Below are 144179 nucleotides of genomic sequence, written 5' to 3' on the forward strand. Positions count from 1 at the left end.
AGAATGTGGTGAGGAACAGGAGTCAAGCCATTCTAATGCACAGTGATCTTTATTTCTCTTTCTCTCTGTCTGTTGTTCTTTCCTCTTCTAACTTTCTCACTCTCTTCCCATCGGCCTTTTACTCTAGCTTTCTTTACCTCTCTGGCATTATGATGACCCCCTAATTTATCCACCCCTCTATCTTGTGCTCACTTACCAGCCATAGACTAGGCATAAAATAGTAGACGTAAATCCAGGGCACTGAAATTAGTATGGTATGTTATGTTTGGTGTGGTTACGTGAGACTAGGGCTGTTCCCGACTAAACATAATCTTGGTCGACCGAGAGTCGCCTGTTTTTTCAACCAATCTATTGGTCGAAATGTTAAAAGGTGTATTTTTCACTACAGTATATAGACACACCCTATGTATTTTAATAAAATCAAGTGGCCTATACTGTATATAGGCTAATTAGCTTGTTTTAGGCTTTAAGCACACTGTGATTAATAGCATTATTATGACACACAAATGACTCAAGAGAGAGCCAGAGATCAACATAGCCTCATAGCCTAACCTGAAGAAAAAAACCTGTTCCCTATCCTCCCCCTTGCTGATGACCTTAGCTCCTGAAGTTGCCGGTAATAGTCTACACCACTGATCGGCAACCTTTTCAATTTGGAGTGTCAATTTATCTTACCATTTCTACCAATCTGCATACCAGTTATGATTTAATTTAATTTATAATAAAATCTTTGTATCTCAATATCATTATCATGTGGTTAATCAAAATTCCAAAAGTAATTTCTATTGTCATTGCCAACTATGTAGGATAAACATATCATACATAAAGCCAACAAATAAAAACATTGCAGCCTGCAGGTAGAAAATGTCTTAATCAAAATAAATATCCTATAAATCACATTAGCTACGCATGGCCTGTCTGCAAGAAACTTGAAACATTGGATTGTGAACATCTAGCTTTAGCATTTTATCAACTTTGCAGCTACTTACTACGCTTTAGCTACTTTGTAACTACTAAGCATGTTAGCTAACCCTAACCTTAACCCTTTGACCTAACTCCTAACCTTAACCCTAATCTTAACCCTAACCTTAACCCCAAGCCTAACTAATGTTAACCATCTAGCTAATGTTGGCGTTAGCCACCTAGCTAACGTTAGCCACCTAGCTAACGTTAGCCACCTAGCTAACGTTAGCCACAACAAATTGGAATTCCTAAAATATCATACAGTTTGCAAATTCGTAACATATTGTACGAATTGGAATTCGTAACATTTTACGAATTGCAATTTGTAACATATCATACGAATTGTAATTCATAACATATCATACAAAATTGATGATGGACATCCACAAATTAATGCATACCATACTAAACGTAACATATGATACAATTTGGAGTGTTACACATTTACATTTACTATCTTACGTCTACCCCTGAGTCCAGGTTGCACATACATAACCAGCAATTCTGTCTCTCTCACTCTTTCTCATCACATCTTTCTCATCACATTTTCCTCCCCAACACTGGTTTCATTTAACTGTCTTTATCTTTCCCTCATCCCTTTCTCTTCATTTGTCACAATGCATTTACTCCAATATTATTGTTGAGTAGAGACAATACATAACATCCTGTGCTTGACAATTAGTGCCATTATCAAGGCAGTGGTGATAAGGGTATCATTAGAGCAACTGAAATAGCTTTCAGTCTACATAGACGGGTCACATGCTGCACTGTTATCTCTGCTGGGCAACTGGGTCACATTGTTAGGTGTGTGTGTGTGTGCGTGTGCGTGTGTCCACTTAACCCATATAGCTCAGTTAGGGTCGCTACTAAACCAATGGGCCATGTAAATCACAAAGCAGTTCAGATTAGGTTTACAGCAGTTCAACTTTCAGTTTTATTGCACTGAGAATATTTTAATTCAGATTCCTACTATGGTAAACTAAATCTCCCAGGGGAAACTTCAATACATGTGTTCTTGGACTCCCTTGAAGTCCTTAGCCTATATCTCAGTCTATATATAGTCTGCAACATGTACACAATATTTACAGAAGTATGTGGACACCGTTTAAAATTAGTGGATTCGGCTAGTTAAGCCACACCCGTTACCGACAGGTGTATAAACTTAAGCACACAGCCATGCAATCTCCATAGACAAACATTGGCAGTAGAATGGCCTTACTGAAGAGCTCTGTGAATTTCAACTTGGCACCGGTTTTGGCGGATGCCAAGAGAATGCTACCTGCCCCAATGTATAGTGTCAACTGCAAAGTTTGGTGGAGAAAGAATAATGGTCTGGGGCTATTTTTCCTGGTTCGGTCTAGGCCCCTTAGTTCCAGTGAAGGGAAATCTTAACGCTACAGCATTCAATGACATTCTAGACGATTTTGCGCTTCCAACTTTGTGGCAACAGTTTGGGGAAGGCCCTTTCCTGTTTCAGCATGACAATGGCCCCGTTCACAAAGCGAGTTGTATACCGAAATGGTTTGTCGAGATAAGTGTAGAAGAGCTTGAATGCCTGCACAGAGCCCTGACCTCAACCCCATCGAACACCTTTGGGATGAATTGGAGAGCCAATTGCGAGCCAGGCCTAATCGCCCAACATCGGTGCCTGACCTCACTAATGCTCTTGTGGCTGAATGGAAGCAAGTCCCTGCAGCACTGTTCCAACATCTAGTGAAAAGCCTTCCGAGAAGAGTGGAAGCTGTTATAGCAGCAAAGGGGGGACCAACTCCATTTTAATGCCCATGATTTTGGAATGAGAAGTTCCACAAGCAGGTGTCCACATACTTTTGGTCATGTAGTGTATATTGAGTAGGCTACACAGCATCAGTGACCTGTCTTAGACTCATACCTGACTGTCTTTGATCTCATTTGAAATCGTGGCATAAACTGAAACACAATAGTGAAAAATAAGTATCAACATGTTAGTCATCTTTCTTGAGAAACTGAATGGTCAGCCTTCAATCACCCTGAAGTAATTCAGCAGAAGTGAGTGTGTGCATAAATAGTCAACAATTTCATCACACAGCTCAAGTTGAGCTCAAGTAGACCTCAAGTAGACCTCAACTGGCTGCACCATGTTTCAGTCAGTGTGATTGCCCCGCACTCATCAGACGCACACACACCACAACCAACCTCTGAGCTTCAACGTAGGCTACATCAGAACTAAACACGGAGGATGAGAGGCTGCAGTCGTTCCAAAAGCACGCAGAATCTGGATCAGACGGGTAAGGAATTTGGACTTTAGATATCAAGGTTCAATATATGAATGCATCCATTCGACCAAAACTGGGCTGTGAATAACGAAGTATCGGCTCTGCGGAAGACGTTAACAAGTGCCAATGTCATAGGCGGTGTGTTGTTTTGACGCTGAAGAAATACCTTAGAGTGACGATAATACAATCTGTTTTGAAGACTGACATCCACGACAAATTACCACACTGACATATGTTATATATTGCCCATAAGCAGCTATTTAATTCGAAGCTGACCTACAACTGATGCGTAGCCTACACGTCCATTTATTCAACACAAAACGCGGTAGGTTCATAGGATGCAGTGTAAATGTAGCTTGCAATATATGGTCAAAGCTTGACAATTCATTTCTATAGCCTAACAGGATTAGGCTACTGGTGGTTCCCTGAGGAAGGGTATAATGTAATATCATGCATGAGGTTATTGTGGCCGATTTGAAATGACCGTGCTGAATTTATGCAAAATAGTTTATACATTTGAACCACCCACTTTGGAATCTGTTTCATGAAAAGCAATGTAAACTGAATTTTGAGGAACGGCTATGATGAATATATTCTATGGCAACGATAGACATGCTAGGATACTGATACCCATTGGCATTTGTAGGCTAGTGAGTTTCCCCATGTTATTACGTCATGTGGCTTCTACACTGAGTGTACAAAACATTAACGACACCTGCTCTTTCCATGACATTGACTGACCAGATGAAAGCTATGATCCCTGATATGCCACTTGTTAATTCCACTTCAATCCGTGTAGATGGAGAGGACACAGGTTAAAGAAGGATTGTTAAACCTTGAGACTATTGAGACATGGATTGTGTATGTGTGTTATTCAAAGAGTGAATGGGCTAGACAAAATATGTAAGTGCCTTTGAACCGGGTAGGTGCCAGGCGCACTGGTTTGGGTCAAGAACTGCAACGCTACTGGATTTTTCATGGGTGTTACTCAATATTAGGAAAGTGTTCCTAATGTTTGGTATACTCGGTGTGTATCACAGCTGAGATGTGGGAAGGGTTGTGTTAGACCCACTTTCTGTTCATGATACAATGTAGTGTAGAAGGTCCTTGCATTATATCCTCACATATGTCCTGGAAAACCGCCTCACTGTGGAGTTACAACTGCACCAAATGCAAGACTGTCAACTTGGTACAAACTGTGTTTTCACTGCTTCCGTTTCTCATAGGGCACTGCTAAGCCAATGGTGTGACTCTGATTATGAATGACAGGTGGGCTTGCCAGGAAGCCTACCTGGCAGGTTGAGACATCAAGGAATTTACGTATTGGCTAAAGCTTACTGTTGGAAGTCAAAACCTGTTCTAAACCAGATTGATGCTGACAAATAAGATTTATCAGGTTGGACTGGTTAGATAATGTAAATACAACTACAGCATGCACACACAATCATTCTAAAATGGCAAAAGTCTTTCAGGGCAGGTTTGAATGTCATTTGCTCAACAAGGGTAGCAGAGCTGCATTTAGTGTGTAAGGCACATGCAGTATCCATAAGAAGGCCATGTAAAAACCTCCACAGTATTTACTGTGCGTTTATTTGTTGTCATAGTGGACAGTCTGAGTAGCAACCTGTCTCACGCTTTGACATGGCAAGTTGTTTACAGGGATGCCGTAGTTTAAGTTTTTTTTTTAGGACAGTCATTCTTTTGAAATCTGAAATGCTTACTCTTCCTTCCCACTAACCATGGTCTATTGCATAAACAGAAGGCATGTATTATAAACGTACCTATCACAGCCAGTCAGGGCATTTGAGAGAAGATGCCTGTAATGCTTAGACAACATTTGAGTGAATGTGTTCACCTAAAAGGAGCCACAACTTGATTTGCTCAAAATAGATTTATCTTCTTAGACTTAGAAATGGTTAAAACATTGTCAATATACAGTGGGGAGAACAAGTATTTGATACACAGCCGATTTTGCAGGTTTTCCTACTTGCAAAGCATGTAGAGGTCTGTAATTTTTATCATAGGTACACACAGGTAAACTGTGAAGGACGGAATCTAAAACAAAAATCCAGAAAGTCACATTGTATGATTTAAGTAATTAATTTGCATGACATAAGTATTTGATACATCAGAAAAGCAGAATGTAATATTTGGTACAGAAACCTTTGTTTGCAATTAGAGATCATATGTTTCCTGTAGTTCTTGACCAGGTTTGCACACACTGCAGCAGGGATTTTGGCCCACTCCTCCATACATACCTTCTCCAGATCCTTCAGCTTTTGGGGCTGTCGCTGGGCAATACGGACTTTCAGCTCCCTCCAAAGATGTTCTATTGGGTTCCGGTCTGGAGATTGGCTAGGCCACTCCAGGACCTTGAGATGCTTCTTACGGAGCCACTCCTTAGTTGCCCTGGCTGTGTGTTTTGGGTCGTTGTCATGCTGGAAGACCCAGCCACGACCCATCTTCAATGCTCTTACTGAGGGAAGGAGGTTGTTGGCCAAGATCTCACGATGCATGGCCCCATCCATCCTCCCCTCAATACGGTGCAGTCGTCCTGTCCCCTTTGAAGACAAGCATCCCCAAAGAATGACGTTTCCACCTCCATGCTTCACGGTTGGGATGGTGTTCTTGGGGTTGTACTCATCCTTCTTCCCCCAAACACGATAGGTGGAGTTGATACCAGAAAGCTCTATTTTTGTCCACATGACCTTCTCCCATTCCTCCTCTGGATCATCCAGATGGTCATTGGCAAACTTCAGGCGGACCTGGACATGTGCTGGCTTGAGCAGGGGGACCTTGCGTGCGCTGCAGGATTTTAATCCATGACGGCGTAGTGTGTTACTAATGGTTTTCTTTGAGACTGTGGTTCCAGCTCTCTTCAGGTCATTGACCAGGTCCTGTTGTGTAGTTCTGGGCTGATCCCTCACCTTCCTCATGATCATTGATGCCCCACGAGGTGAGATCGTGCATGGAGCCCCAGACCGAGGGTGATTGACCGTCATCTTGAACTTCTTCCATTTTCTAATAATTGCGCCAACAGTTGTTGCCTTCTCACCAAGCTGCTCCGCCGCCATTGTCGCAACCCCTATTACCAGCCTGTTCAACCTCTCTTTCATATCGTCTGAGATCCCCAAGGATTGGAAAGCTGCTGCAGTCATCCCCCTCTTCAAAGGGGGAGACACCCAGGACCCAAACTGTTACAGACCTATATCCATTCTGCCCTGCCCATCTGTCTTCGAAAGCCAAGTCAACAAACAGGTCACTGACCATCTCGAATCCCACCGTACCTTCTCCGCTATGCAATCTGGTTTCCGAGCCGGTCACGGGTGCACCTCAGCCACACTCAAGGTACTAAACGACATCATAACCGCCATCGATAAAAGACAGTACTGTGCAGCCGTCTTCATCAACCTTGCCAAGGCTTTCGACTCTGTCAATCACCAGATTCTTATCGGCAGACTCAGTAGCCTCGTTTTTTTGGATGACTGCCTTGCCTGGTTCACCAATTACTTTGCAGACAGAGTTCAGTGTGTCAAATCGGAGGGCATGCTGTCCGGTCCTCTGGCATTCTCTATGGGGGTGCCACAGGGTTCAATTCTCTGGCCGACTCTTTTCTCTGTATATATCAATGATGTTGGTCTTGCTGCGGGCGATTCCCTGATCCACCTCTACGCAGACGACACCATTCTATATACTCTCGGCCCGTCATTGGACACTGTGCGATCTAACCTCCAAATGAGCTTCAATGCCATACAACACTCCTTCCGTGGCCTCCAACTGCTCTTAAACGCTAGTAAAACCAAATGCATGCTTTTCAACCGCTCGCTGCCTGCACCCGCATGCCCGACTTGCATCACCACACTGGATGGTTCCGACCTTGAATATGTGGACACCTATAAGTACCTAGGTGTCTGGCTAGACAGCAAACTCTCCTTCCAGACCCATATCAAACATCTCCAATCGAAAATCAAATCAAGAGACGGCCAAGCTTACCCTAGTAAAACTGACTATCCTACCGATCCTCGACTTCGGCGATGTCATCTACAAAATCGCTTCCAACACTCTACTCAGCAAACTGGATGCAGTTTATCACAGTGCCATGTCACTAAAGCACCTTATACTACCCACCACTGCGACTTGTATGTTCTAGTCGGCTGGCCCTCACTACATATTCGTCGCCAGATCCACTGGCTCCAGGTCATCTACAAGGCCATGCTAGGTAAAGCTCCGCCTTATCTCAGTTCACTGGTCACGATGGCAACACCCATCCGTAGCACGCGCTCCAGCAGGTGTATCACACTGATCATCCCTAAAGCCAACACCTCATTCGGCCGCCTTTCGTTCCAGTACTCTGCCGCCTGTGACTGGAACGAATTGCAAAAATCGCTGAAGTTGGAGACTTTTATCTCCCTCACCAACTTCAAACATCAGCTATCTGAGCAGCTAACCGATCGCTGCAGCTGTACATAATCTATTGGTAAATAGCCCACCCATCTTCACCTACCTCATCCCCACAGTTTTTATTTATTTACTTTTCTGCTCTTTGCACACCAATATCGCTACCTGTACATGATCATCTGATCATTTATCACTCCAGTGTTAATCTGCAATATTGTAATTATTCCCCTACCTCCTCATGCCTTTTGCACACATTGTATATAGACTCCCCTTTTTTTCTACTGTGTTATTGACTTAAATAAAGGTGAAATATATATATATTTTTAATTGTCCTGTAGCCCATCCCAGCCTTGTGCAGGTCTACAATTGTATCCCTGACGTCCTTACACAGCTCTCTGGTCTTGGCCATTGTGGAGAGGTTGGAGTCTGTTTGAGTGTGTGGACATGTGTCTTTTTATACAGGTAACGAGTTCAAACAGGTGCAGTTAATACAGGTAATGAGTGGAGAACAGGAGGGCATCTTAAAGGAAAAACTAACAGGTCTGTGAGAGCTGAAATTCTTACTGGTTGGTAGGTGATCAAATACTTAGGTCATGCAATAAAATGCAAATTAATTACTTAAAAGTCATACAATGTGATTTTCTGGATTTTTGTTTTAGATTCCGTCTCTCACCGTTAAAGTGTACCTATGATAAAAATTACAGACCTCTACATGCTTTGTAAGTAGGAAACACTGCCAATTTTGCAGGTTATCAAATACTTGTTCTCCCCACTGTAATTAGCTAATGTAAATTGTTACTTATAGCCAAATTCAATGTGGCTTGTATCACAGTAACTAATATGTTTACAGCAGCCATCGCTCCAAAACTATTAACTCAGTGGTCAGTTGTGCTTTCATTTTTTTTTTTTTTTTTACCAACACTGGTGTTCTTCCAAGGGATTGCAATGGCATTTGTAAACATGGTTACCATAGCACAAGACAAGGGCATTGCAATACCAGAGAATAATGTGGTCAGAAAATGCAACATGAGCAGGTTTAAATGGAAAAGGAACATGACATTTTTGAAATTGAAGAAGTATGAACTTTTAGAGAAGTTGCTTGATCCTGCGGTTGGTTGTTGTGGCACTGCCTACCTCAATCATATTCATCACTGTTATGACCCTTGGGTGCCAATTATAATCACTATGAGGTGTATCCACTATGTGTCCACTTCTGAACATTGTGCACGCATTGGTTATTGTGTATTATCACCAAGTTTTCTGATCCACCATCCAGTTTAATGTATTATTAATTCTTATATATAATAATAATAATAATAATAATATATGCCATTTAGCCGACGCTTTTATCCAAAGCGACTTACAGTCATGTGTGCATACATTCTACGTATGGGTGGTCCCGGGGAATGAACCCACTACCCTGGCGTTACAAGCGCCATGCTCTACCAACTGAGCTACAGAAGGACCACATTCTTCAAAGGCTTAAGCCTAGCTAGCCCAATGCTGCCATCTTATGAACAAGAAAAACACTACCTGTATTGCAGAGGGGTGCCACAGATTAAAGGGTATACTAATCTTTGGGTGCATCCTTTTTGTTTGGAACTGAGATCAAAGTTCTTCACAATTACTGAATCTGTTGGTATCCTCGGGTCATGCAAGCATTACAATTTACATATCAGCGTATTAATAATTCTCTTCATTGTGATTAGAACAGTGTTTTGGATTTTTTTAAAGTGTTTATATATCTCTTTCTGACCAACATGGTGCCCCCATATTTGTTTTCCACCCTAATATCTATGTATTTTAGAGCCCTTGTATATCTTGGTAGCATCTCAACCTTCCTTTACTGTGTCTGTAGTAGCCTAGAATCTATCTCATAGAAATAGACCACCCAAAGATAGAATCCATGGATTCTATCTGTGTTTGTTAATCCAGGTCTTGGGGACCAAAGGGGTGCACGTTTTTGCCATAGCACTACACACCTGCTTAAACCCCTCACTGCAAACCAAGGTAGACAGTTTCAAGTTGGATATTCTACAGATATTCACGCTTTCAAACCGCTTGCGCCACAGACTCTAAATAAGCCACGATTTGGACATTGATTCACTTTCCAAAGCTAATAAACATGTGGAAATGTGAGCTGCATTTTGTATTCCTAGTTGAATTAGTTATGGAGCGTAAACAAAGTACAAACTTTTTTTTACATTTGAATTTCAATAGGTCTTTGGTCATGTGACCTAATGACTTCAAACAAGGTGCATAATGTCCACTGACTACCCTTATGTATTGCACACCCTTTAGTTTGTCCATTTTCATATCACTCGATTTTACATTCATTTTTCAGAATTTAAAACTTCAATAGCTCATTGGTCATGTGACCTGCTGGACTCAAACAAACTTCAGAATGTTCACAGACTAGCCTTATATATTGCACACTTGTTTGTGTACTGTAAAATCACGCAGTGTAATGTACATTTTTCATAATTTTACATTTCAATAGCTCCTTGGTCATGTCAATTACACACCTAAGCATGCAGTGGATATACACCCATATTACATAACCTCTAGTCATGTATCTTCTATATTGTTGTTACATTAATATTAGTTTGACAATTTAGGGGGTTCAGTCCAGTGTTAACCCTTTTATTTAATATTTATCTAGAACTACCAATTATTATTATTATTATAAGTACATATTTTTCCTTAAAAAAAAAATATTTATTTAACAGTGGTACACAATAGGAGAAAGGAGATTATCTGTCTCTCATCGTTAATATCAACCATAAAAGCACAAAGTACGAGTCATGTTTTATTAATTGTCCAAAGCCGGGATGGAGAGTAAGGTGGGTTTGCTGGTCAATACAAATACTGAACATGTAAGCGCAGTAATGGTGGCCAGAAAATCAATGAAGAAAAATGGGATGTTGACAAATTAAACAGAAGTTGGAAAAGATTAAAAGTCTACAATATGTCAGACACTTCACTTCAAATAAGTACAAAACATTTCAGTGTTCACTTTCTCTTTATCCCTGGTTGATGTACATTTCCGAGCCTCTTCAGTGTGGATTGGGTATAGCATACATTTTCAACAACAAAGACATCACTTCCAGTTTGTGTTCTTCACTCTGAACTCTTGTCTTCATTCCTAGACACAGCACATGGAACCACTGTTGTCATGCATAACATTCAATCTAAAACAAAAAGTAACACGTTATAAATAATATCAATGCAGTATGACATTGGCCATCCTTTGTTATATAATACATTTGTCACTTGTCAAAATATTATAAACAGGTTAAATAAAGTTACTAACCCAGTCAGTCTTTGGGCCTCATCCAGGTTCTTTATCAGTGGCACACATGAAGCAGGTGTTGGCCTTGTTGAACTCTGAAATCATAGGCATGAACTGAACATATGGCTGTCCTACACAACTACATAAAAATAAAGCATTTACATTTACTTTGAATTAAATGTCATTACATACCAGACATTTTTTTTGTATATCCTCAGCCATTTATTTTCGCAGTTCCATGTGTTTTTGTGAGGGATTCTAGCTATATCAATATTTCTCAAATGTTTGCCTCGCCTGGTTCACCAACTACTTCTCTGATAGAGTTCAGTGTGTCAAATCAGAGGGTCTTTTGTCCGGACCACTGTCAGTCTCTATGGGGGTGCCACAGGGTTCAATTCTTGAGCCGACTCTCTTCTCTGTATACATCAATGATGTCGCTCTTGCTGCTGGTGATTCTCTGATCCACCTCTATATGAATATGTGGAGAACTACAAATACCTAGGTGTCTGGTTAGACTGTAAACTCTCCTTCCAGACTTGCACTAAACATCTCCAATCCAAAATTAAATCTAGAACCGGCTTCCTATTTCGCAACAAAGCATCCTTCACTCATGCTGCCAAACATACCCTCGTAAAACTGACCATCCTACCAATCCTCAACTTCGGCGATATCATTTACTAAATAGACTGCATCCAATTTGTTGAGTAGTGTTGGAGGCTATCACAGTGCCATTCATTTTGTCACCAAAGCCCCATATACTACCCATCACTGTGACCTGTACGCTCTCGTTGGCTGGCCCTCGCTTCATACTCGTCGCCAAACCCACAAGTCTCTGCTAGGTAAAGCCCCGCCAGGTATATCTCACTGGTCACCCCACATCAATGCTGCCTTCCCTTCCAGTTCTCTGCTGCCAATGACTGGAACGAACTGCAAAAATCACTGAAGCTGGAGACTCATCTCCCTCACTAGCTTTAAGCACCAGCTGTCAGAGCATCTCACCGATCACTGCATATAGCCCATCTGTAAATAGCCCATACCCATACTGTATTTATTTATTTATCTTGCTCCTTTGTACCCCAGTATCTCTACTTGCACATTCATCTTCTACACATCTACCATTCCAGTGTTTAACTGCTATATTGTAATTACTTCGCCACCATGGCCTATTTATTGCTTTACCTCCCTTATCCTACCTCATTTGTACATACTGTATATAGACTTTTTCTACTGTATTTGACTTTTTTTTCATGTGTAACTTTGTATGTGTCGAACTGCTTTTATTTTGGCCAGGTTGCAAATGAGAACTTGTTCTCAACTAGTGTACCTGGTTAAAGGTTCAATTAGAAAAATTTGGGAGTGGATTTTGGGGAAGTTCTGTACAACTTCCTTGGCCATCTACACCCCCCCAAAAAATGTTTTTGACCAAATTGTCACAACAGCTAACCATTCATTATTGAAAATCTAACTATCAAACCTGCATTACAAAGACCCCGCAGCTGAAGGTGTCCTGCTGCATGGTGTGAGTTATTTCCCCTCCTTTCCACTTTATGTCCACCCAGTTGTCTTCCATAGCAGGATCATCTCATTTTGAAGTATTCTCTTTTTAAAATATAAACCTAATGGAATTCTGATTTAGTTATAGGCTAATGAATACATAGGCCAAAACTGAATGCTGATTTCCTTATCACTATAATCTAGTATAGGTCATTTCCTTTTATGCCCTATTCTACACACAGCTTAAATTATAGGCACTGAACCATTTACAGGAGAAAAATAGCATATAGGATCCAACCCTATCACAGAGTGAATAAATGTAGAGCGTTTTGTTATATAAAATATTTGTTCCCATAAATACAAAGGAGGATGTCTCTCCTCATACCTCTGGCACTTTAGTCAGACTGTGTAAGAACTTTAGGATGGGGCCGGCAATGGAGTTCCCATTGACTAAGCACCACGGGGACCAATCAGGAGAGAATTGCATACAGGTCAAGGGTGCAAATTGGAAGTCAAGTGGTGTGTGTGCCTTTTGGATGACTCTCTCTTTACAGAGAACCCCTGGGGTTCAAGTCAAGAGCTACCCATCCCATTTCATTTCAAGAGCTACCCATCCCCTTTCAGTCTGCTCTGTGCATGTCTGAAAGTGACAGAGCCAGCAGCCAAAAGTTTCACAGTATGTCATAAATTATTATACATATGAATGGAAAATGTTAATATGTATTAGCTCCAGTACAATGGAATAACTATAGTCTACTGACTACATAAGGGTAGTCAGTGCACATTCTGAACCTTGTTTGAAGACAGTAGGTCATATGACCAAAGAGCTATTGAAATGTAAATTATTTAAAATAGTGCGAGATGTAAATCGACAAAAAAAGGGTGCAATGTGTCTACGCCATTGGGTTAGCTCCAACCAGTGTTGAACGTTTTAGGAGTAATGACTGAAGAGCTATTGACATTTGAAAAATGAGATTTGTAAATATGTTGACGGTCCCTAACTGCTGTTGGTGGATGTAAGGAAAACTACAGGCGAATATCCAACCTGAAGCTGTCTTTACCCCAGTTCTCCGCGGGGACCACGACGTTGCACATTTGTGTTCGTGCTAAACAAGCATACCTGACTCAATTAGTCAAGGGGTTGATGACAATGATGGGTTATTCTAAACGGTATATGATGTTTTATGCGTCAACTCAACTGAATACTTGAGTAGTCCGAATAATAAAGGGATATTGGTGTGCATGTAAATGTGGAACGTCTGGTGGTCCCAGAGGAGAGGGTTGGTGTATTTAAAGGTTGCGTTACGTTGTAGTCTGTTTACCGTAATAACTACATATCAGTTTATAAAAATGTAAATAAATAACAGGCCTACACGGATAGGTTGTTTTTACAGGCTCAATTAATTATTCATTGTCCGTGCTTGTAGCTTGATACAATAATACCATCGATGCATAGGGGAATAATGACGTTGAGTAGTGCGCCATTAATCCCAGTATAAACTTGGAAGATGGAAAATGTAATTGCATTTTGTTAATGGCAACTCTGATGCTTACTTGCAACAGCGTTACTTCATTATATCAGAGCAAATATATGCGCGTATTTTTGAGAGATTATGGTAGGCACATACCATAATGGTTCCTCAGTCCATTATGCCAACCACCAGCAGACCTCATCAAACAGCACTGACGCGAGACAGATCTCCTGTAACGCTCCAACAGAAGCAAGGCTCCGCGCCACAGTAGCAGAGGCCACCATGTCCTCCGTGGTAGTCGGAATGGAAGCAAGACCATCAAACGCTGCAACGCCGCGGGAACTAACTCAAAACCCGCTCAAGAAAATCTGGATGCCATTGCCTTGTGAAAATGGCCTTCTTGATAAACGCATTTGTCAAAGAATGGGTGCGTATAACGATTACCGACGTGTTTAGACAGCAAGCCGGTTGACTCGCGCATTCTAATATTCGAGCAGTGTATATTGTGAAATTGCATTTTATTAATCGCTAGCTAAATCCTCTTATGTCATTGTGTCGTAATCAACTTCCGTGCTTTCTGAAAGACGTGGAGAAAATGTATTTATGGCGTGACCTTAAGTCTTGGCAATCGATTATTGATGATCCTTGATGCCTGCGTCTGATTACTGACTGGTCATGGCTAGAAGGTATTCTGTTTTTGTCAAATTAAGGTACTTTTACGTTTCGTAGCAGGTTAGGAGAATTTATACAGGAAGTTATGAGAATTAACGTAACGGGTTAGTTGAATTATGTTAAGGTCCATGACCCTACTGACTCTGTTCTAACAGCCCCTTGAACCATAGAGCTATAAAATAACGTACTGGCTCCCCTCTCCGGGCCAGAGCATCGTTATTTGCTTCTCAATTTATCTGGAATACTGTGTCTGTCTTCTCCCGACTTGTAAAAGAATCCGATCCTACAATATCAACCCGAGGGGTTGAATATTCTGGTTATTTCAAGACAACTGGAAATAACCTGTGGGTGGCGGAACAAGGTCACATCATGACAAGTGATCATCTGGTTGGAAAGACAACAGTTCTAGAAAGATGCCCAAGTTCCCAGTCGTTTTAACCGCACCGAAGTCGGACATTTCCAAGTTCCCAGTTGTTTTGAACGAGTCATTTAGTGGCAAACTAGGTCCCTTGTCTGCTTGATCAGGCTGTAATACACAATTAAATACAGCCTGAAGCATTTGTGTGTAAATGTTCCTTACAACCCAGAATGTTGAATAAAAATACATTTGAATTTGCTCTGGGGGGTGGTGAAACTTTTGCATCCAGCCAAACAAAAGCAAGGTGAAACAATTCAGGCATTCTTGAAAGTCAAGACAATCCTTGTCTTGCAAATAAAAAAATTCTAGTTGAAGAAAAAAATGTGGTATAGAGCTTTATAGTTTGGCTATATGATGACATCACGTGCCCGTGTACCTTCAAAGTTATGAATAAATCATAATTTATTCAAAAAACAATTTCGGGAACATTTGTCACAAAGATAAATCCACCTGTCAGCTGAATTAAAAATGTGGATCTTTAGAAAATGTCTCCAATATCTGTCATTTCAGTTAAATGTGTCACTAAGATTTTATTTTGTGACATTGCTTTTGTAGAATAAAGCTTGTTCATTGGACACCTGCCTAGTGTCACAGTGGAATTGCCCAGGTAATTGCCCAAATGGTCCTAAAAGCATTTAGGAAAAAAGTAATCCAAGCCCTTCCCTTCCCTGCCACAGCCTGCACTGTTTGTTCATGCTTATGTTTCAGTGGCAGTCTCTGTCCAAGTAGAATAATTATAATAACCTGTAGAATCATTCTATTCTCCCCCATCTCCTCTCTTCCATGTGCAGTATGTATGACCAACTGTCCCACCCTGATAGTGACGGTAGGCCTCCCGGCCAGAGGAAAGACCTACATCTCCAAGAAGCTCACCCGCTATCTCAACTGGATCGGCGTGCCAACCAAAGGTACCAACTTTCAGCCCTTATACCTGAAATTCCATTTCCGTAATCCAATCCACTCACACACTGACATGTAAGAATTCCGCTGAACAGTCAATAGTATCTAGAAAAGTAAAGCATGCAACTATCTCTTTCTCTCCCCCATTTAGAATTCAATGTTGGGCAGTACCGGCGTGAGTGTCTGAAGATCTACAAGTCCTTTGAGTTCTTCTGTCCAGACAATGAGGAGGGCCTGAAAATCAGACAGTAAGAAACATTTCCAGTGCTTTGCTCCTCCGCTGTGGAAACACTGATCAGATCCTCTTGTCCTTGAATGCCCCAAATTGCCTAACAATATAATCTTATATTGTTATGTACCTGTTTTTAACCAGCGTCTGTGAGTTGTCTTTGCTAACCCATTAGTGCCTCTTGTCACTGCTGCCTCTGACTCAGTTTCCCCACTCTTCTTTGCAGGCAGTGTGCGTCAGCAGCACTGAATGATGTCAGACAGTACCTCGCTGATGGAGGCCAAGTTGCTGTGTGTACAATCCCTCTTTGAAGAAAAATATCACATTTGAAACTCCAATGTAGAAAGATTATGTGCACATTAACATTGGGATGGGATATCCCGTCATGAAGTACTTTGATATCGCACTGCGTATTTGAATATGGATTACAGTGCAGGTTCTCAGTCTGAATTGCGAGTGATGGTGTGTGTGTGTTCTGTTATTTCTCCAGGTGTTTGATGCGACTAACACCACTAGAGAGAGGAGAGAGACCATCATTGCGTTTGCTGAGCAGAATGGCTTCAAGGTAATGTTGGTGTCGTTGGTGGTGATCATGCTTGTGGGTTGACAATGTCACAACAAAAATGTGGGCGTAAGGTAAAAGGTTGTTTTCATCCTGATCGGTCAGATGGTTAGCAACAATGACTAGAAGCTGCTGTGTGGTGAACCATAGATGGCTTGTTTCAGCTAGTTGTATTTTGTTCTTGATGCCATCTCTTGTCACGCCTATGCTAACATGGCTAGGATAATCAACAACTGTAACAATGTATTTGAAATGGAACAAATGCTTATTTGTAAATGTATACATATTTCTAAAAGACATTTGCAGATGAAATGTAGGGTTTTGGAAAGTATTCACACCTTGACTTTTTTCAAATGTTGTGCCTGAATAATTTTTTAATTGAATTTCAACATGAGGCCAATGGTGACTTTAATATAGTTGGAGTTTAATGGCTGTGATGGGTGAAAATTCAGGATGGATCAACAACATTGTAGTTAGTCCACAATACTAACATAAATAAAACAGTGAAAAGAAGGAAGCCTGTACAGAATAAAAAATATTCCAAAACATGCATCCTGTTTGCAAATCAAATTTTATTGGTCACATAGGTGTTTAGCAGATGCTATTGCGGGTGTAGCGAAATGCTGGGCTTCTAGCGCCGACAGTGCAGTAATATCTAACAATTTCACACACAAATCTAAGGAATGGAATTAATAATATATACATATATGGACGAGCGACGTCAGCGCGGCATGGACTAAGATACAGTAGAATAGTATAGAGTACAGTGTATGAGATGAGTAAATAATTTCGTAATGTAGCCAGTGATTTCTAGTCTGTCTATAGGCAGAAGCCTCAAATGTGCTAGTGATGGCTGTTTAACAGTCTGATGGCCTTTAGATTGAAAAACAGCGTCTATCTCTTGATCCCAGCTTTGATGCATCTGTACTGACCTCGCCTTCTGGATGATAGCGGGGTGAACAGGCAGTGGCTCAGGTGGTTGATGTCCTTGATGATTTTTTTGGCCTTTCTGTGACATTGGGTACTGTAGGTGTCCTGGAGGGTGGGTAGTTTGCCCCCGGTAATGCGTTGGGCAGATCGCACCACCCTCTGGAGAGCCTTACGGTTGCGGGCGGGTGCAGTTGCCGTACCAGGCGGTGATGTAAAAGCCAAGTTTATTAAGCCTCCTGAGGTTGAATAGGCTCAGTGTGGTGAAGGCGCAACAGTCTATGTGGGTGGTCCAGTTCAGTTTGTGACGTGTACTCCAAGGAACTTGAAGCTTTCCACCAACAAGTCACAGAACTAATACTGCAAAAATTTTTGCAAAAACAGAATATTTTGACCTGAATACAAATTTTTGCGGCAAATACAACAACACATTACTGAGTACCACTCTCCATATTTTCAAGCATAGTGGTGGCTGCATCATGTTATGGGTATGCTTGTAATTAAGGACTGGGGAGTTTATCAAGATAAAAAAAGAAACGGAACAGAGCTAAGCACAGGAAAAATGCTGAAAAACCTGGTTGTCTGCTTTCCACCAGACACTGGGAGATGAATTCCCCTTTTCAGCAGGACAATAACCTAAAATACAAGGCCAAATCTACAGTGGACATGCTTACCAAGAAGACAGTGACTGTTCCTGAGTGGCTGAGTTAAAGTTTTGACTTACATCTGCTTAAAAATATATGGCAAGCCTTAAAGCTTGTAGAATTTTTAAAAGAATAATGGGCAAATGTTGTACAATCCAGGTGTGGAAAGCTCTTAGACTTACCCCAAAAGACTCACAGCTGTAATTGCTGCCAAAGATGATTCTAACATGTATTGACTCAGTGGGTTACCTACATAATCATATCTCAGAGCTGTTTCCATTGCTAGTTATAACCTAATGTTAGTTAGATGGCTAACATTGAACCTAGCTAGTTGGTTAGCTTTAGCTACCTGCAGATTCATGCAGGGTAGTAACATTATGAGTTGGGATTCTGGTTCATTATTTAGCTAGCTTCGTGTCTAAACATGACTCCACTATGCAATTAACCATTCCACTGAGCATGCGTCAAACTTAGATTTGAGTGAATGTAGTGTGTTTACTAGACTGTTAAGAACCACATGACCTGCACCAAAGTCAAATTAGGATATAACGTTAGGCCAATGAGACAGCATTTTAGAGCTTGGACACTATGGTAGAATGCCCTGCTTTTAATTTTGTCACTCACAACTGTAAGCTATTTTCTGCAATTAGCTCGCCATTAACTTGTAAATAAGGATTTTTTTTGTGATACAAATTAGCTAAAGTTAAGAACTTGAGCTGGATAGCTAACAAGCTAGAAACTAAGAAAAACATTGGTTAGGAAGTTGCCTGGTTTGCTAGATTGACGTATTTTAAAATGTACCAGTTATGCTAGTTTGGACCACCAGGCTGCTAATGTCATGCAGCCTGTCGTTTTTTTTGTGTTCATACTGTTTCATAACATTGTAGTTGTCTGGGTTCATACTGTTTCATAACATTGTAGTTGTCTGGGATGTTGTTGCTGTGAGCCATGACCAGCCTTTCAAAGCATTTCATTGCTACAGATGTGAGTGCTACGGGCGATAGTCATTTAGACAGGTTACCTTAGTGTTGTTGGGCACAGGGACTATGGTGGTCTGCTTGAAACATGTAGGTATTACAGACTGGGTCAGGGAGAGGTTGAAAATGTCAGTGAAAACACTTGCCAGCTAGTCAGTGCATGCGCTGAGTAAGCGTCCTGGTAATCTGTCTGGCCCCGCAGCCTTGTGTATGTTAACCTGTTTAAAGCTCTTACACTCATCGGCTATGGAGAGCAAGATCACCGTCTGAAACAGCTGGTGCTCTCATGCGTGGTTCAGTGTTGCTTGCCTCGATGTGAGAATAGAAGGAACTTAGCTCGTCTGGTAGGCTTGCATCACTTGGCAGCTTGCGGCTGGGTTTTGACGAGCCTCCAAGCCAGCGTAGTAGGATTTGTTCTATATTGACACCGCGCATGCTTTGCGTACACGTCCTGGTAAACCATCTGGCCCAGCGACTTTGAATGTTGACCTGTTTTAAAGGTATTGTTCACATCGGCTACCGAGAGGGTTATCACACAGTTATCTAGAACAGCTGCTCTCGTAAATGCTTCAGTGTTGCTTGCCTTGAAGCGAGCATAAAATGCATTTAGCTCATCTGGTAGGCTTGCGTCTGGGTTTCACTTTGTAGCCCGTAATAGTTTAAGCCCTGCACCATCTGACGAGCGTCAGAGCCGGTGTAGTATGATTCAATCTTATTCCTGTATTGACGCTTTGCCTGTTTTGATGATTCGTCTGAGGGCATAGGATGATTTCTTATAAGCTTCTGGGTTAGTCTTTCGCTCCTTGAATGTAGCAGCTCTAGCCTTTAGCTCGATGCAGATGTTGCCTGTAATTCATTGCTTCTGGTTGGAATATGTACGTGCATCGACAACGTCGTCCCCACATTTATTGATGAAGCTGATGACTGAAGTGGTGTACTCCTCAATGCCATTGGATGAATCCCAGAACATATTCCAGTCTGTGCTATCAAAAGAGTCCTGTAGTGTAGCGTCCGTCATCTGACCACTTCCGTATTGAGCGAGTCACTGGTAATTCCTGCTTTAGTTTTTGCTTGTAAGCAGGAATCAGGAGGATATAATTATGGTCAGATTTGCCAAATGGAGGGCGGGGGAGAGCTTTGTATGCATCCCTGTGTGGTCTAGAATGTTTTTTTTTCGTTACTCTGGTTGACATGCTGGTAGAAATCTGGTAAAACTGATTTAAGGTTGCCTGCATTAAAGTCCCCGGCCACTAGGAGCGCCGCTTCTGGGTGAACTTAAATGTTATCTGATGAATCCCGGAACATTTTCCAGTCTGTGCTAGCAAAACTTCTTCTGGTAATCCCAGTTTGAGTTTTTGCTTGTAAACCTGAATCAGCAGGATATAATTATGGTCAGATTTTCCAACTGTATGGAGAGCTTTGTATGCATGGAGTAAAGGTGATCTAGAGTTTCCCTGCATCAAATCACTGGCCACTAGGTGCACTGCCTCTAGATGTGCATTTTCTTTATTTGGCCTTGTACAGCTTGTTGGGTGTGGTCTTACTGCCAGCATTGGTTTGTGGCAGCAAATAGACAGCCGCAAAAAATATAGATGACAACTGGGAACTTGACGTCTTGTCTATCCTGGGGGTTTACGGTCTTCCCTTTTTCTCCTAGGTGTTCTTTGTAGAGTCTGTTTGTGAAGACCCTGAAGTCATTGCAGAGAACATTGTGGTGAGTGCTCTTCCACAGTTCCTGTAGGTAACTCTTTGGAGAGAACCACTGAGTCTTATCTCTTCTCTCTTTCTCTGTTCAGCAAGTGAAGCTGGGCAGCCCTGACTACACCAACTGCAACACAGAGGAGGCTATGGAGGACTTCAAGAAGAGGATCAAGTGTTATGAGAACTCCTATGAGACCCTGGATGAGGTTCTGGACAGGTGAGCAACTTATCTCACTGAGGAACAAAGTTCTCTCCTATTTGTTTAGCAAGTGGTTGTTTTTACAGTTGTAATGGGAATTTACAGGTGAACAAAAAGGAGTGCAGTTGTTAAAGCCCATTAAAATGAATCTGGTTTATTACAAGAATTCTGCGAGAACACCACCAGAGCAGAAGCAAAGAAAATGTCTAATGGGCCCTTGTATATTAGTCACACAGCACTGAATGTTGTGTAAACACCAACCCAAGAGGCTTGTAGGAAGTTAGAACATAAACTGTGACAGAATCACACACTGTCATGGATGCATTATGACTGTGTCCTCAAATTCAGTCTTCAAGACTGGCAGACATTTTATGCTGGCAGTTAAACGGGTCAAAAGTAAGAACATCAGTACTTCATTACAACAGAACTATATTGAACAAAAATATAAATATTTGACTGAGTTACAGTTCATAGAAGGAAATCAGTCAATTGAAATAAATAAATTGGGCCCTAATCTATGAATTCCTCATGACTGGGCAGGGGTGCAGGCATGGGTGGGCCTGGAAAGGCATAGGCCCACTAATTGGAGTCAGGCCTAACTAATCATATATTTTTTTCCCACAAAAGGGCTTTATTGCAGACAAATAGCTTCTTGATAAACCACACCGGTCAGGTGGATGGATTATCTTTCCAAGGAAGAAATGCTCACAGATTTCAAACATTTGTGCACCAAATTTGAGATTTTTGTGCATATGAAACATTTCAGAGATTTTATTTCAGCTCATGAAAAATGGGACAAACACTTTACATGTTGCATTTGATATTTTTATTCAGTATACTTAAAGATCGCTCTGTCATTTCCTGGTTGCAAAAATTATAGGTTGCCTAATTTCAGTTTGACAAATAAGCAAGCAAAGTGTTTAGTCATTGTAGCATCGAAAGTGCTGTGAACTATATTTTCTATAACCAAATATATTTTATTTCCATCTGTTTGAAGCTGGTGCCAAACAAAGTTAGACTCAAAAAAGAAACTTAAGAACTGGAAGCATAGAAATGGTGCACATGGAATCCATCTACTGCTTCTTAGACTTTCTCATAATCTGAAAGAAATATGAGTTATAGATCTGTCAATGTGAATTTGGTCAAGTCACCCAATTTACATATTGCAGCTTTAAGTAAATATGTTACCTAAACATACATGGTTAACTCCTGTTTCCCTTTCCATATACAATCATGTTTATTACATATCAGTCCATATCCACAGTAAATCAAATAGTAATTCATCAAATGTCCCATTTACAACAGTCAATGACATGTTGCTTGTCCTTTTAAACCCGGAATCATTTTAAAGCTGGTTTCAATGCATGTTGTATCTACGAGGTTGCTCTCTTTTATAAAGTAAGGGATTCCTAAAGCTCTCTGACATGTATCTCCCAGGCATCTGTCCTACATTAAGATCATGGATGTGGGCCGGAGGTACCTGGTGAACCAGGTCCAGGACCACATCCAGAGCAGGATTGTCTACTACCTCATGAACATCCACATCACGCCACGCTCCATCTACCTGTGTCGCCATGGAGAGAGTGACCTCAACGTCAAGGGCTGCATTGGAGGAGACTCTGGGCTCTCACCCAGGGGCAAGGAGGTACGGCTAACTATCCTTAGATTCCATCTCTACCTTAAGAGTTCTACTTTTTGTTTCTTCAATATTGAATAGGTTTCCATATTTTGGAATAGATTGCATTTAATTTTGTAAAAATGTTACCCCTTTTTCTCCCCAATTTTCGTGGTATCCAATTGTTAGTAGCTACTATCTAGTCTCATCGCTACAACTCCCGTACGGGCTCGGGAGAGACAAAGGTTGAAAGTCATCCGATACCCAACCAAGTCGCACTGCTTCTTAACTTCTTGCGTCAAGCAATCCCGTATTCGAGAGCGTAATCAGCCTCAAGCTCATTACCATAACGCAACATTAACTATTCATGAAAATTGCTAATTAAATGAAAGAAATATATTCACTCACAAGCTTATCCTTTTGTTAACAACACTGTCATTTCAGATTTTCAAAATATGCTTTTCAACCATAGCTACACAAGCATTTGTGAAAGAGTATTGATAGCTAGCATAGCATTAAGCCTAGCATTCAGCAGGCAACATTTTCACAAAAACAAGAAAAGCATTCAAATAAAATGTATCTTTGAAGAACTTCAGATGTTTTCAATGAGGAGACTCAGTTAGATATCAAATGTTCAGTTTTTCCAAAAAGATTATTTGTGTAGGAGAAATCGCTCCGTTTTGTTCATTATGTTTGGTTAAGAAAAAAAACAGAATTCAGCGCCAAACGTTTTTCCAAATTAACTCCATAATATCGACAGAAACATGGCAAACGTTGTTTAGAATCAATCCTCAAGATGTTTTTCACATATCTATTCGATGATAAATCATTCGTGGCAGTTTGGTTTCTCTTCTGAAGCAAATGGAAAAATACACGCAGCTGGAGATTACGCAATAATTTAGACGGAGGACACCAAGCGAACACCTGGTAAATGTAGTCTTATGGTCAATCTTCCAATGATATGCCTACAAATACGTCACACTGCTGCAGACACCTTGGGGAAACTACAGAAAGTGTAAGCTCATTCCTGGCCCATTCACCGCCATATAAGGAGACATTGGAACACAGCGCCTTCAAAATCTGGGGCATTTCCTGTTTGAAATTTCATCTTGGTTTCACCTGTAGCATCAGTTCTGTGGCACTCACAGATAATATCTTTGCAGTTTTGGAAATGTCAGTGTTTTCTTTCCAAAGCTGTCAATTATATGCATAGTCAAGCATCTTTTCGTGACAAAATCTTGTTTAAACGGGAACGTTTTTTTATCCAAAATTTAAAAGAGCACCCCCTATATCGAAGTTAACACAGCGCGCATACAACCCGGAAGCCAGCCGCACCAATGTGTCGGAGGAAACACCGTGCACCTGGAAACATTGGCTAGCGTGCACTGCGCCCGGCCCGCCACAGGAGTCGCTGGTGCGCGATGAGACGAGGATAGCCCTACCGGCCAAACCCTCCCTAACCCGGACGACGCCAGGCCAATTGTGTGTCGTCCCACGGACCTCTCAGTCGCAGCCGGTTTACGACAGAGCCTGGGCGCGAACCCAGAGTCTCTAATGGCACAGCTGGCGCTGCAGTACAGCGCCCTTAACCAGGATGTTTTCTTTTCTCTCTTTTATGTTGATTGTTCTCTGGGCAGTTTGCCAAGTATCTGCACCAGTTCATCCAGTCTCAGGAGATCAGTGATCTGAAGGTGTGGACCAGCCAGATGAAGAGGACCATCCAGACAGCTGAGGCTGTGTCTGTACCCTACGAGCAGTGGAAGGCTCTCAACGAGATAGACGCGGTGAGGACTCGACTCGGCTCAGCAATGCCACCTGTGTGACTGTATGTCGGTGATCCTCAAACACACCCCATACAGTTTGTATATCTGAAGTGGTGTGTTTTCTGCTATCCTCAGGGTGTGTGTGAGGAGATGATGTATGAGGAGATCCAACAGCACTACCCTCTGGAGTTTGCAATGAGGGACCAGGACAAATACCGCTACCGTTACCCCAAGGGAGAGGTGAGTGTGAGGAGAGCATTCTCTAATGCCTCATTTAATCACATTGGAAGTTTACATGCACCTTCGCCAAATACATTTAAACTCAGTTTTCCTCAATTCCTGACATTTAATCCTAGTAAAAATTCCCAGGCTTAAGTCAGTTAGGATCACCACTTTATTTTAAGAATGTGAAATGTCAGAATAATAGTGTAGAGTGATTTATTTCCTCACATTCTCAGTGGGTCAGAAGTTTACATACACTCAATTTGGTAGCATTGCCATTTAAATTGTTTAACTTGGGTTAAACCTTTTGGGTAGCTTCCCACAATAAGTTGGGTGAATGTTGGCCCATTCCTCCTGACAGAGCTGGTGTAACAGTCAGGTTTGTAGGCCTCCTTGCTCAGACACGTTTTTTTTCAGTTCTGCCCACAAATTTTCTATATGATTGAGGTCAGGGCTTTGAGATGGCCACTCCAATACCTTCACTTTGTTGTCCTTAAGCCATTTTGCCACAACTTTGGAAGTATGCTTGGGGTTATTGTCCATTTGGAAGACCATTTGTGACCAAGCTTTAACTTCCTGACTGATGTCATCTCTAGGAGAAAGAATGCGTCTCCTTCCTGAGCGGTATGACGGCTGCATGGTCCCATGATGTTTATACTTGCGTACTATTGTTTGTATAGATGAATGTGGTACCTTCAGGCGTTTGGAAATTTCTCCCAAGGATGAACCAGACTTGTGGAGGTCTACAATTCTTTTGACATTTTTTAAGTCTTGGCTGATTTTCTTTAGATTTTTCCATCATGCAAAGAGGCACTGAGTTTGAAGGTAGGCCTTGAATACATCTACAGGTACACCACCAAATAACTCAAATGATGTCAGTTAGCCTATCAGAAGCTTCTCAAGCCATGACATCATTTTCTGGAATTTTCCAAGCTGTTTAAAGGCACAGTCAACTTAGTGTATGTAAACTTCTAACCCACTGGAATTGTGATACTATGAATTATAAGTGAAATAATCTGTCTGTAAACAATTGCTGGGAAAATTACTTGTCATGCACAAAGTAGATGTCCTAATCGACTTGACAAAACCATAGTTTAACAACACTGTCATCTCAGATTTTCAAAATATGCTTTTCAACCATAGCAAAACAAGCATTTGTGTAACAGTATTGATAGCTAGCGTAGCATTTAGCGTTAGCATTCAGCGGGCAACATTTTCACAAAAACAAGAAAAGCATTCAAATAAAATAATTTACCTTTGAAGAACTTCGGATGTTTTCAATGAGGAGACTCTGTTAGATAGCAAACGTTCCGTTTTTCCTGAAAGATTCTTTGTGTAGGAGAAATCGTTTTGTTCATCACTATTGGCTACAAAAAAACAAACAAATTCAGTCATCAAAACGACAAACTTTTTTCCAAATTAACTCCATAATATCGACTGAAACATGGTAAATGTTTAGAATCAATCCTCAAGGTGTTTTTCACATCTCTTCGATGATATATATAGTTCGTGGAAGTATGCTTTCTCCTCTGAATCACATGGACAAATGCTTTCAGCTGAAGATTACGCACCAATTTCGACAAAGGACACCAGGCGGACACCTGGTAAATGTAGTGTCTTGGTTTCGCCTGTTGCATCAGTTCTGTTGCACTCACAGATAATATCTTTGCAGTTTTGGAAACGTCAGTGTTTTCTTTCCAAAGCTGTCAATCATATGCATAGTCAAGCATCTTTTCGTGACAAAATATCTTGTTTAAAAAGGGGAATGTTTTTTTTTATTATCCAAAAATGAAATACTGCCCCTAGAGTATCAACTGGTTAACAAGAATCTTGTGGAGTGGTTGAAAAACAAGCTTTGACTCAAACCTAAGTGTTTGTAAACTTCTGACTTCAACTATATTTATTATGAAAGGGCTCTACCAACCTAGATACTTTTATGTGTGCCAAGAGATGTGTGTGAGAACTTGCTTCTGCTCCACTGTAGTTCTTCACAATGACAATTTGCATCAAAATAGATGAGAAACTAAGTGAATGTTTTGCTCATGCGGTCCAAATGTAGTTTAATTTGGCACTGTGACATTAAACCACATCCAGGTGGCTAATGGCCATGTACACCTTGCTAATGAGCCGTAGTAAATAAAGCCCCCTTCCTCCCCTGTCTGTCTGTGCTCCAGGCTCTGGGTACAGGCTGTTTTTCAGTTGGCATGAACAATCAGTGGTGTGTTCTCACTTTTAGTCCATCCCATTGCTGCCACTTAGAGAGATGGAGGTGGTGATCAGCGAGGCTGTCTCTCCCACTCAGTAGTGGGGGAGAGCATCGTTGTCTAAGACCCTTTACTACAGTACTAATGGCTTATCGTTATGTGGCGAATGGCTTATTAGAATTAAGTGTTCTACCTTGTTTTTCCCACTGTAGACCCATTACTGAAGATAATTTCTTCTACATTTACATTTACATTTAAGTCATTTAGCAGACGCTCTTATCCAGAGCGACTTACAAATTGGTGCATTCACCTTATGACATCCAGTGGAACAGCCACTTTACAATAGTGCATCTAAATCTTTTAAGGGGGGGGGGGTGAGAAGGATTACTTTATCCTATCCTAGGTATTCCTTAAAGAGGTGGGGTTTCAGGTGTCTCCGGAAGGTGGTGATTGACTCCGCTGTCCTGGCGTCGTGAGGGAGTGTGTTCCACCATTGGGGAGCCAGAGCAGCGAACAGTTTTGACTGGGCTGAGCGGGAACTGTACTTCCTCAGTGGTAGGGAGGCGAGCAAGCCAGAGGTGGATGAACGCAGCGCCCTTGTTTGGGTGTAGGGCCTGATCAGAGCCTGGAGGTACTGAGATGCCGTTCCCCTCACAGCTCCGTAGGCAAGCACCATGGTCTTGTAGCGGATGCGAGCTTCAACTGGAAGCCAGTGGAGAGAGCGGAGGAGCGGGGTGACGTGAGAGAACTTGGGAAGGTTGAACACCAGACGGGCTGCGGCGTTCTGGATGAGTTGTAGGGGTTTAATGGCACAGGCAGGGAGCCCAGCCAACAGCGAGTTGCAGTAATCCAGACGGGAGATGACAAATGCCTGGATTAGGACCTGCGCCGCTTCCTGTGTGAGGCAGGGTCGTACTCTGCGGATGTTGTAGAGCATGAACCTACAGGAACGGGCCACCGCCTTGATGTTAGTTGAGAACGACAGGGTGTTGTCCAGGATCACGCCAAGGTTCTTAGCGCTCTGGGAGGAGGACACAATGGAGTTGTCAACAGTTCTTCTGTTGCAGTTTTTGTCTGTGCTCTGTTTTTAATTTATTTTTACCTTGAAGTTTTTGTGTGTGAGACCCTATTGTGACCCTGCCCTTTTGGGTGAGTTAGTATCTTGTTTTGTCTATTGGTGTATCTGACAGTTACCCTGTCCACTCAGTCCTATGAAGACCTGGTGCAGAGGTTAGAGCCGGTCATCATGGAGCTGGAGAGGCAGGAGCATGTCCTGGTCATCTGTCATCAGGCTGTCATGCGCTGCCTGCTGGCCTACTTCCTTGATAAGACAGCAGGTCAGTCTGGTTGTCTTTCCTGGATAACAGTGATGGACGGAAGGTGTTTATTTTCGCACTTTGTAGATCTCTTTTATAGTAGATTTCTTAGTCATGTGTGTTGTTTCTCAGAGGAGCTGCCCTACCTGAAGTGCCCACTGCACACCGTGCTGAAGCTCACACCAGTTGCTTATGGTAAGACTGGCCTTCCACTGCTACCCAGTCCTGTCTGCATCTGTGTTAATATCAATTGCAAAATAGCATAAATATTTTAGTATTGGATTTAAGTGGTTTATAATGCAAAAATGCACCTTTCTGGGCTCTGTCTTCAGGCTGTAAGGTGGAGTCCATCTACCTAAATGTGGATGCAGTGAACACTCACAGAGAACGCCCAGAGGTTGGTATATCTACATACGTTAATTAATTTGATGGATAAGTTGGAATATGTGCTATGCTTGACGGATAACTCTCAACTCAGTAACCTGTTGTTGAGGAGTATTTGAATGCAGCTGTAGTGCTTTTCAACAGTCCCGGTTGCCATGGCTTCACAATCAGAAGAGCGTTTAATAGTGGGTTAGAGTGGATTCTTCATTGTAGATGTGTGTGTAAAGATGGTGATAGTGACTCATGTAGTGACCTTTGTCCATTGCCTTTTCACACCCTCTACCTGAATATACCTGTAAGAGGATTGTGGGATAGAACGCTATGATTCATGATATGTCATCAGGTGAAATCTGTCATTAGGAATCATGCTCAGGCCATTTCTTTATTGTATATGTAGAGAAGAATTTGGGGAGTGTAACTATGATAATCAACTTGGGTAATTAAACAATGTACTGTGCATCTTTATCACATCCTGTCTTTCCCACCCATCCTCCCATTCTATCCATTTTGTTCCCCTGATGTTTGACCGCAACCTTTTTGTTTCATTGCTGAACAGAACGTAGAGGTGTCACGGATGGCAGAGGAGGCTTTGCTAACAGTACCAGCTCACCAGTGAGATAGTGTCCCTCACTCGCTCTATCCCTCACACTCCCTCCTTTCCACTCCTCCCGCTGGCCCTGCCTCCATATTTGCTCCTTCAATCAGGCAGTTAGTTCTTAATTACTCCATTCCCTCTACTTCCTGACATCAAAAGCACTCTGATTGTTCTACTCAGGTTGAGTCAAAGTATCCAATTAAAGTAATGATAATTAACTGGAATCCAGTTCATTTGAATATCCTTACTATAAGTAAGGGTCTGGTGTCCTTTTTTTTTTTTTTTGTCTGTTTATTGAAATGATATTTTTCTCTCAATTGACATGGTTTTGCAAATGAATGTTGTATTTCCAAACCAGAGCACATTTTCATTTCAAATGTTTATTTTAATTTTAGGATAATCTTTTTCATTTAGTCTCATGGAAGGGATCCTAATAAAATACCTATTCGGGAAGCTCAGTATTTGGAATATTTGTCAGTCATGTGTGGCTGATGTGAATCGATGTCTTAATTAGTTTAAAAGTTGAATGTCTGTCTGTCAATGTTCATTGCGTTGCACAAATGTCTACTTGATTTGAGGTAGTGTTTTGCACCTGGACTCTGAGTCTTAAACTCTTTTAGTACTAATTTAATAATTTTAAAAAATTCAGTTTAGTATATATTTTTATTTGATCATGTAAGATGAAATGTTTGTTTATGTATGAAGAAGGCCCAGAGAAACATATATTTTTTAATAAAAAAAATGTGAAGGTCTGCTCCACATGGAATATGACCGGGAGTAATTTCCACATCACTGTTTACTGACTGCTAATAAAATCTACTTGACCAGTCCTGCTGTATTTTATGTATCGATGCATCAAATCTCATGTTTTTGTTCTACAAATGTCTTGATAAACCACTGTGCTACGCAAATAAATAGCATTTGTTCTTCAACCTTATTTGTATGCAAAGGCTGGATTGGAAAAATGTCCTCTGAATGAACGCCTATTCCTCACTCTGTACAAACGCCTGTTGGTATAACACTGCTTGTCTGTCTGCCTGGGACGTTAACCATTGCCATAGCAGTAACTCTCTTCATCCACAAAGCATACTGCAGAACATGCCCCCCCCCCGCCCTCCACCCACCTCCACTAATTTACTTTTCCTAGATTAGGGATGGGCAATTGACAGCCCCCTTCTGTAGGTTAATTGGTAACCCCAGCACATCTCCCTTGTTTTGAAATACCATTGACAGATGTGGTTAGTCAGCCTTGTATGTTCCTCTTTCAGAACGTCAACATTCATCGCACCACAGAAGATGCCTTGCAGACAGTCCCAGCTCACCTCTGAAATCAAAACCAATCGGGTTGAAGTTGGGCCTCTTCTGTCTCCCAGATTTGTCACTACATGTGTCATTACTTGTGGCCCTGGTGGTACAGTCTGGATGAGATCTGTTCAATAACCCACTCAGCTGATATGTTATTTTTGTGGGGTGATTGTTTTCCACTTCTTCTGCCTCTGAGCACAACCTCATCTGCTTTTGGTGTCTCTGTTCAGAGCAATGTGACCTGGAGGATCGAGAGCCTTTTGGCATCTCAATTGGCCTGTACTCCTGTCTTTTGTAAGTATAATTCTCAGTCTACAGCACATTCAGTCCAATTGTTAGAGGTCAGAATAGAAATGCGAATACAATTAACCGTTCTGCTTGCGTTGTAGGGTTTGGGGGTATGCATTCACAGAATGACTCTGACCTATTACTGCTCCAATCTCATGGTAGGAAGAGGCACAAGTCCTTGGTACTAGTTTGGTTTGTGTGTTAAAGCTTTATGTACAGCTGACAGACTTGTCTAGGAGAGAAAGGGACTGAAATGTATTTTTGTAAAGTATGAACCCCTCAGTATCTGTTTCCATTAACTTGTCCAATGTTTTTTTTTTTCAACATTTGGAAAATAGATTAGATTTAAATTAGATAATTGCCCGCTGCATAGTGTGTCCATTGACTATTCTAGTGTCGATTTAAAAAATAGCAGGATGTAATGTCACACCAACAAAACAAACTAGTATTGAATTTAAATAGTGGTTGAAGTGTTTGTATTATGCATTTAGGCAAATTGTATACCCATTAATTGGGGACAGTCTGTATGCTCTCCCACCTATCGGTTTCATGTCTCAGGTAGCCCGCTAAAGTCAGCATTGATAGAATGCAACAATTTACCTATATTTGCCATATTCTATTAATTATCATGTGCCAACATATCGCCTTGGTCTGTGCTGTAAAAAAATTAAATAAAAAACATGATAGCAAAATGTGTAGAATAGCAAGAAATTTGCTTAACTGCCAAACTTTCTCTCAGCCTCGTGGCATAATGTGAACAAAAGCATGAGATGAGCTATAAAACATTTTTTTTTTCTTCTGTGCCCCATGGCAAAAAGTGTAGAATTGCAAAAGGGGGGAACTTGCACTCCTGTAGATCTGAAAAAATTGGATGGTGAAACTTGCATCCAGCCAAACAAAAGCAAGGCATAGAAATTCAGCCTTCTTGAAAGTATGGATGAGGATCCTGCAAATAAATATTTTTATAGTTAAAATGGATTTGGTAGGCATTTAGAATTAAATGTGGAGTGGTACTTCATAGTTGTGTTGACATCAAGTGCCCTGCGTACTTAAATGATTTGGCAATCATAATTTATTCCAAAAACACTTTCCACCATTTGTCGCAATATAACAAGTTTGACAAAAGAGTACACCTGTTTTAACAGATTATTTATTTTTTGATCTTTCAAAAATGTCTCCATTATCTGCTGTTTCCATTACCTCACAAATATTTCTTATGCGGCGTTGCTTTTGTTGAATAAACCTGGGTCAATGGAAACCTGTCTACTGTTACTCTTTAGAAAGTATTGACTGGTTCACTTGTCTAATTTGAACCTCAGTGTCACTGTGTTGTCTTTTCATGTCAATGTGTTATGTAATCTACAGGTAACTCGAATAAATGAGGGATACAAAGTATTTTGAAAGCAGGTGCTTCCACACAGGTGTGGTTCCAGAGTTAATTAAGCAATTAATATCCCATCATTCTTAGGGTTATCAAAGATGGTCTACCAATTATATTGACAAGACAGTTGATTGACTGCTTTAACAATGTTAATGCATGTCCTCGAAGATGGAAGGAAGTCTGGTGAGAGGTGAAATCAGTTGGGAGACCATTCTAGCTAGTGTGAGGGCAGATTGCTTGTGAACACCAGCCCATAGAGCTAGATAGAGGACTAATCTTTATCTTTGCCATTATAGCGTCTGTGAAAGTATGGGCAGCGCCTTCAATTTAAAGTATTACATTTTCTTCTTCATTGGTTCATTGCTCCCAAATCAGGAATCCCCACCCAGTTGACTACTTTAAAATGGTGGAAGCCCTCAATGGGAAATGTCCATGTTAACGTTTGGTAATATCTACAAAACATTTATTCGATCAAATAAGCCATACGTAACAAATGACCAATTACATTTTTTGTGGATCAAATTCAACACATTGAGCTCCATAAAAATATATGTATTTTTCGTAGACAGAGTTTGGGTGGAGTAAAACCGCTTGCTTCGCCTCTTCCTCTGGGATCATGTTTAAAAATACTGGGCAGGCCATTATTTTGAATACCATGGCTATGCCCCCATCTACAGGGCACGAATGAAAATTATGTAACAATATGCCATTGACATCTCAGTCACCAGATCTCAACCCAATTTAACACTTATGGAAAATTTTGTAGCAGAGCCAGAGACAGCATTTTCCACCAACACCATAAATAAAAAAAATAATGATGGAATTTCTTGTGGAAGAATGGTGTCACATCCCTCCAATAGAGTTAGACACTTGTAGAATCTATACCAAGGCGCATTGAAGCTGTTCTGGCTCGTTGTGGCCTAACGCCCTATTAAAACACTTTATGTTGGTGTTTCCTTTATTTTGACAGTTACCTGTATCATATTATTATACTGAACAAAAATATAAACGCAACATGCAACAATTTCAAAGATTTTACTGAGTACAGTTCCTATAAGGAAATCAGTCAATTGTAATAAATTCATTAGGCCCTAATCTATGGATTTCACAGAACTGGGCAGGGGCACAGCCCTGGGGGGGGCATAGGCCCACTTGTGAGCCAGGCCAACCCACTGGGGAGCCAGGCCCAGCCAATTCCCCACATAAGGGCTTTATTACAGAACAAATACTCCTCAGTTTCACCAGCTGTCCAGGTGGCTGGTCTCAGACATCCCGCAGGTGAAGAAGCCGGATGTGGAGGTCCTGTGCTGGTGTGGTTAGGGTTGCAAAGGGAAGTTAACCCCAGGAATATTGGGACTTTTGTTTAAATTCATCCAAAAAGTTAGCTTTTAACAGTGAACCTTTTTTTTATGGGATACACATAAGGCAATTCTAGGTATTGTGGCATATTCTGGTTAAACTATCTCCAATTCAATGGAATTGTAACCATTTGCATGCACAGTGCATTATTCCATCACATGTACAGCTGCTTCTCAAGATCTTGCACACTAATGAGATGCTATTGAGCCCACACAACTACACTGTCTGCGCCAAGGACTACATGCTTTCTGGTAAGTTTTGATTACAATACTGGGTGGGGTGAATATATTTTATACGACATACATTGTTTTTTGTTAACTAGTAAATAGTAGCCTACAGAAAAGTGTGTAGGTGTGTACCTATTTTATTCTAATCTTTACAGGAAAATGCAACGGGCACTATCTGATGTGTGGAGACATTTCACTAAAGCTAATGTAGAAGGAAAAGATGTGTACCTTTGCAAATACTGTGCCAAATCACATGTGAAAAATGCAGCAAAGATGCAGAATCATCTGGTCATGTGCATAAAGTTCCCTCAGCGCTCACAACAAGCAACCTCTGACAAAAGTCCCTCTACTTCTATTCGAGGTGAAAATGATGAATCAGACACCTTATCGATAGCAACAGCTCATGGTCCTGGAATCAGAAGTTTTTTGACTCAATGGAGGAACGTAGTCAGAGAAATGCTGATAAAAGTCTTGCTCGAGCTGTGTATGCAACTGGTTCACCTCTGATGCTCATAGTCAATGTGTATTGGAAGAGATTTCTGAATGTTCTTCGCCCAGCATACACCCCTCCAACCAGACATGCTTTATCTACTCATTTGCTGGATGCAGAGTTCAACAGAGTTCAAGTGAAGGCCAAGCAAATCATAGGGAAAGCAGACTGTATTGCAATCATCTCTGATGAGTTGTCAAATGTTTGTGGGCAAGGAATAATTAACTACATCATCTTCACCCCTCAACCAGTATTCTACAAGAGCCCAGACACAAGGGACAACAGACACACATACATAACAGATGAGCTGAAGGCAGTCATCAATGACCTTGGACTAGCGGTCAACCGATTAATCAGAATTGGCGATTAATTAGGGCTGATTTACACCTTTATTTAACTAGGCAAGTCAGTTAAGAACACATTCTTACATTCTTGTTTTCAATGACGGCCTAGCAACGGTGGGTTAACTGCCTTGTTCAGGGGCAGAATGACAGATTTTTACCTTGTCAGCTCAGGGATTCAATCTTGCAACTTTAGGGTTAACTAGTCCAACGCTCTAACCACCTGCCTCATGAGGAGCCCGTCTGTTATGCGAATGCAGTAAGAAGCCAAGGTAAGTTGCTAGCTAGCATTAAACTTAATCAATCATAATCACTAGTTATAACTACACATGGTTGATGATATTACTAGTTTATCTAGCGTGTCCTGTGTTGCATATAATCGATGCAGTGCGCATTTGCGAAAAAGGACTGTCGTTGCTCCGTGTACCTAACCATAAACATCAATGCCTTTCTTTAAATCAATACACAGAAGTATGTATTTTTAAACCTGCATATTTAGCTAAAAGAAATCCAGGTGAGCAGGCAATATTATCCAGGTGAAATTGTGTCACTTCTCTTGCGTTCATTGCACGCAGAGTCAGGGTATATGCAACAGTTTGGGCCGCCTGGCTCGTTGCGAACTAATTTGCCAGAATGTTATGTAACTATGACATAACATTGAAGGTTGTGCAATGTAACAGGAATATTTAGACTGATGGATGTCACCCGTTAGATAAAATACAGAATGGTTCTGTATTTCACTGAAAGAATAAATGTTTTGTTTTCGAGATTATAGTTTCCGGATTCGACCATATTAATGACCTAAGGCTCGTATTTCTGTGTGTTATTATGTTATAATTAAGTCTATGATTTGATAGAGCAGTCTGACTGAGCGATGGTAGGCACTAGCAGGCTCATAAGCATTCATTCAAACAGCACTTTTGTGCGTTTTGCCAGCAACTCCCGAGATTAGGCTGGTGTAACGATTTGATGTGAAATGGCTAGCTAGTTAGCGGGATGCATTTCAAACATCACTCGCTCTGAGACTTGGAGTAGTTGTTCCCCTTGCTCTGTATGTGTAATGCTGTTTCGAGGGTGGCTGTTGTCGATGTGTTCCTGGTTCGAGCCCAGGTAGGAGCGAGGAGAGGGACGGAAGCTATACAGTTACACTGGCAATACTAAAGTGCCTATAAGAACATCCAATAGTCAAAGGTATATGAAATACAAATGGTATAGAAAGAAATAGTCCTATAATTCCTATAATAACGACAACCTAAAACTTCTTACCTGGGAATATTGAAGACTCATGTTTAAAGGAACCACCAGCTTTCATATGTTCTCATGTTTTGACCAAGGAACTTAAAATGTAGCTTTCTTACATGGCACATATTGCACTTTTACTTTCTTCTCCGTCACTTAGTTTTTTCATTATTTAAACCAAATTGAACATGTTTCATTATTTATTTAAGGCTAAATTGATTTTATTGATGTATTATATTAAGTTAAAATAAGTGTTCATTCAGTATTGTTGTAATTGTCATTATTACAAATCATTTCTAAAAATCGGCCGATTAATTGGTATCGTTTTTTTGTCCTCCAATAATCGGCATCGGTATCGGCGTTGAAAAATCATAATCGGTCGACCTCTACCTTGGACCACAGAAGGTATTTGCACTGGTGACAGACAATGCTGCGAACATGAAGGCTGCTTGGTCTAAAGTGGAGGAGTCCTACCCTCACATCACACTCATTGGCTGTGCTGCTCATGCATTGAACCTGCTCCTCAATGACATCATGGCGCTAAAAACAATGGATACACTCTACAAGAGAGCCAAGGAAATGGTTAGGTATGTGAAGGGTCATCAAGTTATAGCAGCAATCTACCTCACCAAGCAAAGTGAGAAGAATAAGAGCACCACATTAAAGCTGCCCAGCAACACCCGTTGTCATCATGTTTGACAGTCTCCTGGCAGGGAAGGAGTCTGGAGTGTGGAGAAATGGCCATATCACAGTCCGCCGATATGGACAGCCCCATCAAGAGGATCCTCCTGGATGATGTATTCTGGGAGAGAGTGGAAAACAACCTGAAAACAAAAGCTGTAGCCATTGCAGATTGAGGGAGACAATGCCATCCTGTCTGATGTTCAGACTCTGCTTGCAGATGTAAGAGAAGAAATATGTGCTGCCCTGCCCACTTTACTGTTGCTCCAAGCAGAGGAGACTGCAGTTCTGAAATATATCAAGAAGCGTGAAGACTTCTGGCTGAAGTCCATACACGCCCCAGCGTATATGTCATCACTGCCGTGTCTCGCCACCTTGGCCTGGATGAGGGCAAGGTTCTTGCCGGTCTGGCGAAGTACACTTCCAACCAAGGGCTTTGGGATGGAGATGCAATATGGCAGTCGTGCCAACATGTCTCATCAGCCACCTGGTGGAAGGGACTTTGTGGATCTGAGGCTCTTTCTCCTGTTGCCTCCATCATCCTCCAAATCCCACCAACATCAGCTGCCTCAGAGTGCAACTGGTCCTTGTTTGGGAACACACACACCAAAGCACACAACAGGTAGATCAATACAAGGGTTGAAAAATTGGTGGCCATCCGGGCAAAATTAAGGCTTTTTGAGCCTGACAACGAGCCAATCTCAACAAGGTTGGAAAGTGATAGTGAAGAGGAGGTGTCAGAGTCTGATGTTCAAGAGGTGGACATTGAGCAGGTCCAGGGAGGTCCTGAGAGGAAGACAACCAAAGCTTTTAGTTTGACTATCATTTTACAGATGTTGAATGTTTTTGGGAGATGCTATAGATCATTGGGGATCATTCAATATTCCCTTTTGTTGTTCAATGAAATCATCCCATGAAGAGTTAACTCATTTAAAGTTCAATTCGTAACTAAAAATAGTTTATTTCCATTGGAAGGATTTAATCATTTGCAATGTCTACTTAAGGTAAAAGGTTTGTTCTGTCTCCATCTGATATAGTAAATATATCCAATGCAAAAAAAACATTACATTTAAAATGGTATTATTAATTTGCATATATTCCCACTGAAAGTTTCTGCCTCTGAATATTTCCCAAAATGTGCAACCCTAGGCGTGGTTACACATGGTTTGCGGCTGTGAGGCTGCTTGGACGTACTGTCAAATTCTCTAAAACAACATTGGAGGCAGCTTATGGTAGAGAAATTGACATTGATGCCGTCAGCATGCTAATTGCACGTTCCCTGAAACTTGAGACATCTGTGGCATTGTGTTACGTGACAAAACTGCACATTTTAGAGTGGCCTTTTGTCCCTAGCACAATGTCCACCTGTGTAATTATCATGCTGTTTAATCAGCTTGTTGATAAGACACACCTGTCAGGTGGGTGGATTATCTTGGCAAAGGAGAAACGCTCACTAAACAGTGATATAAACCAATTTGAGCACACAAGCTTTTTGTGAGTATGGAACATTTCTGGGATCTTATTTCAGCTCACGAAACCAATACTTTAGATGTTGCATTTATATTTTGTTCAGTATATTTCTATTGTTTGGCTACACAATCAGCAGGTGCATATGTGGGCAAATATAATTGTTGGTGCTTATGTAGGCTGATATTGGATCCAAATGTTTGCTCATTGTTTTCAAAATGTCAAGAATCCTCCGCTTACAGCTTCAATAAAGATGTGGTATTTTTATACAGATGCCTCAGATTCATAACAGAGGTCATCTATTACAATTGACCTCAGTTGTCTTTTTCTGGAAATGTGGATTTTTTCTCAATCAGCCAAGCACAATTGCATACAACTTACTAAAGAGCACTAGTGTTGAATGAATATGCTGGAACAAAGTGTTATGAAAATAAACTTAAGAAAATAATTGGCTATAATGCAATACGCGTTGGCAGTAGGCTTACGAAAGAAGGGAAAATCACTTTCAACATAAATACTCCAACCACAGTCTGAGCTAGAGGCCCACACGACCAGGAAGCACACAAGATCTGACTCACTCATACTAGGGCCAGCAAACACATTCACTTCCCCTTTCTCACAACTGAAATAACACAAGAGTCCTTTACGAACAGAAACAGCTGATCTTAGCAGAGACTAGAGTCTCAACCAACACAGCTAGTGCCACAGAAAGAGACAACGTGCATATCAAAATGGTATGCACACTTAACCTCATGACTGAGGATGTGGACAAAAAGAGAATTTATGGAGAAACACACAAGCACCATTACTCAAAAGTACAAACAAGCTGTCATGAGTTTTATTTGATTATATCATTCATCATTACGTATCGTATGACAGCTTAATAAATCTGTGATGCGTCTTGTACTAAAATGTAACCATACATCTTGTTTTTCCTCTCTCCATGATGAGCGTACTGAACAGGTTAATATTTTGTAACAAAAAGGAGAAAAACAAAAAAAACAAGTGTACATAAAGAATGTATAAAAACAATACAGGCTATTTCAGTTAACACATTCTCATTGTCCCCGTCATGAATATCCACCTGGTTAATACTTAAGGACCCGCCTTGGTTTTGAGATTTGCTCTAAGAGGCAGAAAATTAAACATTTAATTATATACAGTCATCAATATTTATGATTACAGTACATACTTGAGACGCAGTTGGGTGCCACACACCCACACTGGATTGGTCACTTTTCTATAGTCTTCGCCATGGATTGGTTGTTCACTCACAGTACGCGTCACCACCCTCTTCCTGCTAATCGGGCCCTTGAGCCTGCCCTTTCTCTCACAGATCCATGGTCATGGCCAAGTCATGTGATAAGTGAGAGGGATTCGATGACACCGCCTCAGAACTGCAACAGAAGCCATTGACAAACAATCGTTTCATTATTCCCAGCGATTTGACCACATTTCTATAAATGCATTAGAATCTAGATTTTTCTCTTCTTCTAAAAACATTGCGGTCTTACATTCTTGAGGAACTCCTCCGCAACGATACGGGCACGGGCGTTGACAGACAGCTTCATCTCGCTGATCTCCTTGTCAATCTCCTCCATGAAGGTGATGACGAAGTCCACTAGCTTGTGCTTGTACATCTGCTCCGTGTGGAAGTTGGTGATGAGGAAACTAATGTCATAGCCCTAGATGACAGGATGGAGAGATGGAGGAAGAGAGGTCTTACAACATCTGAAGCAAACCTAACACCAACTGCATCGTGTCCGGTTGTCTTGACTCCTCTCACCTCAACGGATTTCCTCCTGAGAATGAAGAAGTTCTCTGCTCTCATCATCATGAAGCGCATGAACTTGTGGCACAGGATCTTCTCAATCTCATCAGCCTGATGGAGCCAATCAGAGCACCAGTAAGCATTTCCCTTGAACACACTTTTTTATTAATTGGCAGACAAAAAGGCGTTTAAAACATACACTTGGTGTACAAAACATTCCTAATATTGAGTTCCCCCCCAGAACAGGCTCAATTTGTTGGGGCATGGACTCTACAAGGTGTCAAAAGCATTCCATGGGGATGCTGGCCCATGTTGACTCCAATGTTTCCCACAGTTGTGTCAAGTCTTGATTTACACAGGAAACTGTTGTGTGAAAAACACAGCAGTGTTGCAGTTCTTGACACAAACTGGTGCGCCTGACACCTACTACCATAACCCGTTCAAAGGCATTTCAATATTTTGTCTTTCCCATTCACCCTCTGAATGGCACATGCACACAATCCATGTCTCAATTATATATATAGATATATATTTATATGAGACATGGATTGTGTGTGTATATATACACAATCCATGTCTCAATTATATATATATATATATATATAAATAATTGAGACATGGATTGTGTGTGTATATATATATATATATACATACAATCCATGTCTCATATAAATTATATATATATACACACACAATCCATGTCTCATATAAATTATATATATATACACACACAATCCATGTCTCATAAATTATATATATATATATATATATGAGACATGGATTGTGTGTGTATATATACACAATCCATGTCTCAATTATATATAATCCATGTCTCAATTATATATATATAAATAAATAAATAAATATATAATTGAGACATGGATTGTGTGTGTATATATATACAATCCATGTCTCATATAAATATATATATATATATATACACACACACACACACAATCCATGTCTCAATTATTTATATATAATCCATGTCTCAATTATATATATAAATAATTGAGACATGGATTGTGTGTGTATATATATATACACAATCCATGTCTCAATTATATATATATATATATATAATTGAGACATGGATTATATATAATTGAGACATGGATTGTGTGTGTGTGTATATATATATACAATCCATGTCTCAATTATATATATATATATAATTGAGACATGGATTGTATATATATATATACACACACACACACAATCCATGTCTCATATATATATATATATATATAATTGAGACATTGATTGTGTGTGATATATATATCTATATATATATATATATTGCCTCCTCCCCTTCATCTACACTGATTGAAGTGGATTGAACAAGTAACATCAATAAGTGATCACAGCTTTCATCTGGATTTACCTGGTCAGTCTCATGGAAAGAGCAGGTGTTCTTAAAGTTATTGTTTTTGTGTTTTTTTACACTCAGTGTATGAGAGACTATTTAACACACAACATCAAGATAATGGAAAGGTGACATTGAAAGCGAGAAGGAGAGTCATAACCCCTGACCTGCTTCACTGCAATGCTGACTCGCACAGAGTTGATGGAGCCCTCGATTAGGACCTTCTCCTTGTCATTGCGGCTGATTACCACAGGCTGTAGTAAGAGCTCTTTACTACTCCTGGAATGACAATACAGTGTGTCACAAATAACACTAAATGATATCATTATGAGAAGAGAGCAGGAGAGAGCTCACTCACCTGACCTCCACCTCTGGCTTGTTGTGGCGCTCCACCACCTGAGAGGAGAAGTTCTCCAGGCAGAGGGCGGCCTGCAGTGTGGCACGCACAGCATTCAGGTATGGGCGTAGTGTCGCTGTCTGAGGGAGTGGGTGACGAAATTAACTTTGAAACACTACTATTACAGATCAATGATTACGACAATCTTCCAGAAACCCCCCCCCCCCATTCTCAGGACACACAACTGAGGCTTTACATCTCAGACAGACTGCTGTCCAGACCTCTAGAGAGGAAGTACCATGTTACTACAAGCATATTTAGCCTCCTTGTTCTTTTGCATAGTATTGAACAATCAATGAATGTTGTGGTGTCAGCGCGTTCTAGATGTAATATAATCAAAGGGATCGGATAAGACAAGTATACAAGTCCAACTGGTTTGATAACAGCTTTGATCCAGATTTTTTTTAGAGCGCGCACCATCCCGCCCACATTAATCTGCAACTATCAAGCCACCAGAATGAAGATACTGTTTTAACCTAGGAATTTGAAAACAGAGATTTGCATCGGTATTTATGATAAATCACTCACCATTTCTCTGTTGTTCTGGGTTTGAAGGCGGAAGTAATAGTGCCACGCCTGCATCCAACATCTCTTCCGCAAATTTTACACTTCTTATATCACAACGAACAGAGCCAGAGAAGAAGAGGCAAAGCGAGAGGGTCGACTCCGCCCAAAATCTGTCTGCGCAGATTAAGCAGACCAAGTGAGGAGTTTTTTTTTTTTTTTTTTTAATATGTGAGGCTTATTTGATCGAATAAAAGTTTCGTAATGCTTAGGTTGTTACGAGTTTTTGTATATGTTTTCTACAAAAGATCATTGGCTAGCTAGAATGTTCCCACTTTATCTGGCCTCTTCCCACCTTCCTAGCCAGCAGATCAGACCCGCATGCTTACAGCTGCACTAGGATCAGACAGCATTTCTGTGTAATAATTAAGACAACGGAGCAACCAAGAGATACGCAGTGGTGGAAAAAGTACTCAATTGTTATACTTGAGTAACAGTAAAGATACCTTCATAGAATTTGTAAGTCGCTCTGGATAAGAGCGTCTGCTAAATGACTTAAATGTAATGTAAATGTAGAAAAGTCCCCCAGAAAAATACTACTTGAATAAAAGTCTAAAAGTAGAATATCAAAAGTAAAAGTATATATAATTTCAAATTGTTTATAATAAGATGATCAAATGGCACAATTTTATATATTTGTATAACTTCCACCTTTTTTATTTAAAATGTTCCTGTCCTGCTAAGCATTGAAAATGTAACAAGTACTTTTGGATGCCAGGGAAAATGCATGGAGTAAATTTCTTTAGGAATGCAGTGAAGTAAAATTAAAAGTTGTCAAAAATGTAAATATTAAAGTAAAGTACAGATACCTAAAATAAATCAAAATGTATTTATCACATACGCAGAATTCAACGAGTGTAGACTTTACCGTGAAATGCTTACTTACAAGCCCTTTCCCAACAATTCAGAGTTAAAAAGTAAGAAAATAGTAACTCAATAGATAACAGTAAGGGATGGATCAAAGATGAGGGGTGGCATCAGGCACACATCATTTTATAGCCTAATAAGCAACTAATTCTAAAACAGGCTATTTAGAGTGGTCTCAGTCAAATGATCCATAGCCTATAGGCTAGAAAGTCTTGACCTGCTCCACAACAGCCCAGTCCATGTGGATTGAGGTGTGCTCAGCCCTCCGTTTCCTGTAGTCCACAATCAACTCCTTTGTCTTGCTGACGTTGAGGGAAGGGTTGTTGTCCTCCCTGTAGGCTGTCTCATCTTTGTCGGTGATCAGGCCTACCAACGTCGTGTCGTCTGCAAACTTAATGATGGTGTTGGAGTTGTGCGCTGCCACGCAGTCGTGGGTGAACAAGGAGTATAGGAGGGGACTAAGCACACCCCCCTGAGGGGACCCATGTTGGGGGTCAGCATGACAGATGTAGTGTTGCCTACACTCACCAACTGGGGGCGGCCCATCAGGAAGTCCAGGACCAGATGCAGGGGAGGTGTTGAATCCCAGGGTCCTTAGCTTAGTGATGAGCTTGGAGGGCACAATAGTGTTGAACGCTGAGCTGTAGTCAATGAATAGCATTGTCATGTAGGTGTTCCTTTTGTCCAGGTGTGCTCCAGACTGCTGGTGTGGCGGTAATACAGTCACTGCAACATCCCTATGATCATTGGATGTTATTAAGTAACATGTTTATTGTTAGCATGAGTGCTTCTTGTGATACTATGTAATACATGGTTATTAGATACAGTCCTTTGCTCCAGTTCTAACCATTAGCATTTCTTAATGCATAGTTTATCCCATTATATTGCACTCTGCACATACGTATGCAGTATATGTATCTCCTGTGTAGCATATTCATTATCTATCTGTCTCTGTACATTTACAGAACTATCGTCATGTACATCCCCATGCACATCTTCATCAGTGTGTGTAAATAGAGTTCCCTGTGTGTGTCAACTCTTGGACTGCTTTATTCCCCTCTAACCGGGAGCGGTGTCAGTGAGTCACAAACCAGTAGAATACGTAGACCCTGTTTTCTCTCTTTTCATTGTCTCGCCGGATTTGTGACTTTGCTGACACAACTAAAGTATGGCGCCCACCTGCGGTCCAGTGGAGTATGGCTCTGGGGTATCCAGTGGACTACTGCCATGTGGATTATACCTCCTCTCTGGAGCCTTTGGGAGCCCTACGCCTGCTGACCGTGCAGCATGAACCCTATGGCCCCTCTTCTCCACCTGTGGGATATTACTCAGCACCAGGTGGGGCTGCAGTAACACCCCAATGTGTGGGCTACCAGGCAGTCACATCGCTGCATCCGTCAAATGGTTTTCCGTTTTTTTTTTCCAGTGGAGCAGAATATACCGTGTCTTCTTCGCATCTTGAAACAGCAAACCAGATCCTGGGAGTCCTCCGGTCAGGGGCGCCGGTCAGGGGCGCCCTCTCCGACCGCCTGCAGTGGAGGACATGTCTCTTCGTGTGCAGGGCAATTAAAAATAATTCCACTAGCAGACCTTCAGTTGTGGCAGCGTCCAAATTAAAAGTACACAACGCAGAAAGAACCACGCTACATGGGCTTAGTCTCCATAGCAGGCAGCTCCAGATGACCAGTCGCAGCTAAGGACAGGACGTGTCCATGCTCGGTCTCAGTTGCAGCCATGCTGTGGCCGAAGAGGCAGAATACTCACACCCTACAGTCAGTCGTAGTCGGTAATGTTGCTGAGGCTGCTGAAGCAGCGTCCTTCTGCTGAACTCCATATGACTGTCTCATGTCCTCCACTGCAGGCGGTCGGAGAGGGCGCCCCTGACTGGAGGAATCCCAGGATCTGGTTTGCTGTTTCAAGATGCGAAGAAGACACGGTATATTCTGCTCCACTGGAAAAAAAAACGGAAAACCATTTGACGGATGCAGCGATGTGACTGCCTGGTAGCCCACACATTGGGGTGTTACTGCAGCCCCACCTGGTGCTGAGTAATATCCCACAGGTGGAGAAGAGGGGCCATAGGGTTCATGCCGCACGGTCAGCAGGTCACATGGCAGTAGTCCACTGGATACCCCAGAGCCATACTCCACTGGACCGCAGGTGGGTGCCATACTTTAGTGGTGTCAGCAAAGTCACAAATCCGGCGAGACAATGAAAAGAGAGAAAACAGGGTCTACGTATTCTACTGGTTTGTGACTCACTGACATCGCTCCCGGTTAGAGGGGGAAAAAGCAGTCCAAGAGTTGACACACACAGGGAACTTTATTTACACACACTGATGAAGATGTGCATGGGGATGTACATGACGATAGTTCTGTAAAGGTACAGAGACAGATAGATAATGAATATGCTACACAGGAGATACATATACTGCATAGGTATGTGCAGAGTGCCATATAATGGGATAAACTATGCATTAAGAAATGCTAATGGTTAGAACTGGAGCAAAGGACTGTATCTAATAACCATGTATTACATAGTATCACAAGAAGCACTCATGCTAACAATAAACATGTTACCTAATAACATCCAATGATCATAGGGCTGTTGCAGTGACCGTATTACCGCCACACCAGCAGTCACAAGTCATGACTGCATTCAAATTCCCTTTGACAGTTCATGGTAATTCCATCCAAAACTGTGCAAATTAGTGGCATGGATGGTGGTCTACGGCCCTCACTAATGGCATGGTACTCAGCGCTCTCTAAACACTTTATGATTGAATTTGAATAATCTGAATGATGAGGACGAATGGTGCGGGGCGGATCAACTGGCTACCGGCCGCCTTTGGCATCTATTTACATTGCTTGAGCGGTCAATCGACCATTTTGTCAATAAAATAGATCATCTTTGACAGAGCGTTTTCATTGGATTTCGGTCTGGTCGTCACTAGTTACCACCGCCACGAAGTCATAAACCCCGCCTTTTTCTAAAATGTCTCTTCTTAAAATCTGATTTCAAATCTAACCACCCTGCTAACTTCATGACTAATCCTAACCTTAAATCGTGACCAAACAGCAAATGTATGTTTTCATGAATTTTACTATAGCCAATTTGACTTTGTAGCTGCAGTAACTAGTGGACACCTTGTGGTCGCTGCGATCATCTTTCTGGGCTCTGAACGTCTTTGGACGCATCCATTTGTTGGCCTCACTGTGGGGGAGTTAAATAAAATAAGAATTTAGGCAAAGTGATATTTTTTAATAATAATTGTATTAAGAACTATTGTATTATTACACATAGAACTTCATAAACATGAGTGACAAATACAAATATTTAGATCCTTAATATTCGTTTGATTCCCATTACCGTAAATACACATCCCCAAATATGATATATTTTTTTAAATATATGTTTTTACCGGAGACACCATTCTACAATTTAGTGTCTCTGACATTCTTTATTCTTTACTTGGTTATTAGTGAAACAAAAATATTAGTAACAATTGAAGATAATTTAACACTCAGAAAAACGATTTACAAGTTTTCAAAATTGAACACAAATCTCTGTTCCTGAAAATTCTTACCCCCCTTCTTCCGTAGATGGTTCAATCAATGATGGATGCCAGTCTACGGGTCAGAGGTAAGTTAAATAGTGGTGTGTTAATATTCAAAATTAAGCCAATTTACATGGTGCATTTGTAATCAAACCACTGTCTTGTCCAGCTGCAATGTGGGTTCTGATTGATATTGTGAATGGTCAGTTTCGTTTCCGACGCACCGTTCATTCATCGCATACTGTGTTAAAGCCAGCAAGCTAGCTAACGTTCACGTTATCTTCAATGGAAATCACCCACGTTGTTCCCCGTTCTTGAAACTAATATGAGGAGCCTTTCCAGAGCAGTGGTCCAAGGTTGCTTTATTGACAGATTAGTTTTCTTCTAATCCTGCCACTCCTGGTTCTGAGGGGACCCACAGGATGTGCAGACTTTAGTTCCAGCGCAGTGCCACCCACCTGATTCAACCAGCCCTGACTTTAATAGTTGAATCAAGTGTGCGTGTGAGAGTGAGAGAGAATTGACTTTGTTTCATGATGTCTGTTCATTTTTGTATGACCAATGGTGCACTTGATCTCTCCTCCACATAGACATAGCCCAGTCTAACCATCAAGATGAGTGAGTTGAAGGACTGCCCCCCTCTAAAGTACTATGACTTTAAGCCAGTAGAGCATGTCAAGGTGTGTCCCCGCTACACTGCCGTGCTCGGGCGCTCAGAGGACGATGGCATCGGTATTGAGGAGCTGGACACACTGCAGCTGGAGCTGGAGACTCTCCTGTCCTCTGCTAGCCGCCGTCTCAGAGCTCTGGAAGAACAGAGGCAGGTAAGGCAGGAGTCAGTGAGCACATCTCAAATGTTGTCATTAAACAGTTGAGCAGCTTTTATGTCATTGGACAGCCTGAGTTGCCTCCTTACTCTACCTGCTGCTGCTACACCCCCATCTGTAATGTTGGACAGGCAAGATATTTTGCTGCCATAGTGTTTCTGGCACTACAAGTGATACTTGTGTCATCCTTATTTGATAATTATGTTTTGTTGGTGACTGGTACCTATTTTTCTCAGATCCTCACAGACTGGCAGGATAAGAAAGGGGACAAGCGCTTTCTGAAGCTGGGAAAGGACGCAGACCTCTCAGCCTCATCACGTCACAAACCGAAGAAGCAGAAACTCGATGGAAAGGGCAGTCACGGGCCTGGGCCTGGTCCTGGACGACCTAAATCCAAAAATCTGCAGCCCAAAGTCCAGGAGTACGAGTTAAGTGAGGATCCACAGGACATTCCCCGTAATCCTAAGAATGATGCCCCCAACAGGTTGGTGACAATCACATCTCACACAAACAGTGCTCTAAGGCAGTGTTTCACAACCCTGGTCCTCATATCCTCAACAGTAGACATTTTTGTTGTAGCCCTGGACAAACAGCTCATTGAGGGCTGCTTCTTCTTCTTTAAAGTGTTATGGCAAACTACACCTATTGGTGTATTGCCGCCACCTACTGTTTTAGCTGTATATCAGCCCAAATAATTAATAATAATAATAATCATATGCCATTTAGCAGACGCTTTTATCCAAAGCGACTTACAGTCATGTGTGCATACAATTAACAAAATAAAACTGAACAAAATAAACAAAACACAATGTACACCTTTATTCAGATTCAACTGCCAAAGCCCAACGCTACAGGCTCTGGGGCCTGGGAAGGAAGAGCATAGTTGGACAGTATTCTTTGCAATGTTTCGGCAGTGAAATCCTGGAACCCCAAAACCTTTCAGCCGCAGTTTCTTGGACTTTTCCATTTATGCAGTGCAATTAATCAAATGCCCGATAAACACCATACCTGCTAAAAGCTGCTCAACCTTCTTCACAATCAGCATATCAGTTTCCCTCAACTGTTGAACAGCACTGAATCTCCACAGTCTGCGGAGCATCCACCGCTATATCTTCAGCTCCCTTCGCTCCTTCAACTATTTCACGTGCCTCCGTGTAGGAGACCTGCTGAATAGCCCTGACCCTTGCCACTTCATACTCCTTTACCCTAACCAGGCACTCTGGGGAATTTGGAAGATGGTTGCCATCACAATAACATTGTACACTCTCAGATTCTTCAACATTCCTTCGACACACACTTGATACATGTCCATACCTTTCTCAATTCCGGCAAAACACCAGCTTGGACACAAAAGCTCTCACCGCATATCTAACATATACCATCTTCACATTTGAAGGGAGATACTCTCCCTCAAACACTAATAATACTGGAAGGCTTTCTTCTTTAATCCCCATCCACTGCATGGTTCAGCCGGCGTGTTCCAACTACTCCTGGTATGCTCCTCGTAAACCACAAGGCCTCCACATCCAATACGACGCCAGAGATGACAACTTTTAAAGGTACTCTGCTACAAAAATCAAAACTCTCCACTTCATAAGTCGATAGTTTGTCCTTAATGCCCTTTCCTTCTGCTCTTTCGACACACAAGAAATCAAAACAAAACCACTTCTGGTCCCTCTGACTCCACCTTTCCCAATGCATCCCTTACCATCATTGATACTTCAAACGGATCCCGCAAAAAGCATCATTGTTAGGGAACCCTACTCCAACCAAAAACCTATACTCATGAACAACTTTATTCCTTTTTTGTTCGTTTCCGTTATCACAGTCATTCACTCTTCAGCCAAACTGCAAGTATCCACTCTCCACCAATCTCACTCCCACTGGACCAGAATCATCCTTCTGGTCCTTCTGTAGCTCAGTTGGTAGAGCATGGCGCTTGTAACGCCAGGGTAGTGGGTTCGATTCCCGGGACCACCCATATGTAGAATGTATGCACACATGACTGTAAGTCGCTTTGGATAAAAGCGTCTGCTAAATGGCACATATTATTATTATTATTATTATTATTATTATTATCCTTTACATCTTTGGAACGAGGCCCGAACTCAGCAGTCTCCACCACGGGTACTTCAGGTTCCAAGCTACTAGAGCATATATCCCTCTTTTTACACTTGTTGCCAACCTTCTCTTCCACCCCGCTTCCCTCTACTCAACTCATTCTCAGCTGTCATCACTACACCTGCCACCGCAATTGATTCACCCTCACTCTTGTCGTATTCAATTCCTTCTGTAGCTCTTCTAGAACTTCTGTCCGATCCTCCATTCCATATTCACTCAGGACATATTTCACGTTTCTTGTTTCCCTTGTCCACCATCCTCTCCTTCAACAATCCTTCAGACGGTTTGTACAATCTCCCACTCCATATTTATTCATAATGTTTGTTTCTTCCTTTTTCCATTGTCTGCCATCTTCTTGAACCCATCGCCTTAAGATGTTTTTGGGAAACCGGCTCATTCAGGGCTTGATGATTAGTTGACAAGTTGAATTAGGTGTGCTTGTCCAGGGTCACAATAAAAATGTGTACTGTTGGTGGTACTTCGAGGACCAGGTTTGGGAAATGCTGCTCTAATGTCACTGACGGTGTTTGGCTGTTTTTCATTGTCCCACGTGCAAGATTTTCCAGTGTATTTGTGTTTTCCAGATTTTGGGCATCAGTAGAGCCATACTGTGCTGACATCACAAATGAAGAAATCCGGGTTCTGGAAGAACTCCTGAAGCCCCCGGATGATGAGGCTGAATACTACAAGGTACAATATTGAATCCTACCCCTTAATGCAATGAGCATAACATGACAAAACTTATAGTAGCTGGCCTCTCAGGTCCCAAGCACAACTAGCCTATCTGATAGAAGGTATTCTGTGACTCATCCTCTGTTACACATTGCCCCAAGGAGAGATCATGGATAAATAATATTGTATTAATTATATTGTGTAGATTCCGGCATTGGGGAAACACTACTCTCAGCGATGGGCTCAGGAGGATCTGCTGGAGGAACAGCGGGAAGGGGCTCGAGCCAACGACAAGAAGAAAAGCCTCATGGGACCACTGTCTGAACTTGACGCCAAAGGTGAGGGCACGCTAGGAGATGGGGATAATGACATACAGCATGTATTGAGTGGATGAGCCTTCACGAATGAGTAGTGTTTTGTCTTCCTCTAGCATCATCAATGAAAAAAATAATGTTTAATTATGTCTGACACAAGGGATTTTATTCTCTTAGATGTGGATGCCCTGTTAAAAAAGTCAGAGTCCCAGCACGACCCGCCAGATGATGGTTGTCCTTTTGGTCCTCTTACACAGCGGCTCCTTCAGGCTCTTGTCGAGGTCACATATTTCAGGCTTTGTTGTTTACGCATACAATTCTAAATGACTTAAACACATCCCTGCAAATAACTAGTTGATTTGAATACTTTAGAATTAAACTGTAGAGCTGAATTTTTTTAAGTATTGTTTCTTTCTTGCAGGAGAATATCATATCACCCATGGAGGATTCTCCAATCCCTGACATATCTGGGAAGGATGGAGGGAACGAGGGAGCTGGGACCTCACCTCGCAGCCAGGGCAAAGCTTTTAGGTAAAGGCATATCCTCCATAAACAAACATCACCCCGTTATAACCTTGTAGGATACACTCGACAGATACCCTGTAGGAAAATGATAAATAGCAACAAAGGCTTTGTAGATTACACCAATATATTCCAATCACTGATTGCTTCTTCTGCCACTCAGTCACTTACCAATCAGTCAACTAGATCTTTCTTTCCGCTGACTTTCCTACTCTCCCTATTTCCTAGTGTTCCTCACACGCGCTCTCTAGAGGCACGGATTAAGGAGGAGCTGATGTCTCAGGGGCTGCTGGATTCTGAGGAGCGACCCGGAGCAGGCGGAGACTCCGAGGATGAGGTGCTCGCTGAGCTCCACAAGAGACAGGCTGAACTCAAAGCCCTGAGTGCCCACAACAGATCCCGTAAGCAGGAGTTACTCCGGTGAGAGAACGAGAGAAAAGTGCAGGGGAGAAATGTAAAATGTACATGAGCAATAAGGTTGATTTAAGGTCCCAAAGAATTGTCTGATGACTTTAAGAAACGTGTCAAACTCATTCCACGGAGGGCCGAGTGTCTGCGGGTTTTCACTCCCCCCTTGGACTTGATTGATTAATTAAGGTCACTGATTAGTAAGGAACTCACCTCACCTGGTTGTCTAGGTCTTAATTGAAAGGAAAATCCCCAAAACCAGCAGGCACTTTTGACACCCCTGGTTTAAGACCTAAAAGGAGGGATGTTCTTACGTTGATGATAATGAGTTGCACTTATAGAAGGCCCAGTTGCTTCACCTCATCACATGTGCAGTACCTGAACACTCATCAAAAACTAGTACTGGATTTGGCTATTATTCACAACACGCCTCATAGACTTTAACCGTCCCTTCACCGTCCTCCTTTACAGCCTGGCAAAGGAGGAGATGCGGAAGCAGGAGTTGCGGCAGAGGGTCCGGGTGTCTGATAATGAGGTCATGGAGGGCTTCCGTCGCATTATGGCTGCCAGGCAGAAGAAACGCACACCGACAAAGAAGGAGAAGGATCAGGCATGGAAAGCACTGAAGGAAAGAGACAGCATCCTCAAGCTGCTGGATGGGTAGAGGGGCAATCATTTAGGGTGGGTGTGGGAAGGGGTAGTTTCAGTCTGCCAATGAGTATATACTGTTGTATATGTGTGTGTGTGTGTGTCTGGTCATACGCTTCCATGCTCTAGTGGCCATAAGCATTTTATCACGTTTTCTTACTCTATATAACTATCCAATGGAAGTACAGTGAATACCTGCAATGATGTAGCATGATTGTCATAGTTGTTGAAAATGGAGGCATGCATTTTTTGATAATTTGTGTATTCTTGTATGAGTATGTGAACTAAACTTTCAGTGTATTCAGTTTGACCATCCTCACCAGAGGAGCTTATGATGATTTCATGTGGTACTCTGTGTGCATTACTGGCAATTGTTTTCTGAGACTAACTAGTATTGTTTTCCACTGCCGTTTTCCAAGTTCTGTTGTTGATTTTGTTTACATTTTATTTAACGTTTATAGTGTATCTCTAGTATGGAAAAACTAAAACATAATGTGTGAAGAAATAAATATCAGGAAAAGGGTTGTGAGGGAATATCAATGTGATGTGCAATTTACTTTAACACTACATAACGTTGCAAAACATTTAACCAACTCAACTGGTCGGGATGAAATGGAGAGAAGGTTGGAGAAGCAACAGCTGTGCTGGAGTGCGAACGATATAAGTGTTGGTTCTGATGGTATAGAGTGGGAAGATGAGGGTCAAGGAGCGGAATGGTCAGTAGTGGAAAGACAGAGAGATTATGATACAGAAAGCAGTAGAGTGTATAGTAAAGAAAGAATATAGAGGATCAAGGTAGGAAGCAAGAGTAATGTGTTGGAATGGATAGTGGTGATGGTGTTTGAGACCACAGGTCCTCATTTACACCCCATCTGACTAACCAATGCTGTAGAGAAAGAGGTGGGTGAAGTCAAATTAGCTCGGTTCATTGGAAATGGTAGATTGTTCATATTTTGTGGTAGCCGGGGTCAGCAAGAGAAGATTCTGAAAATGCTTAATTATTAATTGGAATAATATTAAAAGCCATGTCCCAGGTGCTTATTCCAGGTTGAGGGGAGTCATCACTGGGGTCCCAATATATGTCCATAGATTATATTTAAGAAATGTGAAGGGAGGAAGAGTCATTGAGGCCAAAAGGTTGATCAGTAGGAAAGCGGGTCAAATAAGTGAAAGCTTATCAGTGCTGCTGAGGTTAGGTTTTGCCTGGAAAAGTAAAGATTCCTTAGTTTAAATGTCAGATAATTTGTCCCATCCCCATTGCGGTGTATTAAATGCCAAATAATTGAACATGTAGCTAGCTGTACAATGTAAAAGAAGGAAAAGATGTACCCAGATCATGATTGATCGTATATTCCATCACAGTAGGGAGCGACATGCACAACGTTTGTTTGCGTAACCGCCACGATATCAGAAGAAGAATAACTATCTGAACGCGCCCTCTGACTTATGCTGCAGTGACTGGCAAGTCGAGACGAAGTCCAGTCCGAAACAACAGACATTTCACAAACAACGGTAAATCACCACTATGTAAATACTTATATTTGGTTCTCCCATTTTTACCATGCATCGAAAGATTTGTCAGCTATCTGAAGTTGAACCGTGGCTTCCTAGGCAGTTAGCTGAAAATAAAGTTGCATGGTTGACTTGGTAGTTAGCAAGCTAAGCTAACAGATAGTTCACGTTACTGGTAGATCGATATAGCTAGCTATTAGTTAATGCTTCCTGAGTCACCTTGGGAAATGTTTAGTTTGTCAGTTCGCATACCAAATGCTTTCCAGAAGATACCGAATCTACTGTTACATTTGTTTACACCGAGCTGCACTGTCATTGGGGTCGGAACTAGCCAGCAGATCCAACCCACTTGCTTACAGCTGTACTAGGGTCTGACAGCCTTCCTGTGTAGATTAATGCCATATGTCCACCAGATACATGCATTTTGCCATATGTTGTTTTTGCCAAATGTTTAGCCCACATTTTCTGTACATCATGACCCTTGCAAGGTTGCAGAACAGTTTGCAGCATAGAGAAGACCATTTTCGCTCTGTTTAACCAAAGCTAATAATTAGAACAGATGAAAGTTATTATCCTGTTGACCTAATGATTTCATAGGATGGCAGAGCTACCAAGAGACTGGTGCGCACAACGGCATATTACAACAATGAATCTAGTTTGTTTCTATTCTTTCCACTCATCTCTAGCAACATCAACAAATTGAACTGGTTGTTCCCATATAGAGTACTGATTTCAAATCACGAGCTTGCTCTGCGTGATGGCATGCTAAATTACACACTGAAAAGTGCTGTGTGTATTAATTCTGTACTGCGTTCTGTTGGCTACCCAAGTATAGTAATGATGAATTGTCCGTGTCATTCTTACCAGAGATGAATTTCCAGTCATTCATCCAGTATCTTCTCCTCTCTAACTACACAATTGTCATCATAATTTGGCCTCAGTATGGTGCAACCCCCGCCATGGGACACGCATAATGAACTTCCATTTGTACCACTGCACGGTAATGCAACTCACGAGTTGAAAATATTGAATGCATGCGGTACACAGAAACGCACCGCAGCCTAGTACGGCATCCCAAATGTAGCATTGCGGACTGTTCCATTAACAATGAACAACTTCCGCCGGAGCGTGAAGAGTTTGATGTATCTGGTGGACATGAAGCTAAATAGGAATAACCCCCTTTTCTTTCTAAATTCGCCTAAAATGACACCCAAATCTAACTGCCTGAAGCAAGCATATGCATATTCTTGGTACTATTTGAAAGAAAACACGTTGAAGTTTGTGGAAATGTGAAAGGAATGTAGGAGAATATAACACAATAGATCTGGTAGATGAAAATACATCACCATCTTTGAAATGCAACAGCAAGGTCCCAAATCTAGCCATCATTGTAATTCCGATGGTGTCCACAAGATGGCAGCAGTGTATGTGCCAAGTTTCAGACGGATAACTTGAAGTATGAGCAAACTACATGACGTGTGAAGTCACCCAGGTACATTTGTGCAAATCGTGAAGGAGACATTTACATTCACATGACATTTTTCTGAAAGAATATCATTAAATCTGTATACTTGGACTTTGATTTAGCTTTTCCAGTGTTAGTAGCCATGTTATAAGGTCAACATTTGCAAAACACCCAGTTTTCATAACTTTGTAACTCCTCCATATTTTTGTCCAAATGAAAAAGGCTTGCTGTCGCACAAGGTTAGCAGTAACATTTTGCGACATATACTGGGTTTCTGCATACTCCCGTAAAGCCCAGATCATTAGCTTTGTTTGACCCCGATTGGTGCTTATTTGACAAAGTGACAGTCAATCAAGTGAAGACCGCCCATGTCATTGGCGTGCCATGAAGGCGTCACTCTCTGACCAAATTTGGTGTCCTATAGGATATACTACACTCCTAATGATATAGTGAAGTCTGGTTACATTTAGGATCTCTGAGGAATAAATATGAATGTTATTTGACTGGTTGAAACAACGTTTAGGGTTACGTTTTCACAGATTCCTTTCTTTGCAAATTGAACGAGTGGAAATACAAAATCGTATCGTGCTATATGGACCTTTTTTAGGATATGAAAAATGATTTTTATCTAACAAAACAACACTTCATGTTTTCTCTGGGACCCTTTGGATGATAAATCGGAGCAAGATTTCAGAATGTAAGTACACATTCCACCTTCGGAGGTGAATTTATCAAACCTACCGCTGTGAAAAAAGTGTTTTGTTGTTAGGAGCTCTCCTCAAACAATAGCATGTCATTTATTTCCGCAGTAATAGCTACTGTAAATTGGACAGTGCAGTTTAGGCTAACAAGAATTTAGGCTTTCAGCTGATATAAGACTTGTATGTACCGACATTTGTTGTCTCTCTAAAATCTGCGATCGTGACACACGGCGCTAAATGATTTACAACTTTCCAGTTGACGGGACGCCTATCCCTATGAAGTTTAAGACACTGTGGAGCCGGAGCAAGATATGGCTTGGAAAACATACCACATTCCAGGGGTAAGAAATGCGTTGTACTATGAATTGTTACATTAACCCAACTGTTAAACCAAGAAGATTGAACGACTGCTGTTTTTTTAGCAGTCGTTCAATCTTCCCTATGTAACAGCTGGGTTAATAGTACAATTTGGAGTATAATGCATTTATCATCCCTGGATTAAGGTACGTTTTCCGAGCCACATCTCGAGCCAGCTCTGCGGTGTCTTAACCTATACATGAAGCCTGTCCGACCCTAGTGCATCTGTAAGCAAGCAGGTCGGATCTGCTGGCTAGGTTCAGAAAGCAATCATGGTTACATTAAGACAGGTAGAGCCAGCACAAGATATTGGTCGGAAAACGTACCTGGGATGTCACTGTACTGCAAATTTACCTCTATCCACACTGCTCTATCGAGATAGATATACTGCTAGTTTTCCTGGGAAACTGCCCATTCCGTCCTCATACCAGCTAGCAATAGCCACAGCAGCCATTATGGAATGTTGCGTTGAACAACAAGAAAACTGATTGGCTGACATTGCCATTCCATAATGGCCACGGTGGCTACTGCTCGCTAGCATGTTTTCTGGGAAAACAAGCAGCTTTTAAATCTTCTCGATGTATCGTTGTGACTTGCCTAGTTAAATAAAATTATGGAAATTGGTCAAATTTGGAGTACAGTGGCATATCTCATCTCTGCATTGAGGTACATTTTCCGACCCATATCTCGCACTGACAAGATAATGTTACCATGATTGCGTTCCGACCCCAGTTCAGCTCAGTGTAAACAAGTGCAATGGTAGGGTCGGTATCTACTGGCAAACCCAATGCATGCATTTCATGACTGCATGTTGTTGTTGTTATTCCATCAGACTGCACTGGGACTACTGGGCTGAGGATGTGCGGGAGGACTGCATGCACCCTGGCGGCAGATGAAGTCAGCCGCGCCTCCCAGTACAGAGACCGAGGAGGGCAGCGTCGACAGCCAAGGTGGAAAGACGGAGATTCTGATAAGTACCGACCTTCCTACAACAAGAGCCCCCAGTCTTTGAGCCCAGTCTTGTTATCCCAAAGACATTTTGTTAAGGTAAGTATAGTTGTGCAACTGAAGCAGATCAACTGATCCTGGCCAAGAGGGGGGAAAAGATTTGTGTATTAACCAGATGGTCCCCATCCAACCCTTTTCTCTCAGAATGCCCCAGTGGATGAATGTGTGTTGGCAGTGATGCGTTGGGGCCTGGTGCCTGCCTGGTTCAAGGAGAATGACCCAAACAAGATGCAGTATAGCACCAACAACTGTCGCAGTGAGACCCTGCTAGAGAAGAAGTCCTACAAGGTGTGGAGTGAGTTTGATTAATCTCCACATGAAATGCACATAACTCATTGTCAACAGGGACAACGTGCATCCTCAAACGGTTTCCATGTGTATTAGTGAATGTTTGTGTACTATTTCCTTTCAGGATCCGCTGTTGAAAGGACAGCGCTGTGTCATCCTGGCTGATGGCTTTTATGAATGGAGGAGGCAGGAGAAAGACAAGCAGCCCTTCTTCATCTATTTCCCCCAGACTCAAGGACCCGTTCATGTGAAAACAGAGGACCAGGATGAGGGAACACCCTGTAAGGAGGATCTACAGACATGCAGTTCTGAGGAAGGCTCTGTAGACCAGAAAGAGGTGAGCTGATGACACACATGGACCATGCATCACTGAGCAAACACGGAAAACTGACAACATTCAGAGTAAGATGCTTGAGTCTGATTATACGGATGATATCCCCATCCGCTGCCCCCCTCAAAAACACCCTTTTTGACTCCATTCAGACCCATTAGTGATCTTTCTCTGTTTTTAGTCTGTAGTAATGAAATAATTTGAGCATTGCCTTTTGAGCATATATACCTTGCTTATTTGTGTGTCTGTCTTGTGTAGGAGGACAAAGGAGACCATGAGTGGAGAGGATGGCGGTTGCTGACCATCGCAGGACTGTTTGACTGCTGGACTCCCCCTAGTGGTGGAGATCCCCTCTACACCTACACTGTGATCACTATGGATGCATCCCCTAATCTTCAAGGCATCCATGACCGGTAAGGGCCTCGGTCTCAAGCATTACTCTCTCTTTGAGTAAATTGAGTATGTTCTGTGTATATGAGAGTTTGTGTATGATGTAGAATTACCAATGATTGTGATTGACATACAGGATGCCAGCGATTCTCGATGGAGAGGAGGAGGTCAGAAGATGGCTGGATTTTGGTGAGGTCAAGTCATTAGATGCCCTTAAATTGCTTCAGTCCAAAAATACACTGACCTTTCACCCTGTCTCCTCATTTGTCAACAACTCTCGAAACAACTCCTCTGAGTGCCTGCAGCCAGTGGATCTTCAAGCTAAGGTACAACAGCTTGGCCTCACTACATACCCATATTTGAGATGTCTGATGATGTGTTCCAACCATTGAATATCTCATGATCATTAGAAAGGTGGTCCCAGACTGAACATTTCACATATTTACTAAAAATCTAGATTTAAAACCTAAAGAGAAAATGTATAATTGGCTCCATACAATACTACTTGTTCCTCCCTGCCTCCACTTACCCCCTCATCACCTTCCCCAGGAGCCCAAGCCTTCAGCCAGCAGTAATATGATGATGGGCTGGCTGAAGAGCAGCACGCACCCAAAGAGGAAAGAGTCAGATATTGGGGAAGTCAAACAGGAGGGGCACACAAGAGAGACCAGGCCTGAGAAGCAGCTGAAGACTGCAGGGCCTCTCCAACAGTGGCTGCAGGGAGCCAATAAGAAACCCAGGACCAACTGAGTGGGACAGAAACATTGACTGACTGAAGAGAGAAGGGAACAGATTGAAAAATGTAGACCTCATTGTCTTGATATTGCGGTGTGTTGATTGATGTGGAAGAGAGGAAATGGTTTCTGATTGTTATGTCTGTCTGGTAATGGTTAAAGATAGTTATTAAATATTTTTCAGATTTGGATGGTTCTGTCATGTGTCCGCCTTCGAATAGTGACCAATTTTGACATTTTATGTACGGGCAGTAAACCGAAGAATATAAATACAGAGTGCCCCCATGCAAAACTAAAACTGTCAATGTATCCCCAAAAGTATACTATTGATTATACACTGAACAAAAATATAAACCCAACATGCAACCATTTCAAAGATTCTACTGAGTTACAAATCATAGAAGGAAATCAGTCCATTTAAATGAATTAATTAGGTGCTAATCTATGGATTTCACATGACTGGGTAGGGGCACAGCCCTGGATGGGCCTGGAAAGGCATAGGTCTGTGGTTGTGAGGCCAGTTGGATGTACTGCCATGTTCTCTAAAATGATGTTTAAGGTGGCTTATGGTAGAGAAACTAAAATGTCAATCTCTGGCAACAACTCTGTTGGACATTCCTGCAGTCAGCATGCCAATTGCACGCACTCAACTTGAGACATCTGACATTGTGTGAAAACTGCATATTTTTGTGGCCTTTTATTGTCCCCAGCACAACGTGCACCTGTGTAATGATCATGCTGTTTAATCAGCTTCTTGATATGCCACACCCGTCCGGTGGGTGGATTAGCCAGGCTGTTTCACATCTGGCCGTGATGGGGAGTCCTGTAGGGCGGCGCACAATTGGCCCAGCCAGCATCGTCCAGATTTGGCCATTTAAAATAATTTGTGAACCGATTTGCCTGGTTAAATGAAATAAAACAATCTTGGCAAATGAGAAATGCTCACTAACAGGGATGAAAACAAATGTGTATAATAGAGAGAAATAAGCTTTTTCTGCATATGGAACATTTCTGGGATCTTTTATTTCAGCTCATTAAACATTGGACCAACACTTTACATGTTACGTTTATATTTTTGTTCAGTATGAGCCTTGATAGTCACCTATGCGTTACATGTTCTCCTTGCAGAAACACACACATTCTTTATTCAATGACTTATCAGTTCCTTGAAATCCAAAACCACTTTCAAACAATGTAGATGAAGCCATTTCATTAATATGATTAATGCTAACAGATTTCCCCCGTATTTTTTTAATAATTTAAATAAAAAGTTCTGTTCTCGGTCCTCTGATGCAATTCAAATTCTAAACATAGTAATAACAATATACAGACGGATCTGATCAGTTAAAAGAAATATCAAGCACCTGAGCTATCAGCAGACATGGAAACTGACAACATGCATGGTTTTTGCCTACGCAAAACAATTGACAGACTTAAAGATTTGCACACAAAGTCTTGCAACAGTTGCCAGTAAAAATTAGGCAATAACTAATAACGACTCATGTTTATATGCTTGAAAAATATCTGTCCCCTCCCCCAGCTGTATCCGATAGGACGTCCTCCCTTTGATTCTCTACCCCTTGTGACAGGTCGCAGAATGTTGACAATTTGCTGCTCGACTTTTCCAATTGAGAAACAAAGCATGTGTCAGGCAGTTAGGGGACAGAGTTCAAATCCACACTGCCTCTTCAGCCTTGACTTAAAATGTGTTTTTTTTATTGTGGCTCCAAAATGAGGTGTCAAAAAGGATTTTAATAAGTCTACATAACAAAGTGCAAAAAAAATGCCTTGAACAACACACTCGTATGTTGGACTTGCTAGTTCACTTCCAAGACAATTAACACATGTATCTTTGGGCAGTACATTGGCATGACACACACACACACACACATATATATAAATTCATCATTCTGATCCTTCACAACCTCCTTTACCACTGGAACTAACCCACCCTTTAAAATGTCATAGGATTTTATTTCTGTATGTATGCATGTGTGTGAGGTTGGGTGGTGCCATGGGAAACAATGGTGTCTATAAAAAAAAGGTATTTGCGTCATGAGACAGTTAAGGGGGAAATACTAAGCAGATATCAGGTTAATAAATGCTCTAATATCTACCTGGGTGTTCTTTGGGCTTGGAGACTTATCTTGAGAGTAATGTGATGTGTACACTGGGGTGTGAGTGCAGCATGTGTAAAGTATACTTTTTGAGCGGAACTCGCATCTACGAAGGCCAGTGATAATATTGGGCAAAGGGGAGCACACAGTGAGGCATAGGGGTTAGACAAGGCAAGACAGGGTAGCAGGGCCGACAGTAAGTCTGCTAGGACCTCAGCAGCTGCAGGCCTCCGCTGATGGCTTGGCCCGTTCGTTCCTGTCCAGCTTTATCGGTTCAGGGAACTCATTGTACAACTCCACCTCTGTCTCCTAAAGGGAGAAAAAGACAAGATGACATTAAGCTTTTTGTGTGGCTTCCAACGTACATGGAAATCAAGACGTCAATACAACAACTTGGGGAGTAACAAAAAAACTATTTCAAATCTACTTGGGTATTCAATCCTCAAAGAAACATTCTACAAACTATATTAAAAAGAAATGGTAGGAACTTTACATTGAAATAACTGATGAAACATGGTTGAACATATTAGAGACTCAACAAAGCTCCACCAACTCAAGGTCATGGAGAGAATTCTGTTGGAAGAATGTTACACGTTTCTTCATAACACCTAAACTGAAGTCAAAATAGACTGGCTTCCGACATCCTTGTTGGAGAGAATGCGGTCTATTGAGGGTGGATCACTCATATCTTTTGGACCTGCCCCGCAATCTAAACTTACTGTGGAGAAATAAGATCTAACATTGGAAAAATAACAGGATTTGACATAGAACAAACATTCATTGCTTTGTACTTGGGTGAAATACCTGATAACTTACATAAAAGTACCTCTTGAAGGTCCTACTGTCACTAGGAAATGGCTACAAAAAGACCCTCCCACAGTGACACAATGGATAGACATTGTAAAAGAAATACACCACATGGAGCGTATGACCTTTGCTTTAAGAACACAAGAGGGGAGAGGTCAGGAATACTGGGAAAAATGGGTTGTCGGTCTAATTCAAAGACGTTAATGTAACTAATATGATGAAGGTATGATGTTCACTGTAACTGCCAGTTATTTGTTGTTCTTTTATTTTACTTGATTGGTAATGTGTTTCTCAATAAAAACAAAGTATAAAAATACTGTCAATACACACACGGCATTCAGCTAAGCTCTCATAAGCTCCCTTCTGACCCCCTACCTGTTTAAGAGCATTGCGTGCAATAGTCTGGAAAGCCTGTTCAACGTTGATGGCCTCCTTTGCGCTGGTCTCGAAGTAGGGGATGTTGTTCTTGCTCTGACACCAGGCCTGTGCTCGTTTAGTCGTCACCTGTCAGATACAGACAAAAAACAGCCGTCATTCTCTGAAGGGACACACAAGCTACTTACTATCAGATGCTCTGGTCTCAAACGCTACAATCTGGATCCACCTGTCTGTTTTCCAGGTCAATCTTGTTGCCTAGCACCACGAAGGGGAAGTTCTCGGGGTCTCGGGGGCTGGCCTGTATGAGGAACTCGTCCCTCCAGCTGTCTAGGGTCTTGAAGGTGTTGGGGGCGGTCACGTCAAACACCAGCACGCAACAGTCTGCCCCGCGGTAAAACGCCACGCCCAGAGACTGGAACCTCTCCTGCCCCGCTGTGTCCCAGATCTGTGACAAGAGCACAGGGGAGGGGCATACATGTTTATGAAGAACAATACAATACAGGCCTACCCATTGACCTGTACTTCAGCACAGCACTTGTGATGCAACTTGATAGTACCCCTTCCCCAGTACCTGCATGGTGACAAGCCGGTCGTCCACCATCACTTCTTTCGTCAGGAAATCAGCTCCAATTGTGGCTTTGTACTGGTTACTGAACTTCTTATTCACATATTGGTTCATCAGGGAGGTCTTCCCAACTCTGACGAGATAGATTCAGGTCAGCAACAGATATGACAGAATGACTGGTAAACACATATATTTTGGAACCTTCTATGATAACAGAGAAGAAGTGTAAGTGGCTGTGCAAGGTACAGGACACTCACCCAGAGTCTCCCAGGATGATGACTTTAAGTAGTACTTTCTTCCTAGACGTCATTGTGCCACAGCTGGGGAAATATAAGGCGCACTCAATTAGAATGGTGGACTGATCATGTGGCATGGCTAACATGACCATCATATGGTCATCCTCATTGTTAGCATTTTTGCACCCCCAGGGTTAAAAAGCAATGCTGTTTATGCTCTATGACGCAGGCAATATTATAATAGGCAACTACTGCAAATACTATAACACATCTTCGTGCCATGGACTACTTGACCAGCTGCCAGCTCACCCTCACCGTAGTCATGTGGTCCAAAGCTAGTTGTCCAGTCGTGGGGATTACGACACAAGACACCGGCATGACCGCACAGAGACATTCAGGAACACATGTAGGCTATACACATCAACACACATAACAGCAGACCAAAGGTCAAACATTATGCCACCTGTCTATCAATCAAATGTGAAACCACGGCCTGTTAAAAAGTTGTGATTGGCATCTGGCACAGTGTGTGTTGAAATGCTCTGAGTAGGAACAGTTCTGGGAATGTAACCAAGTACAGTTTGTCCCTCACTAAATAAGAAACAACAAACAGACTAGTTTTTAAAACTCTGCCTTCCCCTCCAACATGTTCCTCTATTTTTACTTGTATAGGACTCCGGTTTGGGAGAGGAATGTAGGCTTAACGTAAACCAGAAAACGTTTCAACATGTGAAGGCCAGTTATGAGACTTGATCCACAGACAGCGAGAGTGGAATACACTATTCTTCTTGATAAAGCATCTCTTGCTCTCACTGACCAACATTCTCTTAACAGCATCACCAGATCTACCCCAAATAACAAATTCACAACATTGAGGCTCAGTAAGGCTGCCATGCAGAGCCACCATTAGCACTGTTTCTTTCTGTCAAGGAGCCTCACCTTTTAATGGTTACACTAGCATTGAAACGAAGCAACCTTCATTTCAAGCAACACAACGTGACAATGAGGGCTCTCTTATGAATTCTGCATTGACGGTAATATAATGTGCCGTTCAGAGGGTGGAACATGAACTGTAAGGAAAGTTCAGACTAGACAGAAGCAGCATACAGGAGCTCATAAAACGTGACTTTATTCTCAGAAAGCAAAAACCATCTTAAATCAGTTCACGTAACAGACACCAATTTATAGGAACTCGTCAGGCATTACTAATCAATCATTAAGATTACTAAACTTTATAAATACTGCACCCTCAACTTCAAAACTCCTTTGCTAGTTGTACAATCATGTAATTAAGAAAATTGCTGGAAAGAAACAAATGATTGTTTTATTGAATAGGATATCATTGCTACTTAACGTGGATCCAAGTTCAGTTTTGAGATCCACTGGCGTCGAAAACGTAGTGAGTACACAGTCTTGTACCCTTAACCTTCCTAAATCTGACTTGATTTATGAGTAATCAAGCAGAGTCATTTACATTACATTTACATTTAAGTCATTTAGCAGACGCTCTTATCCAGAGCGACTTACAAATTGGTGCATACACCTTATGACAACCAGTGGAACAGCCACTTGCATCTAAATCTTGTTGGGGGGGGTGAGAAGGGGGGGGGAGAAGGATTACTTACCCTTACTTACCCTATCCTAGGTATTCCTTGAAGAGGTGGGGTTTCAGGTGTCTCCGGAAGGTGGTGATTGACTCCGCTGTCCTGGCGTCGTGAGGGAGTTTGTTCCACCATTGGGGGCCAGAGCAGCGAACAGTTTTGACTGGGCTGAGCGGGAACTGTACTTCCTCAGTGGTAGGGAGGCGAGCAGGCCAGAGGTGGATGAACGCAGTGCCCTTGTTTGGGTGTAGGGCCTGATCAGAGCCTGGAGGTACTGAGGTGCCGTTCCCCTCACAGCTCCGTGGCGAGCACCATGGTCTTGTAGCGGATGCGAGCTTCAACTGGAAGCCAGTGGAGAGAGCGGAGGAGCGGGGTGACGTGAGAGAACTTGGGAAGGTTGAACACCAGACGGGCTGCGGCGTTCTGGATGAGTTGTAGGGGTTTAATGGCACAGGCAGGGAGCCCAGCCAACAGCGAGTTGCAGTAATCAAGACGGGAGATGACAAGTGCCTGGATTAGGACCTGCGCCGCTTCCTGTGTGAGGCAGGGTCGTACTCTGCGGATGTTGTAGAGCATGAACCTACAGGAACGGGACACCGCCTTGATGTTAGTTGAGAACGTCAGGGTGTTGTCCAGGATCACGCCAAGGTTCTTAGCGCTCTGGGAGGAGGACACAATGGAGTTGTCAACCGTGATGGCGAGATCATGGAACGGGCAGTCCTTCCCGGGAGGAAGAGGAGCTCCGTCTTGCTGAGGTTCAGCTTGAGGTGGTGATCCGTCATCCACACTGATATGTCTGCCAGACATGCAGAGATGCGATTCGCCACCTGGTCATCAGAAGGGGAAAGGAGAAGATTAATTGTGTGTCGTCTGCATAGCAATGATAGGAGAGACCATGTGAGGTTATGACAGAGCCAAGTGACTTGGTGTATAGCGAGAATAAGAGAGGGCCTAGAACAGAGCCCTGGGGACACCAGTGGTGAGAGCGCGTGGTGAGGAGACAGATTCTCGCCACGCCACCTGGTAGGAGCGACCTGTCAGGTAGGACGCAATCCAAGCGTGGGCCGCGCCGGAGATGCCCAACTCGGAGAGGGTGGAGAGGAGGATCTGATGGTTCACAGTATCGAAGGCAGCCGATAGGTCTAGAAGGATGAGAGCAGAGGAGAGAGAGTTAGCTTTAGCAGTGCGGAGCGCCTCCGTGATACAGAGAAGAGCAGTCTCAGTTGAATGACTAGTCTTGAAACCTGACTGATTTGGATCAAGAAGGTCATTCTGAGAGAGATAGCGGTAGAGCTGGCCAAGGACGGCACGCTCAAGAGTTTTGGAGAGAAAAGAGAGAAGGGATACTGGTCTGTAGTTGTTGACATCGGAGGGATCGAGTGTAGGTTTTTTCAGAAGGGGTGCAACTCTCGCTCTCTTGAAGACGGGAGGGACGTAGCCAGCGGTCAGGGATGAGTTGATGAGCGAGGTGAGGTAAGGGAGAAGGTCTCCGGAAATGGTCTGGAGAAGAGAGGAGGGGATAGGGTCAAGCGGGCAGGTTGTTGGGCGGCCGGCCGTCACAAGACGCGAGATTTCATCTGGAGAGAGAGGGGAGAAAGAGGTCAGAGCATAGGGTAGGGCAGTGTGGGCAGAACCAGCAGTGTCGTTTGACTTAGCAAACGAGGATCGGATGTCATCGACCTTCTTTTCAAAATGGTTGACGAAGTCATCTGCAGAGAGGGAGGAGGGAGGGGGGGGGATTCAGGAGGGAGGAGAAGGTGGCAAAGAGCTTCCTAGGGTTAGAGGCAGATGCTTGGAATTTAGAGTGGTAGAAAGTGGCTTTAGCAGCAGAGACAGAGGAGGAAAATGTAGAGAGGAGGGGAGTGAAAGGATGCCAGGTCCGCAGGGAGGCGAGTTTTCCTCCATTTCCGCTCGGCTGCCCGGAGCCCTGTTCTGTGAGCTCGCAATGAGTCGTCGAGCCACGGAGGCGGGAGGGGAGGACCGAGCCGGCCTGGAGGATAGGGGACATAGGGAGTCAAAGGATGCAGTAAGGGAGGAGAGGAGGGTTGAGGAGGCAGAATCAGGAGATAGGTTGGAGAAAGTTTGAGCAGAGGGAAGAGAAGATAGGATGGAAGAGGAGAGAGTAGCGGGGGAGAGAGAGCGAAGGTTGGGACGGCGCGATACCATCCGAGTAGGGGCAGTGTGGGAAGTGTTGGATGAGAGCGAGAGGGAAAAGGATACAAGGTAGTGGTCGGAGACTTGGAGGAGTTGCAATGAGGTTAGTGGAAGAACAGCATCTAGTAAAGATGAGGTCAAGCGTATTGCCTGCCTTGTGAGTAGGGGGGGAAGGTGAGAGGGTGAGGTCAAAAGAGGAGAGGAGTGGAAAGAAGGAGGCAGAGAGGAATGAGTCAAAGGTAGACGTGGGGAGGTTAAAGTCGCCCAGAACTGTGAGAGGTGAGCCGTCCTCAGGAAAGGAGCTTATCAAGGCATCAAGCTCATTGATGAACTCTCCGAGGGAACCTGGAGGGCGATAAATGATAAGGATGTTAAGCTTGAAAGGGCTGGTAACTGTGACAGCAGTCACAAGTTAATTGACATGAGAAAACTCAAGAAAAAAAAAAGCAACTCTACAGAGTGCAATGACCACAATGAATGGCTAAATTACTTCTGGACATGAAGGGTCCACGGAACTCCTCCTCATCACTATATTCCGATCCTTAAAAGCAACGACATACAGTATCAGTTCCATTATTGGTTTCACAGTAAAATGGTGTTGGTTCCAAAAGAATCTGCAGACAAGCATGGAAAACACCAGGATAGTATTGATTCCCTATGACTGACTGGTCAATAAAGATCATGGAATAAGGAAACAAGCTATCAGGAGGGGCCAGAAACATGATGACATAGGCAGCCTAAATTTCAAAACAAGTCAGACATTTTCATTGCTGCAGTTCTTGCACAAGCAGTTAGAATGAGACACTGAGTAACTATCTTCAATAGTAACAAAAGGTTGCACCTTTAAAAAAGACAGTCAACGTCCACTACCTCTGCTCCTTCATTTCAATCATGGACTATTGAAAGCAAAGGGAGCCAACACTGGACCATGCAGTTTGCATTAGGCTAAGCTTTGAGTACTGAATCTTACATTTGCTTAGAGCACACAAACAAATACTGCAGCATGTCCAACAATTAAATTCTAATGTGAATATTTTCCTGAGCACAGTATTAACACAGACTAAAATGGGTATAATAAGGTTAGTTGGTGTAATATAGTACAGCAAAGTCAAACTGAACTAGTTTTTCAATTTGTCAGTAAATTGCACCACAGGACCTTGCATCTAGGAACCCAGACCTGGGATGTAGACCTACACAAATGATCCATTAGACCACTCGATTATGAGGGTGGAAGATGGATACATGGTGGCAAAATAGGAATAACCTCAGTCTGAAACATTAAATGAAGCATTACATTTTTTAAAAAAAATCAATTTCTAACATTTATAGGGCAGTTCTCTGACTGTGGTCTGGCTGGCTGCAACCCATGACATTCATGCGAGTTGGGTCACATGGTTATCTAGAAAACAACACTAAGAATGATGTATTGCTTAGTGCTACCCGGAACAGCCATACCCTTACCTAACCCATAACCATTTTAAAATGTCAACTTCATTGGGGTGACGTCCCAAGGATCCCGTTTAGACGAATCATTAGTCGGATTGCGTAGCAAAACATTTGGTCTGTTGCAAAACGGAAACAGTTTACTTCAAATGGAAAACGTTTTGCAACCAAAACAATTTATATTGGACAAATTCCGGTAGGTCCCTCCCCGTTTCGTTCACACGATATTCTCCAAACACCCCACAGGGCAGACATCCCAATTATTCGCAAAAGGAAACTACGCAGAGTAAGAAGAGTCGGATGCCTCGTCCGGACCCGCAGAAACCAACTAGGAAAGCTGCCGTTACCGTCAATATTACTCGCCAACGTGCAATCATTGCTAGCACAGTCATAATACTAGGCTAGCTATCTACCTAATGATTACAGATGAGCACATCATAAAACACTAACGTTAGCTATTTCACCAACCAGGTTAGCTAAATTGACTAGCATGACAGCTCTAGCTAAACTCTGGATAAACGGTCTGCTTGTTTGCTAATGCTAACGTTCACTATTATATTACATAGCCGGTATCATATAATTAGAATACTCTCATTTAATAGGATCTCTATAGACGGGTTGGTGGTTTAAGAAACAAAACTGACACGTTCCCAACTATTGGACAAAACAGACAGGGTTGGCTTAGATTGTTGACAACATGTAAACTAGTTTACTCTCAAAGTGTTTATTGAAAACAAATACATTTGCACAATGAGCGCTTGTCTCAAAATTACAGTTAACTAGCTAGTGAAAGTCAAACACCTAAAAACAAAACATGGTATCAATCAGAAGATACAATGGGACAGCTTTTTGTCATTGTTGACAGCTATCTGAATCATAACACTTCAGCATCATAACACAATTTCCGGCCACATCGATGCGCGCGCATGACGTTGTCAACCAACCGGAGTTGAGTAAGTTTAGTCAGTTAACTTCACCCCTGAAGGGCCAAGCTTGTAAGTTAGCTGGCTAATATTAGTTATTGCTAGCTAGAACATAGCTTAGCTATCTATACGTGTACAGAGCCATGAATTTAGAAACTTAATACTAAACAGTTACATGGCTCTGGACGCATACTGTTAACGCAGACATTAGCCAACTCGCTAGCAACGCCATTTGACATGTAACTTAACGTTAGCTTACTGACTAACTGCACAGAGAAATTGGGACAGAACTATAGATTGAGTGACACACAGAGTAGAGAACAATTCTTTACCTAGCTGACTTTAAACAGTGCACAGTGAGTGGCTAACTTCAGTGCCCAACGCGGGGACAATCGACCCGTTAGCTAGCTCAGTACTTGGTCTCGTCTTACTAGCAGGCTAATTGGTAAACATAAAAAAATATTACTGCACAAAAATAATATCGGCTACAATTCTTACCTTGATCAACCAGAACCAATGGATGGTATATTAAAGAATGTCAAAATTGGCCTTTCGTCGTGCTGGATGAAAAACAGATTAATTAAATTGTGTCTGTCTGCCCCCCAACCTAGGCTAGCTGGATAGCTAGCTCGTTGCCGAGATCGGACGGAAACTGGCTGGTGCCACCAGTGGTGGTTAGTTGCAGTCAGGACGCACGTCTTTAATTATAACGCAATATACTTTCAATACTACCAGGTGGCTACTTGTGTTTCCAAAGTAAGAGCAATTATTAAGCGAAAGGAATCCCTGCTTGTTTACATGAAGAGGGCCTATTTCTTTCGTTTTCAGTCTCTTGTCACTTCCTCCAAAATAACTGTGTCAGCGATCTTTGACATCAGATGTTCGTGAAGACACGCCCTAAACCCGGCCCTCTTTGTATTCTGGTTTACTTTCATGTCTGTGCAATTAGGTATCATTGGGACGTCCCTACCCTCATTGAAGTTGAAATTTAAAATGGTTCGGGTAGAGGTTCGATTAGGAACGTCCCAAGGATCTCGGATAGCTCTGACCATTATTTTCATCAACAACAACATTTGTTCAGACAGCTAGCTATAGGCATTATGCAAGTTATTAAAATTAGAATTTGATCATGTTGTGTACTGAAGGCATCTGCCAAGAGGTCTGTAATCTTTATGCAACTGCCTGCCTGGTTCTAGTAATGCACTAGATCTGTCCCCTCAATCTTTGTCAGAAATGGGATAATCCTGCATTCTCTTGGGCTTTTGTTGGAAGTGGGCATCTGTTCATAGTGGGGTTTATGCATGGTCTGCCTCTCAAGAGAGGGGGGATATTGTTTTCCCTGTCACTCCCTGTATTCATTGTTCTGGAACTTTATGGCACAAGAGATCTGCTTGGCTTCTACTCTGATTGATATCCCTTCGTGGTTCAAAGTCCACTCCAACACCATTCTCAATGGAAGCTTCACTGAACGTGTTTTGTTCTAAGAGTCATATGTAGGCTTAATTTGCATCTGGGAAATTGGCTGGCCCATGTGTCTAAACTAGAAAGTCAGCTAACTCATGGATTGACTTTCTTCAGTAGTATTTTTTGTTATTCACCTCTATGAAAACATAGCATAATGACTCACACTAAAGTATTCTGCTGCTCTGTCATTGGCTACATACTTTACTTGTATACATACTTTAAATTGCAGAGAAGAAACTAAAGTCAATGGGCGGTGTGTTGCGTTTCGCAAGGAGTCTGGGTAGCCAGGCAAATGAAAATCCTCTAGCCGATTTAAACATGGGTCAATAAAGCTTGAGAGATAATCCATCTCTATTCTGGTCGTCTTCAACTAAAGTTAGTTGTAGCTAGCTACACACAGACCTAAAAGGTAAATCTGTCACTAAATGTGTCATGTGCTAGGTATTTTAACATTTTAAAAAATGTACACCATTTTTATTTATGTATTAATAGTTAATCAGTCGTCTTCCTCAAATCAAGGGGATGATGCCACAATCTTTGTGAGAGGGAGGGTATCTGATTTCATTGGTACTCGTGGCATTTCATTCAGGATAAATGGAGTTAGCCTCGAGTTAGCCTGCTCCAGAGCAGGTTAGTTCTGGAGGATTCATTACCATAGAAATGTACCTGGCTAAAAGGTGACCCACTTTTATATGACCAGTTACCCTTACACTGTAAGGTATGACAGCAGTCGATGCTTTGGTTTTGGTCGAGTCATGCATCCTCCGAAACATGACCCGCCAAACCGCGCTTCTTGACCCCCTTCTGCTTAACCTGGAAGCCAGCTGCACCAATGTGTCAGAGGAAACACCGTTCAACTGACGACCGAAGTCAGCCTGCAGGCACCCAGCCTGCCACTACCTGGGGGCAGCCCGTCAGGAAGTCTAGGATCCAGTTGCAGAGGGAGGTGTTTAATCTCAGGGTCCTTAGCTTAGTGATGAGCTTTGAGGACACTATGGTGTTGAACGCTGAGCTGTAGTCAATGAACAGCATTCTCACATACGTAGGTGTTCCTTTTGTCCATGTGGGAAAGGGCCGTGTTGAGTGCAATAGAGATTGCATCATTTGTGGATCTATTGGGGTGGTATGCAAATTGGAGTGGGTCTAGGGTTTCATGGATAATAGTGTTGATGTGAGCCATGACCAGCCTTTCAAAGCACTTCATGGCAACAGATGTGAGTGCTATAGGTCAGTAGTCATTTTGGCAGATTACCTTAGTGTTTTGGGGGCACAGGAACTATTGAGTGCGGTCTTAGTGCCAGCATCGGTTTGTGGTGGTAAATAGACAGCCTCGAAGATTATAGATGAAAACTCTCTTGGTTAACAGTGTGGTCTACAGCTTATCATGAGATACTCTACCTTAGGCGAGCAAAACCTTGAGATTTCCTTAGATTTCGTGCACCAGCTGTTGTTTACAAATATACATAGACCGCCACCCCTTGTATTACCAGAGGCCTCTGTTCTTATCCTGCCGAAAAAGTGTAAAACCCGCCAGCTGTATGTTATTCATGTCGTCGTTCAGCCACGACTCGATGAAACATTAGATATTATAGTTTTTAATATCCCATGGGTAAGATATACGTGATCGTAGTTTGTCTATTTTACTATCCATTGATTGTACATTGGCTAATAGGACTTACAAGTTACCCAGACCTTCATCCCTGATATCTCCGTCTCTTCCGACTCGACTTTAAAGAAGTACTTGGTAGCCTAGTGGTTAGAGCGTTGGGACGGTTACCTAAATCGAATCCCCGAACTGACATGGTAAAAATCTGTCGTTCTGCCCTTGAGCAAGGCAATTAACCCAGTGTTCCGTGGGCTCCGAAGACGTGGATGTTGATTATGGCAGCCCCCGCACCTCTCTGATTCAGAGGTTAAATGCTCAAATCACATTTCAGTTGAATGCATTCAGTTGTTCAACTGACAAGGTATCCCCCTTACTTAAGTCGTTTTTTGCGTATCTGTACTTTACTATCTATTTTTTTTTACAACTTTTACTTTTACTCCACTACATTCTTAAAGAAAATAATTGACTCTTTACATTTTTTTTTACATACATTTTCCCTGACACCCGAAAGTACTCTTTATAGTATTTTTAAAAACAAATACTTTTACTCAAGTGGTATTTCCCTGGTGACTTTTACTTGAGTTATTTTCTATTAAGGTATCTTCACTCTCACTCAAGTATGACAATTGAGTACTTTTTCCACCACTTCCACAATACAACACCTTCTGTCAGTGGCGAAATTACGCGTATGTTCTGAGAGGGTTGCTACTTCTGTGTCTGATCTACACGGCTCCTTTTGTGTGCAAGATTTTTAATTGCCAAGAACCTTTATTCGTTTTGATAACAGGGTAGAGACGTCTCCCTCTGCCGTATTTGTTCGGAACAGCATGACGTCAGTACGTGAGGACTGAACGAAACGTCATCCTTACGGCTGCAGCTTTGGTCCTGAAGTGGTGCGTGGCCTTTCTTCCTCTCTAGCTTCAACCTAACAATTAAGCAAATTATCTTTAAGTTTAATTTTATAACCATGGCGCGAAACATCCCCTTCTTCGCCGCACCCGTTTATCTGCTCCTTATCACTGTACTGTGTTATCGAGTGGCTGCGGACGGGCTGGTGAACGAGGAGGTGAAACGAACGGTGGACCTGAGCACGCACCTTGCTAAGATAACAGCAGAGATTCTTCTGTCAAATCAAGGAGACACGGCGGTACATAACTTTATCTTGGCGGTAGAGCCCGACCTGGCCCCCCACCTCGCTTATGTCGGTGCATCGGTAAGTGATTTCAGAATGAATTTGCTGTATACCACATTTTGCCAGGTAGCTAGTTGGCTAACTAACATTAGCTAGTTAGCTAACATGAACATCTTTGTCCAGGTTCGCCCAGTCAAGGTAAGGAAGCTACAGTACTTAATCGCTAGTAAATGTCTACTTTTGTTAAATGGTGGATCTACCAAACTATGGAAGGGCCGTAGCAAAAACATTTTAATAAGTACATTATATGATGGTGTGGAACTGTTTGAATGGGCTCGCGGGTGCACTTCCGCAACACAACTTGTTCCGTCAGTGGCTAAATGACACGTATGCGCTGAGAGGGTAGCTACTTCCGTGTCTGATCTGAACAGCCCCTTTTTGTGTGCAATGTCTTTGACTTGCCTAGGACCTTAATTTATGTCAGATAGTTGCTAGGTATACAATTATTTCCTGTACTATCAGTGATTGTTTACACAATGATTGTTTACACAATGATTGTTTTCCCGTGGGGAATGAACACTCGCTCTACATTCACACCGTTGCATACTCACTCATTCCTGCCTGTAAATGAATACACCTCATGTCCAGTTGTAGTTGAATTGCAGCAGAATGGACAGACATGTAAACGTGTGTCTTTGCTAGGTGAAGGGTGATGAAGAGGAGGATGCCATGCTTGAGCTCAAGCAAACAACAATCCAAGGTCAAAGGTGAGAAGTTTATAATATATTGTGCATCCCTGTTCACTAAGGTAATATTGCATTATCCATTGTATGTCATTAGACTGTAAAGTTTGTAGATATGCACATTTTCACCATGTTAAACTTCACCCCTTTTTTCCAGTGGAGTTTCTCTCACTGTTTTGGTTTGTCCCTTTGACCTGACCCCTCTCCTATCTGCAATCCTCTTACAGTGGGGAGTTTTACAAGGTGCAGTTACCCTCCAGTCTGGGTGTGGGTGCTAAGCTGCGGGTGAAGGTGGAGACTGTCCTGAGCCACATCCTGAGGCCCTTCCCCACCCACATCACCCAGGCTGAGCGTCAGCTGGTGGTGTTCCAGGGTAACCACTACCTGTACTCCCCCTACCCCACCCGCAGCCAGACCACCCGCGTCCGCCTCGCCTCTAAGACTGTGGAGAGCTACACCAAGCTGGGCAACCCCAGCAAGAGCGATGAAGCTATTGAGTATGGCCCCTTCCGTGATGTTGCCCCTTTCAGCGAGGTAAAGTGTCTCTTGAGGTCCCTGACTGGATTTGGGATGCATTTAATATTATTTTTATGTATATTGTCTGACTTTATTGAATAGATAGATAAAGAGGATGACAGTGGTGAAAGATGGACATTGTGTCAAAGGGCAGAAGGCGGGATTCTAACCATACACATGTGTAGACGTGTGCTGGAGGCTCTGGCTGAGACCACTAGGCCATGTCCTTGACTGGTTTAAGCACTTTTGGGCCAGCTGAATAGCGGACATTGGCTTAGTGGAGTCATATTTGTTTTGGAAGCAAAAGGAGAAATGTATTTTTTTGTTCTTTTTTTTAGGATGCCATGAAGGTCCATTATGAGAACAACACACCCTTCCTCACCATTAGCAGCATCACCCGCATCATCGAAGTCTCCCATTGGGGAAACATTGCTGTGGAAGAGACCATTGACATGAGGCACACCGGTGCATTCCTGAAAGGGCCTTTCTCCCGTTATGACTACCAGCGTCAGTCTGACAGTGGCATCTCATCAGTTAAATCCTTTAAGGTGTGTTGATTTTTAAAGACTCCTTTATTGCCATGGATCTTGGGGCATTTTCAAATCATGCTCGCAGGAGGACTTCTTAAGATTGTATAATAACTGCATATCCTCGCTCTCCCGAAGACCATCCTTCCTGCATCAGCCCAGGATGTGTACTACCGGGATGAGATCGGCAACATATCCACCTCCCACCTACAGATTCTGGAAGAATCTGTGGAGGTGGAGGTTCGGCCCCGCTTCCCTCTGTTTGGTGGCTGGAAGACCCACTACATTATCGGCTACAATCTGCCCAGCTATGAGTACCTCTACACTCTGGGTGAGTTGAGTTGGCTAAATTACCATGACTATTAATAACAGGAAGTCTTTAAAGAGAAATGTCCCGAAAGCTAAAAAATGATATGCTAAAGCTTGAATTCATCCCGTTGGTTCTCAGGGGATCAGTATGCTCTGAAGATGAGGCTGGTTGACCATGTATATGATGACCAAGTCATCGACTCCCTCACTGTTAAACTCATACTGCCAGAAGGCGCCAGGTGAGCAAGCATTATGTTCATGTGCACACACTCCTTTAGTGTCTGTGGAAATAGACAGATCTCCTGTTTCATTCTAATGATCCACATCTTTTCCTCTCAGGAACATCCATGTGGAAACCCCCTACCCCATTGACCGCATTCCAGACCAGCTGCACTACACCTACCTGGACACCTTTGGTCGTCCTGTGCTGGTGGCTTCTAAGAACAATCTGGTGGAGCAGCACATCCAGGATATAGTGGTGAGCTGCTGGGCCCTAGTGGAAGAGGGAATTGGAGATTTTAGGGGGGAGGTTCTGGGGAGAAAGGAAGGCAGTTTATGTTTGTATGAGTTAACCAGAGTATGCCATTACTACAACAGGATTGTTATAAGCAGTCGCTCCAAAGATGCATCACCATCTGCATGCTTTACATCTGAAACCCTTGCAGAGAAAGTTTTAGATGCATTGAAAGATTAGGTCCCTCATTGATGGTGCAAGTTCCTCAGTGTCTCGCTCTCTCTCTCATCCCACAGGTGCATTATACCTTCAATAAGATCCTGATGCTGCAGGAGCCTCTATTGGTGGTGGGTGCCTTCTACATCCTCTTCTTCACAGTCATCATCTACGTGCGCCTGGACTTCTCCATCACGAAGGTACTCCATCCTCAACATACTCTGCTGCTCTTATTATGAGGAATACTTTAACTCTCCTGTTATTACTCCCTTCTAAGTTCATCTTTTTTTTCCCTGTATGCACTTCCTGACACTCCCCTTCTCTCTCCATCTTTTTATCCAGGACCCTGCTGCAGAGGTTCGTATGAAGGTGGCCTCCATCACAGAGCAGGTCCTGACTCTGGTCAACAAGCGTTTAGGGCTGTACCGCCACATGGATGAGGTGGTGAATCGCTATAAGCAATCCCGAGACACGGGGGCCCTGAACAGCGGCCGCAAGACCCTGGAGGCCGACCACCGCACCCTCACCAACGACATCAGCTCCCTGCAGGCCCGCCTCAAAACAGAGGGCTCCGACCTCGCAGATAAGGTGTGTGTATTCAATTGCGTGTACGGTATTTGTATCTACCTGTGTCTGTACACTGCTGAGCCTTACATTTCACTGTGTGTATTTCAGGTGGGTGAGGTGCAGAAGCTGGACGGCCAGGTGAAGGACCTGGTGGGTCGCTCCTGTCAAGAGGCTGAGCGCCTGGTGGCAGGCAAGGTGAAGAAGGAGGCCTACATCGACAACGAGAAGACCCTTGCTAGCAAGAGACTGGAGCTGGTGACGCGCATCGACAGTCTGCTGGACACCCTGTAAACGCCACAATACACACGTGATGGTGTGCAGTATACACACACGCTATACACACACACACACACACAAACGTGCTGCCCCAGCTACACATCTGTTGAACCGCTCTTGCACTCATTTATAATAAGGAACATCGACATTTTCACTCTTATACCCCGCAAGCTCAATGTCCATCCTCTGAGACCCAGACACGAAATAAACACACTCGCGCAAAGTAACCTGTAGGTGCATACAAACACTCGTGCCTTTGTGCCTCGCTAAAAACATGACGGCATTATGCTTAACACCACAGTGAGTGCTTGCGTCACACCTTATGTGGGAGAGTCTAGTGTGAGTTAAATTGCGCGGGAGAGTGTTGCTCAGAGTAAATGCAGCATTTTCATGTTTAAATTTGGAATCCTCTTGTATTGTTTAGTTTTCACCCTTTTTGTATGATTTTTGGAGATGAACAATAAATTGTTTTACTATGGATAGTCAAGTTACTCTGTAAGGGTTGTCTCATACATGTCTCATCTGTCCCATGTCTATACTCCCATGAGCCCTTCCAACCTGTGTGCTCCTCTAAAGGGGAAGTAGTCATCATTGCCGGTGCCCCTGAAATAAGGGGGTCCATGTGAGTCAACAATCTCTAATTGTCTTTGTCATATTCTTTGCACTTACAAACCACAACCACAAGGAGCAATCCTTCCCCCTGGCCATTACATTTTGTATATTTGAACAATGTTGAAGCTCTGAAACCGTGTGGAGCCCAATTCAAAGGGTTACCGTCTTTATGTTAAGTTTCTAATTGTTCCTCTGTAAAATTTCTAACATTTGTATGATTTCTTGTTTTGTAATGGTATGTTTTGTTTGATTAGTAAATGCATGACAGGCCATGTGTGTGGGGAAGAGTATGTGGAAATCAAAGACATTGGTTGATAATGTAAGTAAACCTGTACCAGTAGTAAATTTAAATGGGGGAAAGTAACCAAATTTGAAATAAATCTGGGAAAAAATACAAATTTGTGTTTTTTTTTTTTTTTAATATAAAATGTGTTGAAACATTGTCTGACAGCAGTGTGAAAACCAAATGATTGATACACCTTTTGAAACTCTTCAGGGAAGTAACCTAGTTCCACCAACTGAGGGCAATCTTGCTCTCGATATATTTTCCCACCTCTGGTGGTGACTGAATCATTCAGCTTTTGACTTTGGGAAGTGAGAGTACAAAGTTGATCCTAACTTTTTTAATTCAATATGTATACAAATATGTGCACAATCCATGTTATCTACAGTACCTATGGAGATGTGGTTTGCTGATTTTAAGTTCCTCATCACCAAGGATAATAATTGGATATATGATGAAGACATTTAAATAATGGCTCACGTGTCAATGAGTAAGCAAGAGGGCAATGGTGGGTTGAATTTTGTTACATTTAAAGATATCACATACTGAATGACATTGATTACATTTCCCTTCTCTCCACACTCTGGGAATTTGCATGAATTTCCAACACTGATGTATCACAGTGTGCACACCAGGCCTCAGGAGGTTGATCCAAACCTCTGGAGGAGGGTGGAGACCTGCTTAAGTCTTCCAAATCAGAGAGAAGGACAAACAGGAGATGAGACACAGGTCATTCTAAGGTCGCTGCTTTCCCTTTAGGGTCATGAGAGGTTGGCTTAGTTCCATTTCCTGTGCCATAATAACAAAACTCATTCTGGTTGCCATGATAACATTAACTTATTGTATGTGCCATACAATAATCATTGTGAAAATACATATTGGAGGAAGGCAAAGACAATGTCTGTTAGCACTGATGTTCTGTGGTGTTAAAAGGCTCCACAATGGCGTTTTTGTTAGTGTTTGTGCTTCAGTGGAGATTTGGAGCTACAGGGCTGGGAGACCCTCTCATTCTCACACCAACAAACTGTACTGCAGACAGACTGTAGTAAATAAAGTTTCCCTCGCTTGTTTGCTATGTCAAACAAAATGACTGAGGTAATGTAATGCTTCTTACAGTCTAATGACACCATCACATCGCAACTTGGTTACGAGATTGTCAGATATTGTATCCTACACCAGGTTGAGTATCATCTGTATACTTTAAACGACTGTATACAGTGTTTTCTTGTAATAGCTTAGTGTAATTTACTGTGTGTGGTTGGTTGATACAGTTGAAGTCGGAAGTTTACATACACTTAGGTTGGAATCATTAAAACTTGTTTTTCAACCACTCCACAAATTTCTTGCTAAAAAACTATAGATTTGGCAAGTCGGATAGGACTTCTACTTTGTGCATGACACAAGTCATTTTTCCAACAATTGTTTACAGATGATTTGATTTATAATTCAATGTATCACAATTACCAATTACTCAATACTAATTGAGTGTATGTAAATGTCTGACCCACTGGGAATGTGATGACAGAAATAAAAGCTGAAATAAATCATTCTCTCTACTATTATTCTGACATTTCACATTCTTAAAATAAAGTGGTGATCATAACTGACCTATGACGGATGTTTACTTACTTAAATGTCAGGAATTGTGAAAAACAGAGTTTAAATGTATTTGGCTAAGGTGTATGTCAACTTCCGACTTCAACTGTATGTGGCTGGTAGAAGGAACAAATTTGTTAGAGATGTTCTTTTGAGTTCTGGCTCTGCCTTGCTTCAGCCTCTACTGGATGGTCGCACCAGGGCTGCGGTTGAGTTGTTGGCCAAAGTCGAGCAAAATTCAGTCTAAACCGGAATCTACGAACAGAACCGTATCCTGATGTGGCGAAAGTATTCAAACCTCTTGAGTTTTTTCCACATTTGTTGTGTTAAAGCATGAATTTTAAATCGATTCAATCAAGATTGTTTTTTGTCACTGGCCTACACACAATACTCCATAATGTCAAAGTGGAATTATGTTTTTCAAAACATTTTTACAAGTGAATTATGAAAAGCTGAAAGGTCTTGAGTCAATAAGTATTCAACCCCTTTGTTATGGCAAGCCTCAATAAGTTTAACCAGTCACATAATAAGTGGCATGGACTCTGTGTGCAATAATAGAGTGACTACCTCACCTCTGGACCTCACAAATAGGTACGGTCCCTCAGTCGAGCAGTGAATTTCAAACACAGATTCAACCACAAAGACCAGGGAGGTTTTCTAATGCAGGAACATTCACGGTCTTCTTGGTAAGCAACTCCAGTGTAGATGTGGCCTTTTGTTATAAGTTATTGTCCTGCTGAAAGGTGAATTCATCTCCCAGTGACGGGTAGAAAGCAGACAGAACCAGGTTCTCCTCAAGGATTGTGCCTGTGGGTAGTTCCATTACATTTCTTTTTTTATCCTGAAAAACTCCCCAGTCCTTAACGATTACAAGCATAGCCGTAACATGATGCAGACACCACTATGCTTGAAAATATGAAGAATGGTACTCTGTAATGTGTTGTATTGGATTTGCCCTGAACATAACACTTTGTACTCAGGACAAAGAGCTTTTCACGGTACTACTTTAGTGTCTTGTTGCAAACAGAATGCATGTAATGGAATGTTTTCTCTTCTTTACCAGGCTTCCTTCTTTTCACTCTGTCAATTACGTTGGAATTGTACTGTAACTTCAATCCATCCTCAGTTTTCTCATGTCACAGCCATTATACTCTGTAACTGTTATAAAGTCACCATTGGCCTCATGGTGAAATCCATGAGAGGTTTTCTTCCTCTTCGGCAAATGAGTTAGGAAGGATGCTTGTATCTTTGTAGTGACTGGGTGTATTGATACACCCAGTTAATAACTTCCCAATGCTAAAAAGGTATTCAATGTCTGATTTTTTTTTACCCATCTACCAATAGGTGTCCATCCTTCTTTGCGAGGATTGGTCAAATTACAGTTTTGACTTAAATCTACTGAAAATCTTTGGCAAGACCTGAAAATGTTTGTCTAGAAATTACCAACAACCAATCTGAAAGGGCTTGAAGAATTTTGAGAAGAATAATGGGCAAATGTTGCACAATTCAAGTGTGGAAAGCTCTTAGAGACTTACTCAGAAATACTCACAGATGTAATTGCTGCCTAAGGTGCTTCTACAAAGTATTGACTCAAGGCTGTGAATACTTACTATATATATATATATTTTACCTTTATTTAACCAGGCGAGTCAGTTAAGAACATATTCTTATTTTCAATAACGGCCTGGGAACAGCAGGTTAACTGCCTGTTCAGGGGCAGAGCGACAGAGTTGTACCTTGTCAGCTCAGGGGTTTGAACTCACAACCTTCCGGTTACTAGTCCAACACTCTAACCACTAGGCTACCGCCCCGATAAGATAAGCTAATTTATAACAAATTCTGAAAATGGATATATAGCATTTTAGAATGAGCTCTTCATTTGATCTACAAAATACATGTCTATCTGAACATTTTGCAAATGTTCATTATCCTGATTGGCTATTGCCCCAGGTGTACATAATCAAGTCAAACCAATTAACCAATTATATTTTGAACAGATCAGTACAAGTTGTAATGCTCAACTACTGAATGACTTTTTCAACAGGCCACTGAAAAGGTTGAAAGCTGCAATTCATTTTATGTTACCTGAAAATACTGCAGAGTAATTCAAAGCCATTTGAAAACATTGCAAATAGCAAATTGGATGCATAGCAAGAACAACTTCGAACCTCTTTACCCATCTGAGAGTAAGTGTTATTGTTTTAAACACACACTATACCATTTTTAAAGGGATAGTTTACTCAAAATGCAAACTAACATGATTTTCAACCTACTGTACCTTGGCTGTAGTTTATTCAAGAAGGCAGTTTTGCGATATTCTGGTTTCATTTTGACATATAATAGCCATATTGTGTTACTGTAACAAACTGTACTTGTGCCTGTTTAATCAAACTGTAATTACTTTTTGAACAATGTTTTATTAGCATGTTGTTACATAATACTTTGGTAATTGCATACTTATTGCATATTAATGAGCTGAGAGTTTTTGTAACTTCTGCACACCAGAGGAATAGTGACTGTTCCTTATTCCACTTAGCTATGTAATAACTCTTGTAATGATCACAAAGAATTAGAATTTGATGTGAAGTGTTACTGTATTACCTTGTCTCACTCATTATGAAAATATATTTGTTAGTCAAATTGAAGCTGCAAAAGGGGTCTACTCTAATGTTGAGGTGATTCCATGTCCTTCCTGTATCCAAGCCATGTGCTCATGATCATACATTTAGACGAATTTGTAGTTTTTGCTTCTTCATCAAATATTTGGCAGCCATCAAATCAATATTTATTTGTTTTCAAATACCCTTGCGGTAACACTTTACTTGACACCCAGTATCAGCACACACACACACACACACACACACACACACACACGCACGCACGCACGCACGCACGCACGCGCGCGCGCACGCACGCACGCACACACACACACACACACACACACACACACACACACACACACACACACACACACACACACACACACACACACACACACACACACACACACACACACACACTTCCTCCTCTCTCTCTATCACTCCTGATTAAAGTGACAGGGGCACTTCCCATTGGCTGTGAGAGTGGCCCTCTCCTTTCCAGGGCAGCCAATTTCCCCCTACTCCAGAGCTGATAGGAAACTTTGATTGTCCACTGAGCTTATGAGAGACAAAGACATTTTTCCTCTCATACTTCACATACCACTCTATTTCATCTCTACAGTGAGACTCTCATTATTTCCGTGTTTTCTCACCCTCTTTTTTGTCAATCTGACATTAACTCTTTGTTGTCCCCTTGGTACATGGCCTTACATTGTGAACCAGATCTGACAGATCTGACAGGCAGGAAGTGTCACCGTGCTAACACCTGGTTCCTGCATCCCAGTTAACTTACACCTCAAGCAACCTGGCGGCCTGGCAGCTTGACCCATGGTCCTCTTCCTCACAACCCCCTTAAACAAACGTATCATATACGGTGGCTGTGTGAATTCACATGAGGAGTTTGAAGGGGAACATTTCAGAGAAATAGGATGGATTCAAAAACGATAGGCCTACAAGCCCTAAAGTGGATGGGGAGTGAAGCATGGCAAAAGACAGATGGATAGGTAGACAGAACACTTAGAGAGAAATGTGTTGAGAGAGGGAGAACAGCTAACAGGAAACAGCTCTCTCTCCCCACCCAGTACTAGCCCTCCCAGCAGACTCTTCCTGTCAGGACTCCACTCTCTTCCTGTCCAGCCATCGGGAATCCCAGCTGGAACATTCCAGCTGTGCAATGGCCTTTTGTAGTCGTTCTCTCTCTCTCTCTCTCTCTCTCTCTCTCTCTCTCTCTCTCTCTCTCTCTCTCTCTCTCTCTCTCTCTCTCTCTCTCTCTCTCTCTCTCTCTCACACACACACATGCACAAAAAAAAGCATTTTAACAGACGACTTAAACTCATGCATGCGTTTTATGTACGGGTCATGGAATCAAATCCACTATTCTGGTGTCTCTAAGGTACGCACGCACACATCTTCACTTTCCTCATTTGAATGAGTCTACATTTTAATCATAATTCTATCACTAGGGGTCGCTACATAACAGTACAATAGGGCCCGATTGCTAAAACCGAGCGCTAGCGGGTTGGTAATAACACAAATAGCCTGAGTAACCCCTACAAGCCTTGTTCTGTCTTTACATTCATTCACCAAAAATCACAGAAGATCCCTCTTTATGATGTTGATATTTTGTGGGCAGGGAAATGCTGAAGGCCATTAAGTTAATGACTGTTGGCATACGAATGAAATGGCACACGAATGCATATATGTATGTCCATGCACTCAGGGCCAGGGTGAAAATTCCAGGTTTCATGACTTTGTGTCTGACCTTTTCGGAAAGAGAGCTAATCCCGGGATATAATAGACTCTGGTGCTGATATGGAAAACTGCTGCTACGTTATCTTGGTTGTCTTGGAGACCATCAGAGCACGGGCCCGGTGGATATGCCCCATCAATACAACGTCTATTCCAAGTTGTTTCATTGAAATGACGTGAAAACAACGTTGATTCAACCAGTGTGTGCAGTAGGTGTTTATTAAAAGGGGAGGTTGTTTATACTGGATTTTTGTTGTTGTTGTCATAAGTGTCACATAAATTGTAGATCGTGTTCCATGCTCGATTGTGAATGGAAATCTGGTTTCTCCCTCTTCCAAAACATTGTACTATCTGTGTGGTCAAATGATTCATGTAGACTCTATGGCTAAAGCAAAGGACAGTCATGAGATAACTGGGTGTCCATGGTGCAGTTTTTGCGGCTAATAGTGTTTGCGAAATATGCGCTCATAAGCCATCAATAATGAAATATCAGAGTAATATTAGGCCCATACCATGTCTATCGTAACCTGTTAAGATTTTAGTTCTACTCATAAGACAGTGAAAAATAATTGTGTTTGAATTTGAATATTTTATTCTAGTGGTAAGAAAGGCATTTGTTAGAGAATACACATATACAAAAACAGCAGGAACGGCTTGTCTACTTGCACGAATACACTTTTGGCATTTCGGAATCTTTAGTATATCTTTAGTAATACAAGCCTATTTTATTTGTTATAGTATATATTGTATGTTTAAGTCGATATTGAAGTGAACATTATTGCCATTGATAATACTGTGATTAATAGACGTAATAATGATATTTTACACCTATTATTAGGCCTATTATTATTCTTATTATCATAATTCTTATTCTTATTATTATTAGTAGTAGTAGTAGAATAGTAGGCCTGTATTATTGTTGTTGTTCTTCGTTTTACTTCGCCTAAGCTAATACTTTGACAGTATTATGTTATTGTTTATTTCATTGTTATTTATGGACATTAATATTGCCATTGTTAATTGTTATTATGTGTTAGTTATTATGTTACATTGTGTTTCAAATTTCAACGGTGATAGTTAATAGGGAGTAGGCTGCCATTCAGTATAGAAAGCATATCTGGAAACGCATACATGGCTCCATCCCAGGCAAAGGAGTAAAAAAGCAACACATTTAGCCCTACCACTTTGCCAATGTAGAGACAACAACCGAGGAGACAGGATTAATCAGTCAGATAACCATCATATCACTTCACTATGATATATGTTTAATATAGCGTGTATTGATATGTAAAGTGTGTGTACCAAAGGCCTATACTCAATAAACTAATTTAAAAACCCCAATGGAGCTAATATTGGCTCCAACACCCGGCGCGTAAAACCTGTAAATATTTGTTCATTCTCTGCATCTATCTGTCTCTATCAACCTGCGGGATCTTCCCCCCACAAATGATGCATTAGATGCATTGAATGTATTTCTTGTGCAAGTTTGAAAAGGCGGCGATAATCTGGGAATGAGAGATAAGGAACACCAATTTATTCAGCGGCACTTTGGTCCCTGCTTCCAGCTCGTTCGGTGCTGACACCCCCAGCAGTTTGCTGATAACGATTAGGCCATTTATTATCTTCACAGAGAACAAAGATTGCCTAGTGCCGATGAAATATTACCCCTGGTAGGCTAATAATCGGAAGAAGAAGGGCCCTGGCATCTAATGCAGCATGCATATATAAATAATAACGTCTCTGCCAAGCGCCGTGAAGACACTCACGACAAAAACCATGATGCAGAACATGTTGAAAATGATAAGAAAGAAACATAGGCTAAATAAATGAATAAATACACAGAATACATGTTCATGTGCTTACGTCATTATGATGACCCCATGAAAAATATTATTATTCAATTATTGTTAGGCAGATTATTATTATTATTCTGTCCTCCTCCTTATAATTATGGTGGCTAATCTAGGACTATAATGTTGTAGGCTATATTGTCATTAAGCTCACCTCGAGATCATTTGCTTTAACATGTCCATAATATAAACTAGGGGTCAAACTATAGGCTAGAGATATATATATATATTTTTTATTTTTTTATTTTTTTACAGAAATTACAAATAGGATTTGAAGCTCTGGGCTGATAAACTTTAAACGGGCGCTCAAACCAATAGGCTATTATTTTCGCTGGACAGAGATCACAAGGCTCACGCTGCTCATACCTTTATTGATATGTAACTAATAGGCATTCTAATTGGCTTAATGGTATGGGTATGTTGCAAAATTCTTAATTTACCCAACCATTTCGTCAAGTGATGATGAGCTACCATCTTGTAAATAAACGATAATCTACACGAAAAGAACTATTCGTGATGAGTGTTTGATTATAATTATTAACATTAACAAGTATTATCATAATCTTTGCTGTTGTTGATGATGTAACTTTATGTGTCCTAAAAGATAGAACTGCTGCTTTTGGGGTGGATACGGTGAAAATAATGGACATTCAAATTGATCTGTTATGTCTGCTCCAAGTTCCCAAATGTTTAGTGCATTTTCAACTTCTAATTTGAATAATGGGATAACAACATCCGGACAGGGGTCGAGATTACATTTCAAGGAAGGTATAGGCAGGCTAGAGTCACCACTCTATGCAAGGTCTAAGTCTATAATGCTCTATCCAGTTTCAACAAGAGATGGTGTCTTCAATTGTGCGCGGTCATTGCATTTGATATTGTACAACAACATTTTGAAGAAAATGAAAGCCTATGCGCCATACAGGCTATTTAAAATATGGGCCTATAGGGACAAACTTTTGTATGGCGTCAAAATACAACAACCAGCCTACATTGGGGAGCTTTTTTCTGCCTCCACAGAGGGTTGCCATAAAGCCATCTTAAGATAACATATAAGTTATCTCCTGTCTTTCTTTCTCCAGCTGTTATTCTTCTTTCATTTGTGAAATTCTGATATATGTAGACCAGACCGATTAGTATCCGTTTATTTTCCTTTAGATTATTTAATCAACCAGGCCTTTTTTCGAGTGACAAATACACGAGTGACAAATACACGAGTGACAAATACACGAGTGACAGTGTGTATATTATTTTCTGGTGTTGTTTTTTATCCATGGTCTTATTCATGGACGCAAAACAGAGGTATTTGCAGAAGCGTTTTTAAGCATTGAAATGAATGCAAGTAATTCTGTCAAAGTTCAATTTTTCTTTATTTTCTTTTATGCAAGCTTGGTTTTCTCCTCTTTTTGTGTGTGTGCACTCTAGGGGACACGGACCGGGATGCAGCAGTCCTTGCACCTGCCTGGCTTTAGCTGCAGCGCACGAGCCTAGGTCGCGTGCAGGAGATTTTGAGGCTTTGCATGTTTTAAAGTTGGTGTTAATGTGTGGGACAGAGTAAAAAGAAGATCGTGGGAGGGAGGGTCGGTCATGGGGTATACCGTATTTCAATCAAAATGAGCGGGGAAGGAATTCATTACACCGGATTGCTGTAGGCCAATTATATTGTGCATGTAGTTTTAAGTTTGCTTGAGAGCCCAGCAACCCAAGATAGCTCAATATGTAATATAATCACACCAATCTGAGTCAACTAAACTCAATAACCTGATTGGGAAGATGTTTGATCCAAGTGGATTGGATGACAATAATGAAGCAGTGTCTCTTTAGGAAGCGTGTTTTTCGTATTCACTCAGTTTCTGGGTTACTCACCTTACACGGGTTGGTTGAGTGATGATACTGACGTGCCACTCTCTCTAACATTCCATAAGGAACTGTTCTGCTTCGACCATGAAGTAGAATTGTGTGCCGGATAAACCTTATGATTAAAAGGGTTTTAAGAATGAACACTAGATACTCTTTCACAATCCATATCAAAATGCTCAAAGAAGTCACGACCCGGAAGACAAGATTGAGACTGGTTGACGCACCATAACAACATACATTGCTCCTATGTCTATCAAGTTCCCCCCTCGTTTTCAGCGGAGCTATAGAAAGAAAACTGGGGAGAGAGAGAGATAAATACAGATAACGGGAGAGATAGAGGGAGAGAAAGGGGGGATGCTAAACTGCTTGCCAACTGACATAACTATTTTGGGACAGAGGGACATAGCTTCCACAGCAGCATCACTAACAAACGCGGATTGATTTTTAGGCAGTCCAACACCCATAACTGCGCATAAAGGGAAACGTCAGCGAGGACTACGTAGTGCCAGGCAGGCGAAACCGAGACCCGGTTATAGGCTACCGGACTGAATCTCTAATTACTCCTCTCCCAGACAGAGCAGGACCGAGTCAGTCTGGTGGTAAGAGATATTCATTATTTACTATTTACTATTGTTGTAAGTGGAATTATTTCGACATGCTGTAAATTCCTTGCAATCGTGTTACTGGTTGTGGTACATATTTAAAGACTAGTTGTCCATCAACTGAAATTAAATATGTGAGAGTAGGCTATCCAAGCGTAAAGCTTATTTTTTTTAACCATCTGCCTATATATCATTTACAGTATACTTGCCTCATAATGATGCAACGTTGACTGCACACATTATAGGCTACAGAGAGCCCTAGTTGGCACCGCACTTGGAGTGGCACCGTAACGGAGTAGCCGTGTTAGAATGTGGGAAGAACAAGATAACATATAAGCTATCATAATAATAACAATAGACTACAATTTCACTGCATTTTATGCAAACATTTTCTCATGTGTTTATGTCATATAGTCTTTCGTTTATAAGAATTCGTTACGCAGCATGTAATCTAATTCTGCTATTATCTTCTGCTTATGTACTGCATGCACTTCCCTGTAAAATCTATAATTACTACTATCAAACACCACGGTTTTCTGGCTTGCAAAACAATAACATCATTTTTTTATCAGACTAAATAGAATGCATAGAAACAGTATGCTATAGCTCCTTTTAGTATTCGTTATTACTTGTCTTTGTAACTATTGGGCTGTATAAACTAGGAATACAACACAATGTGATTCATTAAACATGAAGTCATCTGGTAGAGCTAAGGTCCTCCCAAAGACATACCTTCCGCACCATCGATTAGGCTATCATTTGTCCAGATTCAATTGTTCATGGTTTAACAGTGTTATTACATGGTTATTACGAGTAGCCCAATCAGTTGAATTAACTGACTTCATGTGATCTGTTTTTTACTAGATATTCGTGAAGTATTAACAAGTTAATCACAATTGAACTTTAATTTAACGTGACAATTGCTGTGGCCTTGGGTTATGGAATTGTGGAATTGTGCAGATCTAGGCTAACCAATCACGGGTGTGAGATTAACATCAGCGTCATATTAAGATGACGATGTATGTATCCACTAATCACCTGTGCTTTCAAACGCATTAAGACTCTAGTAACCAACCCCCTTTCATCACAAGAAAGGGCAATAACGTCATGGTCTCAGTGGTCGAATAGAAACAGGGGCGGGACTGTTGTCTCGAGCAGGCAGATTTATTGCCCTCGTGAGACTGTCATCAGCTAATAAAAACGACACTTACACTCGAAACTCAGCATGTGGCCCCTTACCTATCAGTAACCTCACATGCCATACCAGTTAAGCGTCCCTTTTCTGATGATCACTTAGACCTAATATAAATACACTCTCAAATGATATCAAGGCTACCAGTGAGGTCCATGGAGCCAAAATGTACAGAAGTCCATCCAATAATGGGCCATTATACTATGAACATTTCCTTTGAACATACAGTAGCCAGATTCACCAACTCAGAAAACAGTTCATGCATCTAGTTTAATATGAGGGTGAAAATGCATTGCTTTCACAACCCTATTCTGGGTTTGCACTTCCACTAGGATGGGCTGTGTGCTGGGTGCTGTCTGCTTCTGTCTACTCTATAGCCCCCAGTGCCCCGTGCTCGATGTAATTACCCATGAGTAAAGGACAATAATGCTTCAGCTGGTTTGTGTCATTCTCCTCTCCCCAGCTCTGCTTATCTTCACAAACCCCTCTGTGGCTTTCTCTACCCCACCCCCCACCCTCACCCCTCTGAATAATGATGGATGTTGACCATAAGCAAGGGGAACAAACAGGTAGAGAAAGGCAAGCTCATTTCATAGCAGCACCTGTTAATGATTGGAATGGTCTCTGTTGCTCGTACACCGACTCTGGTTCAGTAATAACCATGTTGTGTTGTTGTCATGTTGTGTAGCTACCATGCTGTGTTGTCATGTGTTGCTGCCTTGCTGTGTTGTTGTCTTAGGTCTATCTTCATGTAGTGTTGTCTCTCTTGTTGTGATGTGTGTTTTGTCATATATTTTATTTTATTTTTCTATTTTATTTTTAATCCCAGCCCCCGTCCCCGCAGGAGGCCTTTTGCCTTTTGGTAGGCCATCATTGTAAATAAGAATGTGTTCTTAACTGGCTTGCCTAGTTAAATAAAGGTTAAATAATAAATAAATACAAAATAACAACCGTCGTCCGGTCATTCACCTTACCATAGCAATGGTCATTAGGGATATCTTCAACATGAGATGTGCCTTTTGTTAAGTAAATCAGGTGTTAAATGGGGTGAAAATGAGACTGGAGTAGGACTGGAGCTGACCACTGCACAGATAGGCCTACAAACCTACGGCAGAAGAAAAGAAGCATCCTGAATTGACATGGTTTTGCTACCATCGTATTGCCTCTTATTCATAACAATGCCTGTCATTGACATGTATAGCCAATGAACATTTCTTATGGGAATAAATGTTTTTCCTCAGCCATAGGCAGCAAGGAAGTTCATGTGCTTACCTCCAAGGGCTCTACCGCTCTAGTAGGGTAGCATCCCCTGTGAGACAATGCTGCTATGTCCTTGAGCGAGGACCCCCCACACACACACACACAAACCCATCATCCCATCCTTTGTTCCAGCACAGATACAAATGGGATTAATGAAGGTATAAATTACAGAGGGGTAAATCCCGTTGAGTAATCCATTTGGCAAACATGCAAAACAACAATGGAGAGGCTGCTTGCTGGGCCTGACCCACCCAGTCCCAGCCACACAGCACAGAGCAGGCTGCGGTACAGAGGAGCACAGCACAGAGGACAGACAACCACAGACAGACAAACAGCAGTGGTGATGTAAGGGAAAAAAGATGACCTGCTATGATCACTATTAGGGTTTGGTCAAGACAAGATTTGAATTCCTCTTGCTTTACATTGAAAACATGTAGTCGTTGCATTGCTGTTAAATTGATGCATCATAGTTTAGAGAGATCTCTTGTGTTGATGCTTTTTATTATTTTTTTATTACTTTTATTTTGTACTTTAGACCAAAGTGCCATAGAAAACATTGTTTGAAATCTATGTAACTTGACCTGCTCAATGAATGACAATTGACAGAGTTGCAAATTATTTCAAAGAAACCTATTTATGAAGAGAGATGTCCTTGCTACACCTGACATTTTCAGCTGCTACAGCTCTCATTTCAGGAGAATGTCTGTTATTTGGGTGATTACATAGGGAGACCCTTGGGTGTGTTATGACCCCACATACACTAATTTGTTGATTTTAGAAGATGACAAGCACAGAGTGCTGAGCTCATCATGTCATGGCCCCTGACCAGATGCCAATGACTGAATGCCAAGCCACACACACTCTCGCTCGCGCGCAAGCACGCACGCAAACACACACACCCTGCCTGCAAATATCCTCATATCAAAGCCCAAACTGTCCAAATTCCCTCGTTCTAACATTGCGTTAAGCTATTCATGCATCCTTTTTTTTCACAGATTGAGTATAGTAGTCTAAGTATGTAATTATTTTATTTAGGCTTGGCCAAAACATCACTGTATTTCTATTAGAATAAACAAAACTTGGTCGTAACTGATCTCGAGGCTTTTTTGGAACAATTGTGAAGTCCATGCGCTGAGATTTTTTTCTGTGACGTCTAGTCTGGGCGTCAGAGAGGCGGCCAGTCTGGGCCCCGAGCTCCCTCCAATTATTGTCTGTCAATCACGCACGCACGCACACACACACATTCTTTATTAAAAAAGACATTCAAACATTTTCTTTTTAATATTTTAATATCGTGATGTATGGCACGAAATGTCACATTTTTACTATAGAGGGTAAGCGAGTACGTCTCGACTGGCGATTTTACCCTGGATGCTCTTTCCCCGTGTTATTTTGATCAGGTACAGACAGGCCCATAGAATACCTGTGCAAAAGTGTGTAGGCTACAGTATTTCATCACATTATAATAAAATACCACTTGAAGGCTAAACCTAATAACCTCATAACAAGCGCTGGATTATAGACTACATTTTAGGAGGTTCAGTTGGTAGCCTATTATTCATAGCCTATTATTCCTTTGCTTATGAGGCCTTCCAATCTATTCCTGGTTTGAAATAAATCACAGGTATGTAGACAGGTATTTGGGTATGTAGAGCGGTTGATAAAAGGTTATTGGCGACACTCTGTCTTTATGCCTGTGGTGGACAAGCCTTCTTGTTTCAGCCATGAGGTGAATGTAAAGAATAATTAACAAAGTGTTGCTAATGGTCACCAATTGGTTTGACACAGGTGAGGCGGGCCTGACGCCCTGTCTGTACCACCAAGTGAGAAAAAGGCACATTAACATGCAGAAAGTGTTGACTGCTCTAGATCTTAGGCAAAACCAATGTTTTCACAAGAGGAATGTCGTGACTAATAATTAAAGACAATTAGGCGCTCACAACAATGGCCCCACTTTCGAAGTCATAAAACGAATCCTCTCCCATTAATCCTAGAGGCACTGAAAATTGGGTTTATATACATTGCAGGTTCATGTGATCATTCACACTTGCAATTGGTGTTGTTCTAGAATAAATTTACATAATTGGCATATAGGATCCTTGTAAAATATGTCCAAACTGCCGATGCAGGGCCTATGCTATAAAACAAAACTTGTGAAAACCAACCACTTTACTGTTGAATAGAGAATAATAACCAAAAGACTGCTTACTTATTTTATGATGTTTGATAGCATTTCAATTAGCCCACTAAACATGTTGAACATCTAATCTGGTTGGTTTCATTTAACTAGCCCATACAAAATAGCATTGGCATACACTTTGAATTCAAACTTAGCATTATAATGTTGTGTTTTCTAAAGGCTAAACAATCTCAAGGTGGTATGCAAGGCTAAGTGACAACAGCTACTGCGTTTGCCAGATAATGTAGGCCTAGTTGACTGTTACAGAAATTGTCAGGCTTACAATTTACAGTTTCAATTTGCCTCCATCTGGGCTGTCCGTCTCTGAGTGTTGGTAAAAGAAGACATTATCAGGGGCAAATTGCTCATTCTGCGAGCTTCACGAGAGAGAAAAGTCCCCCGAGAAATTACACCGCTGATTGATATGTCTTTTAGTTTTTTGGTCCGGGGCATTACTGTTTCGAATGGAAACTGAAAGAGCTGGGATACATGAGCCAATTGCAGCTATACTGATCTGTGATTGGCTTACAGGAGGTCACTGCTCGCCCTTGACTCCGCCTCGACTCGCTTGATATGGAATTTACTGGCGCCAGTCGCGTCAGTGTACTGCCACAATTCAATAGGAAAGTGCGCCCGGTACCTCACGGATCAGGCGTTTCAGAGATTAACGTGTTTTTGAACAGCTGATCGTAGTCATAGATCAAACTTTCAACAGGTAAATTCAGAAGAAATATTTTTTTTCCAATGGAGTAAGATTGGATGCATGTGTTATGAGTATAACATTGCAGAAATGGTGCAATGCACTGTAAGTAGTTTTTTTTAAATTACAGTTTTGTGGTGAAAGCTGTTTGTAAAAGGTCGTCAGTATGCAAAAGAGTGTGGCACCAGGTTGTGTATTAAATTATAAAATGTTGTCGTGTTTCATTGCAGGTGTCAGTAAGAGTCAATAAAACGGATCAAGGATTCTATTTCTGAAGCAAAGAACCTGTAAGGAGAGTGTGCCGAAAACCCGTATGACATCACTACGTCCATCCTTTTCTCCACATTTCGGGACTGTATAAAGTGCTTAATCCAGGAGAAGGACCACATAAAGATAACTTATATTTTCAGAAAAAGTACGGCGTTTCGGTGATATCTTGGATAAAGTTATCGACGATTTAGGTATGGAAGTCGCAGCCGATCAATCTCGGTGGATGGCGCATCATCACGCGGTGTTGAATGGGCAGCATCCAGACTCGCATCACCACAGCTTGGCCCACAACTACATGGAGCCCATGGCGCCGCTTTTGCCCCCAGACGAAGTGGATGTGTTTTTAAACCACTTGGACTCTCAGGGGAACCCCTACTATGCCAACTCCCGGGCCAGGGTTACATACAGCCAGGCACATGGTAAGACGCGCTCAGCCCTGTGACTAAACTGTATTAATTAAGTCTGCTTTATAGCCTTTAGGTAATTGTGAGAGGGTGCAATAAGACAACATGTATCCAACCACCCAGGCTGTTGCTTTAAAACTAATCGATGGTAGGCTTGTATTATTGCCATAACTGGTTGTGTGATGTTTGATGCACAATAACATTTTCCCATTACCAGTAAAAAGTCGTCCATTACAGAACATTGTATTTAAAAACAAATCTAGATATGTTATTTTATTCAATATGTGAGAACATAAATGATGTCAATTGAAATATTGTAAACACATAGATGTCCATACGCGTGGCTGTCTCTGGCGTACGGCATTGAATCATAAAACGAGCATTTCTAACAAGAGACAGCGAGGGGAAAGGGAAGTATGTCATTTAACCCCTCTGTTGGAGCAGGGGTTTCTAGAGAGAGAGAGAGAGGGGGGCACTCCCGGATATAAAATCAAAACGCAAAATTACTAATAACATTTAGTCCGAGATCTGGAACTGAGCGACCAACAGGCCATTGGCAAATAGCAGTTTAGTCGAGGCCTCTACACTCCCATTTTCTCTCCGTGGATTTTTTTCTCCCATACATGCTTTCGACAATAAGAGATTGTGTTGCAACAAGCGTAAACATTAACATCTGTAAATATTTTTGTCAAGTAGTCTATGGTACGGAGCTGTAGTAGGTATTTTAATAACTTTTACACTAAGAAAAATATACCTCGATGTCGAGTTTAAATAGTTTGGAATTGACATCAACAGGTGAGGAGACATCACTTTACGCAGTGTGATAGTACTGGACACATCGCTTTCGATTAGAAAAGAAATCATAATATTTCTTATTTACAGCTCGCCTTGGGAGTCCGGTTTGCCGGCCACACCTCATCCACAGCCCCGGAATTCCGTGGCTTGACAGCGGGAAGGCGGCCCTCTCTGCTGCCCACCACCATAACGCATGGGCGGTCAGTCACTTCAGCAAGCCAGGAATGCATCCTGCTAGCTCCGGCTACCCTTGCAGTAGCAGCTCCAGCACTGCTCCGGTGTCTTCCCTCACCCCTGCGTCCCACTGCAGCCCGCACCATCTCTACAGTTTCCCTCCTACGCCTCCCAAAGACGTGTCCCCGGACCTCGGCCCTACTTCTCCAACCTCCACCTCGACAAGAATGGACGAGAAGGAGTCCATCAAATACCAAGTGTCACTGGCAGAGGGAATGAAAATGGAGGGTTGCAGTCCTCTCCGCAACAGCCTGGCTTCGATGAGTGCCCAAACTCCCGCAACACACCACCCCATCCCGACCTACCCATACTCTCTCCCAACACCACACGAATACGGCGGCAGTCTCTTCCACCCCGGTAGCCTGCTGGGTGGATCTTCATCCAGTTTTACGCCGAAGTGTAAAAGCAAAGCCCGGTCGTGCTCAGGTGAGTTTCATAAGTCTATTCTGCGCACAAAGAGTATGGTATGGCCTAATTATGTACTTTTAAGGTATACAAATATTGGGAGTCAATGTTAGGGCAATATAAACCAGTGTCAGGTCTATGTTTTGTCAAAACGCTTTGGAAGTGCATGGATATCTGTCAGGTCCCAAACAAGAATGAACATTTAGCTTGTTCTAAATGTATTTTACTTATAGGGCTATGAATGCTTTAATCTTCAAGAAATAGTTTGGGTGGTCCTGTAAGTGTTTCGCTGTCGAACAGTTGCTGTAATAACGTCAGGTTATTTTACCTGTAGCTCTTCTCTCCTTCCCAAGCCTGTCCCAGTGGCTCTTATCTCTGTTCCATCGCATTCGTCACCACTTGTAAACACCATCCACTTAAATGAAATGATTAAGCATTTAACATGAAACGACTAATATTTGAAACGCAAATATTCAGGTTTGAACATGATTAAAACACGTTTGAGTCGAGGCAGCCTAGGCAGCCTAGTCAAACAATCACCAAAATTAAAATACGTAATTCAACGTGAAAACATTAGTTTATTTTCAATCATTTGGCTTATAGGCTAGTTGGCAGAATTATTATGAAGAGGGTTCTGAATATAATAATATTTCAATATAATATGTAATAATACTTATTGTGAATGTTTTTATTAATAGGTCTGTTGAAAGTGCTATACGTGACCTAGGCCTATAATAAGCATGTCTGACAGGCCTATCCATATTTTAAAATAACGTTTTTTTTATTACCAAATGGCACGAATGCTAACCTAATCATTATTTTGAAACCATATTCTATGTGGTCGTGTTTATGTTTATCGGGCCTGGTTGGCTGGATGCTGAGAATAAATGCCACCAATGCCCTTGTTTGGCACAAGCTTAAAAAATGCAGGAGTCACGACGCTCTGGCGACTCCTGACATATCCTGTATACCTTGAGTGAACAAATCACGACCTCCACCGTCCACTGCTCGCCCCAATACTAACAAAGCACTGTCGGGACACGCTGTCACAGGCGACAGAGCCCTGCTGTTTGTGTTTTATAAGCATGGCCTTGGCCCAGTGCGCTGAGATAGTGAGAAAGAATCAAGGGAGAGGAAAGGATGATTAACACTAGTAGTAATGACCATATCGAAGACAACAAAGTCATAATACAATAATAATAATTGATAATAAGGCTATGATATTGTAATAATAACGTTTCTCTTATAGCAGTTTAGGTTCTCCGAAAAGACCACATCACCTTCAGATAAATGTATAAACATATTAGATAGTTAATTACATAGTTAAGCCATCACATGAGCTCATAGGGAGACATTTAATCATTACATTTGCTCAGACTAATTAACTCAAAATTAATTATGTTGTGGGCCTGGTGTCCAAAAATTATTTGAATGTGAAGTCTCTCTAACTGTTTGTTAGTGTATAGCGATATTAGCAAACAACTGTCTTCATTTGGATTATCACTACAGATCAAAGTGTTATTGTCTGATGTATGCTCAGTAGTTCAATAATTTGTGGATGGTAGATGGGTTATGCAAATATTTTAATTAAAACGGTATCCACAAATCCTTTAAAGGGATTATTTTATGCAAGAGCATTGTAACTATCACAACAGAGACATACACATGAACTTGAATCATTCCCTTACAGATCCAGAATCAGTAACTCACATAAGGCCTCACATCCCTTTATCAGTCCCAAAGTCTGATGGAGCCGTGATTGATTGTTGTATGAAATGCCACAATGACATTTCAGCAGTCAGCACATACCTTACACAACAGTGTGGCTTCCTGTTTAAATAACCTTAAACTAGCCCTATCCGCTCACCTACATACCTCCTCCCTGGAATGGCAATGGCCTCAGTCTCTCTACTATACTCTCGGCCAGGGGGGATTTCAGTGTTCTCTCCCCAAGGAACTTCCCAAATTACACAATAATTCAACACATTTTGTCATTCTGGAGCTGGAAGGCGATGTTGTATTGATACTGGTGCCTCTGCTGGACTGACAAAACAGGGAGAGAGAGTCAAACACTTCAAAAGGAGCGTTGCCATTGTCCTGAGCAGATCCCTTTCTCAGGTTTAGGTGGGACTATGGGTGTTGCTGACATTATAATAGGAATAAAGGCACGATGCTCGAGGGAGAGGGAAACATGAATTAAACAAGGCCATTTTGGTCGAGGTTCAGCAACGGCCCATTTGACTGAGCCTGTGCATTATACCACAGTGCAACCTGTAAGAGGAGAGAGAGAGAGAGAGAGACAGGCAACACCCACTGTCTTTCTGCAGCTGAAGATGTAGAAGTGGGTGAAAAGACTTGAACCCTGAACACACCAGAAGAGGGTCACCACTAAATGGGTCACAGTATCTGCCAGGCACACAAACAGAAACCTAACAATTAAAAGATTTTGTAAATAATTTCAAAAGTCATGAGTAAAGGGAAACATAGCAACCGGGCTGGTATAAAGTGATACTGAGCTATAATATGGGCACCTATTTGTTGGAGACCACAATGTGGTCAGGCCCACATTTAATACCACCACCAGCACCACACTCTTCTCTTTCCTCTCATGTGTGCCCACAGCACATGAATTATGTAGCTCTAATTTGATGGTGTCTCACATTCATCTGTTTGGACACCTTTGGACACGTCCTGGCTGTCTCTGGGTTTCCTACCCTGGATCACTTTACATACAGGTGTCTGTGTCCATGGCGATTCGCCCTGAACCAAACTGTACAAATGACAGTCATATGGGATTGTCTTTGGCTGGTACACCTGCACACTGATATGTACACTGAGACACTGTCCTCCCAGTGTGTGTTTGTGTGGGGGGACTTCATATTACACTACTAATGAAGAGTGTGTCCAGTAGCTCATGATTTCCTCTGTGTCGTTCTGGCGGCTATTGTCTTCAATGTGAATCCGTTACTGTTTAGCTTTTGATGGAGTGTGAACTTTTTAATTATATAAATGTCCCTTTGTCTTCCCTCCACTTGAATTCTGCTCAGAGGGGCGCGAGTGTGTCAACTGCGGTGCCACCTCCACCCCGCTGTGGCGGCGGGACGGGACGGGCCACTACCTGTGCAACGCCTGCGGCCTGTACCACAAGATGAACGGCCAGAACAGACCTCTCATCAAGCCCAAACGCAGACTGGTGAGTCCCCATCTCGCTCCCGTCTACCCTTCCACATCTGAGAAAGGGGGCCAAAATAGAGCACGAAGCCGATACCGCCAGGACAATTCCAGGAAAGTTGTATTTTCCCTATGATCTTCCTGGAATTGTTTGTCCCTCTCACCCCCTGGTGATTGCCTCCACCGTCTGTTACAATACTGCTACTATTGCCATTTGAACTGCTATCATTAGTGCTGATACTGCTGATACTGTCATTGATCCCAATGCCCATGTTGCTTTGGTTATCACCACCCTGAAGTGAGTGAGAAACAGTGCACACACATAAATACTTTGTCCAGTGTTTCTGCACAGGCATTTCAGAGCAAGGATTATTCTGAGCCTTGTTATTTCTAATGCACATAAGCCTATATATTTTCCTTGTCTCAGGTGGACTGAATTATTACTGTATGTTTAATTTACAAGTTATTATTACAATACATTTTTTTCCCCAAATGATAATGGTTCCTGATTATATTGAAAAGGTTTATTTGTTCATTTTATATTCAGACCTCTGATTAGGATTCATCATTTTGACTGTATAGGATAGGCTTACTTACCATCTCGAACTTTTTAAGATATTCAAGTTGTGAGAAGTGACATCATTTCAGTGGCAGTTCAAGGCACATTACAAATGCTAACTTTTGGGTAGCTCCAAGCATTTTCGCATTAATATGCAATGGATTTAAATTGATATAAACTTTAAATTCGATATTTACATTTTGCTAAACCATATTTTTATTTATTTATTTAAGGAACCTTTCTACCTTGTTTCCCTCTGAACATGTTAATGATCAGTAGCGGTTTACCCGCCATACCTCATTTCTGTATAGGCTAGATCTGAATAGCTTTGTTCTGACATAATTAAATCATACTACTATACATAGGCCTAATGGGAATATTTCAATCAATAGCTTATACCCCACTATCTAATTAAATGGACACTCGTTATGCAGTCATCCAGTCATGCAGTTCCAAAGACGCAATAATAGACCAAATTGTAGCCCAATTCACTCGTGTTGTTAAATGTAAATTCGTGTTATAATTTATAAGTGTAGCCTAACCCACGCGGTGGCCTATTTGAAATATCGTAATTGTTTAACACTTTGCAATGGTTGCCTGAGTTTGTCTTTGCCTAGGTTATCTTCCATTGAGATACATGTAATGGGATGGAGAACATTGCGAATGTTGTTTTTTATTTCTATAACTCTCTTTTTGAAATATATTGTAACAGACTGTATTAGCGTTATTGTCAGCATTAGTGGAACAAGTAGGCTATAAGTCATTTTAGCGCAGCTTGGTGTAAATAAGCGCGCCTCTGACTCGTTCTCTCGATGAGAAGTCCATTACATTTTCCATTTGGTCGGTCTGTGGCCGCAGCTTTGCATTTTCAACTCAAGTGTTTTCAGAGTTCTGTTCAAAGGGCATCCAGTTGTTTCCTATTCGGATATCTGCCCCGGCACGATAAGGAAGCCAGGCTCCCGGGTGTTTCCGCCTTCAACAAATACCGCTGCATTTTGTATGGACCCGGCAGGCCAGACTTTTACAGTATACTGTAAAGCGATTATCATAACACTATAGGACCCAGTTATGTGTGAAGAGAGAGAGAACGTGAGCTGCGGGATGGTTGTGGGGATTGGAAAATAAATGTATTTATGTTCTTGGTCTGTTGTTTGTTGGTCATGCACCGTTGGCACTGGCACATGCTTTATGCCCCGGAATGCGATGTGGTTTTTGTTGTAGTACTATTCTATTTTTCTGTTTTTTTTAATTCCGTCCGTCGCCATCCTAGTTTTTATTCGGGATGTTTTGCATGAACCACTGTCATAAAACCCTAAATTAATACAAATAAATACATAGGCCTACATGCTATGTTATTGTATTGTGAGCCTAAATGTTTCTTATTATGTATGAAGAATAGATCTGTAATGGACACAAAGCGCACTGGCAGACAGGGTCTTATAGACGCCTATAGTTCGGGTCGTTTGATTCTCTGGATCAAGGGAAGGGAGAATCATGCATAGAGACGGTATAAATTATTAATGTGCCCTATCTAATTTTTTTTATTAAATGAAATATGACAGCAGAAATTGGTACAAGACAGAAACAACGCATTTCAGAGAAACTGCTTTTGTAGCATTGCACAAATTGGAAAATTGAATTAAGCTTGTATAAATCACAGAATATATTCAATTAAACAAATACAGATGTGACTCCCTGTAAGCAATTTCATGAGTCTAACTGGCGCTGGCCTGGCTTTGAAGTTATTTGTGAATGTAGCCCGGAGAGTGGGACATCACGATAGGCTATGAAACGAGAGGTTTTACGTTTTAAACGCAGAAATATCCTATAGGCAAAAAAAATGAACATTTGAAATGTATAGGCCTAATCTATATTAGGCTATGCCTTAGGCTACGCCTACATGGCCATGGTAGTTAATTTCAATAATCGTATTCATGTCATGTTCACTTTCCTCGTTGATCTCTGTTGCCTAAGCTAATACAATCGTCAAATCAGCTAACATTTGAATGGCTTTATTCATAATGTAGCCTATTAACGTTCTGTCTTTTTCTCCACCACAGTCCGCTTCGAGACGAGCTGGCACCTGCTGCGCTAACTGTCAGACCACCACCACCACCCTTTGGAGGCGTAACGGTAATGGCGACCCGGTGTGCAACGCCTGCGGGCTCTACTATAAACTGCACAACGTAAGTAGCCTAACCGCTTACATAGAAACTGCGGGGCGAGCTGGTCAAGTGGGCGGACAGCTTGTATCGATTTAGGAGCGGGGGCGAGAGATGCAAAGCCTGCTTTCCCTGTGAAGCAGAACCCGCGGTCGTTTTTCCCCCTTTTTATTAATCCATCTTTGTTTCAATGGTGGGTGTTGCTCCCAGGAGAGGCTGGAGGGTGGGACTGTCATTCTGGGTAACGCGTCAGTTACATTGATGTCAGGGTAACACGGAACCCAAACCGGCTGCGCGCGTGCGCTATCGTGCATACATTTATTTTGTCCCCCAAACCAAAAGCGATCACGACATGCAGGTTAAAATAGCAAAACAAACTCTGAACCAATGACATTAATATGGGGACAGTTCGAAAAAAAGCATTAAACATGTATGGCAATTTAGCTAGTTAGCTTGCACTTGCTAGCTAATTTGTCCTATTTAGCTAGCTTGCTGTTGCCAGCTAATTTGTCCTGGGATATAAACACTGAGTTGTTATTTTACCTGAAATGCACAAGCTCCTCTACTCGGCCAATTACTCCACACATAAAATGGCCAACCAAATTGTTTCTAGTCATCTCTCCTCCTTTCAGGCTTTTTCATCTTTGAACTTATATGGTGATTGGCATCTAAACTTTAATAGTATTACCACGACGACTGGCAAAACAGTTCGTCTTTCAATCACCCACGTGAGTATAACCAATGAGGAGATGGCACGTGGGTACCTGTTTCTATAAACCAATGAGAGGATGGGAGAGGCAGGACTTGCAGCACGATCTGTGTCACAAATAGAACTGACTTCTATTTTAGCCCTTGGCATCGCAGACGCTCGTTGGCGCAGGCGAGCAGTGTGGGTGCAATAATTGAATAACATGGATTTCTACATTTATTTAGCGACGCTTGCGCACGCGATGTGTCCGGTCTGGTCAGCATGTAACGCGTCAGTTACATTGATGCCAGGGTAATGCCGTCAGTTACATTGATGCCAGGGTAACGCGTCAGTTACATTGATGCCATGGTAACGCCGTCAGTTACATTGATGCCATGGTAACGTGTCAGTTACATTGATGCCAGGGTAACGTGTCAGTTACATTGATGCCAGGGTAACGCGTCAGGTGCATTGATGCCATGGTAACGCGTCAGTTGCATTGATGCATTTACATTACATTTACATTTAAGTCATTTAGCAGACGCTCTTATCCAGAGCGACTTACAAATTGGTGCATTCACCTTATGACATCCAGTGGAACAGCCACTTTACAATAGTGATGCCAGGGTAACGCGTCAGTTACATTGATGCCATGGTAACGCCGTCAGTTACATTGATGCCAGGGTAACGCGTCAGTTGCATTGATGCCAGGGTAACGCGTCAGTTACATTGATGCCATGGTAACGCCGTCAGTTACATTGATGCCATGGTAACGTGTCAGTTACATTGATGCCAGGGTAACGCGTCAGTTACATTGATGCCAGGGTAACGTGTCAGTTACATTGATGCCAGGGTAACGCGTCAGTTGCATTGATGCCAGGGTAACGTGTCAGTTACATTGATGCCATGGTAACGTGTCAGTTACATTGATGCCAGGGTAACGCGTCAGTTACATTGATGCCAGGGTAACGTGTCAGTTACATTGATGCCAGGGTAACGCGTCAGTTACATTGATGCCAGGGTAACGCGTCAGTTACATTGATGCCAGGGTAACGCCGTCAGTTACATTGATGCCAGGGTAACGCGTCAGTTACATTGATGCCAGGGTAATGCGTCAGTTACATTGATGCCAGGGTAACGCGTCAGTTGCATTGATGCCAGGGTAACGCGTCAGTTACATTGATGCCATGGTAACGCCGTCAGTTACATTGATGCCATGGTAACGTGTCAGTTACATTGATGCCAGGGTAACGCGTCAGTTGCATTGATGCCAGGGTAACGCGTCAGTTACATTGATGCCATGGTAACGCCGTCAGTTACATTGATGCCATGGTAACGTGTCAGTTACATTGATGCCTGGGTAACGCGTCAGTTACATTGATGCCAGGGTAACGTGTCAGTTACATTGATGCCAGGGTAACGCGTCAGTTACATTGATGCCAGGGTAACGCGTCAGTTACATTGATGCCAGGATAACGCGTCAGTTACATTGATGCCAGGGTAACGCCGGCAGTTACATTGATGCCATGGTAACGCCATCAGTTACATTGATGCCATGGTAACGCCGTCAGTTACATTGATGCCATGGTAATGCCGTCAGTTACATTGATACCAGGGTAACGCGTCAGTTACATTGATGCCAGGGTAACGCGTCAGTTACATTGATGCCAGGGTAACTGCCAGGGTAATGCCGTCAGTTACATTGATGCCAGGGTAACGCCGTCAGTTACATTGATGCCAGGGTAACGCCGTCAGTTACATTGATGCCAGGGTAACGCGTCAGTTACATTGATGCCAGGGTAACGTGTCAGTTACATTGATGCCAGGGTAACGCGTCAGTTACATTGATGCCAGGGTAACGCGTCAGTTACATTGATGCCAGGGTAACGCGTCAGTTACATTGATGCCAGGGTAACGCGTCAGTTACATTGATGCCAGGGAAACATGTCAGTTACATTGATGCCAGGGTAACGCGTCAGTTACATTGATGCCAGGGTAACGGCGTCAGTTACATTGATGCCAGGGTAATGCCGTCAGTTACATTGATGCCAGGGTAACGTGTCAGTTACATTGATGCCAGGGTAACGCGTCAGTTACATTGATGCCAGGGTAACGTGTCAGTTACATTGATGCCAGGGTAATGCGTCAGTTACATTGATGCCAGGGTAACGCCGTCAGTTACATTGATGCCAGGGTACGCATCAGTTACATTTATGCCAGGGTAACGCTTCAGTTACATTGATGCCAGGGTAACGTGTCAGTTACATTGATGCCAGGGTAACGCGTCAGTTACATTGATGCCAGGGTAACGGCGTCAGTTACATTGATGCCAGGGTAACGCGTCAGTTACATTGATGCCAGGGTAACGCCGTCAGTTACATTGATGCCAGGGTAACGCGTCAGTTACATTGATGCCAGGGTAATGCGTCAGTTACATTGATGCCAGGGTAACGCCGTCAGTTACATTGATGCCAGGGTAACGCGTCAGTTACATTGATGCCAGGGTAACGTGTCAGTTACATTGATGCCAGGGTAACGCCGTCAGTTACATTGATGCCAGGGTAACGTGTCAGTTACATTGATGCCAGGGTAATGCGTCAGTTACATTGATGCCAGGGTAACGCCGTCAGTTACATTGATGCCAGGGTACGCATCAGTTACATTCATGCCAGGGTAACGCTTCAGTTACATTGATGCCAGGGTAACGTGTCAGTTACATTGATGCCAGGGTAACGCGTCAGTTACATTGATGCCAGGGTAACGTGTCAGTTACATTGATGCCAGGGAAACATGTCAGTTACATTGATGCCAGGGTAACGGCGTCAGTTACATTGATGCCAGGGTAACGCGTCAGTTACATTGATGCCAGGGTAACGGCGTCAGTTACATTGATGCCAGGGTAACGCCGTCAGTTACATTGATGCCAGGGTAACGCGTCAGTTACATTGATGCCAGGGTAACGGCGTCAGTTACATTGATGCCAGGGTAACGCCGTCAGTTACATTGATGCCAGGGTAACGCCGTCAGTTACATTGATGCCAGGGTAACGTGTCAGTTACATTGATGCCAGGGTAACGTGTCAGTTACATTGATGCCAGGGTAACGCGTCAGTTACATTGATGCCAGGGTAACGCCGTCAGTTACATTGATGCCAGGGTACGCATCAGTTACATTCATGCCAGGGTATCGCTTCAGTTACATTGATGCAAAATTGTCTGAGAGTAGCCCTTTCAGATCCAGCATGGCTTCCAGTCCTGTGTATTCATGTTTAGTGAGATAATTATATTCAATAGCCTTAAAGGCTAATGCCATTTATTGTGGCTTGATCATACAATGCCTGTTAAACCTGTTCCACAACATTTATGGCACATCAGATTTTCCCCCTCATGTTTATTAAGAAGGCAACATGTTTTCCATCATAGTTGTTTAGATTTTTCTAAATGATCTAAAATTACAAATTACACTTGACATAATTGAATATAAAATCACTGAGAGTGTAAGAAAATATCCAATGACTAATCATTTAGAAAAACAGAAACACTGTTTAAAAAATAAAAACTTTATTTAACTAGTTAAGGCAAAAATAAAAAATTCTTACTTACAATGACAGCCTACTGGGGAACACTGCCTTGTTCAGGGGTAGAACGACCAAAATGTGCCTGGTCAGTTCAGGGATTTGATCCAGCATCCTTTTGGTTACTGACCCAATACTCTAACCACTAGGCTACCTGCCACCCCCAGGTAAAAACCACATAATATTAATATGAAGCCTGTATATATATATATATTATTTAACTATATTACTCCAGGCCCGTCTGACTACTCCTTAGCTAACATCCCTCCTCTCTGGCCTCTCCACAGGTCAACAGGCCAATGACCATGAAGAAGGAGGGCATCCAGACACGCAACCGCAAGATGTCCAGCAAGTCCAAGAGGGGCAGGCGTTCCGGAGATGGCTACGATGAGCTGTCCAAATGCATGCATGACAAGTCCTCCCCCTTCGGTGGTGGCCCAGGCCTGGCTGGACACATGACCCACATGGGCCACCTTCCCCCCTTCAGCCACTCCGGACACATGCTGCCCACTCCCACTCCCATCCACCCTTCGTTCGGCCATCCTCACCATCACTCCGGACGGTCGCCGGCCTGGGCTGAGCACTGAAACCTCCTGAAGCCCCTCCATCACCCCTCCACCATATCATCACCACCAATGCTTCTGTCTCTAGAGGGGTAAATTGGGCTCACTGTCAGTAGGACATTGTTTTGCCTGGCCTCATTTAGAGAATTGATGGAGAGGAGACGTGACTGAAGGGAGAGAGAACGTGAGTGTGCGAAGGTGAAGCGAAACATGGGCGTGTTGAGTTGCTCCCTTCAAGTTGCCTTTTTTTTTACTGAGTCACTTTGGTACCCCTCCCACCCTATGAGAGAAAATATGTGAGGTATTAGGAGAACCACTGCTTTCCTGAACCTCTGTAGTGTAATGAGACCACCCCCCCCCCTCCTGTTGTGGACAGACTGTTCACACCGTGGGTATGAGAGACTTTCTGAACCAGCCTCCCCACACACACACACACACACACACACACACACACACACACACACACACACACACACACACACACACACACACACACACACACACACACACACACACACACCACTGACCCCTCACCCCTCACATGCTGGAATACACACCCACCCGCCTGGTCCCCCTGGACTTTATTGGAAAAAAAGAAGCAAGCAAACAGAAAGTTTATATAAAGTTAATAATTGTTATTATTGTTGTTATAATTGATGTTATACTAGTTGTTATGATAATTTATTTTCACTCTTTTTGCTTTCTTCAGAACACAAGGATATTGTTACGATTATAATTTCATTGTTATTATGTAAAGAAAAGAACACAGACTTATCTTAGACGAGACATTGTTCCTAAGCTGTACGTTTTTATCATTTTGTCCATCTCACAAAATAAAGGAAATCAAGTTTTAATACTAAATAATGTCACTGAGTCCTTTAAATGTGAAATGTATCGTGTCTCTGTCTCTCTCTCGCCGTCTGTGTCTATTGGAGAGTCAGTGTGAATTCCAGTGTTGGTGAAGAGGTTTTGATTCCTGCTGTATTTCTAAGTGATATCAGATGTAATGAAGCCAACTCTATGATCCCCAAAGTGCAGTCATGGTTTTGTTGAGCTCCTCCCCTGAGTGATGTGCTGCTGTTAATAGAAGGCTTCTTTGTGGAGCTCACGCCCCAGGGTGCACCAGTGTGACCCAGACAGCAGGCTCCAAACCCAGGGTGAGCACAGGGCTCCCACGTCACACACTAACGCGTACACATGTCCTACAGAAATACACATTTTCGGTTCATATTACAGTTTTTTTCTATCGCTTTGGTGCAATTGTCACAAGTACAGTATGGGGTACATTTTCACAACACTTAGTACAAAACAAGGCAGTTGTTTAAAAACTCTTAAGCACAACACACAAAATCACAGTCCCCTTTTCACCAAACTTAATCAGTGTTACATCTCGAAATACATGTTTCACATTGGAATACATGTTCATATAAAGTAAGTTGCTCTTCACAATGCAATGCTCCCATTACCTTTGATATGATTGTCTTCTCATTTGTTAAAACACATTTAACTATTACTTAATCCGACTGCTCTTAATTAATAATCACTTAACCATTTGGTAAACCTACAGCTTTTAAACTGGTTTGCCTGTTTCACACTGCTTCACAAAAATTGTATTGGCAAAAAGAGTACTGTAATACTTTGAGATATACAATTTACGTAGAAGACGCTTTTATCTAACACGAAAACAGTCCACAACTCTGGTGTTGCTAGGCCCATGCTCTTATGAACTGAGCCACGTACAGGACCACTACCACACACAAGTACAAACAATACTCTAAAATACAATACACAGGTTCAATATAGATGGAATATGTATGATTGCCAACCGCATGAGCGTACCACCCTCCTTCATCCCATAGACGAGGCATGCAAGGATTTCAATCCAGACCTATGTCAGGCTTTCTCCCCAGGTGCATGAACAATGAGGACATTTACGCCGATTCCCATGAGAACTTCTAGCCAAATTCTCAAGACAAGCTCGATGCAAACATGACGTTTCTTTCATTTATTTTGTTTGAATACATTGTGAAAGATGTCTTCAGTGGAAATTTGATGTTCAGGCAATTTTAGTGGGTAGTATTGCCTAATGTGAACAGTGTAATGTACAGAAATGTACAGTGCTGTAGCAAATTGCATTCAAAGGACAATTTTTTAACATTTTCTATTTCTATATTTTCTATTGAAATAACTGGTTGTTGTGTGTTTTGGTGGTTAAATCGATGTTCTTATGTTATTTTACAGTGAACTTATTGTTTGGATCAATGGCTGTGCGGTAAAAGATGTCTCATAACAAAAGTAATGCACAATAAATGGTTTTGAATATAATACTTGCTGCATTACAAGTATTAACAGTTTGGAGTTTTGTACTAAGAGTTTGGAAAATGAACCACATATTTGTGAAAATAGCACCAAAGCGATTGAACAAAAACGTTATTCCTTCCTTATTTCCATCTTGATTCCTCGTGTCCCTCTCCCAGAATGCCCCTCTCTGGGCCACAGCGCGGTGATTGGAGTGAGAGGAAGGACAGAAGGTCTTTAGTGGGGGAGAAAAGAGGAAGGAAAGGCAATCAGGCGACCTGTGAGCAAACACATGGGAGGTTGTTTGGACCCCTCACACACAGATGTGCTTGCAGCTGAGGACTGCAGGAAATAGCTCTCAACTCTCTCTCCCTCTGTCTGCTGTTTTGTCTCTCTCTCTAGCTCTGTTTATACCTGCCGTTAACATGCTTCCTTCATCCTGGTCTTGTTCTGATCTTGTCGGTTTACACGGATCACAATCAGATCACAATGCATCTTTTAATCGTGTACACACAATCAGAATGTGGACAAGATCAGGACCAAGGCTGCATGTTAGAACCAGGTATAAACAGACAGGTCTGTCTGTCTGTCTGTCTGTCTGTCTGTCTGTCTGTCTGTCTGTCTGTCCCTCTCTCTCTCTCTCTCTCTCTCTCTCTCTCTCTCTCTCTCTCTCTCTCTCTCTCTCTCTCTCTCTCTCTCTCTCAAGCTAAACGGAGGAATAGAGGAAACCATCAGCAGAGCCAGCAGCTAATGAGCCGGGCAGATTGGGGCCAATTCAAGGTCATCCTCACTGACCGCCTAGCTGCCCTCACACACCCTTGGGCATGACAAACAGGTCCTGGACAGACGCCATCAAACAGAACTAGTGCCACCCTATCCAAACTTAGACCATAGCACTACCCACCCTGTTACCCTGTGTAGTACTATCAGCTTTGTATCTATGGGAATTGGCATGTTATGTAAAATGGGCAAGAAAAAAGCCTGCATCATCAGTCTATAATAAATAACGCCATGTAGCTACAAAAATGTGTTAATATATGAATTAATATAATGTACTGTATTCATAAAGGGCATTCTAAAGTGCTCAAAGTGCTGTACATTATAAGGGGGGCAGGGAATCTGACCACATACACTATCAATACATGGTGATTTCCAGTAACGTGTGTGTAAAGATGTCTGAGCCCTAGAGTGAGAGCCTGAGATCCAGCCCTCCTCAATGAGGCCCTCCAGAGGGAAGGAGAAGTCCTCCCAAAAATAATACAGCAGTCTGCCAGAGTCTAAGAGACAGGAGAGAGGGGAGGGAAGGAGACAGCTGCTCTGTCCTGCTGCATGGAAGGAGAGGGTTGCACTGGTATGGGTAGCAGACGCCATACTCATCGAGAGTGAGGGTTTGATCTAGTGATAGTTATAGGTTCCTCTTCAGAATTATTGGCTCCTTGACACCTTTTAAACCGGAGTGGATGTACATAATAAACAGTTTGTGAGTGACTATGTGTATAAGTCAGCATGGGGTGACATAACCACATTGGACAGAACATTTAAGGAACTTGAATCTCTCTAAGAAAGATAATAACAGGATCAAAAGCAGTGATAGACTTCAGAACAACTATAATAACCAGCAAGTATTTATTTATAGATAATTTTACCTTAACTCCCAAGGTAGCATTAAACTACAGCAGGAAAGCTACATGAAGATAGATGAAGATGGAACATGACCTTAGATGAGGAGCAGGGTGAAGATGCTGGTTGTCTTCCTCAGAGTTCTGAGAGCTTTATGAGTCTTCAACCTGGGACTTTTATGTCCCCTCTGTCCCACTCTCCCTCCCTCATCCTCCAGATCTCTTTCCTTCTGTATACCCCTCTCTGCCTTCACCCACCTCCCCCTCTCCCACAAACCCCTCATCTGGCTCTCTACAACATCTCCACCCCTCCTACTCCCGATTATTTCTCTTCTCCCTCTCCCACTCCTTCCATATATTTGTTTTTCTATCAAATTGAATTAGCAGAATCAAAAGGTAGTTGGCATTTCCCCACACAGAGTGGAGTTAGGCAGACAGGGAGGAAAGATGAAAGGAAGTGCAGCTCGGTTCAGACAAAGTTCTCCTGGACTGGATACATGTGTGTGTGTCTTTGAGGGTTGGGTCTGACCTTCACACTAGCCTAACTGAAAAAGCACCCTCCCCTTCTCCCCCAAACCCCTAGTAGGACATGAGGATGTTAAACTGGGTATTTTCTGGACTATATTTAGAGCTTTAAAGAATGGGACACGCATCATTGAATGTTACACTTCCTATATAAATGATGTCATCTATGATTAATTCAGGTCTTACATTTCATGTAAAAAGACATCAATATAGTGGATAGATGCCGTCTCGTAGGCTCCTGAGCAATTCTTCCATTTTGTGTGTTTTTTTTACATAATGTTTACTCCATCATTTCCTATGACGGAAAACCGAAAACACACACCTTGATTTGGATGAAGATTTCTACTTCAATGAGTCAGCATCTATAGATGTTATGCTTACGAACTGGACGAGCTTCTTTCGAGACTGTCCTATCAACGGGACCAGAAGAACTGTACTATCCTATGTTTCTCAGAGTTGTGTTTGAACAATGACATGGATAATATACACGTCATTGGCTTTTCCATGCATCGAAAAGATCGGACGGCAGCTTCTGGGTGAGCTGAGAGGGGGAGGACTGTGTCTCTTTGTTAACAGCAAATGGTGAGCGATCTCTAATGTTAAGGAGTTAGAATACCTCATGAAAAGCTGCAGAACTTACTATTTACCAAAACAATTTTCATCTGCTGTACTGTATATTTTTCGTAGCTGTTTATTTACCACCACAAACAAATGCTGCCACTAAGACCACACCCAACGAGCTGTATAGAGCCATAAGCAAACAAGAACATGCACTTCCAGAGGCAGCACTTCTCGTGGGGTTTTTAATGCAGAGAAACTGAAATGTATCTTACCTCCTTTTTAACAGCATGTCACCTGAGCCACTAGAGGCAACACAACTATAGATCACCTTTACTCCACACACAGAAACACAAACAAGACTCTCTCTCGCCCTCTCCCTTTGGCAAATCTGACCATCAATATATCCTCCTGATTCCTGCTTATAAGCAAAAACTCAAACAGGAAGTACCAATGACGGGCTCAATACGGAAGTGGTGCGATGAAGCGGAGGACAGATTTGTTAGCATCATTAATAAGTGCATCGACGACGTTGTCCCCATAGTGACTGTACGTACATATACCAACCAGAAGCAATGAGTAACAGGCAACATCTGCACTGAGCTGAAGGCTAGAGTTGCCTCTTTCAAGGAGCGGGACATTAATCCAGACACTTATGAGAAATCCCGCTATGACCTCCGATGAGCTTATGTCGCTTACGCCTTGAACTGGCCCTGTTTTTACTGCATGATAAGTCATCACAGAATTTTGTCCCACTATGCCCCACCTCGGTACAGCTACTGCTACAGCTGCACTTAAGCTTGGTTGCACAAATTCTTCCAAGCACCAAGAAAATTTAAAAAATGAGAAGTGGGAAGTTCAAAAAGGAAATACTTATGCAGTATTATTAGGGCCGATTGAGATCCAGAATCTGACAAAGGCAGGGTGGTACAAGATTGATAAACAGAGAGTTGGGTAGCTTACCTCATATTCATTTGTGACATATTCAATACATTTGTATAAATCCATTTTTTAGTGATTGACAGGATAACAAGAGATCAACGATGAGAACGACAGAAGAGAAGCGAAAGAGGGAAAGAAACTGAGAGTGTTTCATATCGTTGAGAAGTGGTTAGTGGTAAATCCTTATTGCTGTTCCTTGTGGGTTTCGCAATGGGAAGGCCAGTAATGAAAGAGGTTGTAAAGACCATCGAAATGTGGTGCTTGTGGTCTTGGTATAGTTGGAAAGAAAATTAAGTTGTGCTCCCCTATGATTATATACTCTTCAGAATGGTGTTGGGCATCTCGTAACCCCCACTCTGCAGATAGAGACGTTATTGCTGGAATAATATAAGGGCATTACAAAAACCTGGTACAAAACCCAACATTATTCAGCTCCCTAATCACATGAACTTCATTCAATTCAGACTGACACCATTAAGAATTAGCATCAATCATATAACTGTTTCCATTCTGCTCCATTCATGCATTCTGTTCTACTGTTGAGTGGGGTAATTCTGGGCCTGAGTAGTAGTGGCTGTTGCAAGGCGCGGACACCAAGGAAACCGCCCTCCCCTTGATCCTCTACGAAATTAGGTCAGACCTCCTCTCACCTGGGACGGGCAGCATTCACAGCATTCACCTGGGACAGGTAGTGTTCAGGTGCCATTCAGGTGTAGCGTTCAGGCAGTGTTGAGGCCCTTCTGTTCCTTTGTGAGGCAGACAAATTCATCCCTGCTGTCTGCGGACAAACAAGCCCATTCATCTGGGGCTCCCATTTACAAGCCAGGGGGGAAGTTCAGTACTAATGCCTGGGAGGGCTCGGGGGAGTGGGCATCTGGACCTCTTATCCTCTTCCGCACCCTCACAATGCCCCCCCCAGCTTTCACTAGCAGGTAATTGGAGAACTGGAGTGGGGGGAATCTGGGGCAGCCGGGCCCAGTGCCAGGGGTGAGGGCTGGGGGACGCGACCCAGGACCCAGCCCCTGGATGCATGTTCCCCAGGAGCCCGAGAAGGAGAGATGATGAGAGGAAAGTAGAGGAGTCACAACCCACTGAGGCTTCCTTTTTCTCATTCATATTAGTTAACTGTTCAGGGTCTCTTTTGTAGAGTCCCTAAAGATTGAGAGGATGAGCTTCTCTACAGGTATGTGGGCTTGAGAAAAAAGACTTGCAATGTAGCTGCTATGTTTCTAACTGAGAATCCTTATGGACTCAGTGGCCTTACCTACACCGTCTACACACCAAAAGAAGCACATTGGGATAACCAGCGTAGGGCTTCCAGACCAACTACACTGAGTATACAAAACATTAACAACACCTGCTCGTTCCATGACATAGACTGCCCAGGTGAATCCACTTGTTAAATCCACTTCAATCAGTGTAGTTGAATGGGAGGAGACAAGTTAAAGTCATATTTTTAAGTCTTGAGACAATTGAGACATGCATTGTGAGGGTGAATGGGAAAGACAAAAGATTGAAGTGCCTTTGAGCGCGTTATGGTAGTAGGTGTCAGGCGCACCGGTTTGTGTCAAGAACTGCAACGCTGCTGGGGTTTTCACCCTCAACAGTTTCCTGTGTGTCTCAAGACTAGTCTACCACCCAAAGTACATCCAGCCAACTTGACACAACTGTGGGAAGCATTGGAGTCAACATGGGCCAGCATTCCTGTGGAACGTTTTCGGCACCTTGTAGAGTCCATGCCCCGACGAATTGAGGCTGTTCTGAGGGCAAAAGGGGGGTGTAAACTCAATATTAGCGTTAATATGAATGTTTTGTACACTCTGAATATGTTTTCCTGCTGTAGCAAACTGGCTCAAATTAAGATCCTACATCTGTATGGTGCTCATTGTGAGCCGCCGTCGGGAGCCAGTCGGTTAGGCATCATTACAGTCCCCCTTGGCTTGTCACTCATGCAGAAATGGTGCCTCAGGTGAGGGCATTCCTAGACAACACTACGTATTGTTTGTCCATGGATGTAGTTTTTGTTTTGTCTCAGCCCTCAGCACCCCAGCAATGTCTATGTAAACAAATGCTATCGTCTGATCCACCCCGCACCCTCACATTGAACCCCAAAGGGCGAGAATGAGCCTGGTGTTACGTGGGACAACCCCTTGGTCCCAAGACAGAGGTCCTCTCTCCCAGTCTCACCCTCACCCTCACACCACCATGGGGGAGGGGGGGAGTGTGTGTACCTGCGTACCAGACAGAAGCTTGTCTCCCTTGGAGACAGAGATTATCACAGCCATCACACAGAGTGAGTGGGGATACGTGGGAGGGAGAGGTGAAGGAGGTGAGACACAGCAGGCCTATCTGCTCAGGGTCGGTATGAGACGCGTTCTGCTCACTCATTGGCTCAGTGGGATGCTGCAACTGCAGCATCTACTGGTTCTTATCTCCCTCAGGCAGACTGCGCTGTCTGATATGCATCTGGTAAAATTGGTTGGAAGTAAGAAACACTGCTGAAAAAAATAAACAAACTCCTCTGTGGTTTATGCACGCGGTTGATCATTTGCTTATACATTGTGGGTGTGACACCTCCCTGCGCAAGGGTTCAGGTGTGTTAACAAAACGTAGATCTGTCTTGTGTACATACTGTACATGTGTGTTTGCTCGGTTGTACATACTACATAGGTATACGAGTAGGTCTGTCTGTACGGGTTTAAGTGTTTGTGAGTAGGAGGGTGAATAACATGATTGTCATCATTCCATCACCATCGCCATGATGACAGATACGACCATCTCCTCGTCATTGCGGCGTTACATCTTGTCCATCAGCTGATGTGGCGCTCACTGTTGCTGGGTGGGTGTCTATCAGGACTATATCTGTAGTGATAAGAGGAGAGACGGGAGGAGAGAGACTGACCACAGAGCATAGCATGGCATATCTTAAGGCTCTAAAGACATAAAATGTCAAGGTCTCCTTTACTCATGCACACACACACACACACACACACACACACACACACACACACACACACACACACACACACACACACACACACACACACACTTCGCCAGTATAATATCCTGAGGTTTGGTTACATATTTAATCACCCATGTGAAAATAAAGACAAGACCAAATTGACTGATTTAATTATTCCATTTACTCTTGTGATTAAAACATGTCTGTACTGTCATGGTCTACTGGAGAAAGAGTAAAAAACAAAATAGGGAAAGTAATTAAAAGTCAGTGATGTAAATGGCTTCATTCAACTATCAAACAAGGGGAGGGTTCAGAGTATGATAAGTAGGCTGTTCAGACAGATCAAATTAGCTTGAAGAAAAAGCATTTCATTTAGTTTGCCTGAAACTCTTTAAAGGTCAACTGCACTTCCTGATTTGGCCTTGTATTTCCATCAATGCTCATTAAGAAATGCTAGCGACCATTACAGAAGGCAAACAAGAATCATCTTGGGTGTATGGTTTGATGTGGGTGTTTCTTTGGTGTGTCTTTACCATTCAATCACAACAAACAAGGCCAGTGGTGCAGTGAGGTAAAATAAGTTAGCTTTTCTATGGAGAGAACAAATTTTGAAATTGAGGACTTCTCCCCTCCTGTCTGACTGGCCATGTCAAGATGGTCAGCTCATTCAGTTCTATGTGTAGGCTAAAGCTTGCGTTGACCTTGTGTTTGGTCAAGCTGACAGCAGCTAGCATAGCTTGGTGATAGCTTAAAAGCTGGCTTTCCAATCTCGCTGATATTTTTCTGTCAAATTAGTTATGGCAAGATAGCAAGAGCCAGTGTCTGAAATGTGTTTCATAAGACACTCACTCGTTGTACAACGAAAGTAGCTTGCAACTTAGTTACAACGTTTCATCACACCATGTAATACATGTTACCGTAGAAACGATATCAACTACTGCAAGTTTAATGCCTGCGGTCTTCAGTCAGCTCAGCTGTCCAACAACACAATATTCTATAACTGGCTAGTTTGTTCTCGTCTCTTTGTTCTCTGTTAGATCTTTCCCGGGGGACAAATGCCAGAATGAATATCCCTACAGGTGTAGGTTACATGTGAACATTGTACAAATGTTATCGCCCAGCTTGAGTGTAGATACATCAACTAAAATCGATGGATGTGCTCGTGTTACAAAGACAAAACATTTTCTGCTGCAAATACCGTGTTGATGTGCTTATAAAGACAGTATGCCTACACTTCACCTAGCAAATCAAAATCCGCTCTGTGTCCAGTACAACTGTCTAACCAGAACTAGAATGGTTTACTATTTTCATGGTCTATTTGCCCAAATTGAATGATTTTGCTGTCCAACACACTGACATGTACAGCTCTCTGTCTGTCTAATCACACTGACATGTACAGCTCTCTGTCTGTCTAATCACACTGACACGCACAGCTCTCTGTCTGTCTAATCACACTGACATGTACAGCTCTCTGTCTGTCTAACCACACTGACATGTACAGCTCTCTGTCTGTCTAATCACACTGACCTGTACAGCTCTCTGTCTGTCTAACCACACTGACATGCACAGCTCTCTGTCTGTCTAATCACACTGACATGTACAGCTCTCTGTCTGTCTAACCACACTGACATGTACAGCTCTCTGTCTGTCTAACCACACTGACATGTACAGCTCTCTGTCTGTCTAACCACACTGACATGTACAGCTCTCTGTCTGTCTAACCACACTGACATGTACAGCTCTCTGTCTGTCTAACCACACTGACATGCACAGCTCTCTGTCTGTCTAACCACACTGACCTGTACAGCTCTCTGTCTGTCTAATCACACTGACATGTACAGCTCTCTGTCTGTCTAACCACACTGACATGTACAGCTCTCTGTCTGTCTAATCACACTGACATGTACAGTCTAACTCTGACATGTACAGCTCTCTGTCTGTCTAACACACACTGACATGTACAGCTCTCTGTCTGTCTAACCACACTGACATGTACAGCTCTCTGTCTGTCTAATCACACTGACATGTACAGCTCTCTGTCTGTCTAACACACACTGACATGTACAGCTCTCTGTCTGTCTAACCACACTGACATGTACAGCTAACCACACTGACATGTACAGCTCTCTGTCTGTCTAATCACACTGACATGTACAGCTCTCTGTCTGTCTAACACACACTGACATGTACAGCTCTCTGTCTGTCTAACCACACTGACATGTACAGTTCTCTGTCTGTCTAATCACACTGACATGCACAGCTCTCTGTCTGTCTAACACACACATGACAGCTCTCTGTCTGTCTAATCAGCTCTCTGTCTGTCTAATCACACTGACATGTACAGCTCTCTGTCTGTCTAATCACACTGACATGTACAGCTCTCTGTCTGTCTAACCACACTGACATGTACAGCTCTCTGTCTGTCTAATCACACTGACCTGACATGCACAGCTCTCTGTCTGTCTAATCACACTGACATGCTGTACAGCTCTCTGTCTGTCTAACCACACTGAATCACACTGTCTGTCTAACCACACTGACCTGTACAGCTCTCTGTCTGTCTAACCACACTGACCTGTACAGACCTGTACTCTCTGTCTGTCTAATCACACTGACATGCACAGTTCTCTGTCTGTCTAATCACACTGACATGCACAGCTCTCTGTCTGTCTAATCACACTGACCTGTACAGCTCTCTGTCTGTCTAATCACACTGACATGTACAGCTCTCTGTCTGTCTAATCACACTGACCTGTACAGCTCTCTGTCTGTCTAACCACACTGACATGTACAGTTCTCTGTCTGTCTAATCACACTGACATGCACAGTTCTCTGTCTGTCTAATCACACTGACATGCACAGCTCTCTGTCTGTCTAATCACACTGACATGCACAGCTCTCTGTCTGTCTAACCACACTGACCTTTACAGCTCTCTGTCTGTCTAACCACACTGACCTGTACAGCTCTCTGTCTGTCTAACCACACTGACCTGTACAGCTCTCTGTCTGTCTAACCACACTGACCTGTACAGCTCTCTGTCTGTCTAACCACACTGACCTGTACAGCTCTCTGTCTGTCTAACCACACTGACCTGTACAGCTCTCTGTCTGTCTAATCACACTGACCTGTACAGCTCTCTGTCTGTCTAACCACACTGACATGTACAGCTCTCTGTCTGTCTAATGACACTGACCTGTACAGCTCTCTGTCTGTCTAATCACACTGACATGTACAGCTCTCTGTCTGTCTAACCACACTGACATGCACAGCTCTCTGTCTGTCTAACCACACTGACATGTACAGCTCTCTGGGTGAGGTTCTGTCTTCAAGTCTCCAGTGGGGTGATGAAGTCACTTCTATCTATGTAATGTATTACAGGTCATGGACAGGTGCAGTCAGGTGGAAGGAGGGGTGGAGTGTATCACACTTCATCCTGGATATGACAGAGTTTGCCTCAATCCATGGGTCCAGCAGACAGAGTTCAGTGACTTCCTGTCAGAGTTCAGTAACTACAGGCAGAGTTCAGTAACTACAGGCAGAGTTCAGTAACTACAGGCAGAGTTCAGTAACTACAGGCAGATGTGAGATGCAGGAGGATGACCATCTTCTTGTACTGTAGAAGCAGTGTTCTACTGATAAAACAATGTGCAAATATTACACTTGTCTTTCATATTTCATGTCTTTCGTTCACAGCTGATACAGATATTGTACCTATTAGCATTTTGTCTGGTGGTGCTGGGGCTACCTTGCCAAACATGTCAGTCGTCATACCTTCCTGTATGGCGTCCCATTTTATTGCTGAGTGCAATGTCTCTCTCCATTCAGAGACATCAGCATCAAGCCCGTCTGTCAGTCTCGACTCCATCAAATCATATTGCAAGTCTCAAAGATCCTGGCTGAATACAAGTATCTGTGAACATATACACACATAGTTCTATTACCAATGGCAGCTGGAACAAGCGATATCTGACACACCAACATATACTATGTTCAAGCTTGAACAGGTCAGACTAAATCTGCCTAATTCTGTTCTCCCCGTCGACGACCGTTGGTGAGCAGGCAAGAGGTGAGGCTGGAGGTGTGGTCATTGCATGAGCCTCATTGATGGGCATAGCAGCGTAGATCAGCTCCTGGCCCCTCATCAAAGATACTGGTCGGCCACACACAAACAAACACGCACACACACACACACACACACACACACACACACACACACACACACACACACACACACACACACACACACACACACACACACACACACACACACACACACACACACACACACACACACACACACACACACTGATTACATTATCAATGGTGGTCATGATTACCCTGGTGGAACTAACCTTATTGTTGCATTCACTTTTCTATTTCACTTCAGAAATCATAAAATGTGACGTAAAATAGAATGGTGAAGACAGCAATCAGGCTGGTTCCATCAGGTTAAGTTATGCCATGGACATTATATGTATCTAATAAGTAGAAAATAAGCAACAAATAATATCAGTTTGCATAAATTCTGCTTCATAATTGGGTTATCAAATGTATCAAAGTAATGAAGCGGGTTACCTTCTGTATTTGTACAAATGATGAGCCTGTGAAAGATGATCAACTGTTTCTTGGGACCTAGAACTAGCATCTCTGTTTTGTCCGAGTTTAAAAGTAAAAATGTGCCGCCATCTACTTTCTTACGTCTGAAACACAGGCTTTCAGGGTAGGCAATTTTGGGTCTTCACCATGTTTGATTGAAATGTACATCTGTGGATCGTCCACATGGCAGTGAAAGTTGACATTGGTTTTCAGAATGACATCACCATGAGGTAGAATATATAGTGAAAACAATAGTGGTCCTAAAACGGAACCTTGAGGAACGCCGAAATGTACAATTGATTTGTTCAGAGGACAAACCATCCACAGAGATGAACTGATATATTTCCAACAGATAAGATATAAACCAGGCAAAAACTTGTCTGTGTAGACCAATTAGGGTTTCTAATTTCTCCAAAATAATGTGGTTATCGATGGTGTCAAAAGCAGCGCTAAGGTCTAGAAGCACGAGGACAGATCAGATCCTTGCTCTGACACCATTTAAATGTAATTTACCACCTTCACAAGTGCAGTCGCAGTGCTATTATGTGGTCTAAATCCAAACTGAAGCATTTCATATACATTGTTTGTCTTCAGGAAGGCAGTAAGTTGCCGTGCAACAGCTTTTTCTAAAATGTTTGATAGGAATGGGAGATTCAAGATAGGCCGCTAGTTTTTACATTTTTCGAGTCAATTTTTGACTTTTTCAAGAGAGGCTTTATTACTGCCACTTTTAGTCAGTTTGGCACACATCCGGTGGATAAGGAGCTGTTTATTATGTTCAACATGGGAGGGCCAATCACAGGACTTGGCTCTTTCAGTAGTGTAGTTGGAATATGGTCCAGTATGCAGCTTGACGGTTTAGAGGCCATGACTATTTTCAGGAATGTGTCAAGAGATACAGGATTAAAAAACTTGAGTGTCTCCATTGATCCTAGGTCCTGGCGGTACTGTGCAGACTCAGGACAACTGAGCTTTCGAGAAGTACGCAGATTCAAAGTGGAGTCAGTAATTTGCTTTCTAATGATGAATTCATCACTGCTGAAGTGAAAGCTATCCTATGTTGTTGAATGCAGCTTTTTAGTTAGCTTTGCGACAGTATCAAAAATAAATGTAGGATTGGTCTTATTCTCCGAAATTAGGTTGGAAAAATAGGATGATGGAGCAGCAGTAAGGGCTCTTAGATACTGTACGGTACTGTCTTTCCAAGCTAGTAGGAAGATTTCCAGTTTGGTGGAGTGTCATTTCCATTCTAATTTTCTGGAAGCTTGCTTCAGGGCTCAGGTATTTTCTATATACCAGGGAGAAAATTTATTGTGACAAATATTTGTAGTTTTTAGGGGTTCGACTGCATCTAGGGTATTACATAAGGTTCAATTAAGGTCCTCAGTTTGGTGGTTAACCGATGTTTGTACTCCGAGGTCCTTGGGTAGGTGGAGGGAGTCTGGAAGGGCATCTATGAATCTTTGGGCTGTCCGAGAATTTATAGCACGGCTTTTGAGGATCCTTGGTTAAGGAATGCTTGTCCATGCCATATAAGCCGTTTCAAAGGGATGAGCTGGTTTTCAGGGGCAGTCGTTCTTTAAAAGGGAAATAAGTCCTTAATGAAAGGAGAGCTTCTCCATACAAGGAAAAGTCTCTCCTGAAGGTGAAGAAAGAGTATTTTACTACACCCCTCCCGCCAATAGGCAAGTTCGCTGGACACGAGTATAGCCACCCCAGGCTCACTTCCCAGAAGTCAAATTGTATTGGTCACATGCACATATTTAGCACACAAGCTACAGTGGGGTGTGTAGGGACTATAGTTTCAAAGTGCAAATGGAAAGAGAGAGAGAGAGTAAAGCAGAGCGAGACAAAGAAAAGAGTGGAGAGAGAGCTTTCTGATTAGTTTCCTTGGCAGGAAGACAAACCCGTAAGGAATGCAGGCGAGAGGGGAAAGAGAAGTGATCAAGAAAAAGAGAGAAAAAAAACAAAAAGAAGGAAGAGAGGAGGAGTAAAGACTGCTGAATAAGCCAGGATGTTTTTTTAAAAATTAATTTCCATTTATCCAACCCGCTCTCCCTCTCTGTCTTTCCATCCATTATTGTCACTCTCCTTACAGCTTTACAAAGCTTCCTGTCCCTGTTCACTCTTCTTCTCCCGTCCTTCCTTAGACAGAAAGAGATTTTCCCTCCATCCTGTGTGAGGAGAGGTGGAGGGGTAGCACATTCTGACTGCTGCTGGACTCACTCCAAGAGCAGAGCAGAGAAGATGGCAGAACAACTTGCCATTGTATCTGCTGCATGTGGTGTCAGAGGTGAGGATGGAGATAGAGAGCCTGGTGTGGCCATGTTTTGCTCGTGTGCATGCATGTACACTGTACAAGTGAGAGTACTGTAAAGATATTTTGTGTTGAAAAATGTATTGCGTGATTGTTGTTTTGTTTATGTAAGTGTACATGTACACATTACATGACAAAGTAAATCCATATATGGTAATAACAGAAAAAAGGCATAGATAATTGAGCATGCGTACACTATTAATGCCCGGGTTGATTCATAACTCACAATAAAGAGAAAACAATGCATTTAAAATCAATAAATTTATTGTTTCTGTGCAATTCATATCTATAGGCTACATTGAGGTTTTTCTGGCATTAGTGCGTAGCCTAAGTTTTGCGCCTAACTGGAGTGAGCCAAATACATGCCAATTACCAAATGCTTTTAGGAACTTGGTCAATCCACTGAGGCAAAAAGGACCATGTTAGGGGATAATTCAATTAGAGAAAAGCTGCGAAATGGAGAGCTGAGCACAGACAACGTGAAATCATCAAAACAATGTCACAATTTCACAGGATTGAGGTGAAAAGTTGGGTGAACTTCATGCAAATCAAATCATTTCCCCGCATTGATTCAACGTCATCACATAGATTTGTTGTTGTTGAAATGACGTGGTAACAACGTTGATTCCACCAGTTTTTGCCCAGTGGGGAGGGCCAGAACAGAACAGTCTAATGTTTGGGAAATATTTGGTGAAGTAGTAAAAAGAGGAGTGGTAACTGTGTTATGTGTGATGATTGTGAGGCACTAGATTTCAACATGGCAAATCAAGGGAGCTGTACAGTTCAGATGGGTTGAATGGAATAGTAGCCTAACTGAAATCTGGACACTGATTGTAGGTCTATGACCTCTCACATAGCCTAATATAATATGAACTCTTTCAGAATTAAACAGTTCTTGCAGTAAGATTATATACCATATGTACATTTTGACTTGGGAACAGGAGTGGATAAAATTGCAAATTTTTTTTTTTCAGCATCTTGTGAGAACGTTAATGTGCGGTTAGGGATCGTATGGGAAGGTGCTATTTTTATCAGCATCATAAAGGCTGATAGTATTTGATCCACATAAAATATGCATCCAAGTTGAACTGAAATCCAAAAACATGTTGGGTCGTTTAACAGCTTTTAATTCCCTTAAAACCGGTGAAACTGATGTAATTTGAACATTTTCAGTTTTTCTTTTGAGTTATTGCATTTTCTCCCCATTCCTGAAACGTCGATGCTGCGGGAGGGTAGCGGAGATGAAAAAGGAAAGAGAAAACAAACTTTACCGATGTCAACTACAAGATTAATCTGGTGTGCAAGGGCTTATTTTGTTTTCTAGGGCAACAAGTAGTCACAGAAGACAAGTTGCGTATATATGTCATTCTAAACAAGTTGACTAACAAATAGTTTAACAGAATGTTGGGAATTATAAGCACATTTGATAAAGTTTTAAAAGCAAATTTCCTGCAATTCTAAACATTTTGCCATGTTAATATGACATCAGTGTCAATGAGTGTCAATGACTAACAAACTCTATGGCGGCCCTTGGAGTTCAGGGCCCCTGGGCATGTGTCCTGCGTGCCCGATTGGTAATTCAGCCATGATTACTACAAGCTTAGATAGCTGCCTAGACTAACTAGACTAATTTACCAATCCCAAAATGTTTAACTGACATGGGCAAATTGACTGACTGTCAGTGAGTGACATATAACAAGAGGAAACTTTAAACCCCGACTGAGTTCCTTTTTTTAATTAAAAAATATATAGGACCGGACCATGGTGTCCTCGTATGTATCTACGGCCCTGTACACACACACACACACACACACACACACACACACACAGGATGCACACACACACAGACACGCGCACGCATGCAACATGCACACACACACACACACACACACACACACACACACACACACACACACACACACACACGCACGCACGCACGCACGCACGCACGCACGCACGCACACACACACGCACACACACACACAGGGAAGCAGCCGCCCCTGTCCAGCCCATTTCACAGCAGCTCCTCACAACCCTGTGTTGAAGGCCTGGGGCCAGTTGTCGCTCCAGTACTAAGAAAACATTGCCACCTCTGCCTCATACACTCCCACACACACTCAGTCACTCATTTACACACAAACCCACACTGTTGAACAAGCTGTGTGATTAATGGACGGAGAACATAGGACATGACAGCATCATGAAAGGCTGTGTGATAGAGCGCCACACACAGAAAAGCAGCCTCAGTTCCCCCCCTTCTTTAATCTGTCTCTCTGTGTCTCTCACTTTCTCTCATTTTTTAAATTTAGTTTATTTTATTTCACCTTTATTTAACCAGGTAAGCTAATTGAGAACAAGTTCTCATTTACAACTGTGACCTGGCCAAGATAAAGCAAAGCAGTGTGACACAAACAACAACACAGAGTTACACATGGAATAAAGAAGCGTACAGTCAATAACACAATAGAAAAAAAGAAAGTCTATATACAGTGTGTGCAAATGGTGTGAGGAGGTAAGGCAATAAATAGGTCATAGTAGCAAGTATTTACAATTTAGCAAATTAACACTGGAGTGATAGACGTGCAGATGATGATGTGCAAGTAGAAATACTGGGGTGCAAGAGCGGAAAAGTAAATAAAAACAATATGGGGATTAGGTAGGTAGATTGGATGGGCTATTTACAGATGGGCTATGTATCATTTTATCACATTACTGGTCTTAAGTAATAAAATAAACCGGATCAAGACATATCATTGGTAGATGCTCACCTATAAGCATGACTAGGTGGTTCCACTCACCTCAATAACAGGAAATAAAAATGACAAATAATAAAGGTTGGACTACAGTAAAGTTAGAGCTTCACCTTGTACCAAGTCCAAACCTGTGTCCAAAACAACCCATTTTCATTTCCCAGATCTAACCATTGTAATGGACTGTTAAATGTTCTTCTGGCTGCACTTAGTGCTTATCGAATCATGTTGACCCGTGTGTCTTTTCAGTAGTAGAGAAAGTGATGTGGGTATGCTGTGTTCTGTTGTGTTCAGACGGTAGTTCTCTGGGCCTGCACAACACTGGCCCTGGTCATGAGTCATCATAATATAATAATATAATACTCTGTTGTTTGAGTGGAGTTTGGCTGCAAAATTTGTCCATCATGTGACACGAATCAGCCAGTGTACCCCCTCAGCCCAACCCACCACCACGCTCCCTTCCCATCTTCTCGTGCCTGTCTTCCCCCCTCTGACCCCCCTCCTGCTGGCGCCTACACGGTTAGTTAGGGGTTGCCACAGGGCATCATGTGAGCAGGGAGACATTTTCCAAACACACACACAAACACACTTCCACAATACACACACACAGAGAGAGAGAGAGAGAGAGAGAGAGAGAGAGAGAGAGAGAGAGAGAGAGAGAGAGAGAACAGAAAGAAAAAGAGAAAGTGACAAAGAGGGAGAGAGAGGCAGAAGCACAAACATTTAATGTGAAGGAACCAATGTAAGCACTATTATGTGCACACACACACATATCAATCTGATGTTGTAACCTTCTCCGTTGAGAGGATCAGTTCTTTCATGTGGGGTGACTTTGAGGGCCAAGGAGATCTCCAACAATACTATCCATTATACTGCCAGCGTCAGGGGTTTATCTGTCTCTCTGCAAGTCAAAGAGCTGGTCAGACACACCTCAGGGCTAAATGTCAGAACAACTTTGGAGAACAACACTACTCACAGAGAAGCCCTTTGAACGCATCACGCCACATTTGGGTTTGTTGGTTTTCAGGGAGTACGTTGGTCGTATGGTTGCCTAACAAATCACATTGCAGCTCTCTAACATGTACCGCGTGTTGCATGGAAAGCCAGGCCTATAGGGGAGATCCCTTAATGACATTAGGTCTGAGATCTCAGTGTCTGGGACTTAGACAGGAAATATATTTGAAGACTTAACTGGAATACATGCAAGACACAATTTTGCACAAATATATTTCTCTCTCTCCTCTCCTATTTACCTATCACCCCCCCGCTGGCAGACTGCCAACGTCTGAAACCCTAGACGCCGCTGGTTCTGCACTTTCTACAACTTTTAGGAAGCCATTAGCTACATCAAATCATTACCTCAGGAAGGGAGGGAGAGAGGGATATGGAAGTGAAGGAGATAGAGATAGAGAGAGAGAGAGAGAAAATTGGATCGGGAGGATGGTGAGAGAGGGAAAGATATCAGGTGCCCCCTGTTTTCAGTCACTCAATTACAGTAATGTGCCATTTAACTAATGCATAATAGCACACTGATACCCATAATAAACAGTATTATACACTAAAGACTGCCCAAATACACAAACATGCACGCACACACTTACACTCTCATCCCTACCCATTTTTCTAGCCTCCCCCTCTCTCTCTCTGACCATTTACTTGTTGCACTTGGAGATTAGGTATCCATCCACATTAATTCACCTGTACATCTATCACTACATGACAGCAATATCATGTCAAGGACACTCAAGAGAACAAACAGACAAAATAAAAAGGAAAACTCATTCTAAAAATGACCAACTTTCCAATATAGACAAAATGGAAACATTACACCCTCAGGCAGTCTTGGACAAAGCCAACAAAGTTCAATGTAGAATGAAACATAACTTTTCTTTCACTAAACCCCATTCTTCTTCTCTCATTACTGTCACCCCAACACTAATCCAGTTCAAATGTAAACAGGCTTAGGTCTTCATTCCACACGTAAACCGTATCAAATGTATCAAAGCCGGGGCTCAGTAGTGTCCCTGGCTATAGCAGGGTCAGACTGGGGCCACGCGGGGCCACACACCCAACTCAATTAGCCTGAGAGCCAGTTAGTCTGTCCCACCAATACTGTGTGTGTGTGTGTGTGAGAGAGATAGAGCGAGAGAGAGAGAGAGAGAGAGAGAGAGAAGGGGGGGACTGAGAAAGAGGAGAGAGTGTTTGTGAGACTGTGTGCATGGTGGTGTGTAAGATCAGGATTTGTAATGCTTTGTGAATGCATGTGTGTGTTCGAATAGCCATGGTGGTGTGTAAGATCAGGATTTGTAATGCTTTGTGAATGCATGTGTGTGTTCGAATAGCCATGGTGGTGTGTATTGGGTTAATAGGTCAGGTCACGGTGAAAAGGAGCGTGTTAGAGTCTATGTGTGTCTGTGTGTGTGTGTGTATGTCCACGTGTGTGTGTGCGTTTCAGCACGTGTGTGTGTATGTGTGTGAAAGAGACAGAGACACTATACTTCATCAACTAAGAACTGTGAGAGGTTGTCTGCAGGCCAAGGACTATAATACAGACGCCGTATGCAGCAACATTATTTCTCTCCGAGGGAAAAAAACGAATCAAAGACCCCTCTATGGCTCCTGCAGAGATGTGACCATACTGCCCACAGAAAACAGAAGCAACATCACAACAGCGAGGACAATCCTCTCTTAGATAAGAGATTTCCAAACGCGTCCAACCTACCTCACATAATCTCTTGCCATTTTACTGTGACCAATTACAAAAACACATAGACAACCCAAAGTTTCAGCTCAGAGCAAGGAGGCATCAACAACAGACGAACCACCAGTGGGTCTCAAAGAAGCTGATGAGAGCCAGAGCCTGACGTGAAACAGGTCTTTGGGCTCTAGTCAATTTGGATCGCGGAAGCAGTACAGATTGAGCGATAGAAATGTAACAGTCATCGAGTCGATGGAGCCGACATATGCAGCGTTTAGCGTGTTGCAGTCTCCGCCGCATTCAATTTCAATCACACTGTAACAATGAACCTCCTCGATACGGATTGAATAGAGCCCCTAATTCTCTGTTCTCTCAGCCCAGTCAAAGCTCTCCTCTGTCCTGGCACCCCAATGGTGGAACAAGCTTCCCACTGAAGCTAAGACAGCAGAGTCCCTTCCCATTATCCGAAAACAACGGAAACCATACCTCTTCAAAGAGTATCTTAAATGTAACATCTCAGTCTTCTTTTTCTGCACTTGTCCAACTAGCACTGAGTTTGCTGATAACTTCTGTATTGAGGAAAAAGGTACTTACTACAATTGTGATATGTGGTTGTCTCACCTAGCTATCTTTAGATGAATGCACTTGGATAAAAGCGTCTGCTTAATGACTCAAATGTCAAATATGGCTGGATATTTGGGAATTGACCATGTCCTTATCCGACACAGACTCCCCTGTCCTGCCCGATGCAGGTGGGGTCTCAGGAGACCTTCGTAAAAGCCTGTTCCCATCCGCTTCCCTAGAGCCAACCTCTTCACCCCTATCAACTGCCATATTGCGAAAGTTTAGCCCAGCTAAGTAGAGACTAGTAGAGCACAATCAGGCAGCCCAGCTTAAACCCAGACAGCATAATTGTGCTAAGTACATCTCACTACACTGCACCCAACCCAATTCAATGAACCTATCTACCAATGCGCAATGCATCTCCCAAATGTATTCCTCCCAACCAGAAGGGGCAATTCAGCTTCAATCAAGCAATCATCAGGATCATCAGGGTCATCCTAATGTTTGGAGGTCACTGGTTCTCCCACAGGTTTCCAGTAAGGGTACGCTACCCTCCCGGCTCCAGTCCCAAGCCCATCACTCTTATTCAGCCACCCGAACTGTCAATATGGCCCTGATCTGGGAACAGTGTCTTATCTGATCCCTTAGGACTCTCCTGGGGATGGTGCATCCCAGCCAAGCCAAGCCAAGCCACGCCATGCTTTTCATGCCTCCTGCCTCTCCACACACACACTACTCTACCTACCCCCTAAACATCAACTCCAAACATTCCCCTAGAGGTTACTGACCGCACTCCTCCAGAACCTAAACATTACATCACAACTACCTGCATTGTCTTGTGTTTAATGCAACAATTTGTGGACAAACTGTCCAATGACTGCAGTTGCATAGGTGTGTGTGTGTGTGTGTGTGTGTGTGTGTGTGTGTGACTACTTGGTGTCATAGGGTAGCCTTTGTGTATTTTCGTTTGCATGTACAGTACCAGTTAGAAGTTTGGACACACCTACTCATTCAAGGGGTTTTCTTTATTTGGACTATTTTCTACATTGTAGAATAATATTGAAGACATCACAACTATGAAATAACACATATGGAATCATGTAGTAACCAAAAAAGTGTTAAACAAATCAAAATATATTTTAGATTTTAGATTCCTCTAAGTAGACACCCTTTGCCTTCATGACAGCTTTGCACACTCTTGGCATTCTCTCAACTAGTGTGTGTATGTGTGTATATGTGTGTGTATGTGTGTGTGTGTGTGTATGTATGTGTATGTGTTAGTATGTATACTTGTGTATGCGTGTGTATGCGTGTGTATGTGTGTGTATGTGTGTATGTACGTGTGTATACGTGTGTATGCGTGTGTATATGTGTGTATGTGTGTGTATGTGTGTGTATATGTGTGTATGTGTGTGTATGTGTGTGTGTGTGTGTATGTGTGTATGTGTGTATATGTGTGTAGATGTGTATGTGTGTGTATGTGTGTATATATGTGTATATGTGTGTATATGTGTGTATGTGTGTGTGTATATGTGTGTATGTGTGTGTATATGTGTGTAGAGGTGTGTATTTGTGTGTAGATGTGTATATATGTGTGTGTTATATGTGTGTATATGTGTGTTATATGTGTGTATATGTGTGTGTGTGTGTGTGTGTGTGTATGTGTGTGTATGTGTGTGTATGTGTGTATATGTGTGTATATGTATATGTGTGTATATGTGTGTATATGCAGTATGCTCTGACTCACTCCTAGTTAGATTCCATCAGCAGGAGGAAGGTATCCCGGTCCTTAATCGTCCGCTGACTCGTCCGTCAGACACAGATTCAATTGCTGCTTTAATTAGTATGAATATTTTTATCATTGGGGATATCAGGCGCTGGGGCGAGGGACAGGAGCCTAACACTGCAATTGGGAGGCCTGATTAACCGCAAGAGGAAGCTTTTAAGCCAGCAAGGTTAGTAAGTAAGCATTTCACTGTTAGTCTACGCCTATTGTTTATGAAGCATGTGACAAATAACATTTGATTTGATTGATTTGATTATGAGAGGCCCTACCGCTCTCTCCCTATCATCTCTCTCCACAGCATGGGCTCTCATGCTCTCCTCTGTGACCACTGTCTTCCTTTCTCTCTTGCTTTGATTCCACTCCGATCACCTTCTCTTTCTTTCTTTCCCCCACACCTGCTCACTTCACTCTTTTTTTGTTGTTCCAATGAAGTATGGTTTGTCTTAAAATTCCTAGAAGTCTTTGGGCTGTGCACCCTTCCTAAAACCGTTTGATTGAAATGTGTCATTGGACATTTCAACATCTTATATGGCAGCCAACTGATTCACTAAAAGTGGCAAGATGCCTAAATGACTTTTTCATTGCCTAGTTTAGACAGAGCGAGATGGGTAGTGAGGGAGGCTCAGTGTGTTGGACAGCTCCTATCCTGTCTGTCCATCCTGATGCGAATGGACATGTATTGATCCCAACAGACTGAACTGCAGGTACATTCTCGCTCTCTCCCTCTCTCTCTCTCTCTCTCTCTCTCTCTCTCTCTCTCTCTCTCTCTCTCTCTCTCTCTCTCTCTCTCTCTCTCTCTCTCTCTCTATATCTCGTTTGTCCCACTTCATTATAGGTTTACCATGAGATATCTATTCCTCCCTTTCCTGTCTCTCTCTCCACCCTACATCTCCCTTTCCCTCAATCTCCCTATCTCTAAATCTACTCCACTCTCCCTCCCCACCCCCGCCTTGTCCCTCCTCTCTCCTCTCCCCCTTCTCCCTGGGGTATTGTTTGTAACGGTACTCAGGGGTGTCTGTCAGTCTGGTTCAGGAGGGGACGATGTTTACATTTAAAAAAAAGATTCAAATGAACCAATGATACAAGAGTTTGAATATCTCTACTACCTACACACACACTACCTAAATGCCTTGTTTTATGTCTATATGCTTGGAATACTACTTTGCTTTCAGTGTGTCCGTGCGTGTGTGTGTCCGTGCGTGTGTGTGTCCGTGCATGTGTGTGACCGTGCGTCTGTATGTTGGGGTGTTCTGTCTCTCCAATGACCTCCAAAAGAGCGGGCACTACGGTCACTGGGAGAGAGAATGGAGAGATTGATTTAGGGATAAAGCTAAAAGGAAAAAGGAGGGAGAGGAGATGAAACAGTGTTTTCTTTTATTGTCATGTGAATTACTGCCTGAGCCAGATCAAACAGCGTTATTGTTAGTGCTAAACTAAAATGTGTCATCCCTCTCTCCCGCCCTCTTCATCTCCCTCTTTCTCGGTATCCTCTGCTCTCTGATCTCAGTGGAACATCCTGCTCAGTCTCAGTCTCAGTCCGCAACCCCAACCAACATATCTCTATCTACCTCTCCAGTCTCTCTTTATCCTTAATTGTTCTTTAATAAACATGGCCCTCCGTGGACACTGGTGAAGTTATGGCTAGGGTCAGGCTTATGGCTAGGGTCAGGCTTATGGCTAGGGTTAGGTTTATGGCTAGGGTCAGGCTTATGGCTAGGGTCAGACTTATGGCTAGGGTTAGGTTTATGGCTAGGGTCAGGCTTATGGCTAGGGTCAGACTTATGGCTAGGGTCAGGCTTATGGCTAGGGTTAGGCTTATGGCTAGGGTCAGACTTATGGCTAGGGTTAGGTTTATGGCTAGGGTCAGGCTTATGGCTAGGGTCAGACTTATGGCTAGGGTCAGGCTTATGGCTAGGGTTAGGCTTATGGCTAGGGTCAGGCTTATGGCTAGGGTTAGGTTTATGGCTAGGGTCAGGCTTATGGCTAGGGTCAGGCTTATGGCTAGGGTCAGGCTTATGGCTAGGGTCAGGCTTATGGCTAGGGTTAGGTTTATGGCTAGGGTCAGGCTTATGGCTAGGGTCAGGCTTATGGCTAGGGTCAGGCTTATGGCTAGGGTTAGGTTTATGGCTAGGGTCAGGCTTATGGCTAGGGTCAGGCTTATGGCTAGGGTCAGGCTTATGGCTAGGGTCAGGCTTATGGCTAGGGTTAGGTTTATGGCTAGGGTCAGGCTTATGGCTAGGGTCAGACTTATGGCTAGGGTCAGGCTTATGGCTAGGGTTAGGCTTATTGCTAGGGTCAGGCTTATGGCTAGGGTCAGGCTTATGGCTAGGGTCAGGCTTATGGCTAGGGTCAGGCTTATGGCTAGGGTCAGGCTTATGGCTAGGGTTAGGCTTATGGCTAGGGTTAGGCTTATGGCTAGGGTCAGGCTTATGGCTAGGGTCAGACTTATGGCGAGAGTCAGGCTTTTGGCTAGGGTTTGGCTTATGGCTAGGGTTAGGCTTATGGCTAGGGTCAGGCTTATGGCTAGGGTCAGACTTATGGCGAGAGTCAGGCTTATGGCTAGGGTTTGGCTTATGGCTAGGGTCAGACTTATGGCTAGGGTCAGGCTTATGGCTAGGGTTAGGTTTATGGCTAGGGTTAGGCCTATGGCTCAGGTTAGGCTTATTGCTTGGGTTAGGCCTATGGCTCGGGTCAGGCTTATGGCTAGGGTTAGGCTTATGGCTAGGGTTAGGCCTATGGCTCAGGTTAGGTTTATGGCTAGGGTTTGGCTTATGGCTAGGGTTTGGCTTATGGCTAGGGTTTGGCTTATGGCTCGGGTTAGGCTTATGGCTAGGGTTAGGCCTATGGCTCGGGTCAGGCTTATGGCTAGGGTTAGGCTTATGGCTAGGGTCAGGCTTATGGCTCAGGTTAGGTTTATGGCTAGGGTTAGGTTTATGGCTAGGGTTTGGCTTATGGCTAGGGTTTGGCTTATGGCTAGGGTCAGGCTTATGGCTAGGGTTAGGTTTATGGCCTGGGTTTGGCTTATGGCTAGGGTCAGGCTTATGGCTAGGGTTTGGCTTATGGCTAGGGTTAGGCTTATGGCTAGGGTTTGGCTTATGGCTAGGGTTTGGCTTATGGCTAGGGTCAGGCTTATGGCTAGGGTTAGGTTTATGGCCTGGGTTTGGCTTATGGCTAGGGTCAGGCTTATGGCTAGGGTTTGGCTTATGGCTAGGGTTTGGCTTATGGCTAGGGTTTGGCTTATGGCTAGGGTTAGGCCTATGGCTAGGGTTTGGCTTATGGCTAGGGTTTTGGCTTATGGCTCGGGTTAGGCTTATGGCTAGGGTCAGGCTTATGGCTAGGGTTTGGCTTATGGCTAGGGTCAGGCTTATGGCTAGGGTTTGGCTTATGGCTAGGGTTTGGCTTATGGCTAGGGTTTGGCTTATGGCTAGGGTTAGGCCTATGGCTAGGGTTTGGCTTATGGCTAGGGTTTTGGCTTATGGCTCGGGTTAGGCTTATGGCTAGGGTCAGGCTTATGGCTAGGGTTTGGCTTATGGCTTGGGTTTGGCTTATGGCTAGGGTTTGGCTTATGGCTAGGGTTTGGCTTATGGCTAGGGTTTGGCTTATGGCTAGGGTTTTGCTGGGGTGTAGACACAAAGCTAAGTTTAGGGTTAGGGAGAATATGTGGAGAAAGGAAGATGAACTTTAACCTCAACGATAGAACAGCTTTGATACCACTCTAACACAGATATAAAATAACCCCAAAACATTTTCAATATACAGAATAAAAAGGAATTATTCTTGAAAACAACTAAAAGTATAAATCCTTACACTTTCATTTCTAAAGTTGGTCATAAAGAAACAAATATTTATTGAAAATCAATCCAAAGAAATGGTTGGTGGGTGTTGTAGTGGAGTGTGTTTTCTACCTCCTCTGAGAAAAGCTGAAGATGTAAATCACATGAGTACAGCCCTAAAACATTCAGCTTGGCTGTCTGAACCTCACCCTGACTCTGACCCTGGCCAACCAAGGATGTAATGGACGGCCAGAGAGGACTGAGGGAGGAAGGGAATGGGAGAGGAGGAGAGAAGAGACAACCATGTACATACCACTCTATAAATGACTGTACTGGAATTCATAATGATGTACAATTCACATAATTTATCAACTTCTTTGGCTTCACTGTTGCACGCTTTTGAAATGTATTTCATTTGTAGTGCAACAAGCTGAGAGTAAATTGTGCTCGTGGTGAAAAGGAAAACCCGGTGATGAAGTTAACCCCTTTTTATTTCACTTTTTAAGACGACTCATAATTGTCAATGTGGTTGACAATTGCAGTTGAAAGGTTGGGAAAGGCAGGTTGGAGCATGACGAAATGGAAAGACACTAGACCAACAAATGTTTCCAATCCTTCAACTGAAATCAGTTAAAATGCTACATTATACTGTTGTATGTCCCCCAACCCTTCCTCTGTCTCCAGTCCCGGTGGTCTTAAGTGGTGGGACAACTGAGTCCTGTTCTGCGGCCCATCCGTTGGGCGCTTCCTAATACGGTTATGGAAAGAGGCTCATGGGTTTCCCGTCTTGGGTGAGCAGGCCGTGCTAAATGAGGTTTTACTGGCCTGGGGGAGCCGTGTGTAATGGACCTTATTAGCTGTTTGCATGAATAATATGAGGGGGAATCATGGAGGAGAAGGGGACACACTGTATCTATTGTTACCTACAATATGTCACCTTAAAAAGGGAGGGACACTGACACTGATTAGCCGTTAGAATCACCAACCAATCAATCAATTCAATTCAACAATTCAAATGGAATTGTATTTGTCACAAGCGCTGGATACAACAGGTGACCTTACCGTAAAACTTAACCAACAATGCAGTTTTAAGAAAATGGAGTTAAGAAAATATTTACTAAATAAACTAAAGTTAAAAAAACAAAATGTAAATAACACAATAAAATAACAATAATGAGGCTATATACACACAGGGTACAGGTACCGAATCAATGTGTGGGGGTACAGGTTAGTTGAGGTCATTTGTACATGTAGGTAGGGGGGAAGTGACTATGCATAGATAATAAACAGCGAGTAGCAGCAGTGTAAAACTGGACAGGCCAATAAAAGTATAAACACTGGATGCAGCCTCTGGGTGCAGTTAGAAAATGGCTCCATCCCCACTTCCCTACACATACAAACACACCCGTCCCTCCAATCCACCCTGTACCAATGGATCTCTGGGATGGGTAGTGGACCCATGGGGTATGAGCTAATACATGCACACTCACCAGGTCTTTTCTGTGTGGCTGTGGGAGTGGAGCACCATTCAGACCTCCACTCTGTCCATCACGTCTGTCAATCTCTTCCCGTTTCTCATTGCTTTTTCCCAGACCTCAACCCACCTTTTAAGGCCGTGAAAATGTGGTAGGGCCAGTTGCCACGGAAACCATCCAGATGTTGGCCCCTGATTAGCTGGCGACGGCCAAATGAAATCAGAGGGGGTGATAAGATCGGGGGGGCATCAGGGAACGGGGAAGGCTGGCCGCAAGCTAGAGAGAGGGGGAGAGAGAGGGATGGAGAGAGAGAGGAAAGAAGAGAGAGAAATGAGACAGCGCAAGCACGCACGCACTCGCATGCACGCACACACACACACACACACACACACGCACGCACGCACGCACGCACGCACGCACGCACTCACGCACGCACGCACACACACACACACACACACACACACACACACACACACACACACACACACACACACACACACACACACACACACACACACACACACACACACACACTTGCTGATGCTATTAATTTAAAAGTTATATTTTTTCATCAAAAATGTCTATTTTCTCACACAGGCAATCTTTCTTTACCCTCGCGGTAATGACATCACAGTAATGACATGACAGCAATGACATAGCCACTCAAAATGTAAAAATGGAACACGTCTTTCACCCATTGAAAACCACACAATCCATTATTTTTCTTTTCTAAGTGAGGATGTGTCTATTTATGGGGGTTGACCATAGAGCAGCTTTCTAAGTGATCCCCAGGGAGTGGCAAAAACACACTAGGAACTACATATATCGTATATAAAGCATAGCATCACTACAGAGACTCTTACATGAAATGACCTACAGCATGCGGCTCAGCATTATAAACAAAGTTCCCCTATAGGTGTTATAAGGCCTGGGAACGGCTGGGAAACAATACCCTGTCCAGTACTTCCCTATAGCTTCTAAAACAAGCCCAAACAATAGGCTCTTACTCCCTACCTGCCCCACATGTATCTAATCATGTAGGAGGTTATTGACTGAGCTATTTCCTGTCAGTCTCCACAACAAAATTCAATTAAAACATCCCCTTTATACAAAGTGACCCCCAACTCGTTCCAACTGATAAGGGTGCTAACTAGGTAAAGACTGGAGCATCTCCCGGGCCACTCAGTGAGTGAGGTACTAAGAGAGACACTGTGAGTCCAGCCCGGCTCTCTCCATTTTCCAATAAACTCCAGCAATCAGATCAGTCCTGCTTTAAATGGGGGACTTGATGGCAGCAGCCTGCATTAGCCGCTGGTGTTCTACCAATCCCATTAGTCAGAGACAGTGACAGTTTCCAGCCAAATAGGCAGGTACCACACACAAAGGCAAACACATGGTACAAACGCATACGCACCCCGGACAGGACCTCTTGTGGCCGTTTGTGGTGCTAATTGGATATTCCAAGGCATACATGTATGTCGTTATTGTTGAGCATTCAGGCACTTGATGTTTCAAATGAGATCGTATTAGCAGCTCTTACATGAGCAGAGGGTAGAGCTGGATGTGTGTAGGCAAGTGTTCATTTCAGTTTGTGCTGCTATGATATGAGTGTACAAAAGCTGGTCTGATTTGATCTCTTTCATGTCCTAATGATTAGCTGGACCAAAGTCATTTCCCATGATTGGATGTATGTAAATAATAAGTAATTCCAAGTAAGCAAAACCACAATGGCAACTAGCTGCTAAGAGCTATGAACAGTGTGATCAAAATAGTTGTCATACCTCAGACAGACACTCAAAAGCCACTAAAATCTATATCTTCGCCTCATCTCAACTCTTCCCTTTGTCATTGTTACATAACTTACCTGTTTAAGTAAAGGTCAGTGATAAGTGATAACATTGTGTAGGATTTGTGGGCCGGTGACAGATAGAGTTTCAGTGTGTTCTGTTCTTTATCAGATACCAGATAGGAAGAGTGGGGTGGCTGTGGATTACAGGCACAGAAGGGTTACTAAAGTGAAATGAAAGCCCAGCACAGGACAGGGAGATGGATGGACAGAGGGATGAGGAGAGGGACGGGCAGAGGGACGGGCAGAGGGACGGGCAGAGGGACGAGCAGAGGGCTGGACAGAGGGACGGGCAGAGGGATGGGCAGAGGGATGGGCAGAGGGACGAGCAGAGGGACGGGCAGAGGGACGGGCAGAGGGCTGGACAGAGGGACGGGCAGAGGGATGGGCAGAGGGACGGGCAGAGGGACGGGCAGAGGGACGGGCAGAGGGACGAGCAGCGGGACGGGCAGAGGGACGAAAAGAGGGATGGGCAGAGGGACGGGGAGATGGACGGGGAGAGGGACGGGCAGAGGGACAGGGAGAGGGACGGGGAGAGGGACAGGGAGGGGGACGGGCAGAGGGACGGGCAGAGGGACAAAGAGAGGGACGGGCAGAGGGACGAGCAGAGGGACGGGCAGAGGGATGGGCAGAGGGACGGGCAGAGGGACGGGCAGAGGGACGAGCAGAGGGACGGGCAGAGGGAAGGGCAGAGGGACGGGCAGAGGGACGAGCAGAGGGACGGGCAGAGGGACGGGCAGAGGGCTGGACAGAGGGACGGGCAGAGGGATGGGCAGAGGGACGGGCAGAGGGACGAGCAGAGGGCTGGACAGAGGGACGGGCAGAGGGACGGGCAGAGGGACGGGCAGAGGGATGAGCAGAGGGACGGGCAGAGGGACGGGCAGAGGGCTGGACAGAGGGACGGGCAGAGGGATGGGCAGAGGGACGGGCAGAGGGACGAGCAGAGGGATGAGCAGAGGGCTGGACAGAGGGACGGGCAGAGGGATGGGCAGAGGGACGGGCAGAGGGACGAGCAGAGGGACGGGCAGAGGGATGGGCAGAGGGACGGGCAGAGGGACGGGCAGAGGGACGAGCAGAGGGACGGGCAGAGGGACGGGCAGAGGGACGGGCAGAGGGACGAGCAGAGGGACGGGCAGAGGGACGGGCAGAGGGCTGGACAGAGGGACAGGCAGAGGGATGGGCAGAGGGATGGGCAGAGGGACGAGCAGAGGGACGGGCAGAGGGACGAAAAGAGGGATGGGCAGAGGGATGGGGAGATGGAAGGGGAGAGGGACGGGCAGAGAGACGGGGAGTGGGACAGGGAGAGGGACGGGCAGAGGGACGGGCAGAGGGACAAGGAGAGGGACGGGGAGTGGGACAGGGAGGGGGACAAAGAGAGGGACGGGCAGAGGGATGGGCAGAGGGACAAAGAGAGGGACGGGCAGAGAGACGGGGAGTGGGAAAGGGAGAGGGATGGGCAGAGGGACGGGGAGAGAGACAGGGAGTGGGACAGGGAGAGGGACGGAGAGAGTGACGGGCAGAGGGACGGGCAGAGGGACGGGCAGCGGGACGGGCAGAGGGAGGGGGAGAGTGACGGGTAGAGGGACAGGGAGAGGGACGGGCAGAGGGACGGGCAGAGGGAGAGGGACCGGCAGAGGGACGGGCAGAGGGACCGGGAGAGGGCTGGGAAGAGGGACGGGGAGAGGGACGGGCAGAGGGATGAGCAGAGGTTCGGGGAGAGGGACTGGGAGAGGGACAGGGAGAGGGACTGGGAGAGGGACAGGGAGAGGGACGAGCAGAGGGTCGGGGAGACGGACTGGGAGAGGGACTGGGAGAGGGACGGGGAGAGAGGGAGTGTGACTCGACGAGTGTCTCAGGTTACCAGAGTGGGTCACTGAGGCCAGCCCAGCCTCACAGAGAGATGTAGAGAGAGGAATAGAAAAGGTATGTCAGCAGTGCAATGCTCAAACCTCACAGAGAGATGCATTGAGATAGAGATGGATGGGCCAGGTCAGTGTTGCATTTGAAGAGCGACCTGAAACCATCCATCTGGAGGCAGCTTAGTTGGGGATTCTGAACCAAGGCTTTGTGATGGTTATTTTCTCAGAACTCTTTATTGGAAAATTATTTTCAAGGCGTGCTCCAAAATGTTTTTGAGGGAAGTGGAAATAAAGACCACCATGTGTTTTCTGTTCCAAATCCAATTCCCTGTTACTTACCATACTGTGCAGTACTGTGGTAACATCTCATTATCTACCATACTGTGCAGTACGGTGGTAACATCTCATTATCTACCATACTGTGCAGTACTGTGGTAACATCTCATTATCCTCCATATACTGTGCAGTACTGTGGTAACATCTCATTATCCTCCATACTGTGCAGTATTGTGGTAACATCTCATTATCCTCCATACTGTGCAGTACTGTGGTAACATCTCATTATCATCCATACTGTGCAGTACTGTGGTAACATCTCATTATCTACCATACTGTGCAGTACTGTGGTAACATCTCATTATCCTCCATACTGTGCAGTACTGTGGTAACATCTTATTATCCTCCATACTGTGCAGTACTGTGGTAACATCTCATTATCTACCATACTGTGCAGTACTGTGGTAACATCTCATTATCCTCCATACTGTGCAGTACTGTGGTAACATCTCATTATCCTCCATACTGTGCAGTACTGTGGTAACATCTCATTATCTACCATACTGTGCAGTACTGTGGTAACATCTCATTATCTACCATACTGTGCAGTACTGTGGTAACATCTCATTATCCTCCATACTGTGCAGTACTGTGGTAACATCTCATTATCCTCCATACTGTGCAGTACTGTGGTAACATCTCATTATCCTCCATACTGTGCAGTACTGTGGTAACATCTCATTATCTACCATACTGTGCAGTACTGTGGTAACATCTCATTATCCTCCATATACTGTGCAGTACTGTGGTAGCATCTCATTATCCTCCATATACTGTGCAGTACTGTGGTAACATCTCATTATCTACCATACTGTGCAGTACTGTGGTAACATCTCATTATCCCCATACTGTGCAGTACTGTGGTAACATCTCATTATCCTCCATATTGTGCAGTACTGTGGTAACATCTCATTATCTACCATACTGTGCAGTAACATCTCATTATCCCCATACTGTGCAGTACTGTGGTAACATCCCATTATCTACCATACTGTGCAGTAACATCTCATTATCCCCATACTGTGCAGTACTGTGGTAACATCTCATTATCTACCATACTGTGCAGTACTGTGGTAACATCTCATTATCCCCATACTGTGCAGTACTGTGGTAACATCTCATTATCCTCCATACTGTGCCGTACTGTGGTAACATCTCATTATCCCCATACTGTGCAGTACTGTGGTAACATCTCATTATCATCCATACTGTGCAGTACTGTGGTAACATCTCATTATCCTCCATACTGTGCAGTACTGTGGTAACATCTCATTATCCTCCATAATGTGCAGTACTGTGGTAACATCTCATTGTCTAAAATACTGTGCAGTACTGTGGTAGCGTCTCATTATCTACCATACTGTGCAGTACTCTGGTAGCGTCTCATTATCTTCCATAATGTGCAGTACTGTGGTAACATCTCATTATCCTCCATACTGTGCAGTACTGTGGTAACATCTCATTATCTACCATACTGTGCAGTACTGTGGTAACATCTCATTATCTACCATACTGTGAAGTACTGTGGTAACATCTCATTATCCTCCATACTGTGCAGTACTGTGGTAACATCTCATTATCTACCATACTGTGCAGTACTGTGGAAACATCTCATTATCCCCATACTGTGCAGTACTGTGGTAACATCTCATTATCGACCATACTGTGCAGTACTGTGGTAACATCTCATTATCCCCATACTGTGCAGTACTGTGGTAACATCTCATTATCGACCATACTGTGCAGTACTGTGGTAACATCTCATTATCCCCATACTGTGCAGTACTGTGGTAACATCTCATTATCGACCATACTGTGCAGTACTGTGGTAACATCTCATTAGCCTCCATATACTGTGCAGTACTGTGGTAACATCTCATTATCTACCATACTGTGCAGTACTGTGGTAGCATCTCATTATCCTCCATACTGTGCAGTACTGTGGTAACATCTCATTATCTACCATACTGTGCAGTACTGTGGTAACATCTCATTATCGACCATACTGTGCAGTACTGTGGTAACATCTCATTATCCTCCATACTGTGCAGTACTGTGGTAACATCTAATTATCGACCATACTGTGCAGTACTGTGGTAACATCTCATTATCCCCATACTGTGCAGTACTGTGGTAACATCTCATTATCCTCCATACTGTGCAGTACTGTGGTAACATCTCATTATCCTCCATATACTGTGCAGTACTTTGGTAACATCTCATTATCCTCCATACTGTGCAGTACTGTGGTAACATCTCATTATCCCCATACCAGTACTGTGCAGTACTGTGGTAACATCTCATTATCCCCATACTGTGCAGTACTGTGGTAACATCTCATTATCCTCCATACTGTGCAGTACTGTGGTAACATCTCATTATCTTCCATACTGTGCAGTACTGTGGTAACATCTCATTATCCTCCATACTGTGCAGTACTGTGGTAACATCTCATTATCCTCCATACTGTGCAGTACTGTGGTAACATCTCATTATCCTCCATACTGTGCAGTACTGTGGTAGCATCTCATTATCCTCCATACTGTGCAGTACTGTGGTAACATCTCATTATCTACCATACTGTGCAGTACTGTGGTAACATCTCATTATCGACCATACTGTGCAGTACTGTGGTAACATCTCATTATCCTCCATACTGTGCAGTACTGTGGTAACATTTCATTATCCTCCATACTGTGCAGTACTGTGGTAACATCTCATTCTCTGCCTTACTGTGCAGTACTGTGGTAACATCTCATTATCCTCCATACTGTGCAGTACTGTGGTAACATCTCATTATCTTCCATACTGTGCAGTACTGTGGTAACATCTCATTATCCTCCATACTGTGCAGTACTGTGGTAACATCTCATTATCTTCCATACTGTGCAGTACTGTGGTAACATCTCATTATCTTCCATACTGTGCAGTACTGTGGTAACATCTCATTATCTTCCATACTGTGCAGTACTGTGGTAGCGTCTCATTCTCTGCCTTATTGTGCAGTACTGTGGTAGCATCTCATTCTCTGCCTTACTGTGCAGTACTGTGGTAGTACTGTGGTACCTGATGTCTTCTGATCCTGCTTCTGATGGGCCCTGGATCAGGATCAGCCAGTTCATGTAGGCCAGATAAAGCCCTCTCCTTCCATTACTGTAATGGAAGCATTTTCATCTTTTGATCTTTTTACTCCTGTGTTCGTTAGTTTGCATGTTTCAGAGATACAGCTTTATTTAGTGAGTTTATTAATCTGAACAGGGGGATTCTGGATGCTAAAACCTGAGCCAGATTAGCACTGACCCCCTGGATCTCCTTCTCCCTCTCATCTCCCTTACATTACTCACAAACACACACGTTCGCACACGCTCGCACACACACACACACACACACACATCAGGCTGAATACACTCTGTAAACACAAACACTTGTTCATCACTTCCCCCCACTGCGCCTGTGTAACTACTACTCTTCAGTTCTTAGCCTTTGGTTTGTCATCTCCCTGTCTCTTCTCCTCGCTTCACTCGCTCCCCAGATGTGTTGGATGTGGACGTGTACTTTGTCCAGATCAGCCGTGAGATGAGATGAGAGGAAGTGGGAGATATTGTTCTTCCTGTGGCGCTAAGCCCTGGGCGATTACCCTGTCAGGGGGAAGAACTCAGCCACGCAGCCGACTGCCACAACCCAACTCTAAATCCCAACTGATCGTAAAAGAGGAAGATTTTACACTTTATATTCCTCCCATCTCTTAATTCAGCCGATGCGGAGAGGATCTTCGCCTCGTCCTCATCTTATCCACAGCAGCTATCCCACTCAGCTAGTGGCATCAACCCCTAAGCTTGTGCTGTAGGGATAAGACTCAACGCCTTGTCAGGCCAGATCAATGTGATTTTACAATACAGCCAAAGAGAGGGGCCAGTGTAGGCGCTGCAGCTACCACACACAGATACCCAGCCACCACAACACTGCGGGAACCCAGTTCCACTTTATCTCGCCAAAGCAAAAACATACAGAAATATCATCTGAAGTAAAAAATGATACAAAACTAAAAACAATCTTATACACAAGCCTAACGACCGCATCTCCAGAATCTGCAAAGCCAGAATGTAGCTAGCTACCACATACCGTCCCTGTCCTATCTTTCCTTCTATCTGTCAGTCTGTCTAGAAGGCTCATCTCTACAGGCCTCATTTAAATTGATCCATCAGTCGATCTTATCTGCCTTCACAGAAACACATTGTAACACGTGTGCAAATTCCTCATGAAGTCAGCAAGGTCACTAAGAGGAGGTATATAGAGCGGTGTCCTCTTCAGTTGGGGACTTAACTGAAGAGAACAAAACTGCATGACTAGCATAGGCTGTGTGTGTGTGTGTGTGTGTGTGTGTGTGTGTGTGTGTGTGTGTGTGTGTGTGTGTGTGTGTGTGTGTGTGTGTGTGTGTGTGTGTGTGTGTGTGTGTGTGTGTGTGTGTGTGTGTGTAGGCTGTGTGTGTATAAGAGAAAGAGAACTTGACAGTTACTGTATTTTCTCCAAATATCGGGGGACAGAGACGGACAGAAAGAAGAGGTAGAAGGAGGTACAGGGAGGATGGAGTCCTAGAAAGAGAGAGGATGAGGGAGAGAGAGGTAGAAGGACACTCTGCGTCCCTATGTCCAGCTGTGAAGTGACATAACACTGCCACTCCCTGCTCTCTTCTCTGTCTGCAAGACAGGACTTTCCAACTTCTTTCCTTTTGTGGTTTGATAATAATATACGGCCATGGTAGTATATCACTACCTCCCTCCCCTCTGCTTCAGTTTTACGACTGACAGCTTAAAAATAAAGTACTCTCTAAATCTCCAGCAGAAATAAAGCTGCTATATCCAATGTTCCTTCATGTTGCTGGTTCTTTTCTCCCCCTGTCACAAATCAGTGCCTTCTACTGGATATCGTTGAATGCGTTTCACTGACTTATTTAAACAATTTTAATGAACTTATTCTGAAGGGTGTCGGTTCTCTGTCCAGCATTATGACTAAGGTGACACAGGTCTTCTCTCTAGTGACCACACTTTCTTACTGATAAAGTACTTACACACACACTGCCCACACACACTGCTCTGTACTTGACCACATTCCAGCAAAGGGCGATCGTGAATC

General features: G+C 42.9%; 7 protein-coding genes and 1 long non-coding RNA gene across 21 annotated transcripts; 5 read left to right on the plus strand and 3 right to left on the minus strand.

The window, feature by feature from the left end:
- Positions 1 to 3055: 3055 nt before the first annotated feature.
- Positions 3056 to 32053, plus strand: LOC118400143 (6-phosphofructo-2-kinase/fructose-2,6-bisphosphatase 4-like). Of its 3 annotated transcripts, none has more exons than XM_035796675.2 (14): positions 3056 to 3230; positions 15756 to 15872; positions 16016 to 16112; positions 16320 to 16383; positions 16584 to 16658; positions 20861 to 20917; positions 21000 to 21121; positions 22541 to 22748; positions 24356 to 24502; positions 24617 to 24721; positions 28115 to 28244; positions 28356 to 28418; positions 28556 to 28620; positions 29164 to 30031. In XM_035796675.2, exons 1-14 carry the CDS (start codon positions 3182 to 3184, stop codon positions 29221 to 29223), a joined length of 1359 nt encoding a protein of 452 aa, XP_035652568.1. In that variant the 5' UTR covers positions 3056 to 3181; the 3' UTR covers positions 29224 to 30031. The 3 variants fall into 3 exon arrangements, with proteins under 3 accessions (XP_035652568.1, XP_035652567.1, XP_035652566.1); XM_035796674.2 differs by lacking the exons at positions 3056 to 3230; positions 29164 to 30031 and adding exons at positions 14001 to 14301; positions 30471 to 32053; XM_035796673.2 differs by lacking the exon at positions 3056 to 3230 and adding an exon at positions 14001 to 14301.
- On the minus strand, positions 10391 to 14169 carry LOC118400144 (uncharacterized). Its single transcript, XR_004828973.2, has 3 exons — positions 14031 to 14169; positions 10930 to 11003; positions 10391 to 10761 (listed from the first exon to the last, which is right to left on the minus strand). It is a non-coding gene; the product is annotated as an uncharacterized LOC118400144 (long non-coding RNA).
- Positions 32054 to 38796: 6743 nt separating the features above from the next.
- On the minus strand, positions 38797 to 42197 carry LOC118400145 (actin-related protein 2/3 complex subunit 4-like). The gene is made up of 6 exons (XM_035796676.2): positions 42043 to 42197; positions 41476 to 41594; positions 41285 to 41396; positions 39767 to 39862; positions 39495 to 39665; positions 38797 to 39377 (listed from the first exon to the last, which is right to left on the minus strand). Exons 1-6 carry the CDS (start codon positions 42094 to 42096, stop codon positions 39372 to 39374), a joined length of 558 nt encoding a protein of 185 aa, XP_035652569.1. The 5' UTR covers positions 42097 to 42197; the 3' UTR covers positions 38797 to 39371.
- A 4229-nt stretch (positions 42198 to 46426) lies between these two features.
- Positions 46427 to 52547, plus strand: LOC118400146 (transcriptional adapter 3). Of its 6 annotated transcripts, none has more exons than XM_035796677.2 (9): positions 46427 to 46587; positions 47092 to 47325; positions 47565 to 47812; positions 50034 to 50139; positions 50327 to 50459; positions 50613 to 50716; positions 50857 to 50966; positions 51186 to 51377; positions 51837 to 52547. In XM_035796677.2, exons 2-9 carry the CDS (start codon positions 47116 to 47118, stop codon positions 52027 to 52029), a joined length of 1296 nt encoding a protein of 431 aa, XP_035652570.1. In that variant the 5' UTR covers positions 46427 to 46587; positions 47092 to 47115; the 3' UTR covers positions 52030 to 52547. The 6 variants fall into 6 exon arrangements, with proteins under 6 accessions (XP_035652570.1, XP_035652574.1, XP_035652575.1 ...); XM_035796681.2 differs by having other exon boundaries at positions 51186 to 51358; XM_035796680.2 differs by lacking the exon at positions 46427 to 46587 and adding an exon at positions 46606 to 46703.
- Positions 52548 to 53193: 646 nt separating this feature from the next.
- hmces (5-hydroxymethylcytosine binding, ES cell specific) lies at positions 53194 to 58990 on the plus strand. Of its 2 annotated transcripts, none has more exons than XM_035796685.2 (7): positions 53194 to 53525; positions 56881 to 57095; positions 57201 to 57344; positions 57469 to 57681; positions 57934 to 58088; positions 58202 to 58391; positions 58615 to 58990. In XM_035796685.2, the coding sequence occupies exons 2-7, from the start codon at positions 56907 to 56909 to the stop codon at positions 58813 to 58815; spliced, it is 1092 nt and encodes a 363-aa protein (XP_035652578.1). In that variant the 5' UTR covers positions 53194 to 53525; positions 56881 to 56906; the 3' UTR covers positions 58816 to 58990. The 2 variants fall into 2 exon arrangements, with proteins under 2 accessions (XP_035652578.1, XP_052329306.1); XM_052473346.1 differs by lacking the exon at positions 53194 to 53525 and adding an exon at positions 53561 to 55687.
- An 808-nt stretch (positions 58991 to 59798) lies between these two features.
- Positions 59799 to 69899, minus strand: rab7a (RAB7a, member RAS oncogene family). Of its 2 annotated transcripts, XM_035796688.2 has the most exons (7): positions 69522 to 69899; positions 63218 to 63313; positions 62924 to 62986; positions 62673 to 62799; positions 62328 to 62546; positions 62099 to 62227; positions 59799 to 61225 (listed from the first exon to the last, which is right to left on the minus strand). In XM_035796688.2, exons 3-7 carry the CDS (start codon positions 62974 to 62976, stop codon positions 61130 to 61132), a joined length of 624 nt encoding a protein of 207 aa, XP_035652581.1. In that variant the 5' UTR covers positions 62977 to 62986; positions 63218 to 63313; positions 69522 to 69899; the 3' UTR covers positions 59799 to 61129. The 2 variants fall into 2 exon arrangements, with proteins under 2 accessions (XP_035652581.1, XP_035652580.1); XM_035796687.2 differs by lacking the exon at positions 63218 to 63313 and having other exon boundaries at positions 69522 to 69898.
- A 3021-nt stretch (positions 69900 to 72920) lies between these two features.
- LOC118400148 (dolichyl-diphosphooligosaccharide--protein glycosyltransferase subunit 1-like) lies at positions 72921 to 77843 on the plus strand. The gene is made up of 10 exons (XM_035796684.2): positions 72921 to 73306; positions 73928 to 73992; positions 74196 to 74502; positions 74823 to 75032; positions 75150 to 75342; positions 75460 to 75559; positions 75660 to 75798; positions 76071 to 76190; positions 76333 to 76578; positions 76666 to 77843. The coding sequence occupies exons 1-10, from the start codon at positions 73061 to 73063 to the stop codon at positions 76846 to 76848; spliced, it is 1809 nt and encodes a 602-aa protein (XP_035652577.1). The 5' UTR covers positions 72921 to 73060; the 3' UTR covers positions 76849 to 77843.
- A 9903-nt stretch (positions 77844 to 87746) lies between these two features.
- On the plus strand, positions 87747 to 108466 carry LOC118400151 (GATA-binding factor 2-like). Of its 5 annotated transcripts, none has more exons than XM_052473349.1 (6): positions 87747 to 87982; positions 93547 to 94005; positions 94873 to 95444; positions 98459 to 98617; positions 101215 to 101340; positions 105866 to 108466. In XM_052473349.1, the coding sequence occupies exons 2-6, from the start codon at positions 93780 to 93782 to the stop codon at positions 106163 to 106165; spliced, it is 1383 nt and encodes a 460-aa protein (XP_052329309.1). In that variant the 5' UTR covers positions 87747 to 87982; positions 93547 to 93779; the 3' UTR covers positions 106166 to 108466. The 5 variants fall into 5 exon arrangements, with proteins under 5 accessions (XP_052329309.1, XP_035652585.1, XP_052329307.1 ...); XM_035796692.2 differs by lacking the exon at positions 87747 to 87982 and adding an exon at positions 93207 to 93421 and having other exon boundaries at positions 94873 to 95445; positions 98472 to 98617; XM_052473347.1 differs by lacking the exon at positions 87747 to 87982 and adding an exon at positions 93207 to 93421.
- The last annotated feature ends 35713 nt before the right edge of the window (positions 108467 to 144179 follow it).

This window comes from Oncorhynchus keta, chromosome 21, assembly GCF_023373465.1.
Source record: "Oncorhynchus keta strain PuntledgeMale-10-30-2019 chromosome 21, Oket_V2, whole genome shotgun sequence".
NCBI lineage: Eukaryota > Metazoa > Chordata > Actinopteri > Salmoniformes > Salmonidae > Oncorhynchus > Oncorhynchus keta.

Bases quoted from the DNA above. Each gene is read 5' to 3' on its own strand.
- LOC118400151 (XM_052473349.1), top strand. From the start codon at position 93,780: ATGGAAGTCGCAGCCGATCAATCTCGGTGGATGGCGCATCATCACGCG. The intron at 98,618-101,214 runs GTGAGTCCCCAT...TCTCCACCACAG, and splicing joins TCAAGCCCAAACGCAGACTG to TCCGCTTCGAGACGAGCTGG. The intron at 101,341-105,865 runs GTAAGTAGCCTA...GCCTCTCCACAG, and splicing joins TCTACTATAAACTGCACAAC to GTCAACAGGCCAATGACCAT.
- LOC118400145 (XM_035796676.2), bottom strand. From the start codon at position 42,096: ATGCAGGCGTGGCACTATTACTTCCGCCTTCAAACCCAGAACAACAGA. The intron at 39,863-41,284 runs GTCAGGGGTTAT...TGGCTCCATCAG, and splicing joins TCAGCATTGCAGTGAAGCAG to GCTGATGAGATTGAGAAGAT. The intron at 39,666-39,766 runs GTGAGAGGAGTC...CCTGTCATCTAG, and splicing joins TCAGGAGGAAATCCGTTGAG to GGCTATGACATTAGTTTCCT.
- LOC118400146 (XM_035796677.2), top strand. From the start codon at position 47,116: ATGAGTGAGTTGAAGGACTGCCCCCCTCTAAAGTACTATGACTTTAAG. The intron at 47,326-47,564 runs GTAAGGCAGGAG...TATTTTTCTCAG, and splicing joins CTCTGGAAGAACAGAGGCAG to ATCCTCACAGACTGGCAGGA. The intron at 47,813-50,033 runs GTTGGTGACAAT...TGTGTTTTCCAG, and splicing joins AAGAATGATGCCCCCAACAG to ATTTTGGGCATCAGTAGAGC.
- LOC118400148 (XM_035796684.2), top strand. From the start codon at position 73,061: ATGGCGCGAAACATCCCCTTCTTCGCCGCACCCGTTTATCTGCTCCTT. The intron at 76,191-76,332 runs GTACTCCATCCT...CTTTTTATCCAG, and splicing joins TGGACTTCTCCATCACGAAG to GACCCTGCTGCAGAGGTTCG. The intron at 76,579-76,665 runs GTGTGTGTATTC...TGTGTATTTCAG, and splicing joins GCTCCGACCTCGCAGATAAG to GTGGGTGAGGTGCAGAAGCT.
- rab7a (XM_035796688.2), bottom strand. From the start codon at position 62,976: ATGACGTCTAGGAAGAAAGTACTACTTAAAGTCATCATCCTGGGAGAC. The intron at 62,228-62,327 runs GTGGATCCAGAT...TGTATCTGACAG, and splicing joins TTGACCTGGAAAACAGACAG to GTGACGACTAAACGAGCACA. The intron at 61,226-62,098 runs GTAGGGGGTCAG...TTCTCCCTTTAG, and splicing joins CACGCAATGCTCTTAAACAG to GAGACAGAGGTGGAGTTGTA.
- LOC118400143 (XM_035796674.2), top strand. From the start codon at position 14,016: ATGGTAGGCACATACCATAATGGTTCCTCAGTCCATTATGCCAACCAC. The intron at 20,918-20,999 runs GTGAGTGCTCTT...TTCTCTGTTCAG, and splicing joins TCATTGCAGAGAACATTGTG to CAAGTGAAGCTGGGCAGCCC. The intron at 24,503-24,616 runs GTGAGGACTCGA...TGCTATCCTCAG, and splicing joins CTCTCAACGAGATAGACGCG to GGTGTGTGTGAGGAGATGAT.
- hmces (XM_052473346.1), top strand. From the start codon at position 55,660: ATGATAAATCGGAGCAAGATTTCAGAAT. The intron at 57,096-57,200 runs GTAAGTATAGTT...CTTTTCTCTCAG, and splicing joins CCCAAAGACATTTTGTTAAG to AATGCCCCAGTGGATGAATG. The intron at 58,089-58,201 runs GTAAGGGCCTCG...ATTGACATACAG, and splicing joins CTTCAAGGCATCCATGACCG to GATGCCAGCGATTCTCGATG.